At 37.2% G+C, this 144,179-nt stretch overlaps 10 protein-coding genes across 11 annotated transcripts; 7 read left to right on the top strand and 3 right to left on the bottom strand.

Moving 5' to 3' along the window:
* Positions 1-7,265: 7,265 nt before the first annotated feature.
* Positions 7,266-26,221, top strand: LOC139150158 (alpha-mannosidase 2C1-like). The gene is made up of 25 exons (XM_070722342.1): positions 7,266-7,465; positions 8,376-8,501; positions 8,801-8,897; positions 9,865-9,962; positions 10,341-10,515; positions 11,138-11,327; positions 11,989-12,095; positions 12,293-12,496; positions 12,882-12,998; positions 13,490-13,585; positions 14,131-14,222; positions 14,803-14,856; positions 15,829-15,952; positions 18,915-19,091; positions 19,272-19,370; positions 19,956-20,112; positions 20,576-20,747; positions 21,314-21,418; positions 21,640-21,796; positions 22,139-22,282; positions 22,769-22,878; positions 23,528-23,607; positions 24,013-24,161; positions 24,667-24,770; positions 25,456-26,221. The coding sequence occupies exons 1-25, from the start codon at positions 7,368-7,370 to the stop codon at positions 25,565-25,567; spliced, it is 3,144 nt and encodes a 1,047-aa protein (XP_070578443.1). The 5' UTR covers positions 7,266-7,367; the 3' UTR covers positions 25,568-26,221.
* A 9,234-nt stretch (positions 26,222-35,455) lies between these two features.
* On the top strand, positions 35,456-45,182 carry LOC139150159 (arylsulfatase H-like). Its single transcript, XM_070722343.1, has 5 exons — positions 35,456-35,989; positions 39,771-39,890; positions 40,240-40,920; positions 42,771-43,052; positions 43,958-45,182. Exons 1-5 carry the CDS (start codon positions 35,653-35,655, stop codon positions 44,299-44,301), a joined length of 1,764 nt encoding a protein of 587 aa, XP_070578444.1. The 5' UTR covers positions 35,456-35,652; the 3' UTR covers positions 44,302-45,182.
* A 3,257-nt stretch (positions 45,183-48,439) lies between these two features.
* On the bottom strand, positions 48,440-58,464 carry LOC139150157 (aarF domain-containing protein kinase 1-like). Of its 2 annotated transcripts, XM_070722340.1 has the most exons (10): positions 58,371-58,464; positions 57,224-57,394; positions 56,455-56,538; positions 55,702-55,905; positions 54,973-55,131; positions 53,105-53,263; positions 52,622-52,738; positions 51,970-52,116; positions 51,423-51,620; positions 48,440-49,675 (listed from the first exon to the last, which is right to left on the bottom strand). In XM_070722340.1, the coding sequence occupies exons 2-10, from the start codon at positions 57,350-57,352 to the stop codon at positions 49,301-49,303; spliced, it is 1,572 nt and encodes a 523-aa protein (XP_070578441.1). In that variant the 5' UTR covers positions 57,353-57,394; positions 58,371-58,464; the 3' UTR covers positions 48,440-49,300. The 2 variants fall into 2 exon arrangements, with proteins under 2 accessions (XP_070578441.1, XP_070578442.1); XM_070722341.1 differs by lacking the exon at positions 58,371-58,464 and having other exon boundaries at positions 57,224-57,410.
* Positions 58,465-58,631: 167 nt separating this feature from the next.
* LOC139150156 (SNW domain-containing protein 1-like) lies at positions 58,632-67,023 on the top strand. Its single transcript, XM_070722339.1, is given in 16 exon segments — positions 58,632-58,738; positions 59,568-59,640; positions 60,665-60,742; positions 60,913-60,975; positions 60,978-61,082; positions 61,512-61,607; positions 61,958-62,064; positions 62,726-62,830; positions 63,239-63,308; positions 63,651-63,716; positions 64,384-64,500; positions 64,841-64,976; positions 65,182-65,281; positions 65,466-65,589; positions 66,007-66,173; positions 66,641-67,023. Coding segments are annotated over 16 exon segments (1,629 nt in total). The 5' UTR covers positions 58,632-58,721; the 3' UTR covers positions 66,846-67,023.
* Positions 67,024-69,359: 2,336 nt separating this feature from the next.
* Positions 69,360-73,758, bottom strand: LOC139150155 (SRA stem-loop-interacting RNA-binding protein, mitochondrial-like). The gene is made up of 4 exons (XM_070722338.1): positions 73,627-73,758; positions 71,331-71,389; positions 70,649-70,756; positions 69,360-69,633 (listed from the first exon to the last, which is right to left on the bottom strand). Exons 1-4 carry the CDS (start codon positions 73,685-73,687, stop codon positions 69,508-69,510), a joined length of 354 nt encoding a protein of 117 aa, XP_070578439.1. The 5' UTR covers positions 73,688-73,758; the 3' UTR covers positions 69,360-69,507.
* A 169-nt stretch (positions 73,759-73,927) lies between these two features.
* LOC139150154 (nucleic acid dioxygenase ALKBH1-like) lies at positions 73,928-82,022 on the top strand. The gene is made up of 5 exons (XM_070722337.1): positions 73,928-74,092; positions 79,315-79,426; positions 80,002-80,161; positions 80,595-80,891; positions 81,242-82,022. The coding sequence occupies exons 1-5, from the start codon at positions 73,955-73,957 to the stop codon at positions 81,855-81,857; spliced, it is 1,323 nt and encodes a 440-aa protein (XP_070578438.1). The 5' UTR covers positions 73,928-73,954; the 3' UTR covers positions 81,858-82,022.
* A 970-nt stretch (positions 82,023-82,992) lies between these two features.
* Positions 82,993-89,246, top strand: LOC139150152 (actin maturation protease-like). The gene is made up of 6 exons (XM_070722335.1): positions 82,993-83,516; positions 83,828-83,911; positions 84,682-84,815; positions 85,144-85,264; positions 85,377-85,447; positions 87,233-89,246. Exons 1-6 carry the CDS (start codon positions 83,347-83,349, stop codon positions 87,559-87,561), a joined length of 909 nt encoding a protein of 302 aa, XP_070578436.1. The 5' UTR covers positions 82,993-83,346; the 3' UTR covers positions 87,562-89,246.
* LOC139150151 (pinin-like) lies at positions 88,119-133,930 on the bottom strand. The gene is made up of 9 exons (XM_070722334.1): positions 133,771-133,930; positions 129,998-130,078; positions 129,339-129,410; positions 127,333-127,414; positions 126,563-126,660; positions 125,644-125,719; positions 123,883-124,038; positions 113,623-113,761; positions 88,119-91,638 (listed from the first exon to the last, which is right to left on the bottom strand). Exons 1-9 carry the CDS (start codon positions 133,893-133,895, stop codon positions 91,151-91,153), a joined length of 1,317 nt encoding a protein of 438 aa, XP_070578435.1. The 5' UTR covers positions 133,896-133,930; the 3' UTR covers positions 88,119-91,150.
* LOC139150150 (melatonin receptor type 1A-like) lies at positions 95,329-98,249 on the top strand. The gene is made up of 2 exons (XM_070722333.1): positions 95,329-95,673; positions 96,504-98,249. Exon 2 carries the CDS (start codon positions 96,612-96,614, stop codon positions 97,638-97,640), a length of 1,029 nt encoding a protein of 342 aa, XP_070578434.1. The 5' UTR covers positions 95,329-95,673; positions 96,504-96,611; the 3' UTR covers positions 97,641-98,249.
* A 157-nt stretch (positions 133,931-134,087) lies between the features above and the next one.
* Positions 134,088-140,395, top strand: LOC139150153 (trafficking protein particle complex subunit 6b-like). The gene is made up of 5 exons (XM_070722336.1): positions 134,088-134,235; positions 137,741-137,920; positions 138,222-138,305; positions 139,219-139,312; positions 139,787-140,395. Exons 1-5 carry the CDS (start codon positions 134,101-134,103, stop codon positions 139,816-139,818), a joined length of 525 nt encoding a protein of 174 aa, XP_070578437.1. The 5' UTR covers positions 134,088-134,100; the 3' UTR covers positions 139,819-140,395.
* Positions 140,396-144,179: the final 3,784 nt, after the last annotated feature.

Below are 144,179 nucleotides of genomic sequence, written 5' to 3'. Positions count from 1 at the left end.
AGGTCGAAAGTATCTGGAACTAAGAGTACTCCGCTTTCTAACTTTGGACATCGTATGATAAGTGTCTGGCCTGGATCTGCCTCACTTGGATTATGAGCAATCACGTGATGAGTTCTTTCTGACTTTGTTCCATTCGGTATTCGGTTGGTGAAAGTCGGTGATAATGTTCTATCGTACCCCATTTTTCGTGTAATGTATATAGTAGAAGAAAAAAAGAAATTACATGTTAAAAAGAAAATTAATCACATCTTAAGTTTCACTTCGTGTATATAATAACTTAGAAGAAAATTCAAAAATCACATCTTTACATAAATATTTCCGTCTGCCTGAAAGATAAATCGATTGCCTGTGTCGCGAATCAATCGAAGAACCCAATATTCTTGGAGATGATGAGCCTCTTGGTCATCCTCAGTATCCTGGAATACAGCTATGAATTCTAGTCGCTTAAAGAAGTTAGTCTTTTGACATTCCTTCACGAAAGCTAAAATGTTATGATATAGATTATCATCTTTGAGTCGGACACCTGGATTTGCTCGAAGGATATGTCGATTTACCCGCCGGAGTTTGCACCATTCCAATTCGACAGAGAAACCAAACAGGTCTTTATTTTTGGAAAGAAACTTTGCAATATTCTTTTCACCAAAATGTTGATGCCGTAGGGGTGTGATATATTAATACATAATTTTATTTATAATGACTAATGTTAAACCAGTTAAAAATATCCATAGCTGTTCTCCAACAAATCCGACCACCGATCCTGCTGTTTTAATAGAAAACTGACGAGGGAGCCGATTAAACCTGGTATTGCAGCAGCACTTTTTGCGGCCAAGGTTTTTAACCATTCGCCAAATTGCTTTACAATTTCTTTCGCTTTTGTATATACTTTGGGCGGACCTGAACCTCCTGCGTTTGCTCCTCCTCCCCCTGCTCCCGCTCCTCCCCCTTCTCCTCCTTTAGTCACAGCTAGGGCAATTGTTGATATTGTCATTCCAAGGGCAGTCAGTATTGCAGCTATTGTAATACCATTTCGTTTAAATAACTCTGTCAGCTTCAGCCTGAGTGACAATTCTGGATCGGAAATTACATCACGAAGAGACCTAGTCGTAGCCAGACTTTCACGTGCCTCACTGATCTTACCATGTTCGTATTCAATTCGATTGTCAACTTTAGCTTCTCTTGTTATGAGTTCAGCTAGTAGTTTTTCGGCTTTTCTTTTTCCTTGGATGCTCGTTTCAGGATCCTTTAACTGTTTTTCAACTTCTCTTTTCTCTAGCCTTATTTAACTTTTTCGTTGTTAAGCTCGCCAAGATGCATATTTGCAATCTTTAATTCATCATTAAGAGCTCTATATTCTGGGTTTAGATTGTTCCATTGTTCGATTTTATTTTCAAAAGCTTGTATTTTATCTGCATTACCAGAAGCATCTTGCCGTAACTCTGTCAGTTTATCTTTGTATATACCCATGTCTTCTGGCGTCATCTTCTCAGCTGGTATTTTATCATTTTCCACATCTTAGAATGCAATGTACGTCCCACAAATTCGGGCTCTCTATATTCATATACTTTTTTTACAAATTCAGAACCTCCTTCTTTACTTTTTAATGTGGATTTCTCTAAAAATCTACTTCCTTTATCTGTTGTAACTCTGATTTTTTTATAATACAGATCATTACCAATAATCTCAGCATTTAAAATAAATTCGGTTCGTGCATCCTTATTAGTAATCCTATATTTGTCTAAGAGTCCTTCAGCCATATCTTTTGTAAGTTCTCTTCTCTGTTTAATTAAAATATCCTCCTGTGGGCTAGCAAGGAAAGGATCGGCTTCTGCAAGAGAATTATCATCTTCTATAAAGAATGTTTCAGCAGTAGCGTCATCATCATTTAAATTTGCATCATCGAAATCCTGGAGTGGTATATCTTCTCCTCCTTCTGCCATATTGTCTTTCTATATTACTACAATTATTTTTTATCATCCCTTACATATACAGTAAAAATGCACATCTCAGTTGTTGAAAGCGTTGAACAATTGGCTGATTACATAGAAAGAACAAGTGCTGCATATCGACGAAGTTATAAATTAATGGGTCGAATTGATATGGCTCTCAATATTACTAAGGGAATTCTTGTAAGCTCTGCTGTCATAGCAGCAATTCCAACAGTTCCGGTACTGTTAGCCTTAACTCCTATACCTGGTGTTGTTATTGATGTGATACAAGGGAAAACTGGTGTAGCAAAGAGACGAGAGAATATAAACATTATTATGTTCAATATAAACAGCTGCTTACACAAATACAAGAAAAAGGCGCAACAACAGAGGCTCCGGGGTCAGAACTTATTCAGGACATATTTCATCAGGCGCTAGAAATTCAAAAACAAGAAGGATTTAGTCCGCCGCTGGAGCGATATCTACGATATTATGGATTGAATGGATATGAAAGTTAGTTCGTACCGATAGGAACTCTCGTGTTCAACATCAGCTAGACTCCGCGACCGGCCGGCCGGACTGACAACGGAGCTCCTTTATATAGGCTAGTTTGATGGTGATGACTCACACGGAATTTCCCGTACATGTATAAACATGCTCAGCAGGGAATTTCCCCGCTTAGTTCAGGACAATGCACTGCTGCGCGTGCGTGAGTTCGTATATAGGTCAGGGTCATACTTTAGTTACATGGATGGTTAAATTTTCCTTCGCTTCATGTAGATAAATGAATAAAATGGGGTGTAAAATTCTTACTTCATCCCAGTTGACCACCCTTTCTTTACTAGTCATGAGATCGGAACTTTAGTATTCACCGCCCCCCCAAAAAAACAAAACAAAACAAAACAAAAACAAAACAAAACAAACACAAAACGATAATACGTTTTAGAGACTACTTTGGCCTATACCTACTTTTAATGATAGCGAATGGCCTCGTCTTGTAAGGAATGTTTTTCTCAACGTGATAAGTGAACACGTTTGAATTCTCTTTAAATACTGTGTCTTAATATGTTTTTGTTATCAATTTGTGGAGTCTTTACAAACGTCATTGCGTTGCCATATAAGTATATCTACACAAAATAAGGTGGAGGAACTGTGCTGTGACTAAATGCACTGTTACTATGATGATGTTCTCTTATCGAATTCTTCACATGCAGGCATTCAAAGCCTTTCCTGTATACATTGCAAATATTATCAAAGTTGGTTTCACGTTTGGAAAAAAGTTGTGGTAGGCCTATATCATCTGATGTCATGTCAACGATGAAAGTGGTGGTCACAGAAAACGTATATGATGTTTAAAATCTGAACACGGGGTTGATCGGGTTTGTAATAGACACAGCATCAATGCAAATTAAAGCTACTTTTCCCCACATGATAACTTTACAGACGTTATCCCATCACCGGAAACAGGTCCAGGAAGGTCTCGCTCATATACAGTCTCACCATTGGGGTTTGTGGATTCTTCTATAGAATGGGTCATCCTGGATTTGAGTATTTTCAAGGAAAACGTGCAGTATGTTACTAAAATGTAATGCAGGTTTCAAACTTAAATGTTGATAAATACAGCTACTATATTCACTCGCCAATGAAAGCCATAGTTTATAGACATTAGGGCTCTGTAACTTTTGATTAATTTTTGTAATATCTTTGTTCTGTTTGTAACATACTTTTTCTTGATCTACTCCTAAATTCATGTCGAAACGCTGCACTGGTCAACTTTTCAACTCGCAAAAGGGCCTGTAAATGAATGCCTAATGTTATTCTTGACATTCTAGTCCACACTAGAATTCATATGTTGATATAGCAACGTCGTATATTGTAGAAATTAATCTTTGCAATGCTAATGCATTTAAGTTCGACTTATTTTAGGGCGAAGAAGAAGAAGAAGAAAATGTACTAATGGTAAAAAATTGCAAAAAGATGACGAAGTTCCTCACTGTTTTACCCCATTTTACAATCTGATGACGTACGACATAGCATCGGCATTCTTGAGCAGTAAACTTACATATCAGAGAAATGTAAAATACTCTTAAGCCTAATCCAATTTCCATACAATTCTGGAGTCCTAAAGTTATTCATGAAATTATTTTTAATACTATTTTTAAATTGAAAAAAAATATTTACACCCATCGTGTCAGTTTAACAAAACACACTTTACTTTTATTCATCAAATTGTCGATAAGGTAGTCCATGAATTGTAATTGTTGTGGAAGAAAAATATATTCATAGTCATCGAATTGAACTATATATGCGCCTATTGTTTATCATTCAGCTGCAAATTTTCAGTTTCGCTCTATGATATGTATTGAAATTATTCGCACATTTTCCAGCCTTCTACAAATTTTCTCCACAGGAAACTGAAGTTGTATGGAAAAAAATGCGCCATGAAACAATAATTTTGTTAAAGGGTCAACATACCGAAACGGTCATGTTAAATAGGTGTTCGCGGATGTACCTTTACTGATATATTACCTTACAAACAAGGGAGGGGTCGTTGTACTGCGCTGAAAGGTTGCATGGGACCCATATGACCAATAACTGTATCCAAAGTAAGCTGGCGATTGATGTAAGAAAGTTAAAACATGTTACAACTATGTTTACGTGATGCATCTAGGCCTATAGATATCGTGCATGATATAGGCCGGGCTACATTCATTTTTGTAAACACGTTCGCTGTTTTGACGACCCTCCCCGCTACCTGCCGGGTCAGCTACCAGGCGCGTGGCGTGTTCAGTGTTACCAAATCCCTTTTTTTACCGTTACAACTTATTTTACAGAACATGTAAAATATTCTGTCCCATTCATCTGTAGAAGGCTCGCTTTTTTCATGTTTTTCACATACAAAGAGTCGGCATATTAGACCTATATCACTTATCTGCAATGTACACCCGCGTACCCGCCCACATGCATTGATTGCATTCCAGGCTCGCATCTCGTTCGCCAGGCTAAAATACATGTCATTTGGAAGGAAAATATATTACAAAATGTTCTTTGCTTATTAGACCAACTTTTAAATTTTTAAGGAGATGTTCTTCGATTTCATTCCACTTTGCGCTGCGCTCATTTCTTTGTTGCGTTTATAGCAAGCAAAATAAAGTTACGTAGTAAGTTCTCAAAAAAAAAATCATCCTAGAACAACTTTTCAATATTAGGATGTGGAAAAAAAATAAAATAAAATAACGCGAGGAGAACACCTCCGTTTCGAGGCTAATACAGCAATGTCAGAATGACCTGACGCGACATGTATATATAACACGCACGCGTAAGGGACGGACCATTAGATCTTGGGGGGGTGGTCAAAACAGAAAAAAAAAAATTTTCGAGAGCAGAAAGTTAGGAAAAAAAAAATCTTCAAACTAGTTTGCAAAATAAAAAAAAAATAATAAGAAGACAAAGGCGTAAAAAAAAATCTGCAAAAGTCTTTAAAATTTTGAATTTTTTTTAGATTTTACCGACAGTAAGCAACTTTCTGTATTTTTAATACATCCTCCCGGCACATTTTTAATTTTAATTTATACATTTAGAGTGACTGTATCCCTTATACTGGAAGTTGTGATTATCTTATCTTTTCAGGACTTTTGTATTCTGATCACTTGAAAATTATGAAGTGTTATAGAGCCTGTTTTCTACTTGTTTCCTGCGTACAAACCAAGCAGGTACACTAGGTAAAACATTGAAACTATGGTATGGTTGTCAAGACAGAAAGTTGTATTTGCCTTTTAAGATCAAGGTAAACAGATGCAGGCCACATCAGTTTCATTTTTTCCACAGCATTTTATTACAATGATGAATGCAAGAATGGGTGAACAAGTAGAAACACGTCAATAATGATAAAACAACATCAAGTCATTATGTATTATTTTGCTTTTAAAAAGGCATTTTCAATTTTTTTTTCTCAAAAAACAGCCTCAAATAACAACAGTAACACATGTTTTAACATTCAACAATACACTACGTAGAATGCCATCTATCCAACAAATCCCAACACAAAAACACATAAAAGGGTTGAACTTTGAAAGTTTCTCGATAGCAAATACTGAATAAATCTGCATGGTTAATCGTTTTGTGTAGCAAATTTCAAAGAAATTGGACAAGCCCTTTCAGAGAATACAGATTTTTTGACCATGAATGGCATAAATTGCCCAAAAAGACAAATATTGAAATTTCAACACATCTATACACATCCAATCAATTTGGACATGCTGCTACAGAGAAATAGATGTTTTGATCAAAAAAGGGCAACAATTGCTCTAAAAACACAAATATGCAAATTTCACTATATTATTTAGCTTATTTTAGCTTCTCAGCTTGTCAAAATCAATTGTAAATCATGAGATATGCATGATGTTTGGTGGGGTGAATGTAGGCATTTCACCACGCAGTAGAAAGGGAAGCCAGGAAACCAAAATAGTCAATTTTCAAAACTATACGAAGCTACTGAGGAGCAAGAAGACCATGTTTCAGAGGAAGATGTGTAATCCGAAAAAATGCTCCCAAAGTGCCACCAAATAACACCATTTTAATCTCTATTTTTCAAAAGCTCCAACGGCAGGAGGGGGACACCCCCTCCTGACCACCCCCCAAAAAATACTCCCCAAGTGCCACAAAATAACACCATTTTAATCTCTATTTTTCAAAAGCTCCAACGGCAGGAGGGGGACACCCCCTCCTGACCACCCCCCGCAAAAATACTCCCCAAGTGCCACCAAATAACACCATTTTAATCTCTATTTTTCAAAAGCTCCAACGGCAGGAGGGGACACCCCCTCCTGACCTCCCCCCGCAAAAATACTCCCCAAGTGCCACCAAATAACACCATTTTAATCTCTATTTTTCAAAAGCTCCAACGGCAGGAGGGGGACACCCCCCTCCTGACCTCCCCCGGCAAAAATACTCCCCAAGTGCCACCAAATAACACCATTTTAATCTCTATTTTTCAAAAGCTCCAACAACAGCAGGGGACACCCCTATCCTGACCTCTTCCCAGTGACCGCTTGCGTGGCGGCTTGTGGTGCTTGGCACCACATGTTTGCCCTCTTTATCTTCAGACAGCGACGAACGAAAAAAAAATTATAAATCTGAAAATTTACTCTGAAAAAAAAATTTGCACAGCTAATCTCAAATGGAAAAAAAAAAATTCAGAAATTTACAATAGTAAAAAAAATTTTTCACAATTTCATTGTGACCACCCCCCCCCCTCCCAAGATCTAATGGTCCATCCCTAACGTCTGCCTAAGCATGTTGTAATATGCAAATGAACCCTTGGCGGACTGACGATAGATTCACGACACGCGTCGCGCGCACATACACTCAGCTGATTAGCTCGGGTCGGGGTAAACTTGGCCGACTTCTACGCAGCGGAGTGGAACGGAACCGTTTTGCATTATGGATGTGGTTGTTGCGAAGAACAAACGAGCAACGCTTGAGCGAGCTGAGAAGTTCATATCCCCACATTATTTCACAGACGTGAACCTGCATGGAAGGTAGGTTCTGATAATCATGGCACTGGACTCGTTCGGGGAACCAGAGGTGACAGTAGTGCACTATAGTGTATCGGTTCACAAACGACGGGGGTAGAAGAGGTTACATATTGATGCCATCCCGACGGTGTTGGACATGGGGATCAGGTGGGGGCATCGACGTCCTAATTTAAATCCAGCCTGCCCCACGTTCAGACCCGAGCTAGCTCAATCACAGTCCTTCCACCCACTGTTTACGCACTTCCCTTTTACATCAACCTGCTACATGCATAGAATCTCGCTTCCTTCCACCCATGCTGAATGCTTTATCACAATTTACTGTGAGCCCGTCTCGAGTACTCTGCAAGTCACTGAGCAATACACAGTACGCTATGGAAAAAGGATATTATTTTAAAAGGTTCATGCTGTACCCTGATATGTGGACTATATTCATTTTACAAATAAAATTTGTTTTTCGACTTCATAAGTTTTGAAAATAGTAATTTATGAATGTTGTAAATGTTATATCAGGCGTTTTAATATTTATCTGCTACTAGTGATAGATAATTTGATTTATTTACCATGTCAGATAAATCATATTGAAATATAGAGACTTGATTGACAGCTGAATTGTTCAAAGAAAAGTAATAAATCACTGAAATTATTATATATTACAGTTTACCATTCTCCGATATGTCTGTGGTGATATTGTTGTACAAATGTAGATTATAATTGTTGAAATTGTTTATAATGCTCTATTTCTAAAGTGTTCATAATTTCATACTTGGCAGCTGGGCAATGATAATTGTTACATGAAATTTTTATGAAGACGTGCCATAGTATCTGAGTTGTTTTCACCCATGGAGAATGCCTCTCTCTGTGGCTTTTAGGGTCAAATATGTTGTCATGGTAACTGTGTTTGCTTTTTTTTCAGAGTGTATCCTGAGAAGATTCCTTTGACAAACCTGAAACACTTTGCCACGGCTGATCGAATACAATACCAAGAGGCATGCAGGAGGTCATTCTCAGATGCAAAGATTGGAGAGAAATTTGGACCCCTGTGAGTAACTTGTGGTCAAGTGACCTCATTTGCAATTAAGTTTTTAGGTCAAAAGGGTAAAAAGGTAGAAGCAAAGTCCACATCATATAGTTACAATGGTCTTCCTTTCTGCATGATTTGAAGTATTTGACCGCAGTAAAAATTTTGTAATTTCATTTCTCACAAAGATTATGTTTTTTGTATCACTGAAAAAATGCAATACATGAATTTGAGCACTAGCCCAGCCAAAAGTATAGTTGCAATTATCAGTGTCAAAAAAAAAATTTTAGTCTCGATACTTTTAATTTTTTTCACCACAGATGGTCAACACACTGGTTTAAGTTAGAAATCAGTATACCTGCTAATTGGGTCGGGAAAGAAGTTCGTCTTGTATGGGATTCAGGATCAGAAGCCATGGTAAGACTTACAACCAAGAATGACTGATCATACAGTTTGCTTTGATATGGGGATAGCAATACCTAGTGATCTGAGGTCAGGGGTGCTTTTGTGTAAAAATACCATATTAGTCCAGCAGACCACGGGGGACCGTGAGCAGACCAACTGTTACTAATGCAATACTAATAATGTAGAAATGAATTATTAAGATGCTGATCAGAATCGCAGGATCATTGAATTTACCATAGAACCACCATAAATTGGGTTACTCAATCTGTGTTTATGGTAAAAATTTCCGATGCAAAATACTCATTTATGCCCCATTGCATCATTTTGTATGATATGCATAATGTGTGTCTATAGACGTATTAACCTTTTCACCACTGTTGTTTTCTCTTGCATAGTTGGACTTCAACTATGAAGGGGAGTGGTGTGTGTGTGTGTGTGTGTGTGTTAAGGGGTGATGACCTTCACAATAAAATATGGTACAATGGTTGATCAAGTAAATCCCCAATGAATTGGATTTCAGGTTGAATAGACCTTTAAAGAGACAGGTCATATACATATACTGGTGTCAAACTTCTTTGTAGAATAAACTTTTCTCAGTTCAGCATCTAGCCACTTAAGGTTGAGCTTTGCAAACACCAAAGTCACAAATGAACTGACTAGATACTTAGCAAAGAACTAAAAGCTAAAGCAAGTTACAGTAAGTTTCTGTGTCAAACTGTGCCTTGGTCTCTCTACAGTAGCAATCATAAAATGTAGGTGACTGTGAACTTCATTAGTAATGATTTGTAATTAATGTAAACAGGCTTTTCAAACATGTCTGAAAGATTTATGTTCTGATATACATTGGTAGATTAGATGATAAAATAGGGTTTTGTGCAGACCACTGACTGCCCAATGTTGCTTAAAATTTCCTCTCTAAAGACAAGACCAAAAATCCAGTGGTCATGGTCCCATCTCAATCTTTGATATATTTTTGCAGGTATGGCAAAATGGAGAACCAGTGCAGGGCCTCAGTGGAGACTGTCAACACAGGAAAGATTTCATCCTGAGTCAAAACCTCACCAAGGATGAATTGAGGTAAAAGGCAAAGTCCATCCTAACAGCCCAATCAACTAAACTTGTTGCTTTCCTGAAATGGTCCTGGAAATTGACAATACAGTGTGTGGTTAATTTTGAGTCAAAGCTATCAGTGACGACTTAATGCAAAATGAAAATGTCTATTCCAGCCACCTTCACGTTCAATGTTTCCTTGAACAGTACATTTTGATTCTTTGTAGCAAATTTTCATAATATCTTATTGCTAAGAAAATTCAACAATAATGCAGAAAATCTGCAATCATAATTACTATTTCTCAATTATTAACATAATATAATCATCATAAAGATACATCAATGATCATATAGATATTATATAATTGTTATCAATATTGTCTCTAATGATAATATTTTTTGCAGGCAAACACTTTACATTGAGATGGCCTGCAATGAAATGTTTGGAGGTGGCAATGGTCTGATTAACCCACCTGATGAGAACAAAGAGTTCCAGTTATCTACTGCAGAGATTGCTGTGTTTGACAGGGATGTTTACAACCTAATAACAGATTTTGAACTTCTGATTGGCATGGCAAAGGTAACTGAATATGGCTATATCTATGAATGTTCAATTAATTACTCTGTTAAGACTGAATTCCAAAAATATATGCGAAAAATGTAAATGGTAACTTTTTTCTATGTTTGAGACGGACAAGGAAAATCACATGTCACATGCAACTCAGTTTTTGCAGCACATTTTTCTACGAAGTAATTTTATTACAAACATTTCAGTTCTGGAATGATATCTGTGTGTAGAAAACAAACATGTCCTACACTGTGCAACTCAATATTTTTGATTTAACGTTTACCATTAATGTACATTAAAACAGTAGCTGTTACTTTCTGTTTTTGAAGGGCCATAATATTAAAATCGTCATTGTAATATCACTTCATACTGTTCTTTCAAACATGTGAAACAGACATTAAAGATTACAAAAAATATATTTCATCTTAATGTAATGGGAAGGGAACTTTAGTTCTTAGTTTAAGAGTGCCATCGTTAAATTTCATTAAGTATTATAAAATCAAAGTTTCACTTCAAAGGCAATGCCATACCCACTTTCAAGGGTGAACTCCTTTTCATGTTTTCTGTGATCAAAAATTAGGAAATTTTGCTTATTGCAGATTAAAAATCTTTTCATCCTATTTCCTACTTTTAGCATTTGTCAGACGAAGACCAAAGAACATATCAGGCACTGTACACTGCTAACAAGATGGTGAATGTTTGTAAAATTGACAATCCTAAATCCTACAAGGAAGCCCATCAGATTGCATTGAGTTTCTTTGCTGAACGAAATGGTGATAGCCAGCACACAGTGCATGCCATGGGACACTGTCATATTGACTCTGGTCAGTACTTTCATCCACACACACCATGAATCTGAACAAGCTTGGTGAAATGTGCCTGTCAAGAAAATCCTGTTTGTTCGTCTTTGAAATGTTCTCCAGATAGTGTATGGAAAAAGATTACGCCATTTGTGTTGAGAAATGAGAATAAATTATGAAATATACAATATTTACATTATGACATGTAAAAAAGGCCAACAATATGCAATGCCGAGAAAACTACACAAATACATGTGTAAGTGTACTAATTTATATCACACTTAATTGTTCAGGAAGTCCTTGCTATTACCTTCTCTCTTTAACCTTTGTTTGCAAGAGTTCAGTGTTTCCATTTATGAATACCTTTCTTTTCTCTGTCATCAAATCTGATCTGTACAAAAATTATCAGTACCTTTGTAGTGTAACTTTAGACATACAAGATAAAGTATCCCTTGAATATCTAGAACTAAACTACATCTGTTGTTGCTTTTCCATTATTTGAGTAACAATTAAATTGCAAGGAATGTGCTGTTAGAATATTTGCCTCATATTTGTTCATGATACAATTTACTAAAAATCTTTCTTTTGTCAAAATTAAAAATGCAGTCTCAATTTTGATCACACCCAGTTAACCTACTGATCATTGAACATAGCAGATAAGATTCCATCCTTTTTGCTTGCCCAGCATGGCTTTGGACGTATGATGAAACCAAACGAAAGTGTGCCAGATCATGGTCAGCCACCATTAGACTGATGGATATGTACCCAAGCTACACCTTTGTATGCTCTCAGGTGAATGTTTAGTATTTCTATCTTTCAGTTGATATGCTAATTGATGGAATTTCAGTTTGTGGAACTACCGGTATTTGTTTTTTGCTAATTATGTGTCATTGGTGAATTAACTAGAGCATTAGAGGCAGTAAAATTCACGAGGCATAATAATTTATTTTCCTGTAAATAATTATGTTCAAAAATATTTTGTCTTCTAGGCCCAGCAGTATGAATGGGTGAAGATCAACTATCCTGGTCTTTATGAAAGAATGAAGGAAAAGATCAAAGCCAGCAGATTTATTCCAGTTGGAGGATGTTGGGTTGAAATGGACGGCAATGTTCCCAGTGGGGAATCATTTGTTAGGCAGTTTCTTGTTGGACAAAAATTCTTTCAGAAGGAATTTGGAATCAAGTGTAAAGAAGTGAGTCAAAGTTACTTATGTCTGTGGTAAATTTTTTAATTTTTTTTGTCTGTTTCATTTGTTCATTTTTAAGTCACTAATGAAAACTTTAAGTGTTTTGAAAAGAATAGAGAGCACAAATTAAGTTTGGCAGAATGCCAATAAAAAATCCACTGCATCTTATGCATGTGAGAACTGTACAAACTCTTTGGGTATCAATAGCATCAATTATTCTAATGACATAGATCTTATCTTAAACTCTTCCTTGATTTCCATATGGAGACAGACTTAGCTTTGTGACACAAATATGAAACTATAAACAATGAAGAGGGAAGAGAAGACGTGTCTGTAGGTTGATGGAATGTGTCCCAGCAAATAAAGTTATGATCTCGCTTTTACTTTGCAGTTCTGGTTACCGGATACATTTGGCTACTCAGCTCAGCTTCCACAAATCATGAACAGTGCCGGAATCAAACGATTTGTCACTCAGAAACTGAGTTGGAATCTAGTCAACAAATTCCCAGTAAGTGCATTTCTATCAATATCTGTATTATAGTGGCATAGGCAACTGTGTATATTCCAAGTGAAATGTACAAGAAGTCATACCGGAATACTCAGGCACTCCATTGTAACTATGCATAGCTACATGGCATGTTAAAATTATAAATTGCCTTTCCCAACCATTTTACATTGAGAGTTTATCATCTGTTGTATAAGTATGCATTTTATTCATATTTCTACAGCAATGAATCCAAATAAAATTATTTCTTTCATACATATAGCTTAATTCTGCTTTGGAAATTAAAACATTGCATACTTATACAACAGATGATAAAATCTCAATGGAAAATGATCATGTATTGACTTGCCATTGCGTGATTGCAGTTTATCTATTATGTTGATATCAAAAACTGTCATCATTGAAAACATTCCATAAATACTGAGTAATTATAACACCAGTTTCAAGAACACAAGTACAATTGAATACAATGCCTTTTTTTTTCATTTTCACAGCATAATACATTTACATGGGAAGGTATTGATGGTTCTAAGACATTGGCACATTTTCCACCAGGTGATAATTACGGCTTACAGTGTAGGATAGAAGATGTAAGTCTCCTTCTTGAAGTCTTGCACTGCTGCTGTGTTTATTTACGATATTTTATTGTGTCTGAAAAATTGCGTAAATACCACTCTTAACATACCAGTACCCACTTTATTAATTTTATGTCTGTGATATCAGAAAGTGATTAAAGTTATTGTCCGATTGGTTTGATTTCAAAAAGATCAGCACAAAATTCATGATCCTTATTTAAAGTGATGCAATGATTGTTGTTGAAGGTAGGATAAGTGTTTGTTGACAAAGAATTTGTTTGAAATGAAAACATATACATCTGAGATCCTTCAGATGATCTCCATATGAAGTCCTGCATCATCTTAGAGGGCTTAACAACATCGTTTACCATGGTTACAAACAGAGTGTTTACTTCATCTTCTGTTGATAGTCCACCTCATCATTATTAGTGTCGTTGTCAGTCAACAAATATGGTCTACAATTTCACATTTGCTTTTTCATGAATCAAATGACTTTAATATATAAGCCAACTGACAGTGACTGTTTATTATCTCAAATCAATATTTCTTTAACTCATCAGCTGTTGAAGACATTGAAAAACAACAAAGACAAGGGGAGGGTGAACTCTGGAATGATGTTGTATGGTTACGGTGACGGCGGAGGAGGACCAACGTAAGTTAAAATTTCTTCTACGTTTAAATTATACATGTTCAAGTTATACGCTGCTTTTAGTGTACAAAATGTCTCAGGATGTTTCCACAATTCTGCCCGTTACTGTTGTAACCATCATAAATTCCCCTTCCTAATGTTTGTTGCCTTGCAACCTTATTTCTTTGGAAAGTTGTTTCTAATTTCTCTGAAGGTGTAACTGTGTTGAGCAATCTTGTGGAGGTATCTCACTTGTCATACACCAGATAACATCACTAGTTTTGTGACTACAATATGTCATGTCATTCTGACATTACTCACTTTAGCCGATGATAACATTTTAGCCCACATAAAGTTCCTTTTGCTAAAACTTTCACCTATTGCTCTTCTGCTGTAGAATAACTTTAATTATACAATTACGTCCTTTATCTATCATGAAGTTTATTTTTTGTTCATTATTTGTTTGTTTGTTCATTTATTTATTTATTTATAATTTATTTATTTATTTATTTATTTATTTTGATACTTTTATGCTAGCAACTTTCACCGAACAACATTGATAAGAAAGAAAGAAAGACTAATATGAAAATTATTTCATTTACAGGGAAGACATGTTAGAAAGACTTGAGAGGCTGCAGAATGTAGATGGATTGCCAAAGTAAGTCTTACTGTTGATATCCTTGAAAGAAAGTCATGGTACCTGACATGGTAACACTATCCACTTAGAATGTACCTCGGGGACAGATATTTGGACACACAAACTTTTAAAATTCTTATTTCTAACATACCACTTGTGGGGGTTCATTTCAAAGCTCTTTGTGTAAGAAAACTTTCCACTGGCTTAGTTTTTCGAAATTCAGAAATTTTATTTTTCTCCATAGATTTGATATAGGGATGGCAGCCAAATATTTGTTTCTCTAGTACCAAATTTGCTGATGCATAGTGACCCCCGCTTTTTATTCTTGATTTTGAAAGAGAATGGTTGAAAGACTCCTGAAGGAAAGTTTGAGCAAAAGTTGAAGTCTTTCACTTTCGAGGCACATAACTTTAAAGTTGTTAATGGGATCACATTGTCTTTTACTGATTCAATAGATTGCCATTGATTAGTTCTCAACACTTTCAATGTCAAAAATATTCATATTATACACAGTTTCTGACATGGAATTTGTACATGTTATCATAACTTGGAAACATGATTTACTTTCTTTAATTAATTAAAGTAATAAAGTAATAATAAAATAATATAACATAATAACATACTGGTAATAAAGGATTCAGAAATAAAATTATACTTGAATGAAAGTATTAAGTTTTCTCCAGTCATAAAAAATTGGTACTGCTAGTTAAAGTAGTGGTACTATTTCTAGTGTGAAGGTGATTATAGTAACATGGCATAATAATTGCATCTGACAAGAAATGTAAATAAAATGTAAAAAACTAATACTTGATCATATGCATTAAGTTACTTTCTTTTTGTATTCCAAGATGAAATGGAAATGTCCATTTAGTAAAGGTGCTTTTTCTCCATGTTGTGCAAAATAGATCTACACACATCTGAAATGCCTCAGTTGAATAATTTGAGGTTGGTAATTACCGGTAGTTCCCGTCTTGTTTTTTTCTTGTCTTAAAGGGTTACATATTCAACTCCAGATAAGTTTTTTGAAGATGTTGAAAAGAATTCCCATGATCTATGTAAATGGACTGGTGAACTCTATCTAGAGCTGCATCAGGGTACTTTCACTTCACAAGCCAAGGTAGGTAGACAGCCTTCCCTTGAATCCCACTCTGATGTCTGCTGTGTGTAATTAAACATTTAAACTATCATTATAATGTGCTTTGCTGGAATCCGGCAATCTGATTGGCTGGAGCCGGGGTTTATATTCTCACAAGAAGACCTGCGCGTTGCATAACATTTTGAGCTCGCGCAAATTCGAACGTCAACTTGAGAGCTCAACGCGGCGTAATGTCGAACAAGTCTATGGCTTCAGATTGATTTTGATTGTTAAATTTTAGTCTAGTGCAGCTTGACGAACCAACAAATGAAGAGTTTCTGTAAGCAGTGGAGGTTATGTTACACAACAACATAATTTTTAGCTACTATAGACTTTAGTCTATAGAAGCTATTGGGATGGGTATCCGTCCGGCGTCCATCGTCAGTCTGTATGTATGTATGTATGTATGTATGTATGTATGTATGTCCGTTTGTGAGGCGTCCGTCCACTCAAATATATTGAGAACCGCAGTACTTACTGATTTGATATTTGTTGTGTAGATTAAAAATATGATTTTGAGAAACTATTTTTTTTTATTTTATGATATTGTTGAAAATAGGCAAATTAATGCCAAAAAAGGTGTTTTTGGTAAAAAATCTTCTTCTTCATAACCGCTGGTCAGACAGCTTTGTTATTTGGTATACAGGTCCCTAGGGATAACCCAACTTAGATTTGTTCAAATTGTGATGAAATATGCAAATGTGTGTTTTTAAGGAATTTTTTTGTCATTTTTGGTCAAAATTTGACTTACATTGTATGGAATTCTTGTACTGTATAAACCCTATCAATTCACCCAGAAAAAAATAATTAATATGATTTTAAATAATTGAATTAATTAGGAAATCATCAAAGCCAAAATAATTTTAGTGTGGAATTATCAGAAAGTTCAACTTTTTTTGACAGTTCATAGTGAAATGCTTACCATCTTGGAGGATTAAAACATGTACCGGTAAAGGCAACTTTCCTGAATCCCAACTTTGATATATTCTGAACCACCATTTATGTTATCTAAAAGAAATTGCTCATAATAGTTTGTCATGATAGGGTGGTCAAATAAATAGAGATAGAGAAAGTTCTAATTTCCATTTATGGTTGACTTGGTAAGGATAAAATAAGATTACTTTTTGAGGAAAAAAACAGAGTGGTCAATTAAAAGAGTGGTCAAAGTGATGGGGTTTTTATGGTAAAGCTGGGCTGTAAGATTCCTCATGTGCTATTTATAGCACTTATGCAATCTGTGTAAACAGTGCAATGAAAGTGTAACATGATTCCTTATAATGCTTTTGATGACCTTGAACTTCTTAAGTTTCAAACATTTGTCTCTTCAGTGTGCTTTCTCTGAGTACGTACAGTCTCAACTTATTCAACAGAACTTACTTACAATGTTAATTTGAAAGTTAAAATGTGCTTGGTTAATAGGATGAAAATAATATATTAAAAGATAACCAGCTCAAGATTCTTTATAACCTGACAGATATGCTGTTTTTTATGACGTAAATCTTGATTTAAGCAAGTCTTGTTTACTTTAATTAGAATGTAATTAACTCTCGTTTATTTGCTATTATAGACTAATATAGTCTGATGAAATATGCAAATCTGTATTTTTACGGAATTTTTTTCCATTTTTGGTCAGGCCATTCTGAAATGAGCTATCAAAGATATCCACCTTCTTCATCAATACATGTGTCACAAAAGGTTATTCTCTACATAACACAGCAGAGCTCTGTCAACTGTTGAGTCGCTTGTTTTTTCAAAACTGCTGGTCAGACAGCTTTAATATTTGGTTTACATGTCCCTAGGATGACCTTAGTGAGATAATTTCATACAGTCAGGAATTACTTAATTTTGTATCCATGTCTATAGTAGCTTCAGGGACTTTGGCCCTATGTTTAAAGTTTTTTGAGCGTTTTTTTGAAGTAAATTCTTCAAGTTGGATGTCTAATCGCGATATCGATGCGTTGCGTAAACCGTATTTATGAATTCAACTGTGCACGGCAGCGCGCGTTCTGAAACGTTCTTTTTTTAGAGTTTGTATGCGGCTGGGCGCTCCTGAACTCTCGTTCCAACTTCGGCCCTAAATAACGACATTGTCCACTTGTTTTTAACTTAAGCATATTATAATGAGGTTATAATCGGTGCGCTCGGGTATTTGGTTGCGGATATAAGACCTCTGGGGTGAAAATTAGCATATTTTTGGTGAAATAATCACCTCGCTTCGCTCGGTGATTATTTCCCGCCAAATATGCTAATTTTCGCCCCAGAGGTCTTATATCCGCAACCAAATACCCTCGCTTGCCGTTTATAACCTCTAATGATTATCTTGTGGTTGATGTTCATGAATTACCACAAGCAGGCCAAAAGACAGCTCTCGGTATCTTGCATGATAGGTCAATACAACTCTTCTAGGTCATTTAGTTTCGATGAAAATATTTTTGAAAGGAACTAGTACATTGTATATGAAGGGAGCTTTTGCATAGTTTCAGAATTTTATTGTTTGCTAAAAGCAAGGTTTATAGTAATTTGTTGTCAATTTGTATATGCCACAAGTGTACAAATGATTACATTTAATACATTATAACATTTAAATATTTTTGTAGTTCTGCTAGTTCCATTGTTTGTCATACGTGTGAATCTGAATTATGACTGAAGTCCCTCAGGCTTAGAAATTCACTTGAGTGGTTGGTGCTATGATAACTGCTATTGTACTATTGATATTAGGACTGCAGTCATACAGTTATTTGAAAAGTATTTGGCTGACTTCCAAATTTCTAAACCCTGAGTTTTTTGTAACATATCTATTTGAGATCTGATATTAAAATGTAAAATTTGTTTGAGCACATGTAAGAACTTAAAACATAGTCATGTTTACATCCAAAAGAACTGTGCAAAAAGTAAGTGTGCTTTGGTACCCTGGTATATCATGTATGTGGATTTTTTGGTGCAGATCAAGTGGTACAACAGAAAACTGGAATTTCTTCTTCACAACCTTGAATTCATATCAACTGCTGCCTGGGTTAAGAATACATCCTACAGATATCCACAACAAGAATTATCTCAAATGTGGAAGAACTTCCTTCTCAACCAGTTCCATGATGTGCTCCCAGGAAGTTGCATAGATTTGGTAAGTCAGATTTGACCAATGACTTCTGACCTCAGCCAGTTCACAATTGATCTGTAATATTACATGGTGATTAACAAAAGTGGACTTTATAAGGCAATTTCTTGAGTAATCTGCCGACCTACAGCATGAGTCCAGTGACAACAGAATTTGTAATGCATTATGTGTTTGCTGAAAATGCAGGTTGCAAAGGATGCCATCAGGTTCTATGAAGAGATTGAAGTGAAAGCAGAAGCTGAACTGAAGAAAGCTTGCATGGCACTGTCTGCTGTCACCGATAAGGTACTATCAACATCTTGACATCAAAAGCATCCATCTCTGAGCAGGATGAAACAGTCATCTTGGATGTGGTTAAATGGGAAAGCAGTTGTCCAGTGGAGTGTCTGTGTATCTGTGTATGCAGGAAATTTGTGTTGCATTGAATTTAAAGTCAAAATACCAGTGTCTCTTTGTCTGAAACTTTCATAAACCATTTGATATTGGTCCCTGGTTGTGACGCCTGAAAATGCTTGGTATTGATTATTTGGTAAAAACGGAGTTGATAATGATTTTTATCAAGAAGACATACAGTATATCAAAGTTGATCTGATTCTGATAGAATAGCTGCTCAATGGTCTACATATCTAGTGCACATTGTGTAGGGTCCATGGCTGTACTTGCTTTTTATTCTCCACAATCAAATAATATTTTCATCTGAAAAGACGTTAAACCGGTGCTTCTTTCATATCCATAGTGCCACGTAGTTCAATATCTTGTCCAGAGTTCACATAAACGTAATTATTAGCAAAGTTTCAGTCCTGACAACCTAAGCACAAGGGCAGTATGACAATGAAATTAACATAAATGTTCTTCCATACGCCTAATCAGACCAGCACACAGCCATCATTGATGGTCATCAACACTCATTCATGGGAAAGAGTGGAAGTGGTAGCCTTGCCAAGCAGTGATGAGAGAGAAACGCCAGCCAAAAAGAAACAGAAATTATCGTCTTCATTGGCAGAAGTTACAGAAAATGTACAATACGGTTGGTATTGGATACGACAGTTTTGTGATCAGCAGTGTTAGTTAGTGAAAGCCATTTCTGTAGCCTTTTTGCACAGCCTAAAAGTGTCTACTGAGAAATTCACTTGTAATTTGTCTTCGAATTAAATCCATCCAAGTACAAATTTTCAGTTTTATCACCCTAAAATTGCTGCTGTATAGGTTGATTCCCAACGATGAAGGTGAACTATTTTTATTGTTTACATGTTGCAGGAGAATGTAACATTTTGACTTAAATCCATCCAAGTACAAAATTCAGTTTTATCACCCTAAAATTGCTGCTGTATAGGTTGATTTCCAACGATGAAGGTGAACTATTTTTATTGTTTACATGTTGCAGGAGAATGTAACATTTTGACTGTTCTATCCTACTCTTATCATAGTATGGCATTAACAACATGCCCTACAGGAAATTTTTTTGAATTCAAATTCACTACAACTTACAGCTGCGGTAAAGGCATCACCATACGGGATCAGTCACCTGATAGAAATTGATGTGGAGTCTGTGAAGATACAGCAGGACACGTCTGGTCTGATCTATTTGCAAAATAAACACATCACAGCCCAGATTGATCAGTGCGGTAGACTATGCTCACTGCTTCACCATGCAGCTGACAGGTAAATTATCATCATCAGTGTGTTTGTTATCACTGTCAGTAGGCGATAGATCCACATTTTCTGGTGTCATCTTGTGTCTGGTATGTGGAAATGAAATTCATTGGTGCATGTATCGTTAATTGATCACTTTCAATGAATGAAATCAACCCTCCACCATCATTGAAGGGTCATCTATCTACCATGATTGTGAATTTCCACACAAAGAATTTGATTTTGAAACATACACGTGAACTTGAACATTAATTCATAACATAAACAACATCTTACTCTTTTCTTCTGAAATAAATTCAAATAAATTATACTATGAAGAATTTGGAAGGAAAAAATAGCAGTAAAGGGCAAGTTTATGTGTCTGTCAGGCCCTTGTACAAGTTGATAGCTACTTCATAAAGCATTTGAAAACTGCAGTGCGTATCATGCAGTTTTCTTAAAACAAACTTACAAGTCAATGTGATAGAAAAGTAGCAACTTTGTCTTTCTTATGAAACTGAAGAACTTGAATTTGTCACAAAGGTTATCATGAATGGTGATTGCTTAGGTTACAATGTACAACTTTTCCTTCCTAGGGAAGCTATAGCACCCAGTAGCTATGGCAACCAGTTTGTTATCTTTGACGATGTTCCACTTTTCTGGGATGCATGGGATGTGATGGATTATCATTTGGAGACAAGGTAGGTGATCATGAAATGACGTTAAAAACTTTCCTATCTCACAAGAGACAAGCGTCAGCCTGAAAGATCATTCATGTTTCAAGAGAAATGATATCAGTAATGATCAGAAACTGTCAATTTAACATGAAAATTCAGGGACATGGTCGGACTTTTGTTTTTATAAAATTTTAAAGAGTTTTTTCAGATTTCTTGGTCACTTCGTTTGATATGTTTTCTTTCAGAACAGCGATCAGTACAGTGAGAAAACCAGCGCAGATCATTGAGAAGAACAAGCTGAGATGTGCAGTCAAGGTGTCCTTACAAATATCAACGGACAGTTATATCGAACAAGTCATTTCATTGGATGCCACATCAACTTACCTGAAAATGGACACCAAGGTTTAACTGTGTTTTAATAGATAATTTTGTAGGTTTAGATCTTGCTCTGAAGTTTAAAATTGAAAGCAAAGGTCGAGGTCAAATTGACCCTAGGATGATATGAACATTAGCTTCACAATTTGAAACATATTCTATGGTATGATGTTATTGTCACATGTGATGATTGCGCCAGGATTCCATTATTTAGGCTCTTGTTCAAGACTAAATATATAGTATTTCAAAATGTCGGGGACATATAAGAATATGGCAACAAGGGAGGAGAGGGGAGTGACCAGTCATTCTTGCAAGAACAGGAGGAAAGTTTCAAATTTGAATACACTTCATTTGTTATTTCTCTTTCAGGTACATTGGAAGGAGAACAGAAAATTTCTTAAGGTTGAGTTCCCAGTGACTGTTCGATCCATGCAAGCTACCTATGAAATTCAGTTTGGACATGTGCAAAGGCCCACGCATGGTAACACATCTTGGGATTCGGCTAAGTACGAGGTAAGTTGACATATTTTAGGATTAGGCCAGGTATGAGGTAAGTTGACATATCTTGGGATTTGGATGGTATGAGGTATTTGGCAAGTAAATCAGAGATTTTGCTAATTAGCTTTGAAAACTGTAAGTTATTCTTATGGAAAGTGATATTCTGGCAAACATTTGTCTCAGAATTACAGGAACCACAGCCAGTAAGCCATCCTCACACATGACTAAATGCCAAGTCACTGCACCTTTTTTAGAAGAAAAACACAGAAACTGTGTGAAGCAACAGTTAAATTGGGTCCAGCCCCCTCAATATGAAATCAATGAAAAAATGACAAATATTTCACAGTAGTGTCCACATGACACTTTGCTTTATTGTCAGTTCCCACAGAGTTCTAAAGACAGAGACTGTGTTTGAAGTATTCAGATTTGTAAATGTGATGTCAGGGCTGTACATTGATACATCTCTTCACAGCTTAAGTAATTTATCCTTGACCTTGATAGGTGGTTGGTCACAAGTGGGCTGATTTGTCTGAACACAACTGGGGAGTTGCTGTATTGAACGACAGCAAGTATGGACACTGCACTCAAGGCAATGTCATCAGACTCTCCCTGTGAGTATTCCGTAATTTAAAACTGATGCATGCAGGAAGGAATTTCTGTTTTAATGACGACACTCTGGAAATGAAAATTCTTATATGTAAATCCACTGTCCCATTCAAGGCCTGGTTGGCAAAATGAAAGCTGACTAGAAGACAGTGGAACATGATGCATGTCAACATCAACTTGAATTGACCAATTTTCTCTGTCGGTACAATATCAGAACAGAATTCCAAAGACACAGATTCCAGTCTTCCATAGGTCACATTTTTCCCTCCCATAAAATGCATTACAATCAGAATCAGATACAGCTGTGAGATTTCACTTGTATACTTGTTTTACTTTTTTGCAATGTACTTATCATTACATTATGGATACAATATGCTTTCCACAATTGGACAAACAAATTCACCAGTGGTATGAGGTCTGCAGTCACTCAAGTTCTTGCTCTCAACAGTAAATGTGCCATTCCACAAGTCCAACAAATTATTGACTTCCAATGAACTTGTGTAATAAACAATTGACTACAACTCCAGCAAACTAGACTGAAAGATAGCTGAACTCTCATTGATACTGATCTGGAAACCATGGCACCATAGTATATCTGAAACGATTTGCCGAGGCCTTGTAGCATGACTCCGTCAAAACTGATTGTATTTCCAGGTTGAAGGCGGCCAAGGCACCAGATGCCAATGCTGACATGGGATACCATGATTTCACATATGCAGTCTTTCCACACACAGGTGTGTTGCAATAACTTTGACATCCATTCATTAATCTGAAATAAATGACATCAAGGGCAATAAAACTGTAAACCCTAATGTAAGCATAAAGTAATTGATACTTTTCAGGTGAATAGAATTTAAATATTAAAAGTTAATCATTATGAAGGGAAAATATGGAAAATTTTAAAGAAATCGCTGATGAGAATGTGTTGATGGCAGAGGGAATGGTACATGGCAGAGGGAATGGTACATGCAGAGAATTATAGTGTCAAAGACAATCATACAAATTTGTAATTTGAAATGAAAGAGCCATAGTATGATTAGAATTTACATTCTTTGAGTCATTTGCAAAAAAAGAATGGTTTCTTTGTGATGAAATGAAACCTCATACCATGAAATATATTTTTTCTTTCAAATTCAAAGGAACCCTGCAAGATGCAGGTGTGATTCAAGCTTCATATGACATGAACAATCCTCTCCAACTCTTGCCAAGTGATGGCGCTCTGACACAAGCCTCAGCATCACTCTTCCAAGTTGATAATGTTGCAGTTATCTTGGAAACTGTCAAAAAGGTAAAAAATATTCTCAACCATGTAAATGTTAAACTCATAAATGTGAGAGATTGTATACGTATCTTGCAAGTGTGAAGACCACTTCCTTTTGAGATAAATCTAACTCTGACTGTGTACAGGAAATTCCTGGAAAATAGCAAATGGACATTCCAGCAAAGCAAAATAGTACATGCTTTATTAAATGATCATGTTTTTGTGTACATGTGGTATATCTCAACTCTGATCTTGGCAAATCAAAACTGATAATTATTTGAATTACCGTAAAATTTCACTTCCCTGTTAGAGACCTGAAATAAATCTGTAATACAAGCACTAGTGTCTTGCTCCTATTTTGCCCAGAAAAATAACAGTTTAGAAATGCATGATTCAAATAAATAACATTTACTTTGTAACTATTTGCAAGACCACCTGAAATGAATTTGAAATTACCTGAATGTGTATACCTATTTGTGAATCGCTGTCGGCATTGAGATTAAATTTTGTTGTGGTTTATGTTTATGTTCAGGCTGAAGATATTGATAACGCTATAGTGTTGCGTCTGTATGAAGCGTATGGCAGCACAGTTACAGCCAAGGTATCAAGCCAGCTACCAATCAAGACTGTTCGAAGGTATGCTATCAAAAAAAGTACCTTTCGGTGAGCCAGTGTCACAAGATTTGTTATTGGAAGCACAGACAGTAGAGTTTCTCTAAATTTATGTTGGAAGTCAGAGTGATATTTCAAACAGTGCCATGCATTTGTTCCATGGAAGTCATAGCATATCATGTGTGATATACATGAATATACCAATCAAGTCTGAGAATAATAATCAAAGGCCTGGTATGAAAATAGATCTATTAGTATATATTTGGTTGTTCTGCTTTCATTCTCCATAACTTCATTATTATTTCCGTCATCCACTGATCAATCCGACCACTAACAGCAAAAACAATGAGACCCTGGGAAAAATAATTGATGATCCAAGACTCTGGACCATTTGACTTGCTCACCTCTTATTTTAGATGTTACTTGGATCTAGAGATCACTGAAGGCAAAGCAGAAATGTTTTGGTCATTTTCAAGATGGAGCCAGACTCATCTGGTCTGACTCCATTTGATAAGTAAGGTTTGCCTGAAATGAACTGCAGTATCGACAACTGTTTGTTTCATTATATCAGGCAAGCTTGGTAGTATGAACTGGCATGTGCTTCTCCATGTCACAAAATATCATCTTGATTGTAAAAGAACATCTTTTGTTATTTATTTATTGCATAACTCCATCATTTCATGTTCTTTTCTTTTCTCAACCTTCGCAGGTGCAATATTTTAGAAGAAGAGCTTGATGGAAATGAAGTGAAATGGAACAATGGAAGTGTCAGTCTGTCTTTTTCACCATTCCAGATTGTGTCACTCCTGGCATTCATTTAAAATGGATCCAATGTTCTTTTGTGTTGCAAACTCACATTAAAATGAAAAGTATACTGAAGTTTTCTCATTGTCAACCATGTCCCTAGGTACACATAATTAAGAAAACCCAATTTTTTAATTGCTTAAGATTCATCATCATTTTTTATTCTTCTAGAATTCAAACTGGCTTTCAGAGAGTGGTTAGGTTTACATATTTCATGCAAAATAGACCGTGCCCCAAATCTAACATATTCTGATAACAGGAGAGCAGAATTTGACTATTGACCTGCGCATCCTAAATTTTAAAAAATAGGTCCACACCACTCTTGAGAACAATGGGTTTGGGCTAAACCATGATGATAACAGGGTGAAACCGATCAATGAGTCATTTTATATCTGATTATATATCCATATCTACGCATAAAGCCATGTCTATAGATTTGGAAACTTTGAAATGAGCAGTCTTTCAAGACTTGCACTTTATTGAAATTTCTTGCCCTTGTGAATTTTTTCTGAAATTTGTAACCTGTCAGCTTCCATGAAATAGCACAAAGTGCTGAATACTTTTTGAGTGGGAAATAAGCCTTTTCTCTTTATTTTGGTAATCAAGTAAGCTGTAACATCTTGACTTGTCACATTGGAAGATTTTAAGACTAACATACATTCTCCCTGTGTTTGTACAATATACATATTCTAATGGATGTACAAGATGTTGGTTTGAGAATTTGAAATGCTGAAACATCATTGGAATTAATTCGGGATAATTGGACATTCATAGTCTTCAAATTTCTCAAAATTGTTAGGTGCCCTATTGCTGAATGTTGCAATATTACAAAATACTCATCAAAACAAGTTTATTACTTAAAAAGAAAACCAGATGAGCTTACATTTGCAGATTAAACCACCGTAACTTCACCATCCAATTATCCCAAATTAGTTCAAATCATGTTCTGAGTACACAGAATATCGGATACAAAAACTATGACCGGTGGTGTCAATTTTAAATACTTTAAGCAAAGGTCATAATTTTGAAATTTGTACTTCATCAAAAACTGGCCAGGACAATAAATTGATATTTCAACTCAATCCATCAATATAAAGGTCAGGGAGTTAATTTTGTGATTAATCGAATTCAAAAATTAATGTTATGGAATAAAGAATATCAAAATATATCAACAGTGGTTGATGATATGATATCAGCTTTTGGCATTTAGGTTACGCACATCTACAGAATTAGTATTATATTCAATACTTAATAAACTAATATATTACACCCAAACCAATTGTATGTAAACTACCTGTGTATATATACAAATACCACCTTTGACCAAAGCATACACTTAGATTAGACTGATCATAGTGCCCCTTTTTGTTTCCATCAAATTTACATTATAAGCACATCAATATCACAAGGTATTAAATTTTAATCACATTGAGTCACCAAAATGACATGCATAACAAAAGTCAATGGTGATGACTTGTGTAATTTACATGGCTAATACAAGACAAACTTTGCACAATACATATTTGAAATGGATATACAATGCTGGCGTTGGAATTTGAGATACTATTTGCACTCCTTTGCACTGAAGTCACAAAATCAAACACAAAAACTACAGCCTGTTGTATGTATAAATCAAATATTTTATCTCAGGTCATGAATTTGAAATTTGTAATGTAAAAACTGGCTGGGGGAATAAATTAATATTTCAACTAAATCCACTAGTGAAGTCTCTGTGTTTAATTTTGTAGCAATTGTAATATTTTCAAGTGAACTTATCAACAATGTCCCACAGATTTCAAAACATACCAGTTGTTTAAAGAGCGATAATCTCTGTAGTATCAAGTAAACAAAATATCGAACTTACACTAATTGAAAACGCAACACTTGTCCATGAATTTCAGTCTGGTGTGAGACAGAAATTTCCAAAGTTATGCACGGCATTTACATCCCAGTCTATTGGCATGTTGGATTCTATCATTCATACATTTATTCACATTATTCATATCATTCCATCTGCAATACTGGAGGCAGAGCAAAAATCCGTTGACTTTGAGTGGACGTTGATATGACTGCATGTACAGGATGTGTACCCCGCCACAGGGTTAAAATCGTGAAAGTCAAAACCAGCCCGCAAAAGGCATGAATCCCGTCTGAAAACACCACAGCTATGGATCCACAGCTACCATTAATAGCCCAGTATAGCGCTGTTCACGGTTACAGGTGTGTTACTAAATATAGCTGTACGCGCGCGACATCGGACACGCAGCTTGAAATGCGGACAAATTTTATCAATGTTGCATGCGTGGCTGTTTTTGCAGCTTGTACTGTGAGTCGTGAATATGTTTTTTAGTATTCACTGTTACACTAGCAGTCGCCCCCTGAGATGTATTTTCGTCGTTCTTGCATGCGTAATTTTCAAAAGCGTAATCTAAAAATGCGGACAAATATTTATTTTTGCATATTAATGAGAGAACAGTGACGTAAACTCTGAACGGCCCTATTAAAGAGTGTTATGTTTGCAGTGCGATCATTTGATGCCAATGCCCTTATTTGATATTTGCGACCAGATAAGCAATCCACAGCCACGCGCAACGTGGATACGACCTGTTGATTTTGCATAGGAAAGTACAATCTGAAACACTTTGCAGATGACACTCTGACAGTAGGCCCTATACTGAAATTCTTCGAGTGTGCTATCTTGCCATCAAGTTATAAGTAAATTAAACGTGTTCGTGTTCGTGTTCGTACTGGGTAGGCCTAACGTATGCCGAGTCACAAGGTGGCGGTTTAGGCTTCGACTTTGTATTTTCAAGATTATCATTTTCCAAGGTCACAAAACTGCCGATGGGGAGTCAAGAGATGTTTAATAAAAACGTTAGTTTTCATGTCGCTATGTCAACCGCCGGACATAGACTTCTAGACTGATTAAACAACCAAATAAAAGCACCCTAATTACACGCTACAAACCAAACCGCCGACGTTGTCTTCGTACCGTTCTGCAAACCAAAGTCTCTGAGTTGTTCCAAAAGTTGTATCTACTAGTCCTTTGGAAATCGGGCCTTCTGTTCTGCTGCCCCCATCTTGTGGAATGAGCTTCCACTTGAAATTAAAGCCTGCAAGTCGATTGACATTTTTAAGAAGAAGTTGAAAACTCACCTTTTTAGGCTTGCATATAGCCTGTGATGTTGTTTTTAATACTATGTACCAGTTTTTTTTACTCCGTTTTTAGCGTGTTGTTTTTATCCACAATTTTATCTTTGGTTACATTTTCTTTCTGTATCTTTTTAACCATTTTAATTATCTTTTCGTTTTGTTGTTGCCATTGTTTTGTCAAGCGCCTAAACGCACGCTTGTGAATATATGGCACCATTAAAGTGCTGTATTATTATTGTACTTGGGCCTCAGCCCAAGTACATTTGTTTTCATTCCGTGGGAAAAAACTCTGTAAGGTATGACCATTTCTGGCTGAGACCAGGGAGGGCAAAATGTCTTGGCTTCATCTTTCTTGGCATAATAAATGGCGTAATGATGTTAACTGAATGGAAGTGCTGCTCTCAGCCAGTCTTGAATAAGTGAGATGTGAATATTAATGCTTCTCTATCTGAGTTTTTGCCACAAAATCTTCTGAATATAATCAAAATGTGCATCGAAAGCAACAATTAATGCACCCTCCGTGTCCTAGGCGATGGCACGACCCTTGCTACACCCACTGGACGAGCCAAAGTGGAGGGGTAATTTCAGTTTGGTCGAACAAGAGGGCTCGAGACCAGAATTTAACATTTAAACTTGAAACATGTTTAATCGCTGACAAGATGTGGACTAGTGTTAATCAAAGTAAAAGTGTGAAAGGAAAGGTTTTGTATCCCGGACACAATGAAAAACATTACGACTGGAAACTGTACCCCCTGTTGAGAATAGTAATGCCCACAGCGATGGAGAACACTTATCCTTGAGCTGAGAAAACCAGACCATCATTTCGAAATAGAGCTGCAGATTCGAGAAGCTCGTTCAAAATAGCTAGGTACACCCCTTAAAGGGGTGGTTTCGAGTTTGAGGGCAAATTTCGCCTCCTTCATATAGAAATCGTACGTTTGTTTTTCCAGGAGAACACACCATTTGACACAAAATTTGCATGTAAAGGGGTCGCCAGTAAGCACTTGGTCAAATCTGGCATAAGAAACAATATGAAATGTTGGGTAAAGCCAGTCCAAAATAAACTGATTTGAACTTTTGTGTTTTGTAATTTATACCACTGCAGTAACATTACCTTTTTTTGACAACATTACACAATGTAATACGTTTTGAAACTGAATACTCCGACGTATTCTGTGTCTCCTTTGCTAAAAAATACGGTATGCCGATTACCATGTAAGGAGATGATGACGTCAAGACAGATTTGTAGTGCGTTTGGTCCTGGATGGTGCACGAAGTTTTGTCAAGGTAGCTTGTGTATTTATTTCCTAAATGGGAGAGATTAGGGTCGATCTAAACGAAGGCCGAAGAATGTTATGATACTCTAAGCGAGCTGAACTCTAACGCGAATGGTTGGATAATTTGGAGGATGTCTTGAATGATCTCGTCTCATTAAGATTATTTGGCGGTCCGTATTGAATTTCAACTGCGTCACAATTTTGCGAAATGCATGAGTTTCCGTCGAACGGTCAACGAACGATATTTTAGAAATCTGGAGACATGGCACATCGCATTTTTATTTTAGTATTTTATATTTTACAAAAGGTTTAAGAAGCAATGATTTTGTCGAAAATTCTGAAAAAAATATAGGAAGATTTGATCGCGAACACATTTTCACTTGGGGTCAACTAGCCCTACGTACGATGCTGTGTGTTCCGCTACAGCTAATCCCCCGCTCACCACAGCCCTGCAAAGACCCGTACGTAGGGTCGGTGACTTCATATCCATTTTGGGACTTGACGTAAAAAGCCAAATTACTGCCGAAATTCAGCGTTCTTGGGCCCAAGTCGTATCCCAGCCTACCTCAGCTACTCGATCGCTTCCAAAAATGACAGTCTTTTATTCACTTCTCGTAAATAACCGTCGATGTCGGCAACTCTCTCGCTAGCCCTGCGTACGATGCTGTGTGTGAGCTGTAGCACATAGCATCGTACGCAGGGCTAGGGGTCAACATGGGGTCGCAGCCATATTGCCTCAAAACTTATTTCTGTCTGCACTCAAAACTCAAAAATGTCGGATATGAACCTGAAAAATCGATGCAATTTTATCAAACTTCGGCGAAATTTCAGTCTATAGACAAAATTTCATCTAGGTAAGGTAAATTTACTTAAATTTTGATCGACAAATAATCCTGAGCTTGAACGTGACTGCTCGCCTTCTTCGGGAAGTCAAGTATCCAGCTGCCCATACACAGTTGCCCATATGGCCAGGTTTATGAGATTGTTTTCAAGCGACGGCGGGACCGTACGGGGCTCTGGATATGAACCTACCGCCGGTGTAGCTGTAATAACTGTTGCGTTGTTTTTTGTGCCCACGGACGAAGTCCTGGGGGAGTTATAGGTTTGGTCATGTCAGTCCGTCCGTCCGTCCGTTCACGCAGATATCTCAGACATGCCCTGGTCAATTTCTTTCAAACTTTGCACAAGAATAGTACCCAACCCCATCAGATGCACGTCGATTTGTTTCACAATGCGATCGAATTTGGCCGTGTTAGAGGACTTTTTAGTTACACCTCCATAGACTCCCATGTATAGGCAGTTCTCCATAGACTCCCATGTATAAGGCCAAGAAAAATAAAAATTTAGTTTCTCATCGTATTCATATTGCCTAAAGGATGCAGTCACACAGTTTTTTGTCCCCACGGATAAAGTCCATTGGGCTTATAGATTGGGTCATATCCGTTCGTGAGTCCATCAGTGAGTCCATCGGTTCACGCAGATATCTCAGACATTTTGACAAAATATCATGTGACCTTGGTGACCTTTGACCTCAAATATACATTATTGTCCATAACTCAGTAACCACAAGTGCTAAACCTTTCATATTTGGTATGATGGGACACCTTATGACGCCACATATTGTACGCCATTAATTATGCGCATATCTAATTTTGAGCGAGCCAATAGAGCTAGAGGTCTGATTTTTGGTATACAGGGATAAGTTAACAATATAACTTTGACAAAACGTCACGTGACTTCAATGACCTTTGACCTCAAATATACATATTTGTCCACAATCAGTAACCACAAGTGCTACACCCTTCATATTTGGTATGATAGGACACCTTATGACACCATATATTGTACCTCATTAATAATGTGCATATCTTATTTTGAGCGAGCCAATAGAGCTAGAGGTCTGATTTTTGGTATATAGGAATAACTTAGCAATACAATTATTATGACAAAATGTGACGTGAACTCAATGACCTTTGACCTCAAATATGTATATTTGTCCACAACTCAGTAACCACAAGTGCTACACCCTTCATATTTGGTATGATGGGACACCTTATGACACCACATATTGTACCTCATTAATTATGTGCATATCTAATTCTGAGCAAGCCAATAGAGCTGGATGTCCGATTTTTGATATATAGGGATAACTATAGGGTAGAAATCTAAATATGCCCATCTAAATATTAGACAACTACCATCGAGAACAAAATAAATTTGCTGTAATTTGAATATTTAAGGAGTTTAAGCAATTTCCACTATTAATAGAGAACCCCTGCCTCAAACTCCACAAAAGTTGCTAGACATATTTTGCCGTTTTCATGCCATTGCTTCGTTTAATAACCAGTTAATCAAATGCCTAATTGACAGGAGGAAATTCAAGACCATATTTGAATAGTAGTATATATTGTCCTCAAAATTACTCTATCACAGCCCAAGTACTCATTGCCTTCAGCAATACTGCCTTGTTATTATTATTATTAAAGTTACAAAAGTATCATTAATATTTCAATCTCTTTCAAACTTACAGGTTAGTAGCAAGCTTTGTCAATAGTTACGAAGTATTTGGCTATACGTGTCAAATCGAAACTTATTTAGACTTGAAAGCTTTTCATTTTCCATTTATACTGGATATGAAAGCTAAGTCAATAACAGAAGGAACGTTGAAATTTATTATCGAAAAGATCTATTTTCTTCAAACAATATCGAAAAAATTAACTCGATGACTAGGTGACCTATTAATTACAAAAGTAGCGAACAAAGCATGACAGCAATCTAACAGCTAAAATCGTTATCAAATTCCAACACATACAGATCGTTTCTCAGTAAATTAGTTACAGCATACAGCTGTTTTTTCAATGTCAAAATGTTAGTCCCCAATCACTCTTTGTAAAAGTAATTTAAAATAAACTAAAGTAAACTTCAGAGACAAAATCACCCGAACAAATTTGGACCCGATGGATGTGTCAGCTCTCTCGTGTCGTTTTGCAATTGCTCCACAACTTTAAATAATGCCTCATTTTGAAATGAGAGCGTTCTTGGAAGAAATATAAACGTTTAGCTTACAGCAATCCATGAAGGAGGCAAGGATACCACTTATGCCATCTAGTCCGCACAAATCCCCGAGAAGCTGCATAACTTAAAAAAAAATTGTGACATCAACGAATCATGGACAAGCTCGCCATCTGCATGACAAGTAGCGTCATTCTGAGATGATGAAATGAAAGATGAATGAAAGAGAAAATGAAAAAATACGCAAGCAAACCGAACTACACTAGGAACAACGAAAAATATGTGATCATCAGCGATAAAGGTTCACCGTAATTCTAGCGATTCAGTTCTCAATAGCCTTCAAAATTCAAACGCAAAATCACCAACCTACTTTTTCATCTTGAAAACAAAATGTATTTTTTTTATCTGGAAAGACAAACACTTTTTCAGCAGCATTACTAGTGAATATAAACTCTCGTTGCCCATGGTGTATATGATGGCCTAACTGAACTGAAAGAATCCATCTTCGGGAAAGCGCCACCACCGACGACTGTTTTAGTCAACTCTATCTATTTGCTTAATCTGAGCCTAATGAAGCTGACGCCGACTGCGAAGGGGTGTGATGGAGGTGTGGTTATTATGAAATATGTTTTTATAGATATATATATATAGCAATGCAGTATAGGCTGAATCGTTTGACAGTTTTGGCGCGTCATCTAGTTCAACGTCGACAAATCTCAATCGTTTCATTCACATGATTCAGAGCAGTATCACGTCACATGCTTTCTGTCAACCGAACAGAAAGAGAGCAGACGACATGACAATTGACAAAGACCAGTTGGAGGCCTCATAATTTTATTATAAGACAATGATGAATGGCTGCTAACAGGCACAATGAAATGGCACCTTGAAAATAATATGATGCTGGGAAAAACATAATAGTTCGCAGGAATTAGGGAAACAGCTGTTTTATAATACAAATATTTCGTCATGTAATGTGTAATATAATGTCGAGTCTCGACAGTATTAGGGTAGAGTAATCATCCACGTGTCTTGAAATATTATTTACACTGATCATTAGCGTAAAATTATATGGCACAATTTATTTGAGCATAGAATATGCAGGTTTTGTGTATGCATCGTGCAACAGAATGTTCGAGAATTTTTGAACACGTCAAAACATGACTGTGAACACTTTTTATCATCACAAAGTGGAATGACTGTTAATTTCAAAAATGTAAAACTGTAGGGTGTCGATTCTACGTGTTTTGTTTTCATCAATTATTCAACGTCAGAGCATCGCTTGATAATTGGAAATGTTTCTTGAAACACAATTTCCATCACAGAGGATGCCCTCTGTCCTATGCGTGCACCGGTTCGCATCATTGTACGTCAGTTTTTTCCTCCATCAGCCCGGAACTATAAGGAGTGAATTAAACCAATGATTACAAATGTTTACACTTGTGAATCGCTGTTTGTGCAAGATGCCAGAAGGATTTATATTCATTAAAAAAATCAATAAGCATTGTGTCGGTATTAAAATGTTATGCAAATGAATCCTTATTAAAATAGTATATTCATGTATTTCACATCTTCCATTGTACATTGACGCGATGACCGTTGTCATCCGATTATCCCGTTATATGAAACATCTCAATTTACTTAAAAGAGTTACTTAAAACGTAGACCCTCGAGTTTCTCGAGTTTCTCGAGGGTCTATGCTTAAACAGCTATCAATAAGAAGGAATAGTTTTTGAAATATTGTGATCTGTATGTCGTGTACTGTCGTGCTGTGTTGGTACATATATATATATATATTATATATATATATATATATATATATATATATATATATATATATATATATATATATATATATATATATAATACACACACACACAAAATGTATACATCAATGTGCCCTCCCGGTTATCACCATAATGGCTTTATGGCAATCTCTGAACTTGGGCACAGAGAGTACGGTGTGTGTTATATATATATATATATATATATAATATATATATATATATATATATTATATATATATATATATATATATATATATATATATATATATATATATATTATATATATCTGCATTGTCTGAACGTTTCTTCGAAGCGAAAATTATGCATAAACAACTGTATAAACTTTCCTGTTTGGTGATATTGATGAATAAAGGTTTACTCGTCTTTTTAATAGCAGGAGTTGTTCACACTTATATGGGGCAATGAGTATATCCATAAGATAGCAGAGCTCAAATGGCGATTTTTGTGCATTTTTATTTGAACTGACGAAACTACTTGAGCGGCGAATGGCTGTCAGTGTATTTGCGAAGAAATCAAATGTCATCGAATACTAAAAAACGATGAAAGAAGATGAAGACTAAAATGACGGTACGATTCCCGACAAGTTGTTGCCTGGCACGCAAAATGGAATTTTGTGCAAATGTATCCACATGAACACGTGAGTAAAAGTACCTGCGAGTGCGCAGACGCGGGGTTGTGGTTAACCATATCCGATACACCCCGGTCGTGTATATCTGAAGGTTATGGTTATTTTAAGAGGGGAGAGAGCCATTACGCAACCACCTGTCGAATGGCTATGAGTGCATTCGTGGCAGATAACTCATGGTGCTGTCCTTTAAGTGCGCTTGGTGGAGGTAGCCTGTTTGCTTTGCGATGTTGGCGGCCGTCTACACCTGGACGACGACACTCCTTCTCTTGATCCAGCTGTTCGACACGTTCCCCGGCAATGCAGCTCTGCGTTCCCCCGGTGTCGCCAAATCCTCAGCGGCGGCAGGTAAACATCCCCCGAAACATCCCAACTTTGTCCTCCTGATGGCTGACGACCTGGGCATTGGCGATGTCGGTTGCTTTGGAAACGACACCATACGCACACCACATATAGACAGCATCGCCGCCTACGGAGCGAAGCTCGTACACCACATCGCCGCCGATTCGATGTGTACGCCGAGCCGGGCAGCCTTTCTGACCGGTCGATATCCCATCCGTTCAGGTAAGTATCACATTTTATGGAAAACTGTTTTAGTTTTTTTTCTCTCTCTCTCTCGACAAAATCGCCAAACGCATGAGAACGTCCCGGGTGACGGTATCATTATTATATTAATGTATTCATCGTCTCCAGCGCGGACACACGACCCGGTTAGATTCGTCACGCTGCATGGTTATATAGGCCCTGTACGTAATAATTCATATTGTAATTTTTAAGGTCTGTCCGCTGGGAAATGGTGCATGCTATGAGTACAAAAAACGGGTAGATATATAACCGCAGCAGGTATCATGAAGCACTCTTTAAAGAAAAATATATTTAAGCATCAGGATGTATTTCACTGGCACAAAAGCCGCGTTTAGACTGGGTTCCCTCTTTTTCAGTCGCGAGAGTCGTGTTCTTATACAATTGTCCTGACGGTTTATTGTACTTTTGATAAATGGGGCATATCGATCGTCATATTTCAGTTTCTATTATTAGTTTGAACACGTCGATATAAAATATTTTTGTATATCCTATTAAGTCAAGCTTTTACACTGACTTCACGTGTTACTCGCAAGAATGCCATGGCTATTTGCAATAATCCTTGTATCCGGTTACAACCGTACGGCATGTTGTTAGCGATAGTCACAAACCTATATGATGAGCCAAATTCGTTGGAGTCATCTGTGCTAGCAATTGATCAATATCAATGATAATAATGGTTTTATTATCTTAATTCGTTTTCAAAATTATGATTCATATATTTTGCAGTAAGCGTTCTGTCCCGGAAAGATAATCTATGAGCGTTTTCATCCAGTCCGTTACATTAGCATCATCAGATGCTTTATTACCCGCATTGACCGCATAAGAGTTGATCGACAGGAGGTATGCGAACAGACTCATCTGCAATATAAAATCGGCTGACGGGAGGCCTGCACACGCGCATAGACTGTAGGACTGAATTGTATAGAAGTTCATGTTACATTTTCCATACAGCTTGTTTTTTAACCCTTATTCTTCCGGTCTTGAACCTCACCATGATGACGTCAGCTTATCTGACAAATAAACTCAAAGGCGGTATGCTATTACATGTAAAGGTGTAAATACAGTCCCCCAACCCTCTGTACTGTGGTATGAACTGGGTTGCAATTGTATTGTATGGCACAGGGTTGTTTTCGTTAGAGGTGGACCATTTGATATTCGGGGGGGGGGGGTCTGGAATATTGAAAAAAAAAAAGATTGAAAAAAGTTGCATTTGAAAAAGGATGGCGCTAAAATAAGAAAGATTGTCAACAGACAGGAAGTAAAAAATAACGCACCGACAGTTACTTTCGGTCATTACATGACATTTTGGCGATTTTAAAACACTCAAAATAGCCACGTAATTACTCCAGTTTAATTTGTAATTTTCAAAATTTTCTGTATCAGAACCCCTCCCACCTCCCCGAGTAATTGGATAAATTTTGTCATTTCACTGAATGTAATTCCACTCCCACTATGTATAGTGCAGTCTTTAAAAGTTGGTTTGTATCACATACTTTTATCCTACTACCTAGAACAAACTTAATCACTGAATAGTGATTGTAGGTGTTTTTAGATTGAGTTCACGATGACTTTTTTGTGCGCCATTAGCGAGCAATCTTGCTGTATGTATACAAGTTGCTTCTATTCTCATCCTAACTTTCCAGTATTCTGAAGCAGATGCTGTTTGCCTAAGTTAAGTGCCAATTTTGTGCTGCAGTACATTTCTTTTCCAGTTAACTTCTGTCATGTCATGTAAAGACAAACTTGTTAACAACAAGAACATGGAATTATGACATTAAAGCCCACACATGCGCGTACGAAAACAAGATTCTTCTGAGAAGGGAAGTGAAAAAAAAGTCGCTAGAATTAACACAGTTGAAAAAAATGATAATTCTGAGAGAAGCAAGAAGGAAAAATAATTCTCCAAAGTCAATCTTCCAGATCCCCCTCCCCCAAGAATATCAAATGGTTCACACCATGCTGTGATGAAATCATGAATAAATCCGGGTACTTTTTCAAGATCTGTCCGTGAAAGGTTATTTTAACTCTTGAAAACCATCGTTTTCTTCTTATATATTTAACAACAGCATATACCATTTGGCCCCCTTTCTCCCTACACAATAATGGCTGTGTCATTTGCCAAAGGCCGAGTTCGATGGGTCTGAATAATTCAAACTTTCTGTGCCAACGGCATATACAGAAACCCAAGAACAATTCATGGCTGCTGTGGGGCGTTGAGCGCCAAACCCGGGTATAGCACCACGGTACTGAACAACGAGGGTCGTTGTCTACTGCACTTTATCGTTACTTGTTACCTTATAGGTCCCCGTATAAAATATTCACACTATTTTAGATATCATTATTATCAGGCTTTTCTGATGGCTAAAACGTATATAAATATGACACTCGTTAAAATTGCAGGTAGCTTGCGCGCGCAGCGATACGAAGTAGCTGTAATTTCCACGGAACACAGCAATACTTGATATATTTGTTGACCTGCAACTATAAAATTCATTCCACCATAACGTTTTATGACACTTGATATAAAAATTACACCGAGAAATCATTTACCTCTTTTATCGCCTATCCTATCCTTTTCTTTTATTAAGAATTTGTCGAAAACCATCCGCATTATGCCCTGTTCAGCACTGTCTCTGATAATATTTTCCTACATTTTCCCGCAAGGTGTAAATGTACTATGAATATAATTTATTCCAATTTGATATGGAACTGAGCTTTTCTGTTGACGAGTCTCCCCTATAATATGGACAAACCAGCTGTTCCCATCACGTGCGATGTTAACATACCTTGTCAAATATTATAAATAATAAAATTAATACATATACAAGTGTCATCACAGAATGGACATCTCCTTCAGGCGTGACACAGTCGTATTGGTTCCAGCATGAAAGTCACGTGAAATGCTTCCCAAATTTCGAACCATTTTACGACAGCAGCGAATGTGTTGTAGTTGTCAGGCACTATTAGTTATTTAGTTGTGACGAGCTTTATTTTACCAACATATATATATATATATATACATACATACATACATACATATATATATATATATATATATATATATATATATATATATATATATATATATATATATATATATAAACAAATTACTCCAAGTACAAAGTAATTATATTCGATACTTAAGTTTCATACATCCTGCAATCATTAGACAGAACGAGATTGTTTTCATGCATATCCTCTTATCACATGTATTTATAACGCCCTGCTTTTTGCATCGAGCACTGCAATTTTCTACGAGGACATCTGTATACTATTACATATGTGTGTGGTGGGGTGGCTGGTTGGGTGGATATTGTGTGAGGGTGTGGAGGGTGTGTATGTGTGTGTACGTTCAAACGATATGACCTCATACTCAAAGCAGAAAAACTTTCAGAGTGCTGACTTAAAAATTTCATTAATATCACTCATATGAATTTAAATAATATTTAACTCCCTTTTAAAATTGTTACAAATATTTAAGCAATCACTTTTTTATCACATTTCATAGCGATCTTGGTCGGATTTTCTGTCTCTGGTGCTAGTTAACGATCGAATCAACCACAAGCACTCCGCGATGGTCGCTGTCTCAAGAGGATGGGAACAAATTTTGAATAATGCTAATGATATGTATCGTAAACCGGTAATGGTAGATACTATATGTAGAAAACTGAATTTAACTAGTAGTTATAATTATAGAAAATAGTATGTTATAGAAAATAATATGTAGACATATTATTTTTCTGTGGTTTTATCGTTACAGGCATGGTCTCGGACAAATTTCGAGTTCTGCCATACCCCTCATGTAGTGGGGGCCTTCCGAGAAATGAAACCACGTTCGCAGAGATCCTCCGCGATGTGGGATATTCCACTGCCCTAATAGGTGTGTATCCTGCTTAACCTTTCAGACCTAAATCCCCGTTATAGGGGAACTTATAGATAGATAAATCAACTGAATGTACAAAAACACACAAACACACACACACACACAGACAGACAGACAGACAGACAGACAGACAGACAGACAGATAGATAGATAGATAGATAGATAGATAGATAGATAGATAGATAGATAGATAGATAGATAGATAGATAGATAGATTTACTATACATACATACTTATATCGCCTTTTCACCAATTAAAGGTTTAATGGAATAATAATACAACTTTCTGCCCAGCAAGTTTGGTTTATGTTAATACGAGTGCCAATGCAATGGATTATGTATTGCAGGCAAATGGCACCAGGGATTAAACCGACGAAGTTGGTCTGATCACCACTATCATCCACTGAATCAGGGTTTCGACTACTTTTACGGTCTACCTCACGGCAATCTGCGCGACTGCGACCCGGAGGATGAGTCAGAGACGGTTGTCCGCCGCGTTCCTTACATCTATCGCCACATCCTGCTGGTTGCCCTGCTCGGGTTGACCACCCTCCTGATCCTGAAGGAAATGGGTCTGTTGTCGTGGAATGTCGTGATCGCCCTGTCCGTCGTCATAGTGATAGTGACCAGTTGTTTCATTGGTCTCGTCAGGAGCATCGGAGTCTTCAACTGCGTCTTGATGAGAGACCATGAAGTAATAGAACAACCCGTTCAGTTGAAGACGCTAGCGTCGCGCTTCACCAGAGAGGCTATAAATTTCATCACACAAAATCAAAACAGAAGTTTTCTTCTCTTTGTGGCGTATGTGCATCCGCACTCAGCGCTCATAACCTCGGATAAGTTTCAGGGAAGGAGCAAGCACGGTCGCTATGGAGACTGCGTGGAAGAGATGGATTGGAGCGTTGGTCAGATTCTTGCAACGCTGCGCAAACTTGGACTTCATGACGATACTTTTGTATATTTCACATCAGATCATGGAGGAGAAGTAGAGCTACATAACGAAGGAGGTTGGAATGGAATTTATAAAGGTAATGTCAACTCTTCATACATTTTAGCGTGAAGCAGCCGTGCGCTTGCTCGCGTTACACGCCAGATGTCGTGATGACTCGCCGATGAATTCCCCCTCGCCAGTCTCTTTGTTTCAGTTGCCAGTATGCCTAAACAGTTTATTTGAGTTGTAAGTCATAGCAAACGGGCGCCCCACCTGAACTCAGGTTCAACATTTCTACACGAAGCATCCTTTAAAATAGTTCAGAATGCAGGAAACAATGTAACTGTACTGGAAAGGGAAAAATCGACGATGGAGTTAGTGTTACATATTGCGTTAAAACTGTTGTTACATAGTGGGTGATTATGACATATAGGGTTAATTAGTACACATTGGGGTGATATAGTTGTTGCCAAATTTGTATTGCGTGTAATATAGTGTATGTGTATGGAAAATGTCAGATATATTATGGAATGAAAATGAAAGAGTTTCATCAGCATCTCTTCATCTCAGATCGGGTAACATTGTCGTATAAAATTCACAGGACAGATATATTGCTGTACAGAAAAGCACGAAAGGACCGTTATCTCAAAGTAAATTGAAAGGGGAAAGTTCCCGACAAAATCTGAATTTTGTGTGCATACCCATCGCAAAATCATGAAATACCTCATATTTTGCCCGAAGACTTGATTCTACGAATTAGATGAGGGAAACATCGATTGTGACAAGTTTATCAATCTCTACTGTGCCCCGACAAGAACTTCCCTGCCCTCAGTCGTACGGATGATTGGGCCCTACCTTGTGATGACCCTTCTGACATATGACCGAAGGCGCTGAAATGTACATCATGGCCGTCAAGGTTTTATCATACACTTCAGGGGGGGACATAGCAAGTGTGAATAAAATAAGAATTAAAATAATCTTTTCTATATTCTATATTTTTGGATGGAACACTGATATTCACATGTGTAATATAATTTCATTTGCCAATTGGATACGATATCAACCAATGTAGCTGACGCCACATTCACTTTACGGATTGTAATACTATACATACGACGTCAATTGTTTTACATTCGGCAATCTCACTGCATGATTGATGTCACCTTCATTTACAGAGAAGCTGCTCTCGTCATCACCTTGCACTTCGGAACGGTATTCCTCAGGCTTTTAAACAAGTATAAATCGTCGATATATCTAAGACGTTATCTAAACTTTCACTGAGGAAACCTCAAATGTGCAGACGACATCTTTTGAACTGTGCGCGCTGTTTACAAAACATGCATCCTGAGTTTGACACGCTCATCCAATATGGGCAACTGTCTCTGAAAATTACCGCATGGAAGGATGTTGGGACACTTTCCAAAACGGCGTTACAAGGGGACATAAAATCGAGGAATATAATAATTAAGTTTGTTCAACACCAAGTCTTGATTTTGCAAATATTTTACAAAAATGTCCTTTCCGATGAAGCAGACCGTCAAATAATAACCCGTGGTGTTTTTCCGTCTATCAAACTAAGTATGTATAAGGTATACGAGGATGGGTATACGTACGGTACAGTAGGCCTATACGTATCCATACCAAATTGCAAACTACAAGGTATTGCTCCCGAGGGAAATCTTCGATCGTGTCCTTACCAGTCGATTGTCAGCACGCTGTTACGACTAGGAGGAGTCAGCTATTGGATCATATTCATTGATATCTGAAATCAAATAAGTTCGTGTGTGCCATGATAATTATGGCCACAAAGTCCAATGTAAGAACAAAAAATGAAATGTCGAGCGATAATTTCGAATTTTATGGGTGAGACCGCAGATCGCAGTAAAAACTCGCATGTCGCATGTCGTGACCGGTCTTCCATATGGGTGAGTTTTTCATCTCTTACAGGTGGCAAAGGCCAGCCGACAGAGGGCGGCATTCGCGTCCCTGCAGCAATACGTTATTCTAGATCAGTAAAACCGGGAACCATCATCGCTGAGCCGACCAGTCTAATGGATATTTTACCAACTATAACAAGTCTTGCCGGTAGCAGACCTCCTAATAATTGCGTTATCGATGGAAAAGACATCTTGCAACTGTTGACAGGCAGAGAAAAAGTTTCTCCGCACAAATTCATGTTTCACTATTGCGGCAAAGATATTCATGCCGTGAGGTACCGACCTCGGTTTGGTAAGTTATGCAAAGCCTCTTCATTCACGATTTCCGAAAGATTATTAGAACTAATTTGGGATAATTTGATAGTGAAGTAATGCCGATTTAATCTACAAATGTAATCTCATTTGCTTTTCTTTTTACAGTACACACTTGTTTTTATGAGTAATTCGTATTATTGCAACATTCAGCTATACGGCACCTAACACTTTTGAGAAATTTGAAAATATGAAAATCAAGTTCTCCCAAATTAGTTCCAATCGTGTTCGAATCACTTTCACACTTCTTAAACCATGTAAATGCGGACTTGTTTCAGTCTACAGCAGGTACCGTACAATTCATCCAATATCGACTATTGCTCACCCACCTTTTATGTATGTACTCGGCACTTTGACAATTATTGCTGTTTTAAGTTAAGCCCACTGGCAGTCTCTTGCATCTCAGACCCACGTATCTTCTACTAAAAATTCAAATGGCATTTCTGGTAGTATTTTTCCACAACTAATATTAAATATTGAATACTAACTCCCCCTATAGAAGCTTTGACAGGTTTCAAGAATATCTCTTCTCCTCATATTGCTCACTTAGTTTGAATAAACTGCCGGACGCACATTTTGAGGATTTCACGGTATTGGGTATGTCAAGCTTGGGGAATTTTACGTGACTTTCATTTTTTAAATCTAGAAGTTTACTTCCATGGTTCAAGAAGCACCGTATTGCTTCAAAGGCCTCAAAGTTTCCACCGTGAACCCAACAGAATAAACTTTCCAGTGGCCAAAACGATGTACTATACAAGCACGATTATCTGATTACAATGCTTGGAGTTTGTTATTGGCCTATTTTGATGTGTTGGTGGTCTTCACAGGTGCGATGTTGCCCAGGCTAGATATGGACTGACGGTTAATATTCTGTTTCTCCACAAGGCAACACAACGTACAAGGCGTACTATGCTACTCCCCGATGGACCCCTGGGACACACGGTTGTTCGGAGACTTTCACTTGCCTCTGCAGCAAAGCTAGGCGTCACGACCCGCCGCTGCTGTACAATCTGTCCCTGGACCCAAGCGAAGACCATCCGCTGGACACATCCGATATTAAGTACATGGAAATCATCAATCGCATCCGAGATGCCAAAACTGAACACCAGAGGACGGTTATACCAGTTGAAGATCAATTATCGTGGACCAGAGTTCTACCAAAGCCGTGGTTACAACCGTTCTGTGGACTTCCTCCATTGCTGACGTGTAAGGAGAACACCATGCCTTGACGTTGCCTCGAGACTACCATGTTCTTTCGTGAATTAACTCAAAAGGACACACAAAGAAGTTAACCTTTAACTGTGTTTGACATGCACGTTAATTTATTGACATTGTGACTATCATCTTCTATCAAAGCATCATCCAAAGTATTGGGAGAATCTTCTCTCACGGTTGAACAATGTCTTACAATTACATATCATTTGTTGAGCGAAAACAGCCGAAACCCTGCCGAAATTTCCGAAAACACTTCTTTTCAAAGTTGGACCAAAGGGGAAGTTGATCATTTTCATCGAGTCTGTAAGGGACGACTGTCGTCTTGGCATGACATATTTTGAGTTAAAAATTACAGTTTCCCGATTTTCCAAACGAGCAAATAATAACTGAAATCACTGATGATGGGTTAATAAAGTCTTTCACATGAAAAGGTAGAATTTCAACATAGATGCGACGTCGGAGACACCGTCTTCCGACAACTTTAGAAAAGTTTTCACATTTTGCCATGGTCGTAATCGTTATGAAAGAAACGCTTGCAAGAAGCTAGATTACGAAGACAACACAAGATAATCAAAGGATCTTCACATAATACACAGGCAAACGGTATGCTGTTTGATATACATATTTGAGAGAAAATTAACAAAATTAAGTTATCTTCAGTGAACCTTGCTTCGTGCAAAAGTGTAACATCTTTGTATATTTTAATTATTTGTGGGTTTATTAATTAATTTATTTATTATAGTTTTATTTCTCAGTGTTTATTTATATTTATATTTTTACATCCTCAAACGTTTCAAACGTGACTGGTCGAATTATGGTACAAATAATCCATGATACAGAACAATCAGAAATAAATCAACCCATTGTTATATTATGATGGTCTCATTTTTACCCCAATTTTCGAAAACATTTGAGCTATGCTTTCAATTTATGTGTTTTCGTAATGTAAAACAAGCCATCTTATCGACACAGTATTTGCATATCATCATCAGTTCGACACAGTCGATAGTAGCGACAATCACGGCCATGAAACTATTTGCTGCTTCATTGAAATGAAATATTCACAGTTTATTCTTACAAACATTTATGAACAAAGGGAAGCCTGTGCAGACGAGGTATTTTAGAAATTCCGTAGGTAAAATGTTAAGTGTGTGATCCTCATTTAACTCGATCGAATGGAAGATAGAAAAGCCATGCCAGGTGAGATCTGAGTAGACTTAGACAGTCTGATGACGTTCAGTCCTCCCAGTAAATCTCTGTGTGATATTTAAGCAATAAACCAAATCAAGCGACGGTATACCACGATATTTTGACACCAGCTATCGCTTGTGGATATATGGAGTGAACTGGCCAAAACCGAGTGGTATACCCGTTGCTGGTGTGATTTATTGCTACTATATCATTAAAGCATATTAAAATTCTAGGCGTGTAATGTTAAAAAAGGAATTTTTCTTCAGAAACGTATTACAACGGTGCTATATCGCAAATATAGCTCTGTCATTTTCACGTCCCGACCAATCAGATCACTTTGCGCAATCAATATATTGCGCAAATAATGATCAGAATACTGATGACGCAAATACAGCCATCTCTCGAGACATGAAAATGACAGTGGCATATTTGCCATTGGAACACGTGCGCGCTCTCAGCGAGAGAATAATCCCTCTTTTGACGTTTAACGCCAGAATTTTAATATACCGATATGATATAAAACCAATTAAAACCACCTCAGCAACTGGTATACCACTCAGTTTTGACCAGTTCACTAGACATATGCGCACTTGCTATCGCTCGTGGATATATGTCGCTAAAGGGTTCAAATCCAGCGGTATACCGTCCGTTGATTTGTATTGCTCTAATAAGTCCACAGCCTGACTTGAGGGAAGTATGAGATTCGAGCTCAAAGACGGCTTTGCACCGAAAGAGTTATACCAAAAACACAATTGGAACTAATTTGGGATAATTGGATCTTCATATAATTATTGTTCACATTTCTCAAAAGTGTTAGGTGCCCTATAGCTGAATGTTGCAACATTACAAATTACTCATAAAAACAAGTGCGTTATAACTTAAAAGGAAAAACCAATGAGCTTATAGTTGACTATAAAACCGACCTTACTTCACCATCCAATTATCCCAAATTAGTTCCAATCGTGTTTAAACAAAGTCGCACAACGTATGCTGTAGCGCGATAGAGTCTCATTGCTATTCACGCTGTAGATGCTATGGTACATCAGCGTTGCCCAAACTTACTCTCTCATACATTTCGCGTGGTTCGAAAACGTCTTGGATGTTTGCATCGATTATAGGCGATGGAATCGAATATTTCTCCTTTCATGTCAAAGAACAAATATGACAGTCATCAATCTATCAATTTGCCGAGCTGCCATACCGCACAAATGTACGTTTTACCGAATCCATGCGACCATATTTTCCCCCAAAATGATGTACGACAAAAGGACAACGCAGAGAAAGTGGGTGAGGAAACCTTTGGAAATAGAATCAGTTTTATACTAGTGTTAGTAGTAACAACAATAATGCATGATGTTTTCGGTGGGGATATGTGGTATTTTAATTTACCATCAATCAGCATATATTCTTAAAAGTACACTCTCGCAAGGATCTACGTCTAGAGCCCGGATCTAGAGATCTTACCCTATGTGCAAAGCACCACGTGAAAAACTTAACGTAACGCATTTATTCACACCAATTTCAACGATGAGGTGGTCAAACATTGCCGAATGGAGTTTCTTTCTGGTTTCTATGATACCAGCAAATCTAAGAAAATCCCTACTTTTAACGAAAATTTTGTGTGCGAGAGACGGGCCTGTCAAGGAACATGGACTAGCATTTAGTCAAATTTAATTGCATATACAAAACTACCCTACACACCACCATACAATGGACGCGAGTTATTCTTAATGTTGTTCACCTGCTTGGTTGTCTCTCTATTTGTACACGTAAATAGTCAACGAAAACATAGATATTGTCAGGTCGACTTCTCTCCAAAAGTTAAATTGAACAAAATATTTGGCTCCATGATCAAGATTCTTATGGAGTACATAAGTGTAATGGTGAAAGCCGTTTGATTTGCTTCGCTATAGTCGCGATGCTATGCGCCTATGCATCGCCTGCTGCTGATTGGTGTGGTGGAATGGTAAATTCGTGATTTAAATTAGCTCAAATTACTTCAGATGACTGCATACCTCGCGTGTATGTAAACGAGTCCAAGTTTATGCATTATGTCGTGTCATGTCACAGAGGTCATTACTTCCATGGCCATATTTTGCAAATATTAATAAATGTCTGTTTTAATAGGATGCGTATAAATGGGCTTGAAACATCCAATATATCTGGTTTTATGATCAGGTCACCTGGCCTAATTGACCAATGCAGATGTTTAAAATTGTTAGCGCGCAAAGCATATAACCATTCATTCATAATTTAAAGATGCCCTGCCACCTTCCCAACAAGTCCACTATCATTGCAAATTTGCATACTGAATAATGCATTTTGCACAAATAAATGATAATATGAGGTACTAGGTGATTTGAGTATTAAATGGTTCCACTTGTGCTACAGTTTCTAAAATTGTAGCATGGAATTTCTGACCTTGCAGTTGGTTCAAGGGTAAGGTACTACCATTCAGATGTCTTTTGTGGTTTTGTCAAAGGAAAAGATCAAATGTGGTTGACTGCTATAATTTCATTTCAAAGTTTGTGTCATAAACTCTGATTAGCATAGGTTTATCCACAATAGGTTTCCTGAAAAGTAAGGCTGACATTGTTTCTCATGATCTGTTTATATGCACACACATGGCATCACAACAACTCAACCTGAACACATGAACTGACCATTTTACACATGCCTGATATCAACTTGTCAATTCATTTTGCACACACACACACACACACACACACACACACACACACACACAGAGATTCTATTCATCCTCTTTCCACTTTGTTTGACACGATGGGAAAAACGTTTAACAGAGTACATTAAAGCACTTCACTGACTAGATTTTATTGCACACCATATGAAATGAATGAGTCAATGGTATATCTTCAGTAACAGATAACAATTTTAAAATTGTTATTTGTACACAGGAAGACCTGCCATGCTTAAGTTAGTAAAATACTTGGGCAAAGAAAGGATTCCTGAGATTTTTTATTGACTTTAGAATTCACTCTATAGCACCATCTCTGGATAAATAAAAATTCATCACAGGTACACAGGCTTTATAGTACCTGATGACTGTGTGAGGTAGGGGCAAATGTCTCATGTAGTGTAACTGGATTTGGATGGTTTTTTAGATTGACTGTGTTCCAAACTGTCATGACCAAGCAATCACCAAAACTAGACATGATTGAAATCTCCATTTCCCCTCCCTAGGGCTCTTAGTACAGGTTTTGTCAAACCGTAGACAGCAGTAGGTTCTGAGCCAAGTTTTGATTATTGAAAAGTTACATGTAAACGTTAGCACACATAAAGTTTCTAATTTTCAGGTAGATGCCACAGTGTTGTGGTCAAACAAAACCAGTGTCGGCAAAAGTGTCAGGCAAGAAGTTTAAAAAGTTACAAGTCATCTCAAACACCAATATAGATATTCAAAGTTCAGGCAAGGTATTACCATCCAAGGACACAGTGTCTTGTAATCCATTACAATCTGTGGTTCTCTTGACATTATTTTTTGCCTTTCTCTTATGAGGTAACTATCGCAATGCATTGTCAACAGGTCTCTCTTAGTTACTGTTGTCTAAAGTTAACAGGTGGGCAGGAAACATACACAAGCATTCCACTAATGAAGGTACAGGTAAGAAACATTAACATGGTCACCCACAATGCCCTGTGAATGGTCCACAATCATCATTGACAGAAATGGGTAAGGGCTAAACCTTCCTGGTGAAGGTTGAAGTTGATGCCATTATTTGAACAGATGTGACAATATTATATTACTCTGAATTAAGGGTGAGGGCTTTGTGCTGAAGTTTTCTCCAAATTTTTCATATTTTACGACGGCAATGCTCTGACAGCAATACTTCCTGAGAAGACTTTCCGCACCCACCGTCCAATAAAAGATGTCCAAAACCACATGTAAATCTCATATATGTCAATCTTTCGTTGCATAACCATTCCTTTAAGATGTACTCTGGTTCGAGGGAGCCAGCTATGGCACTGCCTCAGTTCATGGTCAGTCACTGCTCGTACACAGCACCTGGACATATTGATGAAAGAGCTAGCATCAGCGTGGGTCTGTAGCGTCCATTCAATCCCTCGCAGGAGATCATTTGTTTTGAGCACAAGCAGCATTTGTCTTGGTACTCGGTTCAGTAGATCGGATATTTCTGGCAGATATGTGGCTGCACTTTGTTTGATTTCATCAGCCTGGTAAAAAAACAGAACTTGGTGTCAATACATGAGGGTGTATACAAAAAACCCACATACATGTTTTACTGTACTTATTGGAGTATAAGTCCCTTATATAGCAATACAAAACTGCGGTTACACTACGGGACGGGCTTATACTCGAGTAACCCATGTTACATGTATCTGCCATAAATGCTTAATTTATATAAATCTACGCATGATTATGGAACAACACCCCAACTTTCAATCACTTTTAATAATAGATTTAAATCCAAAGAAATTGTAAAGGAAAAAACTTTACAAGATTTACATTCTCACGTGTCATGAGCTGGGATGACACGATCACACTGATACTGATAGACAACCGTAGCCCGAGGACAGCAAACTCAGTGGTGATTTCAGGACCTTAACTGACACAGTATTTTCTATTGCTGTTTCAAATCAAACTGATTAAACAGTGCCTGGATACAAAAGTGACAAACTGGTGAAATTTCTGCTTGAATCATACCGGTATCATGAAATAAAAAGTTAACTTGGAATAAAGGCATCATGTATGCTGCCGATCAACAGCATAGTGTAAAGTGTGAACCATTGTAGCATCCATTGGCTGCATGTAAAAGCAACTCAACTTTCCAATATCAAACAGTCTGCATCTTGTGAAAATAACAACACAGCAGTAAGAGGTGTATTAGTCACCAGTAAAAACTCTTCATAGATGAAAGGATAATTGCTTCAAACAAATGCAATTGCATGTTTAGAGGAAGAAAACCAACATCCTGGACATCATGAAAATGAAGAATTGCGGATAGGAATCAGTCAAACAGGCAGAGTAATATGAAAGTGGACTATTCAGAGTGGGACTATTCTATTTAAGTAAAGGGCGTGGGGACAGAGGGTCAAAGAATCACAAAAGTACTGGAAAATGTGTCATTTTCCTTACGATGCTGTAATGGGAACTTCAATTTACCATTGTTTTTAACATCTTTTAATAGTTTCTTTGATCTGAAAAGTTATTTTACCAACTGTAACGACTTATTATACTTCTCTCCTAACCTTTCTGTATTTTAGTTAAACCAGGGTAGGGACTGACACAATGATGTGTAGCATTTTCAAAAATCCTCTGAAATCAGTGGAGGGGCTTATTCACAAGCAGCAGTTTATACTTGGACGAGTGTGCTATATGCAGGATAATGGACAAAAAACCCTATTAAATGCCGAAAAGATCCAAATCTTTGCATTTGTTTTACAAATCCAAATATACAAAGTTTGCAAAATCAGATGCAAGTTATTTGGCCAACTGACTTGAACTTTCTGGAGTCAAACAGTGTCCCTGATCAGGTCCCCTGAGAATAGCTATCTATGTACAAAATCAGCATTTCAAATTTTGACTGGACTAAAAACAGTTTAATCATTAAATATTATGGCAAGGAATAATGGCTACATTCCTGAGGAACGTAAGATCACTTTAGAAATTCAAGCATGCATTTTGAAATTCAGTTTTGAACAGCAATATTAGTTTCTGATTCATGAAACACTGGTGTGGTTGGAACTATTATGATCTCTATTCATTGTGATGTGAACTTGAATCACATAATTAGTAAAAGCTGATCTTTTGGTGAAAGGTGATGAGGACAATGAGATAATGTAATGAAATATTCTAAATTCCTGACCATAATATCAATGCCATGACTGTGTATGTATGCCTGGAGAGCAACATTGTAAATTTGAATGTTCTTCCCTCCGACAAATATTATGGTAGACCTACTTCAGCATCTGAATGCTGTACTTTGTCAATCCCTGTTGTGACGGCTGTCCAGGATCTTGCCGTCAACATGCAGGCAAACAATCCATACAGTTCCCCAGCACCCAGGGCTTGGCTGTGTTTCTTGATGCCCTCTATGTCTGCATTGATGAGAGATTGCCACATCAGTGAATAGTTCAGTCTGAAATCATCTGTCAGTGTCTGAAGGGGAAAGAAATGTTTCAGGATGAGTATGATGTATTCTGGTAATATCAGATTGTCACAGTCAAAATTTGTCTATCAGGAAACTCAGTTTCAAGTTAAAACAATGACTGTATTACTCCAGATATATAACAGAATTGTCAGTCAGACAAAAGACCTGTCATGAAAACTAGACGTTGCCATGGACAAGAAAGTATCAACTCAATCAATACAATTGACAGACATGTCTGAAGAAAAAGGTATTTCAATCTGGCGAGTGATTACCACAGAGAATAATGGTAGACAATATGAAAACACATCGATTGTACTTGACTTTTAAACACTGCATGACAAGTTCTCACTTTCTTACCTGATACAGTCCATGATCAAGCAGTACTATTTCAACATCATTCTCATCTGTCTTGTTGATGAAAATGTTACCGGGATGTGGATCACAGTGAACATAGCCCTTCACAAAAATCATCTCGCTATACAATTTACCAAGATTTTTTGAAATCTGGGGAGTAAAAATTTATAGAAATTTTCAAGCTCATCTGTGATATACTCAAAGAGGTGACTTTTCTTTTGTGGCTCACAAGGGTGTGCTTTATTAGGTAAACTTCAGACAACTCGGATGATACCATTCACCAAACAATGTGCTTAAGTACGCAAATCTTTTACACCCCCACTTTTTCCCTCATAGTTACTGCAGATAAGAGCACACTGTACACCACACACAGTCTCTTTGGGTTTTGATGACTTTGTTATTTCATTGCATTAACCCTTAATTACTACATATTTTAAGAAAACTTTTTCGTATAAGATAACTTAGGAATATCAGTTGTGATGTATCATTGGGTACACAGCTGGAATATGTTTCATGTTGACGTTCCTTGTCTGTGATATGATATACAAGTAATTCATCTCTGATAGAACAAACAGGAATACAGATAATAGTTTTCAGAAATTATAGATATTACATCAAAATCTGTTTCTCAAACTATGCAAAATCATGTACTTACTTTATCAACATTGATGTTGTGTTTCTTCATGTACTCTTTATCATCAACTTTGCCGCCTTCACAAAACTCCATTGTCAGAATTCTCCCAGTTGTCAATTTCCAATAAACTTTTGGCACCTGTGAAATATTGAAAGAGACACCATAAACTATTATGATAGGACACAAACTGTTTGTCAAAACTCCATAGAAGTTTATAAAGAAATTTATGAAGGCACACACAATAGCCTTCCATAAGTCTCTCAGACAAGAAACATATTCTCCATTGGCACTAGATGATGAATTTGACCTTTTGGCAACAAATTACAGTAGGTGGGCTACAGTTACAGGGCTGCTGTTTTGTCTATAGCAGGTATGACATCATCAGTTTGTGCCTGTACCTTTTTTTTTTAATATTGTCTAGCTCTTCAATGACAGTTTGCTATTCAGCATGCGGTATGAATTTCTCCACAATGTTGATGACAAAAATTCAAAAATAGCCCTTACCTTAAGAAATTTGAAATGTTTGTAAAGCTTTGCAACCTTCTCACAATTGTGACCTTCATGGACAAAATCAAGTTCCAAGGGCAAGTTCTTCTTGGTTTCTTCAGCCAGCCACAAGAACTGAAACTCTGGAAAAAGCCACGCTGCAGCATGTATGAGCAACTGTAGAATAAGAGAATTCAGTGCATTCGATAAGTCACTCACTGAATTCAGTGGATATTGTAATGTGTATGCTTTGAGGTGTCAGTGCATGATATGACTACGGTTGAATTGACTGCGAACAATTTTACGGCAACTCAAACTGTCTATGATACTTATAAGCATGTGCCGTATGGTGTAAATGAGGTTAATAATGTCTTAATGTTATCATGCAAATGGGCATTTAAATTTTTTCCAACAGTAAATACGGAGTTAGCAACAATTTTGAATATTGGTAAATTTTGGGTAAATTGTTTTTCTCATTCTACACTATGCACAATGACATCTGCTTTCTATTCTTGATTATGAAAGTTAAAAGTTTTCTTGAGGAACATATGACAAAAGTTTGAATCTTTCACTTTCAAGGTGCATACTATGTTAAAGCACTATTTGCCTTGACAGGGTGAAAACTGTTCATACGCTTATGTTCTACACCATGAAAGCTGTACATAAGTCACCAAGGTTGGCATATTTTCTATCTCAAAAACAATTTACTATTATCACAAACTTTGAAATTTTTCATGAGGCCACTACAAGCTTAACCCTTGACTACCAAGGTCAATGTATCCTATATACCAGGCCCCTTATGTAGATATTAATAAAATCTTGGGTGTGGTCATTGCATGAACACTGCTTAGAGTAAAAATAAGTAAGTACCAATAAACCATATATTTTCTGAATCAGCATGAAATTTCCCACTTTTTCATACGTAAGTTTTGTATTTCCAGGTCACGTGACTGATCACATGACACATCATGTGACTAGAGTTGGCAAAGAATATGAATATTGAAGCATCAGGACGTGTTTTGAATCCATAAAATGATGCAAATTTGAATACAGTTGCAATTTCATGGCATTATCTTTACATATATGTAATAATAACTACCCTTTACTTTATTTATAGATGTACCTATTTAAGATTTTTCTCACAAAAGGCAGAGTAAATGAACCACAAACATCAGCATCTGACATGATTCTGTATTGAAAATCAACACATTTTATATTTGTAAACACCTGCTTTATGTCTTCCTTGCAGAAACATGCATCTAAAATGGTTATGATTTATCAAAAAATAATTCACAATATTTAAAAATACATTTTAGGGAACAACATATCACATGACCAAACACATGACCAGTCATGTGACCAGTCATATTGATAATATGGCTGCTATAAAATTTCACTGGCTTATAGTAAAAAATTGTATTTCCTCTAGTTTCATTCACGAATATTGCTGTTAATAGAACATATTTACATATAAATCATTTGTTTTCAATAAATAAACATTTCATTTCATTAAAAAAAACAAACCATAAACATCTTCGCGATCGTCTGTACTTCTGAAAACTGTAAACAATCAGCGCGACGCTTCTGTGATCAGCCTGACCTTTCAGGGTTGAGGTCATGGGTCACGACATTTGCTTCCGGATTTTGGCCATACTCGGACGTACGGGGGCGCAATCACATTCAGGCCAGATCGGAATACATCAATCTTAGTCACGCTGCGTGCCAACGCCGAAATTACGGGATTTTTAGCAACAAAAACGAAGCAAATACGCCTATTTAACTGTGCCGGATATTTCGGCACTCAAGGTATATGGTAATTCAATATGGCGCCGGATATATCCGGCGCCATAGGTAGTCAAGGGGTTAAGGTGACACGTAAACCTTACCTCCATAGTTTTCAGATCAACAAAGGAGTGTTTCTTCACATTAAGATGCTGTACTTTGACAGCCACTACAGTACCATCATGCAATGTTGCCTTGTAGACCTGAGCTAAAGAAGCTGCACCGATTGGCTTCTCAGAGAAGGAAGTGAACAGTTCTTGAACCTAGGAGAAAGAAGCGCTGTGTCTTAGACTCTGGCTGACTGTGAGAAACTCTTACATGCTTGTAAAAATTGGTTGGCTTTATGCATACAAATCTGTATACAGTACCATAACCAAATTGTAACCCTTGTACTTTTACATGCCCACATTTTATCCCTTTATGTTTAATTAAGTGTTGTAGTACTACTACCAAATAGGTTCTGTCTTAATAGGTTTACATGTAAACCCGAAATTCAAATGAACCATGGTACAAATAAAACCATCTACACTAACACACACATAAATACATGTATTTCTAGACACCTTTGTACACATCAGTTTGGCATCACATGATCTCTTGGGCATACTGAGTCTGCAGAACACCGTGTGTCCTTTTTATTCCCGAATAGAACCATTGATGTTGTCTCTTGACACCTGCTTGTGCTGAAACCAAACAGTGCTGTCTCCCATGGTGACAGTACAAACAAGGACAGCAGACTCCTTTGAAAAGCAGATCAATAACATAAGACTCAAATGACAAGGACAGTGAGTATATCAGCGTACTGTTTATTTCAGAGACTTGAGATACATTACCTCTTTACCAAGATCTTCTTCTATCACTCTATGCATATCTTTCAGTGGAGATTGTGGGGCATCATTATGAAGGACTTTCATAGTCTGGACATACTCTGCTGGTAGTAAGTACTCCAAGGCACCCACATGCTGGCCAACTTTGATGAAAACGCCACCATTAGCACAGCACATCTCCCTGAGCCGTATAGCTGACCGTAAATGAATCTGTTGGTTTGGATATAGACCAGCAGTATGTTAGACTAAATATTAAGATACTCTTTACTATACTGAGCGAACACACAATACAATATAGGCAATTAAGTACACACCAAGTCCAATACAAAATGTTCTGACAATGTTTACTAGTAATAGAATTTTACCAGTATCATTAATGCAGAGATGGATCTTTGGCATTACAAATTTCATGTTTTACTACTTCCATGATAATATTATTACTTAGGGATGAACCATCACATCTTTGGAAGGGGTGGTCAGACTGAGAACATGCAATTGTTTTTTTCATATTCCAGGTTTTGACATGTTTTTTGTCAAACGTCCGGCAGTGATGAAATATCTTTTCCAAGAATTCAATACCTATATAGTGTGAGTTTGCAATTTAATATGAGTATTTCTCTGCAAATCATTAGGCCTTTGAATGTATTTTCACAATTTTTGCTGTGTTTTTTTTCCACTTTTGACTTCCACTTCCTGAGTTCTCCTGGGTGATGCCTTATTATGCAGTATTTTTCCTGCATGGTACATCTGTACAGTTACCTTACTCATCAGCTGTCGGTATACTTCTGACTTCCGATCAACTCCTTTTAATGTTATTTTATAATCTGCAAATATATAGACAGCCTGCAATACAAAAAAGAAATGCCTTTCTTATTGTTATGGAGTTCTTTCTTCTATTAAAAACTGTAGGATGAATAATTTTCGAAAATAAAGGGTGATGGGAATAAAGTGTTTCTATTCCTGTTTCAGGGCAGAATAATGATATTTTCAGATACAAGATAAAATTAAATACACTACTCATACGGGATAAATATGTCTTTGTTCTACTGCAATTGGAGACGTACACCATGGTCCATGCATTGTAGTAGCTAACATGTTACTTATTATCTCTAGTCTATGAGGGAAATATATTGTACCCCATTGTCATAAACACCATATCCTTCCGCCATTTTTTTTCCATACTGTAACAATGCATCATAATCGTCAGATTTTAAAATAGTTATTTATCTTTAACCCTTTTCCTGCCAAGTTCATATTTCACCATCAGGTCAAGTTTGTTAAAACTAGTGGAGCACAATATGTCCCATTTGGTGCATTATAACAAAAAATTGAATATTTGAAGGCCCCGGAAATCATAGATACTGTAAATATGATTTTTATAAACTAAAGATGTTGGAACAGACCAAGCAAAATGGGTTGAAATATGTATGGCTTTGGTTCAATACTGCTATTCACTAAGTTGGCAGATGATAGGGAAGAGAGACTGTCTGGCAGGGAAAGGGTTAAATTGTAATACAGAAAGACTTACTGCAGCAAATGCACGGCCAAAGCGGACCACACCAATGGAAGACACATCAAAGTCATGTCTTCGCAAATATTCAAATCCAGATGCCATGGTTCCACCAGCGATGACATACTTCAACAACCTGCGACTCATGTTGAATGTTTGTCACCTCATTCTCACTATAACCATTTTTTTCTGACCAAAGGAGGAAAAAAATTGTAGATGTGATGTTCCACACTAACTGAAAGTAAAAGTGCCATTGACTGAGGGTAATAATGTCACTGTTTTTGCAATATGTTAAAGTTCATGAAGCCATTTTGTACAATGCAGAATCTGTAATGCAGTACCACTAATAGCTACTGGACATCAGTGCCTCCATTGATTGGTAACTCATACATTGTGCTATTGACAGGGATTGGCTAGACAGGTCATTTTTTAAATTTTTTTCTTCATTAAGAATCCCTTGATATACTTGTATAAACAGAGTATTTACGAGTCAGTTGTAGAAGTTGCATCATAACTTGACTGTGGTACAGGTACTAAATGACTGTCCTGTAGATAATACTACATTAAAACATAGACCCTAGAGAAAACTTAAAGAAACTAGGAAACTAAGAAAATATTTTTTTCTCTAGGGTCTATGGTTAAAAGACATTGTACCATACAATACATTAAACCATACATAGATTGAAGCATACCAATGTAATCATATTTGGGGAGGAAAGATGGAAAGAGTTCCTATAAGGCCATCACCCAATTTTTTCCCTTATGTAGAGTAGAATATACAACACTTTTAAGTATGCTTACTCTATAAAAACTAGCCCTAAGATTTTAAACCCCTTCAAAAGTTGCATTTGATGTGCTTCTTCCAAGCATGGAGGTAGTAGGACTCCTACCTCCATGTTCCAAGGAAAGTCAGCGATCATGGATCAAAGTGATACAGTAGCTCAAGAATTTGCCTGGGTACAGTATTTTGGGCGGACGGCAAAACCAGACTCAAATACCCAGGCAAATCCTCGAGCTACTATACTACAGCTACTATGTTCCAAATCCACGGATAGCTTATCCATAATCTAGGCAATGTTTGAGAATCTGTGGTTTGTAGATAAGGCTTATAGTATACATGTGTATAAAATTCAGTAATCGAGAACAATGCTCTTTGCATTTTTACCTGTATGGCCCGATTTGTCTCCTTTGACTTTTTCTGAAAGCTGGAACCCGGCGAGACCGGCGAGTGTTATGAAATGTGAGTAACCTTTGAACTTGTAGTTGTGACCTTTAGCCTCGAATAAGCAAATTTACGAGATAAATATAATAATATATTTATTCGATTAAATATGTATCTTTCTGCTTATTTTATGAATATTTTCTCAATTATATAACAAAAGTGATGAGGAATCAATCATTAGTTCAAATGTAGTCTACGATGTATGAAACTTATTGTCTCCCGAGTCTTTGCAATCTGGAAAGCGGCCAGCAAATACCCGGATGTACATAAACTCGAGCGAGGTTGATTGGCAAAATGGCGACGCTTACGAGGTAAGACGGGAAAGATAAAAATAAGTGCTCGCAGCATATGAAATGGTGACAATCGCATATTCTCTTGAGTCTTAAGAAGTCATATATGTTATACACTGCTGTTAGAGCCCCCTCATTTTTCAAAATAACGGGACAAGCACGTTCAACTGGAAGTGTGTCGATCAGTGTTGTTGTCGATTGCGCCCTGACTGCATATTGCATATGCAGCCTTCAGGTGCTGTGTGTATGTACACGGCTCTACACACAAACGGAGAAGTGGCGTTTGGAGAGAAGGGACTTTTCTCGGGCTGTGTGTCGCAGATGGGCACACAGTCCATGTAGCCGACAATGAGATGCAAATGATATGCGGTTAAGGTCTCCTCAACTAACTTTCAGCTGGTTTTTCACTTTCTACTATTTTTATAGTATTTTTTACAAAGGCACAGACTTATTCTACCTGCAACTTAAAACTGACGGTGATTTTGTAGCTCATTCTTTACTATTTCTAATGGTTTTTGGTAGCCGGTAACACACACTTCGTGTTCGTGTCGGCTACATGGACGATCTGCCCGCAGATGGCTGTGCCTCTAATCACCAATTTACTTGGGTTATGTATACCTTGATATATCCCATAAACTGTTCAGATTTCTATACAGTGATGAGTGAAGACAAGTGCACCTCCTGTGTGAGAGGAAGCCCACCTTGCACCGTCCATTATTGTGACAAGTGACATCAGAAAATAGCTGAATCTCCGAGTTTAAAGGGTTTCCCATGATAAGCAAGAATTAGTTTTTTGACAGCTATTCAGAAGTACGTTATCGATTTATTTGTCTTTTTTCATCCCCCACAGTCTTCTTCCAGCACCAACACAGTTATCTCATGATGACTTTGAAAGAGATGAAATTGACAGAGCCTCTCAGGAAGTAAGTCAACAATTAAAGTCTTTGTCTTAATGACATCAGAGTTCCATCTTTAATATGTTAGAATAAGGCCTTCATAAAGTACTTGTGGGGATACGGAAATTGGTACTTTTTTACTGCCAGTATTTTGATTGAAAAAAAAATTCAAAGGAGCCGACCACGAGTTGCAGTATAAATGTAAGTGTACACAGACAGAATTTGTCAGAATTTCTTTCTGCGGCAGCATGTTTAGTGACAAATCTATGGTATACTATTGATCAGCGCTTTTGTAATGAGTGCTTGTCAATGACGGTGGGTATTTTGAGTGCTGCCAGCACAGTTAAACAGATGAAACCATTTAAGGAAACATGTTGAATGGTATCAATGGTATCCAGAGATGTCTGCCAGTTGTGAGCTCAGCAAGTGCCCATATTGGCGATCTCATCCAGTAGGGGAGGTCAGCCATGAGTAGTCGACCATTTTTACAAGTATAGGGGAAGCATACAATTACATTCACATTCTTGTGAAATACAAAATTCTTAATCAGCTAATGTTTACACTGTCACACATACCAGTTTGAAATTTTGGTTTCACACTTTCGTTTACAAGTTTTAAGGTAACATTCAGAAAAACAGCATGCGGTGTTCAAAACTGAACACATTTGCTGCCTGTTTCTACAGATCACCCGTGTCCAATGGATAGGTAATGAAAATATCGCAGTTTCAAAGCTAATTGCTATACCACCCTGTGCTGCTGTTGTCATCGTGTAGTTACGATTACTTATATGTACAATATAATCTAACTGCTGAGCTCACAACTGGCGGACTACTTGACTGGCCTTCTACTTTGGCCGGCCAAACTCAAAACTGGCCAACTTCTCTTGTATTGGTCCCAATACGCGTACAAATTTCAAAAATAGTTCACAGGTGGTCACAATGATTTTACTCAGTGGTATATTTCTTTGACACTGGAGATGTATTTCCAATGCACTATTTTGTATATGGCAACCACTATTGGTCTTAATAGATGTTTTATTTCTGGCTTTCAGCTCCGCATGGTCAGTGTATCTCAGTCCACAGCACCAAGGTATGGACATCGGAAAAATTGGATTCCCCGCAGACCACAGGTAAGTCCTCAGAATTATTATTTAGCCATATTGTTTGAGATATTTCACATCGCACATTTGTTAATGGCAAACAGTGAATTTCACGTGAAATGTATGGAAGTAAAATTTTTAAAAGTGTATTACAAATATGTTATTATATGTAATGCATTGCTTGCCCTTTATGATAACAGGACTTTGGAGATGGAGGTGCCTACCCAGAATGCCATGTAGCACAATATCCTCAGGATATTGGTCGAAAAAGTCAGCACCAGGATCAAAAAATATCATAGCCAAGACAGTTGATGCTGAAGGCAAACTAAAATATGACGCAATAGCAAGGGCTGGGCATGGCAAAGATAAGGTTAGTGACGCAGCATTTCTGTAATGAGTGTATATATGAAAAATACATGACAATGTGGAATTCTCTGGAAATTATTTTTCTTTTTCAGTGAAATCAGAAGTAGCCCATACAGTAAATGATTCCAGTAAAGCTATTTTTTGAGATGATACTTTCCAAGCTTCAGGCAATTTCTAAGTAAAATCTTGGACACTGTAAAATCAATGCTGAATGTTCTCTGAATTCAGCTTTGAAAGGTCTGAAATGTTCCTCTGTAGTTCATAACTCATTTTATGGTAGATTGTCACAAAAGTTGTTATATTCTCTATGTCACATTGTTTTCTCGACTCTTTTGTACACCATCATTCAATAATTTGTTGTTGCAGTCCTATACATGATTACATACGAATGTTCCCCTCTCTGTTAAACAATTTTTCTCTGTCATTTTCACAGGTTGTGTATTCAAAATTTACTGATTTGATTCCCAAACACATGACGAGTGAAAATGATGCAGAGTTAGAAAGACCAGATGACGATATGGTCAGGGAGGTAAGAAAAAATACATTTTAGTGAAATATTGACAGAGAACAAGTTAGAATTGAAAATTTCTCAGTTGCTCAAAATTCATAGCATACATATTTATTTCTATTTTGTTCCATTATCCTAACTCCTTATTTTGAGTAGCCCATGATCATTCAGTTTAATTAAGACTTTAAAGACGAACCAGAGATTGTTGAAAGGTTTTGTATTTTCTTGAACTCATTAATGTTGCAGCTTCAGATGTGTATATGTTGACCAGAGTAATATTTTCACCAGTTTTATCAAGTCCCACAGAAGTATGCAAACCCTATTGAAGCATTTAGATGAATACATGTTTGATATCATTTTTTTTTCTACAGACCACAGAGAAAACAAGACAGGCTCTTGAAAAAGTTGTACAGAGTAAAGTTTCAGCAGCTTTACCAGTTAGACATGCAGAGAAACAAGCACCAGCACAATACATCAGGTAACTCACTGGCATGTAACATCTTTTCAGAATAATGCTGATTACTTTTAACCCTTTTCCTGCCAGACAGTATCACTTCCCCATCAGCCAAGTCAGTAACAAGCGGTATTGAACCAAAACATGATGGATTTTCACCCACTTGGCTTGGTCTGTTATAGCATTTTTAGTCCATAAAAATCAATTTTACAGTATTTATGCTTTCAACAGCCTTCAAATGTTCAATATTATGTTAAAATACACCATATGGAATATGTTGTGTTTCATTAATTTTAACCATCTTGACCTGATGGTGAAATATGGACTTGGCAGGAAAAGGGTTAATACTCACAGCCCAGATGTCTGTGTATTAACCGTCATTCAACCGTTAACAGTAGGGTCAAGTATCAAAACGTGTTTATGTATGCAATTTGCTGAGATAAGTCAGTGAAAGTAAGCTTGTTTGTGTCTAGTTGTTGGTTTTCACATTTTCCAATCTGTCAAGGTAAGTAATAAACAAAAATATTTGCTGTTACAGTACTTGTTGTAATCATGGACTTTTCCTCTCTATCACAGCATCAGGGGGTGCTGTTTCCTGAAAGTATATTGTTCAATCATGGCAAACTTCAATTGTTCGTGTCTCCTCAAGATCTGTGTGTTTCTTACTCTCTGTATGCGTTTCCAGGTACACACCATCACAACAAGGGGTTGCCTTTAACTCTGGAGCTAAACAGAGAGTTATCAGAATGGTAGAGGTACAGAAAGATCCTATGGAACCACCTAAATTCAAGTAAGTTCAAAACTTATGCATTTGGTGTCTCTACTTCAGTCATGCAAGTTAGTTAAAACTTGTTCTCCTGTGCTCTCTGAAATTTTTCAGCGCTACATTTGAAGGTTAGCAGATCAGGAGTTTGGTGTGAGTGCTCAACAAACCAAAAAAATCCACAATTATTGCACTTTACAGAACCATGGACTTATGTTTAAAAGACATATAGGTGGGGTGTGGACAGAAACTAATGATAGTCATATTTTGGAAGTGCAACCAGAAAAAAATTAATGCGAGGCAGTGCAACATGAGGTAATTAATTAATTACTCAGCATTGCAGTTGAGTCAACCACTTAGCAGCTCTTTGATGTATTGTTTGGGGCAAATGTTAAATTAGCTTGTTTGAAGAAAGATGGATGGTTTGTTTTGCAGAGTCAATAAAAAGATTCCAAGAGGACCTCCATCACCACCGGCGCCAGTCATGCACTCACCAAACAGAAAGGTAAGAGAAAAAGACTTGAAGTAATCAAGAATTGTTACTTGTGAAATGCTTCATTCAGAGGAATCTCAGTACCCTGGGTCCTAAGTCAGAGATGTAACAGTGTGTGCATCAGAATTTCCATTTACTATAAATCTCTTACAGTCCAATGAGAGATGTGTTGATATCACTGTTTGCATAGGATATTCATATGTGAATGTCAGTTTATGTACACAAAGTCAAGTCCATGGTATGGTGAGGGTGAGGTTTCTTTCTTTTATTGTCTTTAAAGTGTTTCAATATGATGTGGATGCGAACAGTGTTGATATGCCCAGTAATAATTGGGTTCTTATCTCTATTTACCAGGTCACAGTCAAAGAACAACAGGAATGGAAAATACCACCATGTATTTCAAATTGGAAAAACGCAAAGGTAAGACAGGATTTAGGACTTGGAAGGTATTACATAGCAGGGCAGACACAGGAACATATTCCACTCAAGGACATTCAGTGACAGTCATTTAAAATATTTTGACCCTTTGCAGGGCTTTCGAGTGTTTTACAGATTTCTAAAATCGTTTGTTAAATTTGCAAATGAAATCAAAGTGAGCAGATCATAACTGATTACAGGTTTTTGGATTAGTATCTAGCCCACGTAATCAAACACGGGTCAGTTTAAGTGTTACATTAATTTTGCCTTATCATGGTCTACACAAATATATTCCAACCATGTAGTGCCCTTTGTGTATATGAAAGAAATGGGACACTACATACCAAATGCTCAGTATCAACTATCCGGAATTGAGTGCAGTCCTAGAAAGCATTCAATCTTGAGTGAGCTTTTTTGTGTGACAGAAATTGCACTCAGCTCTAAACTCTTCAGACAAAAAGTCTTTATCATCTACGCTAAAAGTAGGTATTGTAAGGTTTTGATTTTCACAAATTCTCACTAATATGATCATGGGACTGGATCTCATAGCAAATTACACATTCATGTTGCTTGGTTGGAGTCATCTTGAACAATAAGCATCAAAACCAACTTTCTCCATTTTATATCGTGCCTGGCCCTTTAATTGTGTGAGCGTCTCATTTCTTGCCAGGGTTACACCATTCCACTGGATAAACGTCTGGCTGCTGATGGTAGAGGGGTCCAGAGCCAACAAATCAATGAAAATTTTGCCAAGCTGGCAGAAGCATTGTACATTGCTGACAGAAAAGTAAGTGTGCTTACTTGCATTGTGTTCTACAGAAATGAGACCTTCTAGTCTTTTAAGTAAAGTAGTTAAAGTTTAATGAATTCCTTTGCATTTTAATTCTGCATGACAATTGTAATTTTCAATATCATATAATGCTGATATTTCAGTGTACAGAATGCCATGGACATGAAAGGAACCAATTTCTGATTCTGTTGATTTTGAATAATTCAAAACAATTCTTATTTCATGTTCTATTCACAACAACAATATTCTGTCACAGCTAGTTGTAGTGTGTGTCTCTCAAGTTCAACATGGTACAAACTGTTTGATTGTAGATTTTTATGTTTTACGACACACCCAGGCTCGTGAGGCTGTTGAGATCCGAGCACAGCAAGAGAAGAAATTAGCACAGAAACAGAAAGAGAAGCAGGAGGATAACCTGAGAAACCTGGCCATGAAGGCTAGAGAAGAAAGAGCTGGTATCAGGAAAGGTGCAGGTCAGCAATGTGTCATCTTTATCTCTGTGTTGCTGTCATTCACATTCAGTAAAATTTGATCCAGATGATGTGCAGTACATATATGTGTAATTATTCCACAAACTTATGTCATCTGTTACAAAAAGTTCTGACATGTAATTTATGTCACCAAAAGTGTTTCAATGTTGCAAGCACACCTCATGCAGAGCTGTTTTTTTTCTTGTAGACCATGATGATGAAGCTGCTGAGAGGGACAGGATCAGAGGAGACAGACACCGAGATAGACAGAGAGACAGAAACATAGCCAGAGCTGCACCTGACAAGAGGTGAGCAGCTGACATCTGTGGTATCTGTTGGTTTCCGATACTTGGCCAGAGTGCCACCTCCCTGTGCACATTACATGCCCAGTCTACCAATGACAAATGTTTTGAGGAAATACCAAATGTTATATACTCATAAGATGTATCAATCTTTAAGATTCTTTTTTCCTTTCTTTCTCGCATCTTTTAGGTCCAAATTACAGAGGGAGCGTGAAAGAGATGTCAGTGAAAAGATAGCACTTGGGTTGCCAAATGCTGGTGCTAGCAGATCAGAAGATGCTCAGTATGATCAGCGTTTGTTCAATCAGCACAAGGTAGATCTAAACCACAATTGTTATGTGTACCTCACTCCTTGGTTTGTGTTTTCATATAATCCACCAAATCATCTTCCCTTTGCCATGAGACTTGGATACATTATTGTGTGACTTCTGTGTTGAAGGACTGAAAAAAAAGGTGATCTATTTGATTGCTGTTTGCATGTATCAAAACTGCACAGCCACCTAGAAAAAGTGCTTTATCAGAAATGTTCTTAAAAATGTGGTAATATGTACATATGTGCAAGTACTAGTAAAAAGTCAAAGAGAGGCATAGGCACTTCACTGAAATATGCAGTTGCATATATCAGAAGATCAAATTGCATGCTTGCATCAAGTCTCTGTTTCAAGATATTTAAGTTTAACGGAGTTTGCTGAAGGACTCATAATGAGTTGTGATTTCTTTTCAAAACACAGGGTATTGACAGTGGGTTTGCGGCTGGAGAAGATGAATCCTACAATGTTTACAGTGAGCCATGGAGGAAGGAACACAATGTGAACCAGTCACTCTACAGACCCAGCAAAAATATTGACAAAGATGTGTATGGAGATGATCTGGAAGCACTCATGAAGAGCAGAGGTCAGTTTTATGTTGTGCTGCTGCATAAAAAATTAACTCTCATCTTTCCGCGGAAAGAGGCTTTGACCTAAAGATATTCAGAGACATGTTTTTACAGTTGAAAGTTTGCTTGAATGTTGATCTTTGTATATGTGCATATGTGTTACAGTATTGTAATGAAACCAACATAATGGCAAGAGTGATTAAGCCTATGCAAAATGTGTGTGGCGACTACAGAGAATGTACTTTTCAATAATCCATGTATTTTACAAGTAAGTAGTACCTTTGCACAAAGTTTGTTCAAAAAATAAAATTTGTTCACACCGAGTGGACAATAAACAATGTTAACCACAAATGGAAGGACAAGTACCCACATGAACCACTGATACTGAACAGGAGGCAAAACCGTTGCTCGATGTCATGGTTCAGATATCCATCAAGATACCAGTGTTCACGATTAATTCTAACATCTGACTCTTCCACCTCCCACAGATTTGTACCGGATAAAGAGTTTGAAGGCACAGACCGCAGCAGAAGGAGAGACGGACCAGTACAGTTTGAGAAGGATGAGGAAGAAGATCCTTTTGGTCTTGACAAGTTCTTGACAGAAGCTAAGAAAGCCAGCAAGAGACCTGCAGAGGGCGGTAGATCTAGGGACCATGACTATGATAGTAGAAGTAAAAAGAGGAGGGAATGAAATTGCTAAAATGACATTCTTTGGATCATTGACGGAAATGCTGTCCTTATGGAAAAGCAACTAACTGGGGACATGCCTATCAAAATTTGGTTTTTTTTTGATAGGAAGTGTTTCTACCGGAAACATCAGTGACATTTTAACAGGAATCTGAAGTTAGTTCAATGAGTGAAGTTGAAAGGATACAGTTGCATTCCACACTGCCCATATTCATCACAAGTGTCATTTCATTGCAACTATATAACCCTCAGCAAGTGTTTATGTACCCTTTTTACAATCACATGTACATAGCACTGATCTGATAGCAATTTTACTCAGCTATTGTGAAAATGTATTGAAGTAGCAATGCTCCAGTACAACACAAGGGCATTCCAAGACAGCTACATGAAAAGAAAAGATTCTTCATGTGCCTGTTTTCCTTGTGACATTATTATTTTATAGGTTTTTGTTTTCTTTTTCGTGTATGGAATTTTAAAATGTAAAAACAGCATGTCACGTTTGTGACAAGATGATTGATGAAGACAGAAGTGTGCTGGCTATGTTACCATTGCTATTTTAAAGGACATGACAGTCAGATTGTAATGCAGCACAATGGCAAAGATGACCCTGCTCCTTGCTGGCATTGTCTGTGTTAGCATGCAATTTGCAGTCATCATTCCAGGATCTGTAGTCGGCGATTCTGATAAATAAACACGTTATCACTGACATCAGCTACATGTACCCTACACAGCAGTAATTTTTTTCTGACTTTTCCTTTTTGCCAACTTCAATACCAAGATTATGGATATATTGAGTGGGTTCTTCAGGTTAGGACTCCCACTGATTCCATTATTGGGCATTATTTTCTCATCAGCAGTATATTTTTCTCATCATTTTTCTGTGGGGATAATTGTTTGCTTGTGTTCCTCATACCCCGAACAAAAATCGTGAAAATCACATGCTAGAGTTCAGACTGAAGTTCTGTTCATGTTTGGTAGTATTTGCCATCTAGGGAGATAAAAATACAAGTGAAAGTAATAATTGGATGTATTCCGCAAAGCTAATCATGTCTTAGCAGAATTTTACTTGCTCTTTTTAGTTTACCCCAGGACATGTCCATAAGAAGCCTGTACATGTAATACCTCAGAAGGCCCATGCTAGAGTTTTTTTGAGTAGACAGTACGCACAGTATACAATTTCCTCATATAAAAGATACCTGAATTTAAGTGCTCCATGGCATGTATTTTATGTCATTTGTCTGTAATCTAAACAAAATGTCAATACTGCTTTGCTGAGCATCTCAAACACACTATGCCAATGTAACAAAGGAACGGACAGATTTTGATGCAAGAATTAGTGACTGAAATTCAGTGAGTAAAGATACTATGCTGCTATGGATTTCCAATCTCAGTATCTGCTGTGCATGTACTTTGTGTTCTTGTCCATGCCCACTGTTCAAGGACCAGGATGTAAGTTTCCCTGTATCTTTTCAGAGACCACCTTGACAATATCGCAACAAATAACTTTCAATGGGAAGTGTACTTGAGAATTGTCACATTTTTACAGACAAAGAAATGTAATATCTTTGTTGAGACCATTAAAGTTCAGTAACCTCTGTAAATGAGTGATTTATTCCTTCTGTTGTACACCTCCCAAGATACTATCTCATCTATGGTTGATTGAATTGACTGCGCCTTGTCTGTTAATTACCGGAATTATACATTTATTTAGTTTTAATATGACTGATGGGTCTATTCACGCTCATCTTAAATAATTGGATTTCCCAAGCCTTATTAATTAAGATGGACGTGTATAAAAATCCTATAAAATAATGATTAATTTTCTATTTTTAGATAAAAACTCAGGTGTTTGCTACACAAACACCTTGTAATGAGGCAACTTTGTGCACGATTATCAAAAGAGACCGAAACTCCCCTTTCCTCTAAACACATCGACTTTTGGATTGTCATGAGTATTTGAATTATTCATGGCTTATTGACTCTTTACATATGATACTATGTGACAGCAAACAAGAAACTCGAGGCAAGAGATAATGAACTATGTGACAGCTAACAAGAAACTCAGGCAAGAGATAATGAACTATGTGACAGCAAACAAGAAACTCGAGGCAAGAGATAATGAACTATGTGACAGCTAACAAGAAACTCGAGGCAAGAGATAATGAACTATGTGACAGCTAACAAGAAACTCGAGGCAAGAGATAATGAACTATGTGACAGCTAACAAGAAACTCGAGGCAAGAGATAATGAACTATGTGACAGCAAACAAGAAACTCGAGGCAAGAGATAATGAACTATGTGACAGCAAACAAGAAACTCGAGGCAAGAGATAATATAGATGACTGCCAAAGACCAGGAGGTATAATTACATCAAAATTGGCCACAGATGAACCAGCTGACAATGAACAACATGATTGTCAACTAAAAGTCACCTGAATATAGTTTTATAACCAAGACAGTGTAAGATGTCTAGGTAGCCATCCAAAGAATAAAACTTAACATCTTTACAAACATGAATAAGTCTAGGAATATTTTTATTGCAACCAAGGTAACATTATTTCCTAAAATACTGATCACTGTTTACAAATAAAACTTCCACACACAAATATGACATTCTATGAATGAAATTTGTTAAATACTCATTTAACAATCAGCATACTGAAAATCATGATGGTGATGTGTCGGTGTTTACATCTAATATATCATCTACAGTGACTTTGCCAAGTTGTTGGACCCTGTTGCTGGCTGTTCCCATGAGGACACCACTGGCTTGGCTTGGTTTTACCTGTATCTGTGTCGTTAAGAGAAAAGGCATAGAATGTGAGGCATAGCGAAACAATTAGTCTTCAAACACCAACTCTGTTTAATTAATAATGCTTGGATTCAGATTAAGTTAGATGATCTAGTTTCCTTGGACACCGCAAAACCCACTCCTAAAAAGTGACCAGAAAATTGCAACTTTCGTACTTGTTTAGTTTGCTCTTGACAGTCATAATAATGAAAGTACATGACTATGTCTGATGCTTTGTGCAAAAACCAACTTTTCACTTTCTGGATACAATTTCAAAGACTTGTTTTCAACAGTAATGGAGTATCAGCTGACAGGGAAAATTCCATGGTTCTAATACCTTTGATTTTAAAGAGTGCAACCTACAGCCAATTTGGTAAAGGCATTCGATGTAACCACACAAAAATGCCCTAAGTTAATAGAGGGTTGATAAAAGGAGTCCATTGTTTATTTGTGACAAAAGGAAATAACCAAGTTTATCAATCACCCAGCTATATGGCATGTGGATACGTGTTGATGGTAATAAATAGAACTTGCAAAGATGATGACTATTTCTCAAGCATGAGTTACATTTAAATACAGACCAAGAGTTACTTTGCTGTCTTTATTCCACAACTTAACCATTCATGTGAGGAATGAACCCACTTTTCCTCCAAACCTTCAGCTTTACAGTTTCATTGTCATGGAAAGTCACTTTTACTTTCTAAAATGTTTTTTATTGACTGGGTTTTTTGGATAATTCTACACATCAGAAGTTATGCTGTGTCAATTGCTCTACAATAATATTGCTGCTTAATACAAGGAGTAGGAGAAACTATTGTACATCCACCAAGAAACCTGTAACTGGAGAAATATCAATAGAGAAGCTTTACTAGTCCAACTTCACACCTGCAAGGGAAGCTAAGCACATTGGAACATTCTACAAGTCACTGGTGTGTGCCGTTTGATGATATAGATCAGGTGTTAGTTCTATCTGAACAGTACCAGTATATGCAATCAAAGAACAGGACACTCTTACCCTTGTTCCCTCTATTACGTGGGCTGACCTCTGTATTGTGTTTTGAAACCCCTCTTTGTTGGAAAAATCTATGAATGCAAATCTCTTGAAGAAGCCTGTTTCCTTGTCCTGGAATTATAAAACAAACTTTAGTAAGTCATGGTGCATATTATTGGATCTTCTTCTTCAGATTGAGGAAAACATAACCAGGTAAAAAATCTTCACTTTATATTCTATTATGATGATGACAGCAAACTATGAAGACCAAAACTTCACTTGGTTTCTTATCAGCTTGTAAATATAAACACTTGGGTATTTCAAGATGGATGAATCATCATCAAAGAAATGCATGATACAATCAGCAATATCTTTTCTAGTGTGAAAGATGGTAGATTTGATGTGGATGGACATGCATACAGGCATAAATACGTACGTACAGACACCATCGACTAACCAATTAAAGCTCTCTTTGGTATATATATATATATATATATATATATATATATATATATATATATATATATATATATATATATATATATATATATATATATCCGAATATGAGCTCAAAATGATGAGCACATGCCAGTGAAAATATAAGTTACATTTGATTGCAATGTATTTTACAAATCACCCTTAAGTGTGGATTTTATTATGTTTGTAGCTTGTCATCAGACTGCAGTCACTCTATTGGGATTCTTACCACTGGAACAATTGCTCTCCTCACAGTTCCAAACTGACTAAAGTATTCTTTTAGTTCTCCTGCAATAGAAGAAGAATTCATATTTCAGACTTCATGAAACTGTCCAAATCCTAAAATGGTTGTCAAAAACCATCACATCACTTTCTTTGGTTTAACGGGAATCTCCCACTACATAAGCCCAATTATTATGTCTGTGAATATGTAAAAAAGTTACGCCACTGGTCTGACGTGTTGTGTTCAGTCCAAGAATCCCGTCATTGAATCTTGTATATGATGTCTGTGAATATATAGCAAATACATTTCAGTCGAAAAACCTGAAGAAATGTCATGTTTATTGTCAGAGAATGCATATATTTCAAAAGTATGTGCCCTGAACGATCATTTGACCCCATTTGTAAATGTCACAAAATTACAAATCATGATTATTCAAATTTTCATAAGGTCCAAGCGATGTTTACCCTAGTTGGTTGAAGCAAATATAACATATGGTCGTGTCAGGGAAATTAGGTAAAGATTACCCACACAATACACAAACATACATGCATCCAGTGAATGAACGAACAATACTGTTTTCTCTTTTTGGACAATGTTGTGGTCGTGAATAGGACTGTTGGCATGTGGTCCTGAGAAGGACCGTTTTTGTCGTGTCCGACAGATTGGACACCTAGGGAATTGCCTTTTTTGGTCATAGACAAAATAGTTCCGAACCACCTTACCCTTCTTCCGTACGCATGTTTATTTTACGGCATATCATAGGATGAAAATCTGTGTCGGATAACTTACAAAATTTCCTGTATATTCTTATTTAGAAGTTGAATTAATGACACAGATTGGTGTAGTACTAATAGTAAACTGCCAATTTAGTATGAAGATGTCTCGAAAAATTACTGTGGCAGGTATGACCCTTGGTTGACCCTAGCCCTGCATACAATGCTGTGTGTTCCGCTACAGCTAATCGCCCCGCTCACCACAGCCCTGCAAAGACCCGTACGTAGGGTCGGTGACTTCAAATCCATTTTGGGACTTGACGTAAAAAGCCAAATTACTGCTGAAATTCAGCGTTCTTGGGCCCAAGTCGTATCCCTGCCTACCTCAGCTACTCGATCGCTTCCAAAAATGCCAGTCTTTTATTCACTTCTCGTAAATAACCGTCGATGTCGGCAACTCTCTCGCTAGCCCTGCGTACGATGCTGTGTGTTGTAGCTGACATAGCGGCCAACACACAGCATCGTACGCAGGGCTAGCGAGAGAGTTGCCGACATCGACGGTTATTTACGAGAAGTGAATAAAAGACTGGCATTTTTGGAAGCGATCCAGCCCTGCGTACGATGCTGTGTGTTCCGCTACAGCTAATCGCCTTAGCTGTAGCGGAACACACAGCATCATACGCATTTTGGAAGCGATCGAGTAGCTGAGGTAGGCAGGGATACGACTTGGGCCGGAGAACGCTGAATTTCGGCAGTAATTTGGCTTTTTACGTCAAGTCCCAAAATGGATTTGAAGTCACCGACCCTACGTACGGGTCTTTGCAGGGCTGTAGTGAGCGGGGCGATTAGCTGTAGCGGAACACACAGCATCGTACGCAGGGCTAGGTTGACCCTACCTATAAAAGAGCAGCCAGTGAGTGAGTAACTGTAATGTTGCCCATTCACAACTGAGAAATTGTAGATAATTGTGGTAGATTTAATTTGATTGCACGGGTTGTCAGCTAAACTGGCAAAATGATCCAGAAGGATGATCAACATTTGATAAAATCAATAAATATGCTGTAAACTGATACATTATGTATGTATCCTCTTGGTGAAGAAGGCAAGCCATAGACACATGGTAACATTTCTGTAAAACTGAATGACAGAAACTGTTCCACATCCTATGGTCCTATGGTATATAGCTGAAATCAACTATACTGGTGCTATACTTTGGTCATACACGAGGTAGTGGAACCTGTCTATGCAACAGTTCACAGCAATCATTCAGAGAGGTTGAGGGTTCACTGCCACTGCTCATACTGAGTGAGACCACAGTCACCTGTGGTCGATTGCGCTCTGTGTCTATGCGCCCCATAGACGTGTGTACATATGCCCAGCTCTTCTTCTAAGGCATATGTAAACACGTCTATGGGGCGCACAGACACAGAGCGGAATGGACCACAGGTGACTGTGGTGAGGCCTAGCGCCTGAGAACACCGGTCTCTGTTTATCGTTCATGCATCGTACAGACGGTTACTTTTCCTTTTTTTTCTATGTTGACTTGGTGCTTCATTGTTTTGAAGGATCGTATGGAAAACAACTCTTACTTTGAGAAATGGTCCATGGAATTCGACTAACGTACACCGAGAGCGCTTGTCTGCCAGCCATGTTTCCGTGCGCGTCGTCTGTCCTTGCAAATTTGACTCTCCGTCGGAAGTGTCCGAATAAATCCGAAGACTATGGTTATATTAACTTGCACTTTTTTCAGGATAAAACTCAAAGTCCCGTAAAATAAATCGAAAAAATACCTTATTTGAGCAAAAAACAATTGGTCACTGAACCATTCGTCTTGATACTGGGTCAAACCTTATGATGGAGATACAAACGAAAATTGCCGAATGTATTCGCAGTTTCTCGTATTCTTTCGCAATCAAAATGGCGGCGCCCATGGACATGCAAGGCGAAGTCATGGATCCGTTCAAAATTGAATATAAGAGGTACAAACGACGAAATCCACCACCTGATTTAAGTGAAATCATCGATTTTGACAAACCAGGCAATTTTTCTGATAAGGTACCTATTTGATAACTTCTTATTTACGCGGAGATAAAGAAAAGCTGTGGACATTACAATTACATTAGGTTTCATCATGGTGGATGTAGTGGTTCCTAGACACTTCGCACCAAAACCACTTCGCACCATACCATCTCGTCCCATACCATTTCGCACCAATACCACTTCGCACCAAAACAACCTCGTACCAAAACCACTTCGCCCAAAAGTCATGTCCCCAAACCACTTTGCCCGAAACTTATCGCTAACTGGTAAAGCTGAAAATAACCACCTTTCTGTCATCCTGGGACTGAAATCTTGAAAGTGTACACATTTCGCGAAATTGACATCGTGCAATTCCGCGCAAGGCACCTGAGTTGTAGCATTTGCGTGTTTCTTTTTTCTTATTCTATCGTTTATGGTTTCATGCAACAATAAATGGTTCGTGGTAGCCAAAATGTCCTAACACATTAATGCTTCCAAGTTGTAGGTAAAAACAACCTTATGATACGTCGTAACATCGTTGTTTCAGGACGAGTTGACGGTACTATACTTTGGGCGAAGTGGTTTTAGTACGATGTGGTACTTGGGGCGAAGTGGGGTTGGGCGAAGTAGTACTTGGGACGAGGTGGTTTTGGTACGAAATGGTTTTGGGACGAAGTTGTGTGGGGCGAACTGGTTTTGGTGCGAAGTGTCTGGACCCCGATGTAGTACATCCATGGTACTAATGGTAGGGTGACCGGACGATTTTAACACTGAAATCTTTTGCCAAAATCTCAATGGCACCTGTTGAAAGTGTTGGTATAAAGTCCAAATCTGGAAAATGATTTGGGTAATTAGTATAATCACAATTTGGCAGCCTCTGGAAAATCAAAGTTTCCAAATTCTTTCCCTGAGAATATTGTATTGAGGAATAATTTTATTTTTTTATTTATTTATTTATTTATTTCGAGAACCAATTCATACACCAAAAAAACATACAGAAAAAAGGGGGACTGATAAACTATAAAAAAAAATTAAAAACACTAAATCAAGATGAAAATTAAAACTGTCAGACAGAGAAAACTTGAAGTTTAAAAGCAGTCGGAAAACAGTCTTTTCCAGAACAGGCTACCACACATAATATATGTATTGATAGCAGCACTAATAAGAGAATTTTCACTATTCATCAGCCTCATATGAAATTTTGAGCGTAAAGTGCGCTGTTTACTTTCGAAAGTCAAAATGTTGCTCTGAACAAAAGTGTTCAAGATACTTAATCTTCTGTCAATACCAAACAAGATTCTAAAGCCGTTGTTATAAGCAACGCGAACATTATTGATACACTGATTTGTGAACTTACTCCAAAGATGTGAGCAGTACATAGAAGTACAATATGTTATAAAAAGTCTTATTGTGACAGAGTACAAACAGTTCCAAAACTCACGGATTAACATGTTAGCTCTGGCATAAACAACCTCATTTGACGCTTAATATCATCATTATCATCGCCATTGCAGTTGAAAATGACACCAAGATAAGAATGCTTATCTACAAAAGAAAGCTCTTTGTCATACAAGTACACATGCGGAATCTTACAAATATTAAGCATATTAGGCAAAATGGCAAGACACTTAGATTTCAAAGCATTAAAGACAATATCATGGTCATTAGCATATTGAGTACAAATATTCAAGAGGTTGTTGATACCCTTTACACTAGGACAAATCAGTACTATATCATCAGCATATAACAGGTGATTCATGCACTTTCCACCGAGGAAGCAGCCGATATTTTTCTTTACAAGTAAATGACTAAGTTTATCAACAAAGACTGAAAAAAGACGTGGAGAAAGTATACTCCTTGTCTCACACCATTACATGTTTTAAAATGTTTAGATAAACAGAACCCCATCTTACAGCAAATTCTTGATGCCTATACTAATAAACCAACATACGAACTATAAAATTCGGAATACCTCTATCAATCAATTTGCGAAATAATGTCCAATGGTTCACTTTAACGAAGGTTTTGTCGCATCAAGAAAACAAAGGAAAACAGGGGTATTATGACGCTTATAAAAATCAATTATTTCTTTTACTAAAAATACACACATATCAGTTGAGTGACTTGAAACTAAATTGATGATCATTTGTGTACAGCAGACTATCACACTTATCAAGAATGAATAATTCATACATTTTAGAAATGGCAGTGGCAATAGCAATAGGGCGATAATTCCCAGAATTAGTAACGTTACCATTTTAACCAATATGGTTAAAATGGCTAAAAGATGTTTAACTGTAAAATAATGAGTCCATAGTGAAAGGTGCATTTATAGTTTCAAATCATTTACCTGAGAATATATAGGTAGATAAGTCCAGTGAAAGAAAATAGAAGATTGTCCTCACGCTGACCTTTGTGTTTCCAGTACCATGGCTACTAGCCCTGCGTACAGGTCTGTGTGTTCCCGGCGTTATACGGCCTCCACAGCACTGCAACTTTCTATGGAGACAAATGGAGATGACTGCGACAATGCGGTCCAGATCCGGACTGCAACGAAAAGACTGTCTTTTTGGCCGAAATTCTGCTCTATTGGGGCAAAATCCTTTCCCTGCCTACCTTACCTCCTAACCGACCCCAGAAAAGATGCAATTAACTTCTCCCAACGTCCAAAACCGCTCGTTTTCTGAAACATAACATACTCGACAAGTTGTTTACCCATGGAGATCGCCATTTTGAATCTCACCAGTTATCTCTATGGACCGTTGCAGGGCTGTGGTGGAGGCCATATAACGCCGGGAGCACACAGACCTGTACGCAGGGCTACATGGCTACAAGCCATTGTTTCTGGTCAATGACAGGCGCACACGGGTGAAAAACATGTTGATCAAGACGGCACTATTGCAAACCTTACTTCCTGCATTGGGAAAACCGTGGGCGCTAATTTGCGCTGCATAGCTGAGTCTGTTTAGAGCACAGAACCAGTAGAAGAATGTACAATTTACCCGCATGGCCATTCCTTCCGATGCCAAAAGTCATAGACGTTTCAAAGTAAAAATTTCGTCAGCAGTTTCTTGGAAGAAAAAATACGTTTTGGGAAAATTTTTGCACTCATCTTGACTTCCTAGTCTTCACAATATTCACTGTGAAATGCAACTATTTCCATTAATGCAATCTCTCATCGCAGCCATTCGCGCTAGGAGACAACTTCCAAAATGGCGTCCCCTCTGACATTTGTTGACAAAGTGTGTTCGTAAACTTCAAGATTCTGTCGCCATTACCTTGTTCACAGACATAAATGTGCACAACTGTTGCATACTTAAGGTGAATCTGTACAACTTATCACTACCTGAGCCCCACTTTAAGCCTTCAATTTTGTGCATTTACTCTCAGAGTTTCTTGTCAGCCCCATTGTTAAGGAATAGGAGGGCCTCTTGTCCAGTCACTCTATCCATGGTTTCATCACTTCAAGATGTTCAGGTTTTATAAACTGAGTGAAGGTGTACAAGACTCTGAACAACCTAATCCTAGGTTACCTAGCGCTGCATGTTTCGACTGGGTTTGCCCTACGTGCAGGTCTATGTATTGTTAGCAGATGTACCTCCAGCAAATAATGTACAGACCTGTACTTAGGGTAGTACTGGATGCACCTGAGCAGGTAGCAGCACACATACTGGCACACACAACTAGAATCTGTTTCTGGAGGGACTGCGCCAGGTGCACCATTCTGCCACTTTATTCGTTTTATTTTTAGCTCATATTTGGTTTGTATATAAATACCAAAAAGAGCTTATATGATGAGTCGGTGGTGTCTGTATGTCTGTATGTGGGTATGTATGTGCGGATGTATGTCCGTCACACACAAAGGCTCCCATACCGCCAAAGCTACCATCTCAGTATTTGGTGTACAGGTAGATGCAGGGGTTGAGATGTGACGTTGTTCAAATGAACACGTCAGTGTCAAAAATGTGCAAATGAGGTAAGAAAAAGGGAAATCCTGCAAATATGCAGGAGTGGTGGCATGCCAGTGACTGAAACAGGCTACTCCACTGACCTTGAGTCATTTCCTGTCATTGTTTATGAACTGTTACATATTAACAGACCTGCTCAAACCATAGACAGTATAGGGGGGGAAGACTGTCTATGCTCAAACTAAGAGGGGCTAGCTGTTTCTGCTATGCATGTTGCTAAAGTTGACCTCCAGTACCTAAAGTTTCAGACCTTATTTACTTTTGTCATTCTTGTTTTTCTGGTTTAAATATTTCTTGTTGCTTTTCTGGTTGTACTGTGCAGAAATCATTGTCATAACATCAACGTAGAATTTTCCTGCACTGAACAGATAGAAACAACATTTATTGTTGATCTTTGGTACCCATACTGGTATATACCAATTCTGATCAAATTTGAGCGACACCGTATAATTGCAGTATTTTTTATCACAGCACAGCCAAAGACATCGGGGCTTGGAATCAGACAAATGATTCAAATGCTAGGGAGGACAATTCTTGGATGGTCAGTATTTGCAAATATTATATCATTGGGATAAAGATTTAGTTGAAATTCCCTAAACTTTCCACAAAATCAGGTAATATTACTTTGATGGTGGTAAATTGATTCATGACCCATGATGTTCAGGGTTGTGAAGGTTTGTTTTCAAGATAAATACCCCAACCTGAATCTGCAAACTTGTAGCTCTACGGTGAGGCAGTCGGTGATTTTTGGTTTTTGTGGCCTTGCTCACCAGTAGCTACAAAGCTATGTAGCACACCCATTGTACAATATGCAAATACCGGACGTGTTAAACACATAGCAGACACACGCGTAATTTTTCGTTTGTCAATGATCATTGTCGAGTGTGATCGCTGTGTCCCAGGCGATTTTCAATCCCCAAATGGTTAGTCTAGACGATTCTAAAGTGTTCTTTTTTGATAGATAGGTGCAATGATACACAGCAGAACGTATACATTTGGTATCTTGAGTGCACTACACTGAGATCGTACTTAAATTCAATAGGGCCTTTGGCATTGTAGCACTACTGGTGAGCGAGGTTGCAAAAACCAAAAATCACTGACCGCCTCACCGTAGAGCTACAAGTTTGCAGCTACCCAAACCTGTATCTTAAAATGAAATATTAGTTACATTGCTGTCAGTTACCCTCACTATATGTATGTCATCACTTAAATCAAATTCTCATTTCTATCATGCTGCTGGGTCCTATCACTCATGTTGCACTTAATTGTCTTTCTTTTATCGCTGTTCAGATTGAGGCCTACAATTTGGACAGTACTTGCTGTCAAGATGAACTTGTTCTGAACAAATTTGGATTGAAACCAGTGAAGGAATGGAAGGTGTATAGATTGAAAGAATCACCAGGTACTGAAAGATATGTTGAGAAATTGCATGTTCAACGACACTATGAAAAGTGACCCATTGATTGATAACCATGAAAGAACAGAGGATCATATATTTCATTATTGTTAAAAATTACAAAACATTTAATGTGTATGAGTGGCTTTCCCCAAGCTCTCTGAATATTTATGTGTCTGTGTATGTGATTATTATGCTGACTAAATGAAGAACGATGTTTGTGAATTTGACATTATTTTTTAAAATTTTTTGGCAAATGATGCCCATATGCTTCTTTTCTATCAAGTTTCAAATTACCACACCTTGTTTGAATTTGTTTTTTTGTTTAAAGGTAATGAAGACACTTTTCATTTTTCTTTCAGTTTCTTTGGTATTTCTTATTTTATTTTCTGATGGAGCATAATATTCTTTCACTCAGAGAGGCACAATTTAGGGAGTTAAAATAAATTATGGCACTTGAAACTTACTGTTGCTTGCATAATGTCTGGCAGGTTACTTGGTACTTTGTGTAAGATATGAATATTTGGTACCAGGGTATCCCACTGAATTATTACAAATCCCATACCTTAACATTTCTGCAGGGTTCATCTTCATCGTGAATCCATTTATTCCTGGTTACCAAAGGTACTGGGTCAAAAGGAGTCTCAAAGATTTCCCTGAGAAGCCAAATATGCGTAACTTAGACTTGTACATGGAGGTTGCTGAGTCTGATAACATCTGGGAGAGCAGAATTCATAAAAGGTATGTAACATGCACCAAACTTTAAGCTGTCCGCGCAATGACATGAAGTGCTCAATGCTAAAAAACTACAGCACTGATGTATAAAAAAAGTATATCCCTAAGGCTAGGTCTCACAACAAGAATAAGACATTATATAACTTTTAATAGGTGTCAGAGAATATACCTGAGTAAAATAAATAGGCTTACATTAAGTCACTCTTAAGTTTTTAGTGAAAGAGCAGAGTCATATTTATTAATGTGTGTGTTAATGTGTATTGTTTACTGCAAACTTTCTTTGGTGGAAGATCAACAGTTTACTCTGGAATGACCAAAATGTTACAGTTGCTTTTTGACTGACCTGTGGTCAACGTACCCATAGCATGATCATTAAACTGTCTTTCCCATAAAAGATTATTAACCCATTTAACTCTTGTTCACCTTATCTTTCCATCAGAGACCCTTCACTGTACTCCACAGATCCGCCTGAAAATACAGACTTTCTGAGCAAACTGAGATGGGTTACCTTGGGCTACCACTATAATTGGGGCAAGAAGGAGTATTACGGCAAGGAAATCTGGTCCAGTTTGCCCAGTGACATAGGTGCATTGACAAAGTGTCTAGCCAGTGTGTTGGGATTCAGACAGTATCATGCCCAGGCTGGTATTGTGAACTATTACAACATGAGCTCTACACTTGGAGGCCATGTAGATGAGGCAGAGTTTGATATGTCAGCTCCTCTGCTTTCCTTTAGGTAGGTGATCATAGTTTGCAGTTTCCTACAATTATAATAAACAAAACAATAGAAAATAGCCATCACTGGTAGTTGGTTTCAATTAGCAGTGTCATACATTTTAATAATTTTCCAACTATATTCTCATGAAAACAAAAATAGAACATAAGTTTTAATATGCCATGATGATTATGTTGGTGTAGGTAATTCACCCTGGAAAAAGGTTTTCCACACTGACCAGAGAAAGCTGTAAACTGTGGCAACTCTTAAAATAATTTTGAAAAATACTGATGTCAAACTCACACCCAGTGAACAAGATTACTGTGTCTTACACTATCGTACAGTAACACCATTCTCTGTGTTCTTCCCAGCTTTGGTCAGACAGCCATATATTTACAAGGAGGAAAGACCAGGGATGTGAAACCAGACGCTGTGTTTCTGAAGAGTGGTGATGTCATGATCATGTCAGGGGAAACACGGTGGTGTTATCACTCAGTGCCAAGGATTTTACCACCAGCCAAGGGAAAACCAGTTCCGGAATGTTTCAAGTTCACTGAAGAAGCGTCTGGAAAATATGAGTGTGACCAGAGAACGGGGGAGACGACAGTTGAGGAAAGACCTCCAGAACATCACTGTGTGGAGAATGAATCAACCCAGATGAACACTTCAAGTGCAAACATAGATCCAAAACACTCATCAAGCACCCACACACAAGTGGGTGACAGTAATTTACAGTTCCAGAACAAAACCTCACACAGGACTTCAACTCAGAGTGATGACCAGTCACAAACTACCACAAACTCACAATGCTATGACCTTGACAGTGTCTTTAAACAATTTGATGAGGACATGAAATATCTGAAAGACGAGGACAATTGGAAACCGTTTGCTGATTATCTTCATGAAACTCGCATCAATTTTAATGTCAGACAGGTTATGAAGCCAGGACAGAGTTTCCCTGAAGAAATAGCAAAACCAGGGACTTAGAAAATTGTCTTTTAAATAAATGTTATTGGTCTTGAACAGTGATCATGTATCAGTGGTAATTGCTATTACATGGCTAATTCTTTGCAGTAAATATGTATAGATGTGTGAAACACAAAATAAACACAAGATATGGACAAAGCTATAGAAATAAAAATTCTACATCAACCCCTCAAGCTGTCTTGAGTATTTTTCTTGTTTCCCGCAAGGCACTTTAGGATTGTTGACCACTGGTCACTTTGAATCAGTATGTGAAAGCCAGGCCTGTAGATATCCATGTATAGATCATCTTATTATTTTAGGGATGTTTTTTTATCATAATAATCATCTTTGAATCAAATGACGTGAATGGGCAAAAAATGTATGATAAAGTTACAATACTTAAATTGCTCATATGATGTCATTGTGTATGGCTTCATTTAGTATACTAGTACAAAGATTGAAATTTCTTGTGGTACCAATAGTTTGTACTTCCCAAACTAGCTGTAGAGGCATGATGTTCAATTTATGAATATTTCTGATTGATGAGTCATTATTAGTTGGTAAATAAATATACATGACTAATACAATTGACATACCGGTTATACAAACCTTATGACATCCTACTTCAAGCGTGAGTTAAAACCATCTACCCAGTTTCAGACAGCAAAAGGATAAAAATAAAGGGCACCCCTATTCCAAACTTCAAAACTGTTCCAACATTCATACACATTATAACCACACATTCTTATTTATTCAGCTTGGAAAGCTGATCAGCATGTAGACATACTTTCCAGGTGGTGTCATCACAATTTTGATGACAGACTACGACACCAGGTCAAGGAGCTGGACTTCTTGGCAATTTTTCCCTCTGAAAGTGCCAAGCCAGATCTGGTTGGGAGCAGCAGAGAGAACATAAATTTTCCCTGGCAAATTATGTAAATTTCTGACAATTTATCAATCTGCTACACAGTTGAAAGAACGTCTGCAAGAGTTCATAGTATTCTTGTTTACGGCCATATTAAGTCGTCAGTATTTTTGGACACGAATAAAATTATATAGGGGTCACTTGTGAGATGACTACTGAAGCTCCTTGCCCGGTTGTGGTGCACGTTGAGCAAAGAGGCTGTGCATAGCGCCCTCAAGTACCGTTTACTTCTCAGGTGGTTACTGTCGTTTACAGGAACCGAGGCGCTACAGCCCCGGGACTTCTCACAGAGGAGAACAAGTGTCTACCTTTGATCTGGAGAATTTCGCCCTGACATTTAGGCCGCAAGCAAGTTAAGCATCGTTTAGAAACCCACCAACCCTATCCAGATGCATCTAATGATCTTACAGCGCCACTCAACCTCTCTGTCGAGCTATCAAGTACCAGGACTTTGATGATTGAACCCTGCCATTCGACGTCCACTTCCGGGTTTCAGCTACAGAGCGCATGCATGCACAACTAAGTTCTACTCCAATTGATATGGCCGGTGGCTGGAATATAACTTAAGTTTGTGTCGGATAATCGATGTCTTTATCAGCTCAGCCGCCTCCTCCACCACCACCACCTCCTCCTCCTCCTCCTCCGCCACCCTTACCAGCAATCCTTACTGGCTCCGTGGAAAGCTCAGCAACACCGGAGAGCTGCTCATCTCCGTTCGAAGATATTCAACGTATTTGGAAAAGAATTTCGGTTCAGTATGTAAAATGCATGCTAGAAAAGTCGCGTGATTTCTATAAATGTACGCGATCTCTGCTTGTTGAAAAAGCTCGCTCAAATATTGAAGAGAAAGTGATTCCCACAATGAGAGTGCTTTTGTCAGTTTTCTACAGGTTCATCAAATAATTTTATGCAGTGTTTGGAGAGCATTGACCATTTACTTTCTTTATATATTAGCGCGAGTTCAACTTAAATGTGACCATGGATGTAAAAAATGGATTTTTTTTACATCCATGGTCGTGAGTTAGCAAAGTGCATCATATCTCAGATTTTTTTTCTGGATTTTCAGACATGATGACGAAGACGATAGCCAGCCTAGGTTTTGGTACATATTTAATACAACAGTGAAGTCTATTCTACAGGATGGGCCAAAGTTAGTGAATCTTGATTCCTGCATGTTTTTGATTGTGGTGCCATAAAATATATGAAAACACCAATTTACCCATAAACCAACAGCAATGGATGGCAAAAAATGTTTAGATGTGTTAACGCTAAAAATCAGAAAATTTAATTTTTACTTAGTGTCAATACAGTGTGGTGGCCACTTCATTTTAAGCACAAGAAAATATGAAGTAACTTGCTTCTCAAATCCTAAAAGAAGCTTTATGATGACCAACTGTTACCCTTATTATTAAAGAGATTACAGTTCAGAGATTCCTTGAGCAAGTTAATAAGCTTTCATTTGATATACATGTGCTATGTACAGCCTTATATGGAGTCATGTGGTGAGGAAATCAGGTAGCTTAACCATGCTGTGGAATTTGTCGCAATACATTTATGAATAGTCAATTTAATTTACTTGGGAAGATAGGCAAATGGTATAAGAGCCCCTGTACCATTTTTGATGTCCATGGAATAATTGTGTTGATATTCCAAAGGAAATCCCAGCATTAAAGATGACTGGAGAGCCCTGGTAAAATTGACCCAGGTATAACTGCCCTCAACAAAAACTCTGAATTTAAGACAGATGCATGTATGATTAAGAATGCTGTACTTACCATGTGATTACTGGAAACATTTGCAGTAATAGTTCAGGGTCAGTGATTGTGCCTGTACACATATGTAACACCTTGGAAAGAAGTTGATCAAAGAAGCTCCCGCAGAAAACTATTATGCAAACTTAATATTTCATTTCCAAAACAGATGTGGCTTGGTGGCGCTGTGTATGGGCATTGATATGCTAGCAGGTAAAGCCAATCATTCTCATGTCGGCCTCGATGAAGTCTACCGCACAGCAAAGCAATCTGGGTTTACCTGCCAAGGTGAAATGTTTTCAGGTAATTGTTTTACCTCATGTAAAATGTACATTGTTTCATCAATTTCCATCTTGGGTTCTTTGGTCACCAAGGGTCTACACCATATCATAATATATCTTTGCTCAGTGGGTTGTTCAAAGCAACATGAGGGTATCTGAAGTGTTGCTAGCAATTAAGACAAATGAATGAAAATACACATTTCAGATCATATAGCCCTTGACATACAACAAAGCTTAGAGGTGTTGTAGGCTCAGTTGATTTTTGTAATCATATAAAAAATAAACCCACCCGGGTTATTAGTAATCCTCACTTTAGAGTTTAGTTGTGATCCTTTGTTTTTTCCTGAAAGCTTTAAACATGGGGAAACTAGCAGAACAGGTTCATGGCTGCACTTACAAACTAGAGAAGAACTTTCCTGATGCACCAATGCTGCTGCAACATCTACTAGCAAGTTTGCCAGTCCTGGTGCCGTATCCTTTCTATAATTCAATAGTTGTACGTGTGTACACTATTGGCCTTGATCCTGGACACTGTCAATCCATGGATGAACTCTTGATTGATCCTTGACAAGTCTGAATTTAGATACGATGCAGATTTCAACCATGAACCCTGCTGTAAGCTGGGACATAAAGCACACTGGGCTGTACTCACAGGTAAGCAAGGATTGACTGGGTCATTGACATAATGAAGGCTATTGGCAAGTTGGTTGGACAGAAAAGTATGCAGGATGTTCTAATAAGGTATAGTTTGTAGAGTGGAACATGATTAATAAGTAATAGTATGTGTTACAGATTTGATGTGATGGATGGGTATTAAGTTGGAATGAAGATAGTGCTCCAATTGCTTGTATGAACACTGCTGCATGCCACTTTGAATGTACTCAAAGGAATTTTGCCTCTGACTACACTTGGATGGAAAGAGCGCCCCCAACGCCACAATAGGGAATTCGATATGCTCAGACCGTGTAGAGTTGATTTGTGCTCTTCTTGCATTGTGTAAAGTTCGGACGCAATGATCTTGGACTTATTTAAATATGCAAATGTTTCCTAATATGTAAGCCTATTTTCAAGTGACTGCTTTTGCAACTCCAGAAAAATTAATCAGGGTTTTGTACGTCATTGCGTCTTTGAAGACGCCACTTGGTCAGCACATACTCTTGAACCTTCCCTTTTAGCCAAAAGCTGACACGATTTCTGACAAAAATGCAAACAGAACATTTTGTAGAGCATGTATTATTTCAGACATGAAAAACTGACTAACCTCCATTTCGTCACTGTGATCATCTATTGGCCTGTCGGTTCTCCCCAATAACTTTCTCCATCTCTTTAGGCAGTCATGGTGTCTGCTAATTGATTCTTACTACAATTGACATCACCAATGGAAGTTTAGACTTCCATCACCTTTTTCAGTTTAAAGACATGAGACCTTTTGCAAGAGAAAAGCGGTTTCTGTTTTAACACAGGATGGATCGAGAGTCAAGTTTTTTTCCATGCTCAACATTCCCTTTGATAAGCTTGTAGTTTCTATAACCCTGCAGTGCATTGTGTAAACGTTTCCAATGCAAAACTTATCATGAACAACTTTGAAGAAGTGGGCAATTGTATCAAGCATTTTGCTGACCATGTACTGCTGACACCATGAGAGTATAATTTTGAGGGGCATCAAATTACCCCCTCGTTTGGTCCAGGAACAAAATGTTACTGGGACCATCACTTCAGTGGCTGATAGCAACTCAAATGTCTCTATTGAAGGCAACCTAACATGAACTGCCAAGGTTTTGGATTATATTTGTATGCTATCATTGATACAAAAGAAGGGTAATAATTCCTTTTAGTGGACAAAATGTTGGGTTTTTAAATCTACAGACCAAAGTTGACAGGAAATTCAGCAAAGATCAGAGATTGTGATGTAAGGCAGGTGAAAATCACAACAGAACCCATTACTCTTTCAACCCAGTCCCATGCAAAAACACTGTGATGATAATAATATTGTCAATATCCCCAAGCCACTGAAATTATCTATTAAAGGGACATAAGCTGTAACTTGTGGCAAGTTTTTCAGTATTCTGCTTCTGTATATCAACTACCGTGTCTGACCCTAATCCGTTTGTCATGCTGAAATTTCAAGTATTCTTTTTGTCAACACAGCTTGTATGTGTGTAGTGATCGTTGTTTATAGTTCATAAATGAATTCTAGTCCGGACTTGAATACAATTTTCAACAATAACAATGGAGATTATACTCATAATAGGTTGTGTTGATATGCTAAATACTTGGCATTAAATTACAGTTGAGGGATTCAATGCAGAAAGTGTACGGAAACCACAAAATAAAAGTTCTGAAAAAATAGCCAAAAGATACAGCTTTTAGAGCTTTAAATGCAAATAGAAATTGGTTTTGCTCCCACAAATTATTTTTGATTTCACTTTTTTCTGATAGGATTACTAATAGGAACAAAGCAGCCACTGCCGACTGAGCTGCACCAGCACTGCCAAGTGGATGAAAAGATACCGGCATTGTTTCATGTCAAAGCAAACTCACAATTCTCTCCAGAGGCAGTCAGCAGTGCGTGCTGTCTCTATGTTCTTGCAAAACAAGGGAAGAGTCAACACCTGCAGGCATGGCAGTATGACAAACTCAAAGAGAGCAACGCACAACTGTTATTCATGGATCCAGACAGGCTTAGAGACATCGACAACTACATCGTACCAGTGGAAGGAATCAAAGCAGGACTTTGTGCTCAAGTTGTAATTCTCTCAACAAAATAATACCAGTCAACTTAAAAAGTCAACTCCAAGAAAGACTGCCACATCACTTTTACAGAATTCGTTTGAAAATAACTTTATTGATATTTATTATCACAAATGCAAACTACATAAAATAGGAAATGCAAAAAAACACTCTGAATGACATGTCTCATTGATTCAGTCAAAACCTATTACCTCAATATGTGATAAAAATTTTTACTATAACAGTAAGATTCATTGTACTCTATGTAGCACAATGATATGTCAGTCGAACAAAAAATTCTCAATGACAAATTATCACATTTCATATGACATAGCTTGTTACTCAACTGACACAAAGAAATTTTTGATAAAAATTGTTAAATTGACTCACAGCCCCAAAGTTCTTGTGACAGAAGCATACATATTAATGATAAGAGGGACTTCATTCAACGCTTTCATGGTCTTTTGGTACAATCAGATTAATTCATCCTGACTACAAATGTAATAAAGCTGATTTGCTGCAAGTAACTCGTCTCGGCAATGATTTTCACACTTTCAGAATGTTCATTATCTTTATCACATTCTTCTTTTCAATACATTTGTGTTTCCAATCCCTGAATCCATCCAATATTTGAGAGTAGTTCACATAAAAATTAGTATACATTTCATAAAAGGTTTATGAAACGAGAACGGGAATTGAAAATAAATCACCCCAGCAACTTGAACAAAAGAATTCAGTTGCATAAACCACAGACTTTGCGTGTGGCTCAAATACTGCATGGTTAAACAGGATTTAGGATTGTATAACAATCAGAATTATATGATATGATATAAACATCAAAGAGAACAACCAGAAAGGTACTGCAGCATTATGTGACACCATAAATCATGAAAACACTGGCCCGTTTGGCATTCTGCACTATTTCCTTCAAAATCAAAGTACGTAGGAATAATAAATTAATAAAGTAATATTACATCTCCAGACGAACTCCATGAAAACCTTTAAGATGGATATTAAGTCTAACTGTGACTTTCAATTCATTATTCAAAGTATTGGGGCAGTACACATACCTGATATTTATGACCCTTCTCCTAAAAAGGTACACATAATTGGTCAGATTATTGTAAGCATAGAGGGGGAAAGTTCTGTCTTTTCGTTTTGATTGACTTTACAAGTGCTGAACAAAACATTGGTTCTTTTCATGCACCGTAATTGTTCTAGAAATAATAATAACTTTCATGTAAAAAACACACTACCTTACATTGTGCAACTATACAATTTTTGTTCAGTCACTTTGTCAAATAGTCTGTACTGAATGAATTTTACACACTGAGTGACAATAACAAAATTTCAAGCTTTGCACCACACTTGAAAATTTGTTGGTCAAGGGCTAATGTGATCATCAGTGGTACTCTTCTGCTGACAATCTGTACAGTTTACACTTGCCACACTTTCTTATAAATCTTATACAGCTACACAAATAGTTGACTTCCATCCAATACAAATATTAATGTTGCAACAGAAGTTTTTTATCAGAGGCAAACAATTCCATTTCCAGTTATATTACATTGAACTTTACTTAACTAGAAATGTGGGTTTTCTGTTAATTTTTGAAACTTTGAACTACTTTTAAAAACAGACATGCTGTCAGAATTCCTGTATTGGTGTTCAATTTACATTGTATAACATTTTTTAAAATAAAAAATTAGGATTTCAAAAACCATGACAGTCGTCGGTTCTATTTAACTGACTGGGGTCCATGGGTCTGGATATTTTAATGTTTAATCTTTTCCCCCTTTCCCAATACATATGCCAAACCTTTGCAAGCACAGGGCTTTACCAAGGATAAGAGGCTGGTGAAATTAATCCTCTTTCTACCAGACTCCATAGACAAATCATAGAAATAAATACAACATGGGAGAAAGAGGATTAAATTCCCCCATATTGGAAAGAGTTTGAAATTATTCAATGTTTCAGCTGTGTCAATCAAATTGTCCAAAATAACATGTATAATGAATAAGGCAAGACTGAAGATTAGTGGACAGAAAATTTTGTTTGAATTGTTAGTAACATAGGCAGTCCACCCACACAATCAGTATTATTTAGAGCCCCCTAAGAAAATCCCTTTTAGTTTGCAACCGCTAATCTTCAGTCGTCCCATGAATAAAAAGCTAAATCAAAGACAAATTTCTGTAATGCATGAACTGTAGATCCAGATGTCATACACTCATTTTACCCCCTTGACTACAACTGCTAGTGTTATCCCACACACTGAAGATAATCAGAACATAAGTACAATCTTTCCTAGAGTTATCCAGCACCTAAGGTATACAGTTATTCAAGATGGTTCCAGAAATTTCCAGCATTCAAGGTAGTCCACGGTTGAATTTGTTTACGACCAGTCATTACATGCACTCATTCAAATTTGATAGTATGGGAAATGGAGATATCCAGGAAGCCTGATGAGCCAATTAACAGCAAATTAAACACCCTATGTGCGTCATCATTTGTGATTTTTAATGGGGATATTATCACTTTACAAATACCCAGCTGTAGCAGAACAGCGACAGTAATTTCATAATGATCTGTTCAAAAGCAAGTGAGGGGGTGGGAATGAATGGATGTGAATCTGTTGCGCAGGTAAAAATCTCTCAAAGGGACAGCATTGACTACAACACACAGCGCAACCACAACACAACACATTGTACAATCTTTCGAAGGCTACACATAGTTGCAAAACATGGTGAATCCAATTTGGCTTGGGGGGCAAACTTTGAAAAAGGAAACTTCTATGTCAAGATATCAGCAGCACATCCTACCAAACACAATTCATCAGGATTGTTCCACATCTGAAGTGTCATGCTTGAGACTTTCTGTTATCAAACAACCTATGATTACTTAGACGCAGAATGCACCTCAAACACAGATATTCAAACTCTCAATTTTTTCAAATACTTTTCTTCTCTATCACTTGTGGGGGCTCATTTTTAAGCTCTTAGAGTAAGAAAAATTTCATCGTTTTAGTTTTAAAAAAATTAAAAATTCTATTTTTCCTAAAAGGACAGTACAAAGGGATGGCAGCCATTTTGAATTGTAAATATTGGCAAGCAAGTTGTTTCTCTGGTACCAAACTTTGCATTATGACCCCTATTTTTATTTTTATTTGGTATTAATGAGAAAGGTTGAAAGTTTCATTGGGGAAAGTTTGGGCAAAAATTTGATTCATTGACTGTCAAGGCGCATACTTCCTTAAAACAATACCTGCTATTCTGTGGTGCAACAATGGTATCCCCCTTTCACTACCAGTTCCTGATACACAGACCAACCTTAAATACTGCAAACTGATTAGATTTGGGCCTAATGAAAAGGAGTGTAATTTCAGAATAAATCTTCATGGTAATTTAATTTTCCCAGAGCACTTTTTGAAATGGAAACTGGTCCACAATTGTAGTATATGAACTTCTCTTTTGGGGATGGTCAATTGATCATAGTTTTGAGTCACTGGATAAAAATGTGATAGCCAACCCTAGCTTCAATACCCACTATTTAATGGGGAGCGTTTTCATTTACTTTTATCAACAAAGTTCCCTAAAATGTCAGATAATGCAAAAGGCTATTTTATGTGAATCATTCATCCTCCACTGATGCTGATTCCTCTTTCTCAAGTTTATTCTCACAGACTTCCTGATCAGCCGGGGCCCCCTCCTTTACCTCCCCATCTTTTTCACCACCCTCATCTTCCCCCCAAGTCTCTCCTACAGGTGGTTCAATTTTGATCTGCCCTTCCTCCAATTCAACTCCCTTACCTTCCTTACCTACATCGTTATCCCCATCCTCTTCTCGCTTCTCTTCTTTTTCTGCCGGCTCCGTCTCTGTTTCCATGGCTACCTGAGGTTCAATAAATTCAATGGTATTTTCTTCAGCAAGATCATCCATTTCTATCTCGTTACCCTGGCTACCATGCCTTGTCTTACCCTTTTCCTCCTCCTCTTCCTTGTCTTTGCTTTCCTTTTCCGCTTCCTCTAGTTTTCGTCTTTCTTCCCGTTGCAACTCAATTTCCTTTTCTTCCCGTTTGATCTCGATTTCGGTCTCTGCTCTTCTCTTTTTCATAATTTCTAAAGACAGATGTAAAATGAGAACATTAGACAATCTGTTGCTACCTTGCTGCTATGCATTAATAATTTGCCCTTTTTGGCACTGAGATGGGACTAATTTGGATATGCTAGAAGGTATGCAGTAAAACAGAATACAGAATACACTGGAGGAATAAATGAATGGTGAATGTTAAGTCTTCAAATAGACTGGATTCAGCGTCACCAAGTCCTGAGTAGTAATGCTGAAACAGTTGACAACATTAACATCAGCAGGGTTATTTCCCAAATCATCATCACAGAGAATTTTAAAAAGTTCCATTGGACAATTGTTGTACGATCAAAGCAGGCAAATTTAACCATTATCCTGCCAAGTTCATTTGTCACCATCAGATGAAGTTTGTCAAGACCAGTGAGGCATAACATATCTCTAATTTGTTGCATTTTAACACAGACATGAACATTTGAAGCCTTCTGAAAACACACTGTAAACATGATTTTTACAGACTAAAGCATGTTATACTGGGAGGAGGCTAGAAAACTGTATCACAGCTGTCATGTGTTTACTGCACTTTTTTCCCACCAAACCTTTACCAAATCTAGGAACTAAAACTGCCAGTATCCCTGTAGTTTACAATGAGTGTAAGTATACCTCAGGTAGCCATATGGCCAAATGACTAACAACATGGCCTGTCATACGGTGAGATTGGAACAGCTTCATTAGATACAGATCAGAATTTCAAAGATTGACTGAAATCAAGATGAGATTTAAATGTGTCAGAGACAGGTAGGTATGATTTTACTGTAAAGGTCAGCAGAATGGACATCATAGAGCATCACCTTACAGCAAACAACACCAGAAGACTGCATTTTATAACAGTGCATACCCATCCATGAGATACTTTTGTTTTGGCAGGTGATTTCAGTTTGTTACTTAAAACTTGTCAACTTACTGTAGCTATTCTACACTTCTGCTAAGGTTTTTATGGGAAAGGGGACTAGATACACCATTGTATTGGTGTACTTGCCAAACTGAGATCATATTCAAAAGTTCACTACTGGCTGACAAAAATCCTGGTTGGCAAACAGTGTCATTGGTAAACTGGGCAGCAGACTATGTCACCATGGAACTGTTCACTAAAATGTATAGCTAATTTCAAGAAGAGCAATGGGATATTGTGGAAATTTTTACTGTCTGTTAGAAGTGGTGTTTCAGGGCACCATCTCAATGAAAATATTTATCTTAATGAAAATAATATGTATATTTACTACTTTTCATTTTATATACGAGATGTTTTGAAATCAACTCAAGGGGAATATATTGGAGAACAAGTGCAAGCAAAGAAATCTGGCTAATAAGAGATATTCCTGATACATAGAAATCTGGCTAACTACAGATATTCCTGATACATAGAAATCTGGCTAACTACAGATATTCCTGATACATAGAAATCTGGCTAATTACAGATATTCCTGATACATAGAAATCTGGCTAACTACAGATATTCCTGATACATAGAAATCTGGCTAACTACAGATATTCCTGATACATAGAAATCTGGCTAACTACAGATATTCCTGATACATAAAAATCTGGCAAACTACAGATATTCTGATACATAGAAATCTGGCAAACTACAGATATTCCTGATACATAGAAATCTGGCTAACTACAGATATTCCTGATACATAAAAATCTGGCAAACTACAGATATTCTTGATACATAGAAATCTGGCAAACTACAGATATTCCTGATACATAGAAATCTGGCTAACTGCAGATATTCCTGATACATAGAAATCTGGCAAACTACAGATATTCCTGATACATAGAAATCTGGCTAACTACAGATATTCCTGATACATAAAAATCTGGCAAACTACAGATATTCTTGATACATAGAAATCTGGCAAACTACAGATATTCCTGATACATAGAAATCTGGCTAACTACAGATATTCCTGATACATAAAAATCTGGCAAACTACAGATATTCTTGATACATAGAAATCTGGCAAACTACAGATATTCCTGATACATAGAAATCTGGCTAACTGCAGATATTCCTGATACATAGAAATCTGCCTAACTACAGATATTCCTGATACATAGAAATCTGGCTAACAACAGATATTCCTGATACATAGAAATCTGGCTAACTACAGATATTCCTGATACATAGAAATCTGGCTAACTACAGATATTCCTGATACATAGAAATCTGGCTAACTACAGATATTCCTGATACATAGAAATCTGGCTAACAACAGATATTCCTGATACATAGAAATCTGGCTAACTACAGATATTCCTGATACATAGAAATCTGGCTAACTACAGATATTCCTGATACATAGAAATCTGGCTAACTACAGATATTCCTGATACATAGAAATCTGGCTAACTACAGATATTCCTGATACATAGAAATCTGGCTAACTACAGATATTCCTGATACATAGAAATCTGGCTAACTACAGATATTCCTGATACATAGAAATCTGGCTAACTACAGATATTCCTGATACATAGAAATCTGGCTAACTACAGATATTCCTGATACATAGAAATCTGGCTAACTACAGATATTCCTGATACATAGAAATCTGGCTAACTACAGATATTCCTGATACATAGAAATCTGGCTAACTACAGATATTCCTGATACATAGAAATCTGGCTAACTACAGATATTCCTGATACATAGAAATCTGGCTAACTACAGATATTCCTGATACCATCTGTTTTCTGTTTGTTACAATACCAGTGCCATGCTTGACATCTTTAGTTCAAACTATGTCTGGGGATCCTTCAACCATCCTGTTTCAATGCAAGAGAAAAAGCTGTTTCCTTCTGTACTGAAAGCCTTACTAATCGATGGTTATGATTCACAGCAACATATTTGATTTTAATCAAAACATTACATATTTACATCATAAAATGGCTTGAATGCTTTCACCACAAGACTTTCTTACAAATTTATTGTCTTCAAGAAGGTGAAAAGTGGGGGTGATAGAGAGGAGGTAAGCATCACAAAATATAGACTGATCTGAAAGGCAAAACATAACCTTACTTATAACGACAAGTTAGCATGCAAGGTGAGCGACTCCTTGCTTTAAAATGGAAATGCGGCAATGAACACACATCAATCTGCCACTGCACATTAATTCCCCAATGCCTTCACATGTTTTCCTACCTGACAATTTTTTTCTAATTATTAATCTATTTCCTGTTCTCCTTGGCTGTAGCAAGTTGCTAGGAGACACACGTCAAAGGATGATGAACAAAGAATAATTGTCACCTGACCAAGTACCCTTAGATATGCAACAAGTTCACTAATTACACTCTGCCTTGATTGGCAATCATAAACCTGGGACCAGCACTTTTGACATCTCATTAGTAAGTGCTCTCTTCATCTGTACAGGGAAAAACACAAGTTTGTCACTATATGTCCTGGTAGATACACTCGTGATAATGCAGTTAGTTAAATTCCCCCTGCCGGCACTACTTCAGTGAGATCACCATTACAGAATAATAATCGAGGAGGAATGACGGTAATTATCCTGAGGATAGTAGGTACCACAGTAACACACTAAGAGAGATATTCAGTCAACGTGCAAGGCTAGTCAGACAACGCTGAGAACACCGGGGGAAAGGTTACATTTGATTGGCAGTTGGAAGCCTTTCATAACACTTGTCGTCTCAGCCGGCACACTTTGACGATGGCTAAACACTGATGGAGAGATGTGACTGAGACATCACAACGAGAGTGTGCAAGAGAAGTGTACTGGATGAAACTGGAAACAGGACACCAGGTTTTTGCGGCTCAAGTCTTACAAAACAGACATGTCCTCATCCACGGTGCATTGCATCCTCTAGTCCATGGCAGCACTATGCTATTGAGACACACCAGAAGCCTAATGCAACTGTTAGTAATTCACACGTGTTTCAACCAATGATGAGATACATTTGAATCTCAGGGAAAAAACTAGCCAAGGACTGAAAACCACTGATATGTCAACATCTCTTTCCCGCACTGTACCGGAATCATATATAAGGTATGGCTATTACTTATTTTGATAACACAACCCTTTTTTTTCAAAACATAGTTTGTACCTAAACACCACAGTCAATTTTCATCGAGAATGAAAATGAAATTTGATGAAATATCTGAGTACTAACTTTAATTGAACTGATCAAATACTGCCTTCAATTTAAACTGTCAAATATATCATTTATAGTTTTGTATCATGCAATGATTTCACAAGCGAAACTACAAGGACAATCCGCAAATCCTAAAAAAGCACAAATACAATACTCTGACTTCTGACTTTTCAGCAGTCAAAATATAACTTGTGACACTTCAGAAAATTGGTTTTAAAATAATCCAGGACCTGCTACTCAAGGCTCTTGTACATATTTCTGGACTCTGGTGCTCATTAGCTATCAGAGTGACATTTTGATTTTTTTTTCTGACGCTGAGACGCACACGTCAGAAGAATTGACACCTGAGAGTCCTGACAGAAATATTGCGAAGATTTTCAATGAAAAGTGGGAAAGGTGTAGCAGCTTAAAATATCAGTGCATTTATATCAAGGCTGTCAGGGTTTCCAGCAACATCGAGTGATTTCTTCATATATGACTTGACTAGTCTCCAATACAAAAGATGAAAATTGACACCTTAAGTTGTCAGCACTGAATGGGATCAGCTTCATTGCAGCAACCCATCAATAATTCAGGGGAAATCTAGATGCACATGTTTTTCAACAATGTTCAGAAGATATCACATTCTACATTACTCAAAAGAGACTCGGTTGTTAATCACGTGAACCCCGGACGTGAACAAGCAGTGAGTGATATCAAAACCCTTTTAAAACCTTCTTTGCAGGCTTTCACGCTCAATCGCTTTTACCAGGATGCTCTTTAGACGTAACTGAAGAACTTGAGTGGGCTTCAGAGCAGCAAAAAGAGATTTATTCATCAGTCTGTTGGGAAGATGGAACTTTTATCCAGTGAAGCTCTGCCATTGTTACACAATGATAGCACTGCTGACGGCAACCACAGCTATGGTCAACAATCTCTAGCATCACCATTTTCATCAGTTGCCTGGACGGCCATTCAGGTTCTGGTAATGACTCTATTCTCTGTCAGTGGCACATTTGGAAACACACTGACAATAGTGGCAGTGTTCAAGACCACTAAACTGCAAACCATACCAAATTATTTCATAGTTAATTTGGCAGCTGCAGACCTCATTGTATGTTTGCTACTTGAGCCGGTCTACATCTGTACCATCATATATCAAGGATGTTTTCTCTCACAGAGGCTTTGCCAAATGGTGGCCGTGGCTGCCGTCACATCCATGGGAGCATCAGTCCTGAGCATGGTTGTCATTGCAATTAACAGAAGCATCAACATAACCAAACCAGCACAGATATACAAAGACGTTTACACCAAGACAAAAACTATGTGGATGTGTGCGGCAATATGGCTCCTGCCACTAACTTTCTCCCTTCTGTTTTTGATGCCGGTGAAGTTTGCAGAGCTACAGTACAATCCTGTCATATTATCATGCACTCTGGTGCCTTCAGTGGCAACAACGAATGTTGTACTGATATTCAATATGATGAGCCTTGGTATCTGCTACTGCATAGTTCTGACTTGCTATATCAAAATATATAAAGTGGTACACCAGAACCGTAACAGGGTCTGCGACCTAGAGAATCAACCGAAGCCCGGTACGTCTGATGAAAATCCTACACCAGTCTCACTTTGCAGCCGTGCCAAGCAAATGGAGCTTCAAGTTGCCGCCAATCTTCTGATCATCTTTGTGCTGTTTTCAATATGCCTTTACCCATACATGGTGGTGTCGTCTCTCGGAGCTTCCATTGATATACACTCCTCCATGGGATCTTTCGTTATGATGCTGGCATATGCTCATTCATCCGTAAATTGCATCATCTACGCTTGCCGAAACAAGGTGTACAGAGAAGCATACTACCGTATCCTAACGAGAAAATATTGACTCCAAGATGCCTGATGCTTATTACTGTGATAATTTGACAGATGTAGCACAGACGAGAACCCTGACCGACAAGAGGGTTAATTTCTCAGAAAATTATCAACAGTGGACAACAGGCCACATCAATCGTAATAATTGACACTGTGACAATAGAAATACAATTCCTTAATTTTGGTGTCAACCCCCTCCCCACAAAGATAAAACTCCATGGTGTGAGATTGGTTCAGGAAAACTGCCATTTACTATGTATGAATAACACCAACTTCTTCAACGCACACATTATGCACCATCTACATGTGAATATAGATAAAGCAACTTTATGTTTACACTATTTCAAAGTTTCAACAATTCTATATTCTTCTGTCAGAGTTCAAAGCATGTTTCTGTTTTTAGGTTGTTGTGATTTGCGTGCCAAATTTTTCTTGATGGACACGGACATAGTACTGCATCAAAGCTGTGCTATCACGTTTAGTTGAGTCAACATGTTTTAAACCATACACCAAATACATGCCCCTGTGTGTGTATTATAGTACTATCTCTTCTGTTGAGTTTCTGTTGTCTGTTTTGCTTTCATTGTTGCTATTAAAATATTGCATTTATTATGGTATCACAGTCTTATTTTCTGTATTTTGATTTTTTGTCACAGCATAAGCCTTAATGCAATTTTGAAGCATGCAAAACAAATTGGGGTCTTACCCCTCCAATCCCAAACTTAGGAATTGCATTTCTAGTGCAACAGCTTTTATGATCGAAGACCCCTTAGCAACCTCATGAGTTAGAACAATAGCATCATTTCATTTTGCTAGAATAATCAATTATTTGTCCATTTCAAAGAAGTATGAGCAAAGAATGACATATTTAGCTAGTCTTCTGCTGATTTCAGCACAAAGTACGTGTCAACTCAAGGATTGTGGTTGAAACCTTGTTATGAAATGTTTATAATGTTAATCAGAGAAACTTGAGAACACAATCAGACTGAAGTTAAACACCTCAACTTGGCAAAATGAAAAAATGAAAATAAAATGGAATTAAAATATTAGAAAAGCTAAAACATTAATATGCCTATTGGTACATAATATGCATACATGAAGGCTGACAAATGCATTTAGCAAGACTTACAAAAGTTAACGGGAAAAATGTAATATTTCAGTGGGTGTAATTTGTAATTTTTCTGGTATTTTTGTTCAATATACCAATAACTTGTTCTCCACCTACTGCCTGAGGATAATGAGATAACACATATTTTGGTTTGTCAATGTTGACAGTCAATAATGAATAGCAATTGGTGTTTTTATTGCTAAATGAATTCATGTCTGGATCACGTATCCATTTGTACACGATAACGATACATGTACATGCTGTTCAACCGCTGGCACCGGGATATGACAAGAATGTCATTCTTGGTTTGAATTTTCGCTGGATTGATGCAAGCCAAGAGTTTCAAATTCCATTTGAAAAACATGCTGCTCAACTATTGTTGGTACGGTAATATAAGCAAAAGGTATTGATCTCATAACTTGAGCTGTTCACCTACAATTGCCTGTGAATTAGTCCACGATCACCATTGCAAATAAATGGTTTAGGCCAAACTATGATGATGAAAGCATTAAATGGCAATGAAAAACCAACAAATCATTTTGTTTTTCCTGAAGGGGATTAAATTGACTTTTTACAGTGTTAAACCTTATCCTTGGCTCCACTGAGATCTGCTTTCACACTTGTAAAGAAGTTACCATGACAATTGAGACATGCTTTTATTTGATGACTGTCATAACCAGAGGGTGGAATACTTGATAGCTTATCGGGCAAACCATACAAGATATATGTTATATAGTTGACAACAAGACAGCCTTAGAATGGAACAAACTGTCAACGAAGCAGGATAAACCACATTCATCTGTTTAAAGGAATTAGAAAAAAAAATTTATACCTTTTAGAATTGTCAATATAAGAACTAAATTTAAGACTTCTAATGACTTCAGCATTTTTACATTTTTATCTTGTTTGTAAAAAAATCTGGATTTTCAGAGGGCAGTGGACTTGTTCTAGCTCTTTGTTCTCACTGGAATTGAAACTATACTATGATTTGAATACATATAAGGTACACTGGAATTACAATAGGTGGAGTGGGGATGAGGAGAGGTGATATCACTTTTGTGCGACTTTTTTTCATTTTTCATGAAATTTTTGCAACAAAACTCTACAGTTGTACTCATTGTAGCATAATTAATTGATGAACACTTTACATGCATAAGGTATCATAAGGTATAACTGATCAGTGGCTTACAGAAGTATTCCACTGAAGATTTGAAAATTTTGCATGACATATTGCTGGCTGAAAATGGTAAATACATGCAGCTGGCTATTTGTACAGTACTGAGCTTGAAAGGAAACACAAGGATAAAATCTTGTCTGTACTTTTGTCATAAATTTTCTGAAAAGGAAACTTACGAAATGACAATTTGCCTGCTTTCCAATAAACATAAACACAGATGCACTAAAATGTCAAGAAAGTTACTGACAATCTCTTCTTTTGGAGAACCACTGTGAGAAAACATCAATACAATGGTGTGCTCGTTAATCAACAACCAGAGTACTCCCGGAAATATTTGCATGCAAAAAAGACGAGCTAATGAACCTTTACGTCATGCTATTCTGAGAAAACGCACACCCAGCATAAAATACTTCCTGAAATGTCGTTCTTCGCTAATTGTGACATTTTAAGCATGGAGTCCAGCTTCTATTCTCTCAGCAATGATGTTATGAAACTCATTGGCTATGCCCCCATGCTGAGCCTGGTAATATAAGTCACTTTCATAAAATATAGCATCAATTACTTTTTCAGATCAAGACTTTTCAAAAAACTGCAGACAATGGAAAGTTATATCCTTTTGGTCCAAAATTATCAAAATAATTAAAGAGTAATTCATAAAAATTTGTAAAATGTTACACTGAAATTTTGGTGGGAAAAATTACAGCACTCAAAGGGTTTATCTTTGCCAATCCATCCCTATAACACTTTTAGACTTAATGTTTTACAACAATTGATTTAAATTGCAATGAGCATTCGAGGAGGAATGATGTACAAGCATAAACACGTAATCATTTTGTATGCCTACAGAGTATAGTGTACTTGTCCCAGTAATTCAATATTTCAAAATAAACATTTTATGCAACATGTATGTATTCCATTATGATATTATTTTCTATGAGTCTTTTCATGAGCAAGTTATGTAAGACTGTATAGAAAATACTGTTCACGATTGAAAATTTAAAGGCTGGTAACGCAGAATTTGACCCATGCTATATATCTGACTACACTGTTGATTTGTTTTCTGTCATGACTGCGTACAGGGAGTAGAAAATCACAGGACTTCATAAACATAAAGGTGATTTTGCATTCATTTTCCACCTGTTCTTTAACACTGTAGTCACTGTGCTAAACTGGGGATACTTTCAGTATCAGATAATGTGATTGGGTCTCGCTTTGAATTGTACAAGGACTTTGCAAGGAATAAACACATCTAATACACAACAATGAGCATGCCATCTGTTGTATTGGAAACATAGAGACAGCCATACTTGATACAAAGTCTTGAGTTAAACCCTTGCTGGGTATAATCTGGTTACTCGATATATCTCAATATCACTTATTACACTGCTGGTAGCCTCAACTTCTGAAAACTAGGGACATTACTTACTCATTTTTTGTGTAAAATTGGAAACTTCATCGTTGGAAGCCATCATCAAATTCATCCTGACAGGCTAAAACACTCCCAATACACTGACAACAGAGCATCACAATACAAAGCATATCACCATAAATTGATACTCTACTGCGGCACTCATCTCTATCAACCACACATGGGAATATGCAACAGATAAATGCATTTCTTTTGGAGTTCTTTCATATCCTAAGTCAGTGCTTGCCCATTGGTGTTCATTTACATGAAAACTCATCAAAGCTAGCAAATAATAATAATAACACAATGTTACTACAATCGCTACATTGTTGTATCTACATTGGCAATACCACGGCCTTTAAATTATTCAGAGAAAGATTACATTGATTTTCGATCATGTTATTTCTTTGAGTGAAATGCATGGCTTGTGATACAATTTGTGATGTTCCTATCTAACATAGTAAAAATCTCCTCATAAACCAAATTAGGAATGATGGGGAACAAGTCATCATTGATGACATAGTCCCCACTTGTTAATGGGTACTTTGATTACAGGTCCTCGGAGAGAATAGAGTCCTGTTCATTAATTGGGTCTGTGATTAAAAATGCTGCAATACAGATGGGGCTTAATGGCCAAGAATGAGTTCCATGGTGGTGAAAACTTAAAACCAATCTGGGCAGCCACCTTAATTACAAAAAAAATTCATTATGTATATGCAAATTGGCAATTAATTTAAACGATACCGCTAAGTGTCAATGCATTGTATTACCACAGACAGTTGAGAAAGAGGATGGGAAGCTACCGCTAAGAACAAAAGAACTGTGAAGAAGCGACGAGCTATCTAGTTTGGAATAATGAGAATGTGTGAATCGATTTTTGCATAATTATCAGCTGGACGATAGCCGCTGCTCGACATCCAGTAGTTCGCAGTGAAAAAACTTCATTGAACTTATTTTCAGCATAAAGTTGTCTTTCGGATTGAAGTCGGATTCTGTTATCCTAAAGATTGATTTATTCCTAGATGCGACAAAGAAACATTGCATTCCTTCTGAATGGGATTATTCTCTGCTACGAAAAAGGTGTTTACTAGTTAAAAGGTGTGTTTAGGAAACACTGAATGTAAGGCCTGCAAGCATTTTTTGCGAGATTGTGCGACAGTTGGATGGTAATTGGATTTGTTTGTCAATTGGTATGCAAATCCAACGTAATTTATCCCAGCATAGTTCGTTCGAAGGAAATACCACAGCTTCCCATCCTGTTTCTCGACTGTCTATGGTATTACAAGCACTGAGAGATCAACATCTCTACAAAATTTCCTGAAATTTGATGCACTATTCTTGAAATATCAGCCTATGAAAATTCATTAAATATGCAAATCAGCAGTTAATTGACATGATACTACTACATATAACAAAACAAATTAATGTGCATATGTATGACATAGGTCAATATCCTTGTACCAACTTTGAATGATATTGGTTGAAATATGTCTTGAGGTGGATGAAAAAATCTTCACAAAATGGCCACAAGGCAGCCATATTGCATCCGATTGTGAAACCAGTTGACATGTATATATATGACATAAATCAATGTCCTTGTACCAACTTTGAATAAAATCGGTTTATACATGTCTGAGTTATGGCTAAGGACATGAAAGAATCATAACAATATGGTAACCAAGCAGCCATATTGGATTATATTGTGAAACCAATTGACGTGCATATGTATGATATAGGTAAATGTCCTTGTACCAAATTTAACTAAAATCAACTGATACGTGTCTAAATTATGGCTCCGGACGTGTAAATATCGTAACAAAATGGCCGCAATGCAACCATATTGGATCATATCGTGAAATAAATCAACATGTATACAATATGACACAAGTCAATGTCTTTGTACCAACTTTGAATAAAATCGGTTGAGACGTGTCTGAGTTATGATTCCAGACACGAAAAAAACTGTAGCAAAACAGCTGTCACATATGGCCATATTGGATCATATCATGAAACAAATCAATGTGCATATGTATGGCATAAGGAGTAATCCTTGTACCAAGTTTGAATGAAATCACTCAAGGCATCTCTGAGAAATTTGCGTGAACAGACGGACGCATGCATGCACACACGGACATGACTAAATCTTTTAAGTCCCCGGCTGATGTCCATGGGGACTAAAAAAGCAAGATTAGGGATTGATTTAAAAGTCCCAGACGGGCATTTGATCATTTCCTTGTATAAAGTTTTGATTACATGAAGCTTTCCCTAGGGATCTCCTATAATAATGGCGTACCTTGTACTTTCACTTTGAAAAATATAAGAATGACTTTTTGGGCATAATCATTGAGGATCCAATAGTACAGAATCCTAGTCAATCAGTGAGGTGTAGGAGACAAAGAACATGTACAAAACACTAAAAATGTATTTCTTTTAGACCAAGTGGTGAAAAAAACTTACAAGGATAAACTTCAAGAAAAAGCTTTTCACTCAGGAAAATGGATTGAAGAGACAGATTGAGTGCTGAGGCTATTGCTTTTAATAATTTTGCGAAGCCATTGATATTGCTATTTGGTCATTTCAATGACAAGTAGGAGATGAATCAGTGATGTTCTGTGTGCTATTTTAATTATATAAAATCTCAAACACTGATGTGAATATTTGTATTGGTGTAAATCTCTTTCCCATGCTGTTGACAGTTTAACTTGTATCCGGTTTGACATTCAAAATGACCTTTGTGATTAAAGTTTTGAGAATAAATATGATGATAATATCAAGATAAATCTGTTCAGCAAGCCAGTACATAGGGTAATCAAGTATGTCTAATGCAAGTGTCTATGATAGACAGATGTAATATTGAATTCTGCATGTAAAATGTGAAATCTTTTTGTCATGCTCTGAAGACTATCTATTCAGACACAAGCTTGCCTTCTTCCCCACTATATGCTCAGAGCTTATAATTATGGTGATAAGGTATTTATAAATTGCCTTTATCATCATCTTTATCATTATTGTTGTTGTTGTTGAATAAACTGCCTGCAATTATAAGAAATGAATCAATCAATGAAAGAATAAAAATTCCAAATGAGAGCTTGACTTCATGTCAATTGGGTAGAGCTTTTAACCACATCACTTTCGATTGATGCACTGTTCACAAAGTTACCTCACAATACTCAAAGTTCAAATGCTTTTAAGTCCTGTTACACAAGGTTGAGACTCGGGTTCAAATAAATGTGGTGGAACTAGAGTTGTTTTTAGGATGTTACACAAAGTTGGTATCTCTTTACATAAGGATAAAGGAAAATTATTCATGTCAGCAGTTTGCATTCAGGGAAAGTAGTAAACATAGGCAGCACTGTATAATTCTTTGAGATTCCACATCAATAAGAGAAGCTACATTCTTTTTCTTTGAACTCGCCACCTCATGTCTGTCTAAAAATAATAATACTTGAAGTAATTTGTGTTAACGCTCTGCTCAGCATCGAGCACTGTAATTTCCCACCAGGACATCTGTATACTTCAAGATATATATATATATATATATATATATATATATATATATATATATATATATATATATATATATATATATATATATATATATATATATATATATATATATATATATATATATATGGTAAATATAGGCCGACCAGCGGGAGATACAATACTTGTTCAAAGGCAGAGGATAAAAACTGTGATAGTTAAAACAAATACAGTAAAATACTGTCCGACTGGCAGGAAATAAAACACAAGTGACACAGACTAAAACACACAGACATTTCGGGTGCAACCCTTCGTCAGTACTGATATATATCGTATATATGTGTGTCTATTTGTATGTGTATGTATATGTGTGTGTGTGTGTGTGTGTGTGTGTGTATATATATATATATATATATATAGAGAGAGAGAGAGAGAGAGAGAGAGAGAGAGAGAGAGAGAGAGAGAATAAATATATATATATATATATGTGTGTGTGTGTGTGTGTATGTGTGTCTGTCTGTTTGTGTGTCTGTGTGTCTATATGTTTGTGTATGTCCGTGTGTCTGTGTCTGTGTGTAGAGAGAAAGACAGAGAGAGAGAGGAAGTGAGAGAAAGAGACAACTTGGGCCCACATAGTTGCTCATCAGAATCCAACTGATTCAACCAAACAACTGTAACTGAGCACTGCTCTCACTTGCCTTCTCAAAATCTGAAACTAACATTGGATGTACATGCAATATGCAACAGTTCTTTAAATATTTACAAAAACATCTTGCAATTCAAAATCTCAACCCTTATCTAGAATTCTGCCTTGCTGGCTTTGCTCAAATAGGTACTCTGGCGTCTGAATAAGTTGAAAAGAGTTGAGACATTTTTTAGTTTAGCATAAAGTTTTACAAGACATGCAGGACATTAAATGATTCATTCGTATCTGCCAGTTCATCTCAAAGGTATGCAATGCTCCCTACTAAAAGATTTACGGCATTCAAAAATTATGTGTTCTAAAACTGTCTATCAGCTCCTTGCAGGATAGTCTACAGCACACTCACACAATACAGAAATACAATATATCAGCATTTGAGTCACATTGATTGGACTAGAGATCATGCCAGCTTTGGTAAAAAGCTGTTTTACCAGTGCAAAAAAGGGTCCCTTTTAAGTTCTGTTCGACAACGATTGTTCAATACCTGATTCTTTCTCCTTTTTGCTACTAAAACTATGGAGGAAACAACTTTTAACACCATAAACACAAATGTTGATATAACATAGTGGCAATAACCCACTGTGCAGGCTATTTTATACACTAAATGTGGGTAAACTTCAATCAATCAATCTCTATTGTTCTAATTGGGGCAATTAGCATTGCTGCAATGACAAACAAATGACAATTTAAAATACATGTATTAAAATCAGGGCAACACACAGTAAAACTCAATAAATATGCACATTGGCATAAAATGAGAGAATTACACAATTTTAAAAGCTAGTTCAGTCTGTTCAATTGTCTGATAGCCCTGTTAATAAAAAAGGCCTCTAGCTCTGTATATCTATAAAGGTTATTTGTGTAGGTACGCGTATAACATTTTGCAAGAAAGAAGAGCAATGTCAGAGCTTTAAAACGATACCTGTTTTGTAGTTGTCAAACGCAGACTAAAAATGGTACGCGATTTGAAAATGTGTTGACAGAGTGGCCACACAACTGTTCCCCATACGGTAGAATTTGTATCGCTGCCATCTCCGATACAAATGGGGTATTCTGAACGATCTGTGTAGGTACACGATTTATATTTCGAAGGACTTCAAGCCAGAGTCTAGGAATCACAGCGATGTATGGGGTTTGGTTGTCTTAGCCAGAATAAAACTGGTACGCGATTTTGAAATTGTGTTTTGACAGAGTGGCCACACAACTGTTCGACATTATGACAGAATACGGCGCGGGAGTTCGACACAGTATGGCGTACGTAACGAAGGACGCATGTGGAGGTTGCCAGGAAATACAATTTTTACTGATGGCGCGCTGGCCGCTGATTGGCTAATGAGAGGGGGAAATATTATGGTATAGCGTCTCCAATTTTGGAAGTGACCCGGACTGATATATATCCGGTATGTCGTGTATTGTACCATAATCTCATGTACACCTGGATCTATGGTGAAACACTTTGGCTGGGGGTATTGCATATTACTTCATTCTGACTTGCCCTTGCTAATGATTACGTTTTTTCACTCTAATCAGAAAATTTTCTTTGGCCACATTTAAGCCCAACACCTACGTTAGAAACAGCGTTTTAATCTGTAGATTCATGAAGTCTTATACATGTCTGGCAATTTAAATTACTTGTATTTACTGATGGATATTTCACACAGATCTTTGGCTTCATGCTTCAATGAAGCATACAAAACATTATGATTAGTCACTTATTGCTTGTGCTTTGTAAAAGAGATACATCAACCATCCATCTGCTGACTGATTGTCACATCACATAAATAAGAATTTGCAAATTCACTTATTATCTTTCAAATCCTTTTTCACAATAAAAGACTCGATTAAAGTTTCTTGGAAAACAAGGCAAGTCTTTGGGAAGAACATCACAGCATTTCAAATCTAGTTCATCAAAAGCTGCTGACAATGCCAAACAAACATTGCCAAATTTGGCTAATTTTCAGGAGAAATCCTTTCCTCTCAGTATTTGATGTGACCGCTTTTCAACTTGTTAGGGAGAAAAAATTCTGTTGCTGCTACAGTGAATTTGACCAATTTCAATCCTGTATCATGCTGAAACAAACTTGTTCATATGCAACTGATGTGTAATCAGGCCCACTAATGAGCAAACTGAAGTTGTAATTTGAGGGTCATTTTTTTATCATTTTCAATACATCACTACCGGTAGTGGATATTCTGTAGTTCAAAAAAATTGACAGCTGTTTAAGAATTTGTTTATTGCTCTCAGAATAGATTTTTGTGTATTGTGAACAATCTTATCCCTGTACAATAATCCTTTCCAATGACAAGAAAAGGCTGCCATCTGACCTTGTTGATGTACTTGTTTGACTTCGTATATCAGTTTGGAAATTTTGATTGCGTTGATAATTCCGCATATAGTCTCAATTTATAGATAAAATGACTTTCTGTGACTTCATTTGTGCTGCTGTCATAACAATGAAAGTGTCCATCTGCTGCTAACGTTAAGAGCTGGTAATAGTGTTTACACCTCTTTTTTGCCTCGTGCCTGGTGTTTGAACCATGCTGCTAGTTGCTGCTCAACATGAGCACAGATGAAAAGCAATGCATTGACAGCACACTGTAACGGCACTCATCGGAGACAGAAGATTGGTAGCAGTGATGTGGATCATTGCACTGCCGACTGGAGGAGGTAGAAACTGAAATTCTCACTGAATAGTTGTCACTTCACAATCTTTCGCATTGTCCACAATTACCGGTCACAAATAATGTTCCAAATCCCAGTCAATGTCCATCCAGTTAGTTTCAGGAGAATAGTCTGCCATGATAATGGTGACACAGTTGCCATGCAAATTGAATAAGCAATGTATACGTTTTAGCTGTTGTGAAATGTTCCAACTACGCCTACATGCCATTTATTTGCATCTGCAGATGTGAATAATTACAATTACCCAATCATGCGTGTTATAGCTCATCTGCGATCCAATCAGCAATTTTTTACTTGTTTATTAGTGAATAAATGAATAGCGTGTCCAGCTGTATTGCTCTAAGTTTTGCTTGTGAATGTGCATTGTTCATAATAAAGAGGGTTATGTAACTTCTTATTGAGACATTTTTGAGATATTCTAATAGAGAAAGTCATTTTAGGGGAAATGTACAAATTTTCAGCATAAATTTGTTACAGTACAAGTACTTGGAGGTTAACAGGAAATAGCCACCACATTTTGAGTCTCAGTCAGCTAAAAGTCAGAGGTGTAAAACCCACTCACATCACAACAGTATGTGTTTTGACTTTCATAGCAATGTCATATTTTTGTAATTCTGTAATTCTGACCTGACCTCAAAAAGGAGGCGTATACAATTTACGGGAAAAGTGTCCATACGGCCTTGTTTAACTGTATCGTGCAGATTAGAAACCTGATCAAACACAATGTTAGTGATGATGTTGACAAAATATGTCGACACAAGTAAAATTTTAATATCCTTTCACTTTAAATGTTATGAACCATAAAAGTGCACGGGATAATTAACTAATTGGGAATGTTTCAAGTTGTAATGATGAGAACACAACTTCACAGATCATTTATCCGACAGACGCTGAACGAAACGCTGGCAATCAAAGACATGGCTATATTTTCAAATAACCCTGTAGCAAAACGAGATCTTTGAGCTTGGATGATGATCAGAATGACAGCAAACCAGACAGTAATTGCATTGAGAAGATAGCACATTTCACGCGGGAAAATTTCCTGACAGATTGTTACATCAACGCTGACAGAGAATCCCCTACAAAGGAACCGAGGTCATCAGTAAATGGACTCTACATCACTTCAAACATGAGGAAGCATGGGAAGGTAAAACTGACAAAAATTTTGGTTGACAATGGAGCACTGCTTCACCAAGTTTGACAGCCAAGTTGATTGACCAGCTGGTAAAATGAATGCCCAATATGTGTAAGATACAGCTCAAAGGATAGGAAGATTAGTGCTGAGGACCAAGAAATCACCTGAAGAAATTACAAAGTATTTCCAAAACTGGGAGCGTGCCACTTTGTACACATCAGACGAGGTGATTCACAAAACATTAAGTGAATTCGCAACATAAAGGTGGACCAGACGTGTCATTCCTGTTACCTTCACTTATCAACTACACACTGGAGTTCCACTTCAGTATTACCACAGTTCCACTTCAGTAAAGTTACCATCAGCTACTTCACTATTGTGCGTGACAGCAGAAAATTACACATTACTGTGTATTTACACAGGTCAACAAAACACTGCTCAAAATGTCATTTAAAAAAAGTAGGTTGGCAGGGGAAAAATTTTGAACTTAACTGTCATTAGTTGAATGGACGTATGATCTACGGTGAAAATGATGAGAAGATGAATAACACAACAAGCACATCAAGTGGAGATCCTTGGCCATCACAAACACAAGAAATAGCAAAATTTGTTCAAATTTCCCTAATATTGCTTTTCTGTGTTTCTGGGACAGTTGGAAACTCTCTGACAATTTTGGCGATCTGTACCACAGTAAAGTTACAGACAATCCCAAATTATTTCATTGCCAATTTGGCAGTATCTGACCTGATTTTTTGTCTGATCGGTGAGCCTTTCTATGTGGTCACTCTCTACCATCAGAAGTGGCCCTTCAGCCATGATTTATGTGTCTTCGTGGCTATAGTGCTACTCACATCCATCCATGCCTCAGTGATCAACCTGGCATGCATCGCTATGAACAGGTACATTAGTATAACTTCATTTTCAAGCAGTCAAAGGATTAACACGGTGAGAAACACCTGTATCATTTGCATTTCATTGTGGTTGGTGTCCTTCATTCTGTTCCTGATGCCAGTGTTTGGATGGGGAGAACTAGGTTTTAATGACAAAGTGATGGCCTGTGGCATTCCACTGACCAAAAAGAACAGCAGTTATGCAGTGATTGTGTCAAGTGTACTAGTCACTGGAAGCTATATCACTGCAGCCATCTGCTACCTAAAAACCTACAAGTTTGTAAGAGCCAGTCGGCGCAGGATTGCAGATCACACCATGAACTCTACCCTAGCAACTACAGAAGCTGCCAATGTTTCTACTATAACACAGCAAACAACACAGTCAAACAGGGAAGCAAGGCTGGCTGCAAATTTGTTCATAGTGTTCCTGCTACATTCCCTCTGTTGGCTTCCGTATGCCGTCATCTCAAGCATAGACAGGAATACCAGCATTGAGTTCAGTCAAGCTGTCTGGAGAATTGTCATATCTCTCACAATGATGAACTCCTCTATAAATTTCATAGTCTACGCTTCGCAAAATAAGCACTACAGAGAAGCCTACATCAGACTACTAAGCTGCAACAGATGCACAAATACATAAAACTGTCCTGTATAAATGGAAATTTAAGGGACAGTCACACTTTCATTAGACCAAACAGCATGTTTTTTGAAAAGTAGGACTGCATGATACAAATTTAATATCTGACTTTGAGTACACACAGGAGCAAACACCTTATTTCTACATATATATATATATATATATATATATATATATATATATATATATATATATATATATATATATATATATATATATATATATATATATATATATATATATATATATATATATGTATGTATATATATATGTATATATATATGTATGTATGTATGTATGTATGTATATGTATATGTATATATACATATATACATATATATATATATAAGTTCACCTCACACACTTTGTAAAGCCACACACAGTGTCACTAAAGGTGTATTACACATTCTGAAAGAACAGACTTCTCTGAAATTTTGGTTAGTAACATTTGCTACCAATGGGCAGCACAACTGCTACGCAATGGTTCTCACAAACTACACATCTAGCTAACAATAGAGCCATGCATACTATATAGAGGTATGCTCATTCATTAATGAAGCACTCAGGGTGCATATAAGTATTTAATCTTTTCGATATCATGCTTTGAAGAAATAATTCTGTTGTTCCCAACAGGCTGGACTCTCTCTATCTCTCTCACACACACAGCCATTCTTGTTCTCTACCTGGTACAGCATTTTGCTGCCATTCTCAGCTATATACTTGATACCTGTATCAACAATGGTTGTCACACAAGGCTTGCATATAAAACTAGGGTCACACAATCTAGACTTAGCTGGCCATGACAACTTGTTGAGCCGGGCTAAGCCAAGGCTTACCCTTAAAAGACAGGGTCACTTTGCATAGCCAATGGAGGTCTCTGACAACGTCTGCCCATGGTTCAGTTTGCTTGAACAGAACAAAACAGTGGTAACTTGCACGAAAGCATCTTTCCATGAACTGCACTGGTTTTATTGACAAACGGTTTCATTATGAAAGCTGCACAGAGGGTAGTCAAAGTTGTTAGCTATCTTTTCTGAATCACGTTTTCAGTGACCTTATTTATGATATAAAGAGGAGGCGTTAAGGGCTTGACCTTAGCACTGTCCCTCCACAATTAGACTGTGACGTTAGAAAAGTCTGCAATACCAGTTTAACTCTATTCTCTCTGGATTAGCAAAGGTAGATTGAATTAGCATCTGATCACTGTTATTACTGATAAAGGTGTTGACAAGAAGTTAAGTGTTTTGTTTATGACTTTGAGATATATTTTTTACTTAACATTTTCTCAGCTCGGTATTTTCTTCTCTCTTCTTCATACATTTTAAAAAATCAAAGTTTACCACAAAATCTGACTTTCTTGACTGTCTGACAAATTTAAAACATTTTCTGAGGTTTTAAGATTGAATTATCATAAACAGTTCTAAAATACATACTTAATTTTTTATAATTGTAAAAATATTTTCACAATTTCACACAAAATTTCACTGACAATATACTTCAGTTTAAAATTTACCTGAAGCCTGCATCACAGTTATACGGGGAGTATTGGTAACCTCTACAGTTTTTTACAAAAACATTTCACAATTCAATGTTTTTCAGGCTAAAAGCAAACAAACATTTCATTTGACATATGGGTGGATGATACAAGAACACATTGCACAGAAATGCATTTCTCAAGATATACAAATCTTCGATATCACCACTTATAGTTTCATCAATATGTCTTATGACAACTAACGGTACATCCTCTCTGAGCTCTGGGAGTTCGTAATTTCTTGACATTTTCTAAGTCGGGAATATCATATGAAATAATTGCGGCCTTAAGAATTTCAATGAATCACATAGGGCCAAAAAGCTAACATTTAGAGAGATTTTGATTTGAAAATATGTTAGTATGGTACAATTTAAAACGATCATACTTTGCCTTGCTTTACCACCCTATGGCAACGTATTCAATTTTGGTACATCAATCAATCAAATACATACAGAATGTCATTGAAGTAAGTGTATCTTGTTTGCACACAGAGTTAGCTCATTAAAAGACATATGAACAGAAAAACAAGTAGCAACATCCATATTATAATGTAAATATATAATCCTAACATAGACATACATGTAACTACCAACATATGCTGATAATGTAAAGTGGGTAGTTTCTTTTTCAGGACGCAACACAAATATTTATAAACAAGACAACATATGCTGTCTGCTTTCAGTTGTGCATTTCCCCGGGAAGCCATACCAAGCTATGCGTACAGCAACTCACACACTATGAATTATATGCAGGAATACCTTCAACTAAATATTTTTTCATCATGTTAATCATGATGAACAAAACAGATGAGCATCAATTCACAGTCAAATCATACACAAAGATAAAGAGCAGTGTAGTCTCTATACCTTTCAGATTTCTTGATTCCTTTCAGTCAGTTTACCAATTTTCTTGAAGTTTCACACACAAAGACATAAAGAATCACAAACACACACATATGTATAATACCCCTAGGTTATGGCTCAATACCGCTTTTTACTGACATGCATGCATACATACATACATACATATACACATATACATACATACTCACATACACACACACATAAAATACATACACACATAGACAAACAGTTTTCATGAGACCAATCTTGAGTCATTGTCACTTCAAATTGGTTTCAAAAGCACACAGGAAAGTAGATAATAGCCTAACACGAACTTTAGTGTAAGCAGTATAAAAGAAGATTAATCTAGTCAGAGGCCATGGGAGTTCACCTACCTTCTATAATTTCTTTAGATTCTTTATGATACTTATTGGCTGTTGACGACATTTTTGCTGGCTTGTAGAATATGTGAGGCTTACTTTTAGTTCTGATGAAATTACACAGGTTCCTATTGTGGGCATCCCATTCTTCTTGCTGAGAGAGAGCACATATCACACAATGTTTAGGGTGTAATTTTACATTAAAACTGCAAAATATCTTTTTAAAGACATTTTTCATTTTTAATTTCTTGGATAAAAAAGTTCGGTACTGTAGTAGTGTTTTCAAGGGGGTATTTCAAATCCCCTATGATTGCACTAAAAGAGAATTTTAATGATGTCAATTTTGTCGTGCAGTATAATATTCCAAGTATATTTCCCTTGGGAGATACTAAATGACATCCTTCCAAGCATGTTTCTAATGGCAAACAGCTGTAACTGCATACACACTGTGTGTGTTTGTTTATATATACATGTGTGTGTATATATATATATATATATATATATATATATATATATATATATATATATATATATATATATATATATATATATATATATATATATATATATATATATATATATATATATATATATATATATATATATATACAGTCATACAGTTTAAATTCACTTGAAAGGAAATAAGTACAGAAATGGTGTATAGTAACGTCACGCAAATGCAAAGAGTGGATCATTATGTGTTCTCTACGATGGTGTCAGATGAATGATGAAGATATGACATCAGCAGGATTAGTTTATAACAATTATCATGTAGCAAAGAATGAACATCATCAAAAGCTACATAAGTGTTCATCAGTTATTTACCGAGGCGATTGTTTCGGGGATTTGAAAATAATACAATCAACTGCCTTGGCTTTGCAAGCAGTACTGATCAGGTACCACCACACCTTTAGTATGATGTCTTTAGGTGTTGTATTGAATTTTTACATAAAGTAGAGGATAGCTGACATAGCTTTATGAAACTGTCTGATGAGTTTATGTTATAGACTTCATGTTATATACTTCATGTTATATATATATATATATATATATATATATATATATATATATATATATATATATATATATATATATATATATATATATATATATTACATGCCTCGTATATCGAACGTTGCGCGCTCCATAGGATTCAATGGTAACTCGTTGATGATGTAGCGGGCCGCACAGTCATCACTGGACTGAAAGTGAACCGGAACTATTTTCAACTTAAAAACTTTTTGATGTAATTATGTTGAAATTTCATGTTTTGCATAGGAAATCCGGTTTTTGGAAAATTTTGCAGAAAAAAAAATTGATAAACCGCATAACAGTAGTTTAAACATAGGGCCAAAGTCCTGAAGCTACTATAGACATGGATACAAAATTAAGTATCAGTATTTTCATCCGATTAACCAAGCACATTTTAACTTTCAAATTAACATTGTAAGTAAGTTCTGTTGAATAATTTGAGACTGTACATACTCAGAGAAAGCACACTGAAGAGACAAATGTTTGAAACTTAAGAAGTTCAAGGTCATCAAAAGCATTATAAGGAATCATGTAACTTTCATTGCACTGTTTACACAGATTGCATAATTGCTATAAATAGCACATGAGGAATCTTACAGCCTAGCTTTACCATAAAAACCCTATCACTTTGACCACTCTTTTAATTGACCACTCTATTTTTTTCCTCAAAAAGAAATTTTATTTTATCCTTACCAAGTCAACCATAAATGGAAATTAGAACTTTCTCTATCTCTATCTCTATTGACTATTTTGAGCAATTTCTTTTAGATATTAAACATACAGGGCACAATAAATGACAGTTCAGAATATGTCAAAGTTGGGATTCAGGAAAGTTGCCTTTACATGTTTTAATCCTCCAAGATGGTAAGCATTTCACTATGAACTGTCAAAAAAAGTTGAACTTTCTGATAATTCTACAATAAAATTATTTTGGCTTTGATGATTTCCTAATCAATTCAATTATTTAAAATCATATTAATTATTTTTTTCTGGGTGAATTGATAGGGTTAATACAGTACAAGAATTACATACAATGTAAGTCAAATTTTGACCAAAAATGACAAAAAAATTCCTTAAAAATACAGATTTGCATATTTCATCACAGCTTGAACAAATCTAAGTTGGGTTACCCCTAGGGACCTGTATACCAAATAACAACGCTGTCTGACCAGCGGTTATGAAGAAGAAGATTTTTTACCAAAAACGCCTTTTTTGGCATTAATTTCCCTATTTTCAATAATATCAAAAAATTAAAAAAAATAGTTTCTCAAAATCATATTTTTCATCTACACAACAAATATCAAATCAGTAAGTACTGCGGTTCTCAAGATATTTGAGTGGACGGACGCCTCACAAACGGACATACATACATACATACATACAGACTGACGACAGACGCCGGACGGATACCCATCCCAATAGCTTCTATAGACTATAGTCTATAGTAGCTTAAATATATCAATGCGCCATTTCATGGTAAAAATCGTTACATTTTTAACGGTTTTTCGTCTAAGATGGAAATAAAAGCATTTGATTATCATTTACCAATAAACCTAAATATTTTGAGAGAAAAATGTTTGTAAGAGAGGCATGTAATAAAAATATTATAGCCCAAACAAGGGACTATGTACTCTCGGGGCAGGAGACCATTTGCCCTCCTTACGTCGGGCAAATGGTCACCACACACATCTTTGATGTGTTTGCAGCAATATTTGACTGAAATGTTAGATTCCAGGGAACAGAACAAGTCCAGTGTTGTTACGGTGACAAGAAAATATAACAATTTCCTCTGTGTCTGAAATTGTGAATGTACCTGTACCTAGCAATAATCTGTGTAAATGATGATTGTCTGGCACAAAATTACAAAGACATACAAAAATCAATACATTTATTCACTTTGATCAAACACAAAGTGGAGATCATGAGAGTAATCCAGAAATCCTGGAACGACAGAACAATACTATTTGTACCTCTGTGACTACAAACATTAAGTCAAGCTACATTTTCAAAATGACAAATGATATACAATTTATCTGCTGAAGTATATGAAATGCATATGCGAAATGTTAGCATGGCAGCATGGTTCCCAAAACAATATAGGTGAAAATATCAACAAGATCACCAAAATGTTAAGATTTCTTTTGGTTAATAACTTGGAAAGATGACTTTTGGCAAGCAAAAGAAACACTTCAATACCTTGCCTGCTGTTGCCAATTATTTTGTTTAAAACAGGTACTTCATTCTGCCTGCTACAAATTTCTTCCCAAAGATTAGACTACTTTCAATAATAACTACCAGTCATGAGAATGCTTTTATCTTGATTGGATTAATCATGAGATGTTAGTGTTAGAGTTATATTCTAGGCCATGCTGACCTTTTTTATATAAGACATTTTTATATAAGCCCATACTCTTTCCCGAAGCAATCTTTCAAAAGTTGGATCTTCAGATTACTGTATGCAGAGCTAGCTCCCTTCTTCCTTGGGTGGAGTTTCTATTAGTTCTACTATTTCGATCAGACAACAACATCTTCTGACAACTTATCGACATTATGAAGTTTATTGATTACTTAATATTAATTGATATACAGGTATAATTCACATAATCAACAATTTACAACAATTTTTCTGATCTTTTTTCCACTGGGAAAAAGCATTGTTTTTTTCTTAGATCTTTGCTGTGCATTGCAATTATATTTTCTGTTCAATACAAATACATTGATATAGATATTTTAATAGCTGGTATGCAGGGCTGTCAATGTTTTTCAGAATAGAAGGGTACAAGTGAAAGAACAGGAGGGTACAGCCTTGTGCGGAGCGAAGCGGAGTAAGGCGTGCGAGCAAGCGCACGCCAGGGGAAGCCAGGAGGGGGTGTCCCCCCTCCTGAAGCTGAAGCTTTTCTAAAATTCATCTTCAATTGGTGGCCTGTGGTGGCACTTTTGAGGGCAATTTACTGTCAAGTTTATTATAACTGAAGTATCAAAAGTAACATGAAATTGAATCTTGTGAAATAAATTATGAAAGACAAACAGAAGTATTACAGAGTTTATATGTTTATTGATACACCAGGTTATTATTATTTGCATACAAATTCTGTTGAATTACAACCTGCTTAATAAAGATCATAATCTGAACCATAATCAGAATCACTGGAGTACTCATCTAAGCCCAAGGCTTGTATGGCAGTACCAGCTGACAATACCTCAATATTGTGTGATTCTCAGGCTGATGAAACAGTAGCTTCAGAAACTACATCTGCAAAAACTATTTCTTCAGATGTAGCTTTAGAAACTACACCTGCAGAAACTATTTCTTAAGAAACAACATCTGCAGAAAGTAATTCAATAATTGTAACACGTTCCATTCAAAAACAGCTAATCGTATTAGAATTTTAAAACATCTTGTCCCACTGCAAAACTGATGTCATAACGACACGACAAAAATTTCGATCAGCATCTGGTTGATACTGCTGTAATTTTATTTGTCTGTTTCAAGACCTCTCCTCAGAGTTACTGGCTATGAATTTCCAGTGTGAAAATTTACAAATGTAATGGGGTAAATACGAGACCATTACCAGAGACAATTTGAGTAGACGCTACGTCATACAAACAATTACAATACTCAAGTTTACAATTGCGTGGCTTCGTTGTCCGTCGACCTCTCAATCGACAAGATTGAGAGTTTATTACGTAGTAAATCCTTGCCGTGAAAGTTAACAATCAAATGTTTCCTCCTGAAGACTATCATAGTATCTATTCTGATGTCCCTCACAGTAGTCCGAGTTTTGTCGTAACCCAAGTGGATAGGCTCACTACATGCATGTTATATCCATATTCAAAACATGGTTTACCGCCGCACATACGTGCAAGATACCGCGAAAGTATATAGTCAAGCCTAGCTAAATTTTGTGATTGCCCTAAACATTAAAAAATGTTGGTCTTGGTAAATGATTTTGAAGGATCGGAATACCGATATTTGCTTTTGAGGAAAGATTACGGATGTCGGAAAATATTTATCAAACTTCAATACTCGGGCCTTCGAAACAACCACAGTACACAGCATGTACTACCGTAATACATCTCTCACTAAAAAATATGTCAATCCCACAAAGTTTTTTTGCGCTGAGTAAACGATTCTTACTCATTGTAAAGAGTGTTCACGATCTGCAAACGGGAAAACAAATAAAAAATTCCAGTCGCTAAATACACGTAATGCTATGGCACTTTGCTCAGACGCGGCGTGAAATCTGCATTGCATGCTATACCATTGATGGATTGAAACCCCGATCACTGAAATTCCTCAGGAAAATAAAATGATTTACCGATATTGACATTACTTTTATATCCAGAGCTAGTGTAAGCCTCTTGGGGTCTCCTTTTTTGGACCCATAAATCCAACATGGCTGTCGACTTTCGTAGCCATATCGATCGTGTACGTCCGAAAACCAATCAGAACACGTAAAGCTTTTTGACAGTACCGACTGAAACCAACCAGAAATCGGCTACCAACAAGCCTTAGGGGCTGCGCCTCTGCAGCACAGCGCAGCCAACGGTAGAATTTGGACAGGAAAGAATTCATTATTGCAGGCCTTGAATAGGGAAAACAGGCGGCAGCAAGACCTGTGTCAGACGGCGATTTGCCGCCGGTGACCGGCTATAATTGACAGCCCTGGGTATGTGAGTGTCTTATAAGTCAACACAACCAGCACTGGAAAGGCTGTAATCTTTGTAAATCACATTACAACATACATGATATTGTGTGTTAAATGTGTATTCTCTCTGCCAATTCACTTTGTTAACTTTCTGTTACCAATATTTCCTACTTTTGCATATCCCTCATGCCACTAGTATTTATGAAAATATTATCATCTTTATCAAAATATTATTGGTCGAAAAAAAATTTTAAATCTTTCGTACACTATGAGGAGTTTCAAATAATAAATCATATTACCAGTAATTGTACTGTTCCATCTTTGTTAAAAATTGATATTTGTATTGTATTTATTGTGTTTGGGAACAAAGATACACTGTGCCACTGCACAGTCAGCAGACTTTATAAATTTTTAGTTTGCTTCTTTTGCTGTATTTTTCTCCTTATTATATTATTGTTACTTTCTACTCTTTTCTTTGAGATTATTAGTTTCCACTTATTGCATCGTCTTGCTGGTTTTTTAGACTGGTTTCTAAAGTGGCATAATTTTACAAAGATGCTGGCTAACGGTGCATTCAAATAAAATCAAGCACCTTTGGGAGTAAGTGCAACTATCAACAAGATGTGTGTGTCTGTGTTGACTGTATAAGTGTCAGAGAAATTTGTCATGTTTAATTTAAGTCAGTGATTGGTGAAGTTACGTATACAAATCCTTCCTTGGTTTCAGGGTTGACTGCTCATAATTATGCAGTTATTGATCCAACTCGCCAACACAGAGAATCATCAAAAAGTGAGTGTTTGTCTTGGATTTTTAAATTATTTTAATACAGTGGAAAGCAAAAACAATTGAACCAAAGATGCCATCTCCATCGGTGATTGGTCAAAAACAACCTGAAGATATACCATACATATTCACTGATGTGACATGTACAGATTACACACATGGTTTGAAGTTAAAGGTATACTGTCATCTGTTCCAATTTTACCACAGTTACCGTGGAAAGAGAAAATCTAACCAATCATAGATTTTAAGCGGGTGGCCGCTTTTTTAAAAAGGGCGCCCTCACATGGGCATTTTGAATACCAAGGAACGACTCTTTGACCATATATGGGCATATTTAGTTTACAGATGACTGTATACCTTTAAGAACAGCTCAAGACTTACATGTAACTCACATAACACAAGTGGATAGTCCACTTTGCTTTTTAATCCTCTTTCTACCAGGACCCATAGACAAACCATAGAAATAAATACTGCTTGGGAGAAAGGGTATTAAGCTCACTAAATTCTTTTCATTGGCATACACTTTTTAAAGTAACTTCATAAATAATGAATCCCTTTTGCAGACAAAAGCTCATGTTACACATTTTGAAATTTCAATTTGATTCTCAAACGGTCTACATTTTTGTTTGTAGAACACATTTTTCAAAATTATTTCATAAATAATGAAGCCATTTAGTAGAAAATAGCTCATGTTACATAGTTTGAAATTCCATTATGGTTCTCAAACTATCTACATTTTTAGTCCCCACGGACACCGTCCGGGGGGACTTATAGGTTTGGTCATGTCCGTGCGTGCGTGTGTGCGTGCGTGCGTCCGTGCGTCCGTCCGTTCACGCAGATATCTCAGAGACGCCTGTAGTGATTTGATTCAAACTTGGTACAAGGATTATCATCTATGCCATACATATGCACGTCGATTTGTTTTACGATCCGATTCAAAATGGCCGTCTGGCAGCCATTTTGTTTCCTGTATTTGATGACGGTGCGTATGTTCACGCAAATTTCTCAGTGATTCTAAGAGCGATTCCATTCAAACTTGGTACATAGATTACTCTATATGTTATACATATGCACATTGATTTTTAGTTTGATCTGGTCTAAAATGGCTGCGTGGCGGCCATTTTGTTTCCTATATTTTACGACTGTACGTTCGTTCACGTAAATTTCTCAGAGATGCTGGGCGCGATTGCATTGAAAGTTAGTGCCTATATTAATCCTTATCACATATATATGCACGCCGATTTTTGTAATGATTCGATCATAAATGGCTGTGTGACGGCTGCTTTCTTTCCTGTATTTGATACCCATCCACAGGGGTCCCAGGTATGATCCACAGGGGTTCCAGGATGAAATTAACTAATGCTGTGTCTATGCATAGGGGCTCATGAATGCAGATATCTGAGATATTCCTGTGCCAATTCTTTTAAACTTGGTACAAGGATACTACACTATGGCATTCACATGCAGGTCTATTTATATTGGTATGGCATGCATAATTAGGTCTAATTTGCATAATTCAAGATTAGAGCGCTGTTTCTGGTACAACTGTACCAAATTGATGAAACTTTGTGCAGATGGTTTTAGTCCCCACAGACACCATCCGGGGGGACTTATAGTTCATGTCCGTGCGTGTGTGCGTGCGTGCGTCTGTTCACGCAGACATCTCAGAGATGCCTGGAGCGATTTCATTCAAACTTGTCACAAGGATTACTTCATATGTCATACAGATGCATGTCAATTTGTTTTGTGGTACGATCCAATATGGCTGTCGTGTGGCCATTTTATTACGATTTTTTCATGTATAGAGCCATTACTCAGGCATGTTTCAACCGATTTTATTCAAAGTTGGTACAAGGACATATACCGATGACATAAATATGCACACCAATTTGTTTGTGATGCAATCCAATATGGCTGCCTTACGGCCATTTTTTTTCAATTTTTTCATGTACACAGCCATAACTCAGGCATATCTCAACCGATTTATTCAAAGCTGGTACAAGGACATTGACCTATGTCATACATATGCATGTCAATTTGTTTTGTGATACAATCCAATATGGCTGCTAGGCGGCCATTTTATTACAATTTTTTCATGTACGGAGCCATTACTCAGGCATGTTTCAACAGATTTTATTCAAAGTTGGTACAAGGACATTGACCTATGTCATACATATGCACATTGATTTGTTTTGTGATACGATCCAATAAGGCCGCCATGTGGCCATTTTATTACGATTTTTTCATGTCCTGAACTACAGCTCAGACATGTATCAAGCGTATTTATTCAAAAGTATTTTATCACAGACCTAATGAAGAGGACTCTATCCTCTCTGAGGACCTGTAATCAAAGTACCCATTAACAAGTGGGGACTGTGTCATCAACGATGACATTTTTGTTTGTAGAATACTTTTTCCAAAATTACTTCCTAATTGATGGAATACATTTAGTGGGCAATGGCTCATGTTACATAGTTTGAAATACCACTTGCTTCTCATGCTGTATAAGTTATTGAGCGTTGAACATGTTTTCCAAAATTGGTCCTAAATAATATATTCATTTTGTGGACAAAATGCTATTGCTATTAGGAAAATTAAAAATTTCATAATTCAAGTAAATTTAGTGAGTTACATCGTGGCTTCATCACATTTTAATGCAGATTGTCTTTTGAGTCTGGCATGTTCACAGCAATAGTATGCTATGACAAATGAGTACACTATTGATTGATTCATTGTATGCTGTTGCATGCTGAACAAATGGTTGCATTAGCTTTTCAGAGAAATAATATACCGATGTGTTCTTTCCTCATCCGGACCTGAGGGGAACTGAGTACCTTTCCTGTCTGCCTAAAGGTTTAGATTGACAAGATAATACAGTTGCTGGTGGATAAGCACAATGGAAATAATAATGATGTAGGTTTTTTTTTTCAGTCAAATCTATTCATGCTATTTTGTGTGACAATAAACAGCATGGCTTCAGAATGATGTGGTATGATAAGTAATTTTCATAATGCTATACAGCACTCAGAATCAGTCTGATTTTGGGTGTTTAGTTTGTTTGAACATGATAATTTAGTGGCAAATGCTACACTTAGTGAGTTATGCAGACATGTATACTTCCATTATTTGACATTGTAATGAACAGTTTTCAATCCACACTCACATCTACTTTTGATGACATAACATACTGTGATGAAACCTGTCCTAGGTACATTGAACATGCTCTATTTTATACGCTACTCTGAGACGTACCACCTAAAATCAAAACAAACTTAGTTTTGCTACACTGAATTTCGTAGTCTTAAGAAATGTTGTACATCAGATGCCATTTTATAATAGGTGCAAATTCATACATGAAGCTTGATTTCCTACACAAACATGTTCATTTATGCAAAGTATATTAATGAGCACTGCCTACGTATGCAAATCAAATGATAATGAGTGATCACCAAATTGGAAAAGATTGGAAAATTCTTCTGCCTAACATTGTGCATTACGTGATCAAATCACTGTGTTTAATGGAAAATAGAGTTGCTCAATTGCTTGGTTTATGTACACTTTCTAACATAGCCATGAGCAAACTCACATTTGAAAAGCTGTAATAAAAGCTTTCTGTTCATCACAGAGGAATGCAATAATGCATAAATCTGCACAGTCGGCTCCAGTTTACAATGGCTCACTGTGTAAACATGACAAAAGCAGTTTTCTTTGGCTGACATATTGAACAGTGAAATTCATATTGCTGAGATAAATATTGACTTTTTATTACGATGTCATTAAAAAGACCACTGCCACTAGACATGTCACTTACCATCTGAGCTAGTTCCATGAGTCTCTGTAGTTTATTTAGCTCTTTTTGTTTACTTTTCCTTTCTTGGAACAGTTCTATGCGTTCCATGGCAACTGCTTTCTTCTCCCTCTGCGCCTGTTCTTCTAATTTGTTTTCGATATCATGCCTGCGTTTATCCTAGGGAGTGGAGGAGGAATAAGTCAATTAACAAAGTACCGACGACTATTGTACAGTTTTATTATGAGTGAATAACCACTGATACAATGTCATGATCATCTACTTTCTCCCCCCCCCCCCCGACAATTGCTACTACCCGTAGAAGTCTGATTTACAAGTGATAATCCACCGTGTTTCAGTATTCATAGCAACTTTGTGCACAACTTACAGTGTGCGACATCAACAAAGTGGCATAGAAGAACAAAGACTGCAATTTAATTTCAGCCTTTCAATCAGTTACTTAACATCAACAGAGAAGTTTGTTTTTGCAACTCATTTTCATCTGATACCAATAAATATAACAGTCACTGATAAACTAGTTTGTAAAAATTTCCTTTATTGGAAGGTTTTTCAAACAAAATTGCGTGTTCCAAAATTTGGGGATAGTATCCAATCCAACTGTCTTGCCAAATAAAGTGTACCAGGGAAATTAAAACAACATGCTCTGTGATTGTAATGAAATTTTACATATTAGGTGATAAAATTATCAACCTGCCTCTAGAGGGCAGTCACTATATATGTAAACTCCAAGAGGGCAATACAGTATTCATCTGATTGTAATACCGTATTCCGGTACCTTGCTTAAGTATAATTCCCTCCCTCACTTTTAGGAGATTTTCAAAAATACTATACATCCGCATAATAACATCCCTCCCTAGTTTAGTTCAAAGACCCAAAAATTCACAACTCAAAAATTGACGATAGTATGACTTCAACGATCACATATGCCGAGTTGTGAATGACTGACCAACTAAGGATTTAGAAGCGCCTTAACTTAACATTCTTCAAATGACCGTAGTAGTATTGAACTGCCTGTTTACAATTTCAAGGTCGTCAGGTTAGTGTTTGAGCCTATGGAGAGCTGTAATGGAGATACTATTTGCTGTGAAGGTAGTGTAATATAAGCACAGTGTTGTGAATTATTTAGGATTAACTTTTTAGACCAAGAAATATCTTTTAAGGTGCAAAATTACCGGTAAATAAAGCGACATTAACATTCCTATTATAGAATGGCAGGCAAAACTAATTGTTTTCCTTTTTCTTTTGTTACCATAATTTTCCGTCAGTAAATGTATGTGGCCCCTACTCCATATAATATAAATCCAATGACTGCAACATACTTATCCACAATATGTGTGTTGCTCTTCTTTGCACAGTATTTCATTGTTTGTAGCTAACATTTTTACAGAGAAAGACTTCTGACCGGTGACAGCAATGATCTTCATTTCCATGTTATTATTTTGCTTGATACTGATCTCAGATATCAGAAAGATTGGTTGTTTCTACGTCCAGCAAATGCATGTTAACTGTTGTCGATCACTTGAGTGTATAGACACGGTTGACTTTCTGTTTTCAATTTATCTGACTTTCAAGAATTGTTTTAAAATTTAATTTCACCATATCATCATTTGGTAAGCAAGGAAGTTGAATTTTTATCAGAGATAAAAAATATCATGTGAGTAAGGTTGAGAAGTCATCACATTCTTTAATCTTAGTAGGATTGGTTGCCCGTCAATGTACATAATACTTAGATTGAAGACAATTGATATAATTGTGTTGCCTTACCTTTTGGGTCTTTTGAGTTGCATCTGCCTTGAACTTTTGAAGAGTTCCCATTAGGAGACCAAACATGCGACGATTCCTTGAAAAAAATGAAAATAACAGAGACAAGTCATTGACAGTGACACAGTCCCCACTTGTCATTGGGACTTTGTCAGTTGCAGTCACTAAAGTGTAGTCAATATGATGCACATGAAAAAAGTGGGTGCCAAAGACCTGTCTTTTACTTTTGCCCATATTGTATTGTATTGTATCATAAACAAGTAGACATTAGTATTAATGGCAAAGGACTGTGAACTTCTACAAAGTTTGACAGAATTAGGTATGTTCTGTACTGACTCTCGAAATGTCAAAATTTAACTAATCTGCAAGAAACTGGTACAGGCATGTCTATGTAATGGCTTGTGACATGAAGAAATCAGAACGCCACATGTGAACCAAAAATGTCCCTGTGTTCAGTACAGAAGAGACTTACCATAATTAGCTATTGATACTGCTAAATGCCTTTCTTGACTAAAATCTTTGTATGATAAATGTCTGCCACAATTTTCATCGGATTTACTGCAGTCATTCAAGATATTAAGCGCAATTCATAAACTAAATTATTGTAAAATCATTAATTTTCACTCAGATTTGATTTCACTATTTTGATGTTAGAGACGTTTTCACCAAGATTTCAAGTCACTTGTGAAAAGTCCCTTGTAAAACAATAGGATCTATTGTCTGATTACATTTTCGCCTTGATTTAATTTAGCAGATTTTATCAATCAGCAAAATATATATCCCAGTAAATAATTTATGTTTTTACAGTAATTTACCTCTTGCTTGAGACAAGCTTACACACAAACATACCTATACTTGCATACACACAGGAAGGCATACATTGTGCACATGGCATTTCAGTACGTTACAAATACAAGCATACCGTTGCATTCCCTTTTTGTCGGCTGAAGCTTCTGCAATGGAATCTTTACGAGTTCTTGTATCTTTAGGGGTAGCTACAACTGAAGACTGTAATCCGGGCTATGAAGACAGAAGAGAAAAACAAAGCATAATTCACACTGAAAGATTTCTATTAAAGATGAAAATTACTTTTTCTTTGTGACATTTGCCAACAATGGCTTGATAATAAATCTGGCAACATTACAAATACACAGACAATCACTTGGCATTTATTTTGATGAAGATGAAAATAATTTTTTCTTTGTGACATTTGCCAACAATGGCTTGATATTAAATCTGGCAAAAGTACAAATACAGTGACCAATCACTTGGCATTTATTTTGATGTGAATGTTGTTGTGAAATGTTGTACACAAGGTAGTGCCTAATTCAAGGAGAACCATCAGAGAAGAAATGTAACAAGCTCTTTCCATGTTACATCAGAATACAGCAGGCATGCAATCAATGCAAAGACAATGTGGCTTAATCATGTTCCAGATTATCAAAGGAAACCGCAAAGTTTCTTGTAATCTTGCTGAACGACAAGATATTTCCTAGTCATTTTGTCACGTGGTTATGCTGTAACTCCTTTGTAAGCTTTGTATTATAAACTGAACAAAACTAACTGCAATGATAGCCTAAATTTATGCTTCATCTCTCTATCAAATTTATCTTGTCATCTTGTTGCTGATCAGAAGACATATTTTAATCTTGCCATGGTAAATAATAAATTTGCATGAAATACTTCCTATACCTTGCGGTCAAAAGCATCTTCATCATCATCATCGCTGTCCCTCCGACGACCACCACGTTCACTCCCTACTCGACCACCCAGTCTTCAAAGGAAAGGACGAAAAATTGTTTAAATGCAAAATCATTGACAAAGTTTGTTTGTTTGAAAATGTATAGTGGCCATATTCATTTCAAAGGCTCTTTCTTACATCTAAAGTGGACTAACCTATTTTGAACCTTGTGAGATGTCTACATTAAAACATAGGGCCAAAGTCCCTGAAGCTACTATAGACATGGATACAAAATTAAGTATTTCCTGACTGTATGAAATTATCTCACTAAGGTCATCCTAAGGACATGTAAACCAAATATTAAAGCTGTCTGACCAGCGGTTTTGAAAAAACAAGCGACTCAACAATTGACAGAGCTCTGCTGTGTTATGTAGAGAATAACCTTTTGTGACACATGTATTGATGAAGAAGGTGGATATCTTTGATAGCTCATTTCAGGATGGCCTGACCAAAAACGGAAAAAATTCCGTAAAAATACAGATTTGCATATTTCATCAGACTATATTAGTCTATAATAGCAAATAAACGAGAGTTAATTACATTCTAATTAAAGTAAACAAGACTTGCTTAAATCAAGATTTACTTTATAAAAAAACAGCATATCTGTCAGGTTATAAAGAATCTTGAGCTGGTTATCTTTTAATATCAGTATTTTCATTCTATTAACCAAGCACATTTTAACTTTCAAATTAACATTGTAAGTAAGTTCTGTTGAATAAGTTGAGACTGTACGTACTCAGAGAAAGCACACTGAAGAGACAAATGTTTGAAACTTAAGAAGTTCAAGGTCATCAAAAGCATTATAAGGAATCATGTTACACTTTCATTGCACTGTTTACACAGATTGCATAATTGCTATAAATAGCACATGAGGCATCTTACAGCCCAGCTTTACCATAAAAACCCTATCATTTTGACCACTCTTTTAATTGACCACTCTATTTTTTTCCTCAAAAAGTAATCTTATTTATCCTTACCAAGTCAACCATAAATGGAAATTAGAACTTTCTCTATCTCTATTTATTTGACCACCCTATCATGACAAACTATTATGAGCAATTTCTTTTAGATAACATAAATGGTGGTTCAGAATATATCAAAGTTGGGATTCAGGAAAGTTGCCTTTACATGTTTTAATCCTCCAAGATGGTAAGCATTTCACTATGAACTGTCAAAAAAAGTTGAACTTTCTGATAATTCCACACTAAAATTATTTTGGCTTTGATGATTTCCTAATTAATTCAATTATTTAAAATCATATTAATTATTTTTTCTGGGTGAATTGATAGGGTTTATACAGTATAAGAATTACATACAATGTAAGTCAAATTTTGACCAAAAATGACAAAAAAATTCCTTAAAAATACACATTTGCATATTTCATCACAATTTGAACAAATCTAAGTTGGGTTATCCCTAGGGACCTGTATACCAAATAACAAAGCTGTCTGACCAGCGGTTATGAAGAAGAAGATTTTTTACCAAAAACACCTTTTTTGGCATTAATTTGCCTATTTTCAACAATATCAAAAAATAAAAAAAAATAGTTTCTCAAAATCATATTTTTTATCTACACAACAAATATCAAGTCAGTAAGTACTGCGGTTCTCAAGATATTTGAGTGGACGGACGCCTCACAAACGGACATACATACATACATACATACATACATACATACATACATACATACATACATACAGACTGACGACGGACGCCGGACGGATACCCATCCCAATAGCTTCTATAGACTATATAGTCTATAGTAGCTAAAAACAGAGAACTTGTTCTTCGGCAAGCAATAGCTCAAACACTCATTTTCATGAAGGAGAAGATTATTTCAAACAAAGACGATGCCATTCTGACTCAGAATATAGAAGTGTTACCATGGAACCAGGTAGGTACGTTTGAAAAAACCTGTGAATGTTTTGATTGTGCAAGAGCTCAATGCTGGTTTTACCTGCTGAAGGCACTTCCACGCATTCTCTTGGGGGGTGGTCCTCCTCCTCCTGGTCCATCATATGAATCCCTCCTATAAACAATGAAGATGTAAAAAATATGACATGAAGTCATTCACTTGGTACTGTACTCGTCCGAGTGTAACCCCTACTCGTGTACACGCCTCTTCACTATTTTACACTTGATGTGGAAGTATTTGGCTGGAAATCTCTTAGCACAGGTCCTATTCCAGTGTGTGTATTCAGTGACATGTACAAGTTTCTTGGGTCATAAGGGAACCTTCTTTAATCTTCAGCCATGGCTTGCAAATTTAGCTTAAAGGGTACACTGTAAAGGGCACACTGATTTCATTCCTGGATCCTGTGTCATTTAAGGGCACTATTGAGGTGCTTTTTTTTAATTTCTAGCCATGCTGACCCCGCAGTATGCACAAATGAACTAAAGCTAAGATTACTAACTGGTATGTTAATAACACTGCATGTGAGGTCTAGTATTTAAAAACATAGCGAATGAATGTAATGTTGCACAGTGTTATGCATTCAAATAAAGGATCAAATCACTGGACAGTTTCGTTTCACAGCATTTCAAAGCAATGAATGTACAATGAATTAGGTTGATAAACACACAGAATACAGACTAATTTGTTACTGATATAGCTACCTGATGAGCCTGACGTCTGCGCCTCTACCCCTAAAGCTTTGGCCTCCTAATGAAACTCTTCTTTGATCACCTATACTTGGTCTGAAAAATACAAAACACATGCATATGTATTAGTAATGCAAGATATTGAATAAAAGATAGAAAGGTAAATGATGTAATATTTACCTAAAGCATTGGTATGTCAACCTCAGATAATTGCAAAACAGATCTGACATGATGAGTGACTGTAAGAACTGTAGATGGGTGATCTTTATTATTACAATCATTGCCGTATATATTAAAGCCATTACTCGCGATCCCAGGGATCGCCTTTGTTCTAGTCTGTAAGAGGATTATGGAGGTGTGAGAGCCTTTTGTTTTCCATTGAAATTGTGATCTGGTGGGTAAATTTTCTGATGAGACAATCTGGTGCCAACGAATGCCTTTAAAGGCATTCGTTGGCACCAGATTGTCTCATCAGAAAATTTACCCACCAGATTACAATTTCAATGGAAAACAAAAGGCTATCACACCTCCAAAATCCTCTTACAGACTAGAACAAAGGCGATCCCTGGGATCGCGAGCAATGGCTTTAAGAAAAACACTGTCAGAGATGGAGACTAGAGGGCCAGGGTTCTTTTAGGCCCCTCATACCTGGAAATCACTGTCATTGTTGACTTTCCTTGGAAGAAACACATCAAATACAACTTTTGGAGGGGTTTAGAATTAGGGTTAGGGTTAGTTTTTAAAGTGTTTTGCATCCACCTAAGAAAATATTTTGGAGTGGGGGGGACTCTTTCCGACCAGAGAATTTCTGCATATCATACTTCAGAAATTTTTAGTGTTGAACAGCAACTTGTAGTCGTTTGAGGTTCGTTTGTTGCCTTCATAAGCATTTAAGATGTGCCTATTTTGCATGAAGTTGACTTTGTTCTGTTAATTTGCCTACTTGTACACCTGTTGGCTGATATTTTGATTTTATCACAACACTTTGATATTTTCCCGCTAACAGTGACATCACAAGACTGTAGACAGAAGGATTCAGTTGTGTCAGGACACACCTAGGACCAATGGTTAGGTAGGCAACTGGTCGTTTCAGCTGCAAGTCGTTTCAGCCTCTCAATTTCCGGCCCCATGTCATTTCAGCACCGCAACCCAAGATGTTTTGGCATCCCTGTTTCGACTTTTTTTCAAACTATTTTGTAATTGACTGACCAGTCATATTAGTGAGCATGACCTTTGCATTCTGACAAGTACTTTTGAGTGCATTTTGTGTGACTTTTGCCATGATGTTTCAGCACCGCTTTCAAAAGTTTGCCGTGTCGGCAGCTATTGCTATCAATAAGCTTGTGTCACAGATTTAAAATTGATAGGGAGCTTTTTCTTACGGTCTCTTACTGTGTTCTCACAAAGATTAAAGCATGTATGTGAATGTTTAATAATTGACACTATACATTTTAGTACTTTGATTTGTAACATTATGTTCCAGCACTAGTTCCCACAGGTAGCCTTGAGCCGTGCTGAAATGTCTTGGGTTGTGGTGCCAAAACAACTTGGGGCCTGACATTGGGAGGCCGAAACGTCTTGGGCCAAAACGACTTGGTGCCAAAACATCTAGAAACCGTTAGGTAGGCTCTGTAATATCCTCACACAGGTGAAGCTTTCAGGCTAAACTAGACTGTTGCTATAAAAATTGCATTGTGCATCAAGTAAGGAGGGCTGACTTGAAATACCACATAGCTAGCATAGAGTTACAAACACTTGTACATCCATATTGTACAGTATGAATATCAACGAAAGACACTTTCTGTTTATGTTTCCAGTTACCGCAAAAATCACACCCTGTCTAGATGTAACACTTATAACACCGTCTACAAAATCAAATTTGTATCATTAATAATAGTGAATTATCATGGTTAACCTCCCAAAAGCATAGAGGTTCTTAGGTTCTAAGACTTCATTTTTCTTTGTTCAAAATATCGTCAACATTACCACATTTTATTATTTGTAATTATGAATTATCATATTTAGGCCTAGCTGCAAAATTGTAGCGCTATGGTGAGGCGGTCGGTGATTTTTGTTTTTTGCGACTTCGCTCACCAGTAGCGCTACAAGGCCGATGGCCCTGGGGAGTATCATATAAGCGCGTCGTACTCGACCAGGCGTTTTGATGTGGAATGCAACATATTTACTGCATTTGGTCGTACCGATTTATCACTACTGAAGACTAAACAGTATACTGCACTAACTTTGTCATTTATGGGGTTTGGAATTTGTTCAAACACGACGATCGCGTTCCGAAACATTTCTGGGAGCCGTCATTACCAACTTCCGGTAATGGCGGCTCCCACAAACACCGACGCCCCACGCTCAATGTTTTCAGAACGCGATCGTCGTGTTTGAACAAATTCCAAACCCCATAAATGACAAAGTTAGTGCAGTATACTGTTTAGTCTTCAGTAGTGATAAATCGGTACGACCAAATGCAGTAAATATGTTGCATTCCACATCAAAACGTCTGGTCGAGTACGACACGCTTATATGATACTCCCCAGGGCCATCGGCCTTGTAGCGCTACTGGTGAGCGAAGTCGCAAAAACCAAAAATCACCGACCGCCTCACCGTAGCGCTACAATTTTGCAGCTAATTTAGGCCTAATCTCCCAGGTAAAATGGCTTTTATGATATGAACACAAATTGCCCTGGAACATAGCTGCAAAATTGTAGCTCTACGGTGAGGCGGTCGGTGAGTTTTGGTTTTTGCGACATCGCTCACCAGTAGAGCTACAATGCCGAAGGCCCTGAAGCATACAAAATAAGTACGCTGCACATGGCACGGCATTTTGATGTAAAATCCCATATATTTACTGGATTTGGTCATACTGATTTATCACTACTGAAGACTAAACACTATACTAAACTAACCTTGTCGTGTATGGGGTTTGGTATTTGTTCAAATACGTCGATCTCGTTCCAAAAAACATTTCTTGGAGCCGCCATTACCAACTTCCGGTAATGGCGGCTCCCAGAAACACGCTCAATGTTTATGGAACGCGATCGACGTGTCTGTGCTAATACCAAACCCCATAAACGACAAGGTTAGTGTAGTATAGTGCTTAGTCTTCAGTAGTGATAAATCGGTACGACCAAATGCAGTAAATATGTGGGATTTTACATGAAAATGCCGCGCCATGTGTGGCGCGCTTATTTTGTATGCTACAGGGCCTTCGGCATTGTAGCTCAACTGGTGAGCGATGTCGCAAAAACCAAAACTCACCGACCGCCTCACCGTAGAGCTACAATTTTGCAGCTACCCTGGAACACTGCTGACAATTCTCCTGAAAATACTAGAAATTCATGTGACTGTGAGCTGTAAAAAGTGAATTTTAACTCATTTTTCAGGGAACACCCCTTCCCGGACCCTCCCCACGACGACCGCTTTGTGGTCATAGCAGCTGCAAGCCGCCTACTTTTTCACTCTGGCCCCCTACTTCAAAACTTAATGAAACCCCAGTGAGTGTGACGATTGTATGCTTTGCTACTGTTGCAACGGTATTTTGCCTGCCTAGTAAGCCGAAAGGCCATGAAGAAATGCTTTTGCAATCTACACACGATGACGAGGGAGAGGGGTATGCTTTGGCATTCAATTATCATGTTCTGGTGAAACAAAAGTAATCAGAATTCATTGGATTATATTCATCGGTGACTTCACGCCACACGGCGTCGCACTCAAAGGTCAACCAGATACATTGAGTTTTTACATCAATCTTAATACATGCACACAGAATAACCAACCTTCTCTCTGTAGGATCCCTTCCAGTAAGCTTTTTGATGTTTTCATCCACGCTCTGCAAACTTTCTTTGGCCTTTTCCAGTTTTTGTTGCAAGTCAGCAACCGAGCCATGCGTTTCCACCGCCATGTTTGCAGGGTATGATTTATCGCCGCCTACGGCAAGATCAGGAGAGTAAGTTGCAGGATGTGCCAATTAGTATTAAAACAATAAAATCGACTTTTGGTAAAACACTAGTCATTTTTTGACAAGAGCCTATCATATAAGACAAAACATAAATTAAAGACACAAAGAAGGTCAACGATTACACAAGAAGAGTTATTTTCTGTGAAAAATGGTGCCCTCAAGAGGCCAATCTGAGAGAGGAAAGATAATTTTAATTTCCAAAATGGCGGAAGAGGTGTTATTCGAGTTCCTCCACATGGAATTGGTGTCATACATTTACAGAACTGCAAAAAACAACGAAGAGGTCTGTTCCGCATTATTATTTTGATGGCATTTTCTTCATTTAACATTTGAGACTTTCACTAGTCTACTCAGATCGATATCATGATTACGCAGTCGCTTGTATAGCTCGGTACATGCCCGGGGGCACATGGCGAAGCGAAAGCCCCTGTAGTACCGTGTACGTACTCATTGATTCCCTGACACCTCCCACCAAAACAACGTCGCACCGTATCATCTCGTCCATTTTGCACTAAAACCGCTTCGCACCAAGACCTCTTGGCCCAAAGAGTCACGTTGCCCCAAACCATTTCTGGACTGGACGGGGCTTTCAACGTGTATCGAACCAAATCGAAAGTGGCACGTATGTAGCTGCGAATACCCACGCGATTGTGCAGAACCTTAGTCCAAGCTTGGCGGTACTCTAAGCTTGGGTGAAGGTTTGCCAATGCTCTTCGGCCAAGCTTGTCGTCGATAAAGATTAATCCAATCTTGTTTGCAAATCTTGAGATAAGGATTGTGTCCAAAGCTTGGAACAGGGTTATTACCAAATCTTAAATCAAGCCTAGCTGGGATTAAGCTTCAGTGAAGCTTGGCATTTAACCTTCACCTAAGGCACAGTCGTTTGGAGAGCTATTCAGCGCTGGGACTATTCGCCCCATAGACGAGTGTACAGAAGCGAGAAATACTTAGTATTTCTCGCTTCTGTACACTCGTCTATGGGGCGAATAGTCCCAGCGCTGAATAGCTCTCCAAACGACTGTGCCTAAGGACAAACAACGGAGCTGTTACGTATGGCGGAAAACGCAGATACGCAGTTTGGTCGATATCGTATTGTATTCGAGTGATGTGTCCAAAATGCAAACGCATTATGTATAATAACCCCTTTATCATACATGCATACATTAGTTTTGATCATTTCCCTGGCGGCATTTCGATACTCGATACGAAATCGACAGAAATAGGCCCTTCTTTATTCATTATTCACGCTGTACTCATATAGAAAGTTGGTTGCGAAGGAGTGATGGCAACCGTTTCACTTGTTGATATTATTCCGCTTTTGGGCCATTCCACTTCACTGGGTGGTTGTAGTAAAATTTCAAATTAAACGATTTAATTATTAAGATGTCAATCCGGGTTTCCATAATTTGAAGGATGTTAATATTTATATGAAATACCGAATTAAATGTGAAACATAGGCTGGAGTGTGTAAAGTGAGTAATTTTTCAGCTCTGAAAAATACTCAAAGCCCTTCATTAAAGTTACGAGGCCCACCAAAATCCGGTCAAAATCGACCTCGCGCAGCTCCCGGAGGAAAACCTACAGATATCTGTACGGCCTCGCCTGAAGTTGTACGAATGCAACGTGGATGTACATTTAATAGTATAGTGGTGCCAGTCAGTTCATCTTCAAGAATTATCCATGTCCTTCCTAACACGTCCAATATGCCGAATTTATCATCTTAGAAAGGAATTTGTGAGCGGATTAGGGAATACTTGAAGTGAGTACAGCTTCGTAATACTGATTACTGTGTACATTTTGTTGCAATATACGAATAAACCATTTCAAAGGTATTTACATCGTCTGATCGTATATTTTTGTCACTGGCTTGCCTAAATAGAACTAAACTTGTTTAAACGAGTTTGTCTTTCGTGGGAGTATCTTTACTACGTAATATGATTTGTGTCAAAAACTTACAAGGAACAGGATCACGAACTTTCTGAGTCACTACAAATCGTAAAGTGTGGTGTGTGCATCTCTTCGCTGTCGTGTATTTTCAGAAGTCACTGAGAAGTGTAGTCGGATTTTTGTTGCTCATTTTGGCTATACTCGATATAATTCAGTACATCGGTATTAAACCTTGTCAACAAGAAACTTGTCATATAGCGGTTAATTCATAAAAGTCATGATGCAGTCGATCAAGCCGCACTCTTCAGCTGTGCAGACGACATGAGCACCGGGCGTACTGGACAGTGAATGACAAGAGGTGTTCCTGTCGCGATGTCGGTCTCAACGCAAACATATTTCAACGCGTTCGTGGTTATTTTATCCAAAGCCCGCCTACTGGTCTATATTTTTACTTAAATGTGGATCATAACTTTCAAACCAATAATTTGGCAAGACTCTGCAGCAAAATCGGCTCCCTAAACTGAGAGCAAAAAAATAACCCTTAGGTCAAATGCTGGGTCAAGGGACCCAAAAGCTACAGTAGAAACGAGGATGATAAAAAGCTTATCCGTAAAGCTCGGCCCAAGCTTTACTGCCCAAGCTTGGAACAAGATTTGGAAGTTTAAGCTTTTATAAAGGTTAGTTTGCCCTAAGCTTCAACAAAGGTGTGCAAGGATAAGCTTCAGCTAATCTTGGGCGTCCCAGTCTTAATTTAAGGTTGGCACGCAAACATTGTTCTGAGCTTCGGCGCCAAGCTTCATATAAGCTTTTACTAAGCTTGGACTAAGGTATTGCACAATCGCGTGTGTAGCGTTGATCGCGATTTCAGGTTTGTTACTAAATATAGCTGCACGCGCGCGACTTCGGACAACACGGCGTAAAATTCGGACAAATTTTGTTGTTGTATGCGCGGCTGTTGTTGTAGCTTGTAGTCATACGAATATTTATGACATATAACCATTGTAACACTAGTTTTCGTCGTTAATGCGGAAAAATAGGGACGATTAATGAGAGAAAAAGTGACGTCATTTGCGATCAGCGGCATTTCCGAGCCGCTGCGGGTCAATGAAACCCGCAGCAGCTCGGAAAGAAGTTCATTAGAAGATGATTTATTGAAAATTTGCATGATATGATACCCTGAAAAGTTGTTCAGGCATAGGCATACGTTGTTCACTGATGTTCAGCCATAAGCTCATGTCATGTTGTTCACAGTTGTTCAGGCATAGGCCTACGTTGTTCACTGTTGTTCTGGCATAGGCCTATGTTGTTCACAATTGTTTATGCATAGGCCTACGTTGTTAACATGTTCAGAAATTTTGTTACTTGGTCATGGGCTGACATAGTCGACCAGTCTACTTTGTCAGTAGTAGTTTTGAGGGAGAGACTCGGCCAAACTGTCAATCAGCGAGAATTTCTGAGCCACTGCGGGTCAGCAGCAAAATTGTAGCTCTAAGGTGAGACGGTTGGTGAGTTTTGGTTTTTGCGACCTCGCTCACCAGTAGCTATAATGCTGAAGGCCCTGTAGCGTTCAAAATAAGCACGTCACACATGATGCGGCATTTTGATGTGAAATTACACATGATTTACTGCATTTTGTCATACCAATTTATCACTACTGAAGACTAAACACTATACTACACTAACCTTGTCGTTTGTGGGGTTTGGTATTTGTTCAAACACGTTGATCGTGTTCCAAAAACATCGAGAGTATTTCTAGGAGCCGCCATTACCAGAAGTTGGTAATGGCGGCTCCAAGAAATGTTTTTGGATATTTTGAACAAAAGGTTAAAAACACCACACAATTCCCCCTTTTACCAAGAAATGATAGTCTATCACTTCATTTGGAAATGTTGCCTTCCCAGGATACTTGCATTTCAAAGTTGGAACATCTGGGATACAGGATTGGACAGAGCCTCATAGAAAGGTTTACCAAAGACACTCCAAGATTCAAAGATGATCTGGACATCATGAAGTTTCTGTGTAAAGATTTTTGGACAGCGATTTATAAAAAACAAGTGGACAACTTGAGAACAAATCATCAGGTGAGAATATCATGCTGATCTGAAGGTGATTGCTCAGCTAATAACAAAATTAGACTGAAGAGCATGAAGCATACATATTTTGTGACATTTAATGCAAACAATTTTTCACAGTATAATACTTGAAGCAGCTAGCTTGTAATTGTCAGTAATGTGATATGATAAGCCAAATATTTGGTCAAGCGGTTTTTGACAAATGTCAGACAGAACTGAAATCAATTCACTTTCCAGCCATGAAACCCCAAATCCTTAAAATGAGAAGAAGTGTCTCATAGTAAAAGCCCACCCTTTTATTTGTCTGCAGGGTGTTTATGTCCTTCAAGATAACAGGTTTAAGCTTTTACAACAAATGGCATCCGGCAAACAATACATGGAGTTTGCACCAAAGGCAAGTATTCCAGAAACCTGTATAGGGAAGAGCCAACATGACAGTTAAAAGAACAGAGTTCAATTGCTGTAACTTTATGGATATTTTATGTTTGTGTTAAGTAGACCGTTTCTCTATCACCCTGAGCCGATTTTTTTCAAAGTGTGTACAAGGATAAAGTACTGTGGCATACATATGCACATCAATTAATTTCCCGATGCGATCCAATATGGCCGCCAGGCGGCCATTTTGTTGAAAATTTTTCATGTTTTGGAGCTAAGTCAACTATCCCTGAACCAATTTTGTTCAATCTTGGTACACAGACATTGTATTGTAGTTTCACATATCTTACACATCATTAATTAAATAAATGTAACTATTGATCTTGCCATGGAACACCAACAGCCATATACTGTCCCAAGTACACAAACATGACCCCCACAGACCACTATCATGTGATTTCCCAACATTTAATAAATTCACCCCTCTCCCCTGTAATGAAGCTACCAAGCATGCAATTCAATCACCGTAATTCAAACACCATAACCCAGCGGGGACTGTGTCATCAGCGATGACTTGTCATATTTCGAAAAGGGCATCCTCAGAAAAGCTGCCTACTTTCAGGTCAAGTGTTCATCAGATTTGTCACAATTAAATCCAGATGACTAGTGTCATCGTGTTTATGATAAAAATTACAAAATTGTAACAGCACTTCCTTTGATATTCTAGTTCCTTCTGGAAGTTGCTTCAACACCATAGAGCTTGAAATTTTACCAAAGAATAAAAAATTGCAGCCAGGTGATGAGCCACAAATCCTGTTAATTTAACTTATATTTTTATATGTGATATGCAGGGGGGATAGCTTTCTAGGTACATAGAGCAGTTTTCCTCAATTCTAATCACACCTGTAATTTGACAATTTTGATTTTTTCAGTATTTAGCCCTTCCATGTGGTCTGGTAAGAGGAGCATTGGCAAATCTTGGAATCAACTCAATAGTCACAGCTGAAGTCACATCAATGCCAGCATGTAAGTCAACTTTTCATCAACAAGTACAAATACAATAACAGCAACACAGATATAAATGTAAGAAATAAAAAGCAATAATAAAATGTAGGTAGACTACTCGGCATTCAATTATTTCAACTTACAAGCACAAGAAGACATAAAAAATACACTGTCAATGTTATATCCATTTCAATTTTCGGGAGGTTGGCTCCCCAGGATAATAAATTTGCAGATGTGCCTCTGACAAGAAGGAAATTCAAATCTTTCTCTTCAAAGTCTTTTTCAATTTATAGTGGATGATACATGTATGTTACTGTTGATACACATGAAACACATTTTTATGAAGAAACTTCCATGCCAGATGCATTCAAAACAACCACACGCTCATGTCTGATATTGCTGAATTTGAAGATTTATTATGTAAATACATTGCATATGTACATTTCACGAAAAAGCAGGTTGCATAAAACTAATTGTCTTTCTTTTGTCTTTCAGGTAAATTTCAGATTATCATTCAGAAGACATAGTGACAGAGGACACCTAAGAGTAGCTTCTCTATATATCTTATGTACATTTTATTTGTACAGTGGTGGATTTCAGTGCAGAGCACACAAAGGTGTAGAGTTACCTGCTCTGCTGGTCCTCCCAGTTGTCATCAGAACTGAACTGTATATGGTGCAACCATTCCTCAATATAACATAGTCATTGTTCTTACATGTGAACAAATCATGGTACCGATAAAAATCATTTAACAAGATTCTTGTAAGTTTTGCAGTGAGGACAGTACTTCCCAGAAAATGTATGCCTCAATTCTGAAAGACAAGTACTCTCAAGAATAGAAGAAAAACTCGAGCAAGTGAAGCAAGTGAGGCCGATGCGGAAATTTACTGTTGTAGTCTTTGTCCTCGTGAGGGCGCTGCATGCATCAACAAATGAAGCTGGCTTTATCTGTATCAATGAAACATATTGGAAATTAGGTGGCATAGCAACATGTGGATCTAAATTATGCATTACATATACTGGACTATTAGATATGTAACTTCATATTTATTGCGTCAGAATAAATAGGCCTTTATGTCTGACACTAGAAAGCCGTTCACACTACCGGTATAGTAGCTTTTGTCTATTGTCATCTACTGTCATTGTCCTTCTGAACAGCTATATTTACTCACTGTCAAGACCAAAATTAATGTGCTTTCAATTCCCCAACCCAATTGACTTATCATTGTGACCTGCAACTGTTTTGAGTTCCCCAGCCAATTGACTTACGATGTCCAAGGCAGGTGATGAATAATTGAATTACTGGTATCAAATACAGTCTTTCAAGTGTATTAAAACATTCAACATCTCCCAACCTTTTCAAAATGCCTTTTCGGTAAAATTTGATGACAGGACAAGATAACTGCTACTTGTTATTTGTGAAGATCATTTATAAAAAAATTCCAATAACGTCTCATGGAAATGTTGTTTTTACTATTTTCATCCACATTGGTAAACTGTTTCCAAAATTAATAGACATGCATCACTGATCTGCACAAGAGCTCCAACATATATTACCAGTAACAGCCGGGAGGAGAAAGAAACTCAGTCAAAAGGAAATGCCTCATTTGCAACAAATCAACAATTGATGAATACAATTTTTTGTGTGTGTGTTCATGTGTGACTCAAATATAATGGCGTATTGACAACAAACTAGGAATGCACAAACTAAGCTAACCAATATATAAAAAATTAAAAATAATAGATCATGATGGGCAATGACACAAAAGCAAGGATGACAAGTTAACCAATGGTAAAATGTGACACAGGTAAGTTATGACAAAGTAATAGGATTATGAGATCTCTAATCTCCAGGTACATTTACCCCGAAGCTTATTTTGGTAAGGGACCGCCGATTATAAAAGCTGACCCATTATTTGTTTTAGTGCCGACCCCATCCACCTGAAAATAAAACTCGTAATACTGTGATAGTGGTTTCAGAACTACTACAAATTTTGTATTGCGATTTGGGCGCAAGCAAAACGAATTAATGTCTGACCCGCCACCCCTCTTTATTAAAAAAATTACCTTTCTCATGCGTCAGCTTTCATGATTGACAGTCCTTAATCTTTTTGGTCATGATGGAGTGCGTACAGCTACAAAATTGTCATATCAATACATTTGAAACCTGTACTAGCTGTGGGTTGATTGAATTTCTTTTCATAAAAGTGACATTTCTTGTTCCCATTCCTTTGATTACACAAATTACAAACAAGAAAAGGACGTGCTCCTTTGGGAATTTGTGTGCGTTCCTTCAATAGTAAGCTAATGCTAAACTCCTCTTTACAACATGTGATATGTGCTCTCACACACATTCTCCCCCCCTCTCTCTCTCTCTCTCTCTCTCTCTCTCTCTCTCTCAGTTGCATGTCATATGTTTTGTAATTTGTTGGCTTGGACTTGTTGTGTAAGCAGGCCGAGGCTGACAATTCAAACGCAGATCAATTTGGAAACTCATTAGATTTTAGTCGGCACACCTGTGTCTCCTGGCAACAAGGTTTCCTTCTATATGTAAAAATAATCAGGGGCCCTGTCATCAAACATTTCCTCATTCTCCACAACCTCAGGAACCATGGCAACGATCAAAAGAGCAGGATGTACGTCTACAGCTATAAAGGAACATGATCATCAAGTTATTAACTCCCAAAGTGTCAAACCCGCACAAGCTGATAATCATAATTAACTGGGCGATCAGAGTGTTTACCACTTTCAAGATGCTGCAAGACTTTCACAGTTAGGTGTTGAGAAGCAGATGGCCATCAGTTCAGTTTCATCGATCCGTGCATCAGGTGTGAGCGGATAAAACTGATTCCCTTCCATCTCTTGCGGAAGCAGAATTGGAAAATCAAGTGAACAAAATGATTGCTATAGAATGCACTGACTGATTTATTTGAGAAGATTAGTATTTAATTGGGGAATGTATGGTGACATTGAGTGTTAACTTTTCTACGGCAATATTGGAACTCCAGGTGTAAGGGAAATTGAAGTGAGTGGAATATATGATCCAACGCATTTTAATAATCTAAACACCTCTTCACCCCTGATGTTAAATTGACTTTTAAAACGAGACAATTGTCAACTAAGAGTAGAATGCACTGCATACAATGGGTAATTTTCTCAGTCCTTCAACATAGCAGGTAAACCTTTCGATACATACATACGTACTTAGATACACCTGTATAAGCTTAGATACCGACATACCTAACTGCATACGTGTGCATTCATATAGGCATATCTTGTACGAATTCCAACCACGATTAACTTGCACTTTGCAAAAACAGTTTTCTTTAAAACTAGTTTGGTTGTCGTCAAAAGTATATGAAATAGTCTGTTGAAGAGATGGATGCTGTCGGATCGCCTGATGCTAGGCCCACATCTTTTTAGCGCCTGTGGGTGGCTGTTGAGCACACCGGCTGTATCTTTATCAGTGGAGCAACACACTCAACTCTGCAAGCGCTCTGTGTAGGACGAGTGTAGAACCTCACAAAAGTGATTGTTGGGCACCACGCAACCGAGCTGATAACCATAGCAACAGCCGCGAGAGCCTCTTTGGCTAAAATCATGACTCGCACACAATAGGGTTGTTGATCAGTGTATTCTTTTAATAATAACATGCATGATAACACACACAAGCGAGATGGCTATAGAAGAAGCAGCAGTTTGTTCAAGAGGAAACATAAGTATACCGAAGACGTTGATGAAAAACAGAGAAATAGGTAATCTGTATAGATTGCTGCCTGGTGTTTTGTAAGCAATTTTTTAGTACCGAGAAACGGTACTGATTTTCTTTGAACACCCTCCTTGCGTTTCCGTGGTTGAAAAGTTGGTCGACGATGCGTTTCGAGCAAGGATGTTGACACCTTGTCGTCGCTAAATCTAAAATTTGCGCTATCATCGCCGGTTTTATTTTACCAGCTGCTCCAGACTGGTAGCAACTCAATAAAGGGCGCATTCCACTGAAATCTTACAAGGTTTCTGTCTCACACAGCAGACACAGCCAAGTTACAGTGCACAAGCACGTCCTAGATCTTTCAACCATACTCTTACCAAATCAAGAATTAAAAATCATGACACGCTTTGTGAAGGGACCGTGATCAGGGTCACCATGCAAAGTTTTGTACTAGAGAAACAAATTACCTGGCATTTACAGATATTGAAAAGTCAGAATGGCCGTCACCCCTGTGTTAACTCTATGGGGAAATAAATTTTTCGATTTTCGAAAAACTAAGATGGTGACTTACTGTTTTTTACTCCAGGAGCAGATCAGAAAAGAATTGTAAAAGTTTGAGGGCCCGAATATAGTATCTGTCCCCGAGGCGCATTCTACCTTAATTGCCAATGTCCCGAATAACTCGTTTAAACTTTCCAGATCATGAATTTATCGTGTCGTCATTGCAAAGGCAGGTTAAAAACTAAAACACTGTGTATTGAAATATAGGCCTACACAACATTCTACGACATTAACTGGTAAGCTTAGGGATGTGGCCTTGATTTACCACCGTGTAGAAATCATCATATTGAAAATAGACAACACGATCTTACAATTATGGTTGATCATGGTGAAAAGTAGTACTTTTATGTATTGCAGCAAATTGTTTTTATCAGTTCTTATCCTGATAACTTGACTGAATCATGAAATAGTTGAAATGTCTGGGAGTTTTTAATCTTCAAATTACCTATGTTGCCCTTGTAGGGTGTTGAATTCATTCGTTCTGATAACTTGACTGAAAAGATGTAATAGTTGAATTGTCTGGGTTTTTTAATTTTTCAAATTACCCGTGTTGCCTTTGTTGGGCGTTGAGTTCATTCGTCTGAACCATATACAAATATCTCTTTACTATATCAATAT

This window comes from Ptychodera flava, chromosome 14 (genome assembly GCF_041260155.1).
Source record: "Ptychodera flava strain L36383 chromosome 14, AS_Pfla_20210202, whole genome shotgun sequence".
NCBI lineage: Eukaryota > Metazoa > Hemichordata > Enteropneusta > Ptychoderidae > Ptychodera > Ptychodera flava.
Note: the sequence above shows the minus strand (reverse complement) of the source record. Positions and strands in the feature narration are given on the sequence as shown.

Coding starts and splice junctions, on each gene's coding strand:
- LOC139150152 (XM_070722335.1), top strand. CDS start 83,347: ATGTCTTTATCAGCTCAGCCGCCTCCTCCACCACCACCACCTCCTCCT. Junction 83,912..84,681: donor ATTCTACAGGATGGGCCAAA/GTTAGTGAATCT, acceptor TTTCCAAAACAG/ATGTGGCTTGGTGGCGCTGT. Junction 84,816..85,143: donor CCAAGGTGAAATGTTTTCAG/GTAATTGTTTTA, acceptor TTTTCCTGAAAG/CTTTAAACATGGGGAAACTA.
- LOC139150153 (XM_070722336.1), top strand. CDS start 134,101: ATGGTGCCCTCAAGAGGCCAATCTGAGAGAGGAAAGATAATTTTAATT. Junction 134,236..137,740: donor CTGCAAAAAACAACGAAGAG/GTCTGTTCCGCA, acceptor TTGCCTTCCCAG/GATACTTGCATTTCAAAGTT. Junction 138,306..139,218: donor ACATGGAGTTTGCACCAAAG/GCAAGTATTCCA, acceptor TGATTTTTTCAG/TATTTAGCCCTTCCATGTGG.
- LOC139150157 (XM_070722340.1), bottom strand. CDS start 57,352: ATGAGTCGCAGGTTGTTGAAGTATGTCATCGCTGGTGGAACCATGGCA. Junction 55,906..56,454: donor ACCGACAGCTGATGAGTAAG/GTAACTGTACAG, acceptor CCAAACCAACAG/ATTCATTTACGGTCAGCTAT. Junction 51,621..51,969: donor TTGATCATGGACTGTATCAG/GTAAGAAAGTGA, acceptor TTTCCCCTTCAG/ACACTGACAGATGATTTCAG.
- LOC139150155 (XM_070722338.1), bottom strand. CDS start 73,687: ATGGCTGGCAGACAAGCGCTCTCGGTGTACGTTAGTCGAATTCCATGG. Junction 71,390..73,626: donor TCCATGGACCATTTCTCAAA/GTAAGAGTTGTT, acceptor CTTCTATTGCAG/GAGAACTAAAAGAATACTTT. Junction 69,634..70,648: donor ACGTAATAGAGGGAACAAGG/GTAAGAGTGTCC, acceptor TTAACGACACAG/ATACAGGTAAAACCAAGCCA.
- LOC139150159 (XM_070722343.1), top strand. CDS start 35,653: ATGTTGGCGGCCGTCTACACCTGGACGACGACACTCCTTCTCTTGATC. Junction 40,921..42,770: donor TTGGAATGGAATTTATAAAG/GTAATGTCAACT, acceptor CATCTCTTACAG/GTGGCAAAGGCCAGCCGACA. Junction 43,053..43,957: donor GAGGTACCGACCTCGGTTTG/GTAAGTTATGCA, acceptor TTTCTCCACAAG/GCAACACAACGTACAAGGCG.
- LOC139150154 (XM_070722337.1), top strand. CDS start 73,955: ATGGCGGCGCCCATGGACATGCAAGGCGAAGTCATGGATCCGTTCAAA. Junction 74,093..79,314: donor CAGGCAATTTTTCTGATAAG/GTACCTATTTGA, acceptor ATCGCTGTTCAG/ATTGAGGCCTACAATTTGGA. Junction 79,427..80,001: donor TAGATTGAAAGAATCACCAG/GTACTGAAAGAT, acceptor ACATTTCTGCAG/GGTTCATCTTCATCGTGAAT.
- LOC139150151 (XM_070722334.1), bottom strand. CDS start 133,895: ATGGCGGTGGAAACGCATGGCTCGGTTGCTGACTTGCAACAAAAACTG. Junction 124,039..125,643: donor CAACTCAAAAGACCCAAAAG/GTAAGGCAACAC, acceptor TCCACTCCCTAG/GATAAACGCAGGCATGATAT. Junction 113,762..123,882: donor TCATGGAACTAGCTCAGATG/GTAAGTGACATG, acceptor GCTCTCTCTCAG/CAAGAAGAATGGGATGCCCA.
- LOC139150150 (XM_070722333.1), top strand. CDS start 96,612: ATGGAACTTTTATCCAGTGAAGCTCTGCCATTGTTACACAATGATAGC.
- LOC139150158 (XM_070722342.1), top strand. CDS start 7,368: ATGGATGTGGTTGTTGCGAAGAACAAACGAGCAACGCTTGAGCGAGCT. Junction 9,963..10,340: donor CTCACCAAGGATGAATTGAG/GTAAAAGGCAAA, acceptor TATTTTTTGCAG/GCAAACACTTTACATTGAGA. Junction 14,223..14,802: donor GACGGCGGAGGAGGACCAAC/GTAAGTTAAAAT, acceptor TTTCATTTACAG/GGAAGACATGTTAGAAAGAC.